Here is a 137,390-nt window from a genome sequence, read left to right on the forward strand (position 1 = left end):
AGCTGCTGCTGGATGGAGCTGAAGGAACGGCTGTCGCTGGTATGGTGCAAAGAGTTGAGGGGAACAGCTGTGTCCGCTTCTACTGGTAGCGAGGCGACCTGCTCTGGCCAACGATCTGCTGGAAGACTGACTTTTTCTCTGACGGCCGGCTTATTTATACAGCACGTGCGGACGTAGTAAAAGGCACATCGGCTCCGGCGTCAAAATGGCCGTCGTATTTTTTATTTGTGTTTGTTATTTGTGCTTTAATGAATTGTAGAGAATTATCTGTTTGGTGTGTGTGTGCATGTGTTACATCGATTTAAAGCTGAGAAAGTTGTGAATGTAACCTAGTCGGTGTCGTATTGTTGGGGTGTTTTGTGGAATCATTATTTGCGTTTTTATGCTATCTGAGTTGCGTTTACGGTAGTGTCTGTGATTTTTTATTTAGGTTTTTTCTTTTGCTGTGCAACTTTCTCTGGAGGTTTTCTATGTTGAAGTAAGGTGCGAGTTATTTTAATGATGTGTGTATCTAAAGAGATGGGATTTGAAATTGTCCTGTGTATTTATTGTGTTTGACTACGTTGTAACGGCGAACAGATTTGTCTTAGGGTCGCCATTGTTGCTGCCGTCATTGCCTTGCTGATTTCCGGTTTATTCATGGAAATGTGGAGAGATATGTGAATATAACACCATGCAAAGAAGAAATATTTAAGTAAAGGCAGCTGAGATGAAGTTTTACCAAATTTTCAATGACGGAGAAAACCTTCTAGATAGAGATACTTGTTTCATGTTTATGAAGTGGCCTCTGTCTGCCCCACCACCATTGGCATTTACCAGTAGGGGTGCCTCAGACATTCAGCAATAAAGTAACCACTTCTCAGAGAGGAAGCAAAGTCTGAGAGGGTGGACCTCCTAGAACTGCATAGGGCAAGCAAAAATGAAATTATAAAGAATATAAAAAAAAGTTTAATTCAAGAACTGTTTAAGAGGAAAAGTTCATCTGTTTTCTAGAACAATCCATTTTACTATTCTCATTTTGGTTATTATATTTACAATATAAACTCGCTCTTTTCGAACCTGGAAATCTTAATGTCGATGATCCATATGCATCCGTGGCATAGTAGTTAAATGCGTTAATTAGTAATCATCTTTTAAGTGAAAACAAATACATAGTTTCCTTATAGTACGATATAAAATTGACTATTAAATGATATGATTGTCAATTCTCCATACCTTATTTTATGCACTTTTGCATAACTCATCAACTATCTAAGGAGGTTAACTGTTTCACTTAAAGATGTATTGAGTTTTACTATAAGAATTTACGATGCAGAAACAATGCAACTTCGCACGATAAGAAAAGAAAGGCGTGATTACTTTTTATATTTTTTAATGTAACAAAGTTTATAACAGTAATAAAAAAAAAAATGTAGTTTTTGAGATTACAAAAATGTGCTCATTTTCAAGATATTTACATCCGTTTTCATGTCACACTTGTGAAATTATCTTTTTATTCTGATAGAAAAGATTTCGAATATACGTTGAAATCCGGAAATTAATAGAACCCTACATGGTGTTCACAAAATACTCTTATTAGTGAGTTAAGCAGAAAACTTATCCTCTATGTGACAGTCTTAATTTACAGCTGAATAGCGCAAGGGAGACAACTTAGAACATTACAATCATAAGATGCAATAATTTAAAGGCAACACCGAAAACTTGTTATCGCAATGAAATATTTCAGAAAGTTTTGAAGGGTTTTTTTTTTTAATGTTTCAATAAATACTGAAAAATTTGATTCCAGTAATTTTATTTTTTATATTTTAAAAAGGCAGAGAAGTCTTTGTTTATATAGGTCATATTTAGCTATGATAACAAAAAAAAGTCTTTTTTTTTTAAAATCAATTTTCACACCAAACAAGGCACAGTGCCACTTTGAAGTAGGGGCTGCTATTGAGGACATAAATTGCAGGGGCATTATGAAGGGAGATGAGTAGCAAGATGTCTGTTCACATTACACTTGAATTCTGCATGTCAGTACACTTGGGAAAGTAGAATCCTGAAAGGGAGTTCCAAAGTCTTGCAGTTCTGGGGAAGAAACTATTGGAGTAAAAGGCTTTCTTACACCTAGGGATCTCTACTTTAAAGGGGTGGGACTTAGTTGCTTGTTGGGTTTGTCAGGAGAGTCACGTCAAGAAGATACAAGTGCTTGCAGTTCGTCAGAGGATTCACCATTAAAGTATTTGTAGAACAGACAGAGGGATGCAACATTTCGTCGATACAGGATACTTTGAGGCATAAGTAGTTTGCTAGCACGGTAGAGAGAGCCCACCTTCTTTGCAGCAGTCTTGGCAATGCTCTCAATGTATCTATTCCAATTCATGTTCCCTGTAAACGTTAGGCTGAAAAGTCCGAATAATAAACAAATTGAAACCAATATAAAAGGGTATATGTCTGTTTGTCCAGTTAAATTTTGAAAAATATGCAACACCCACCAACAAAGTTTTCTTTTTTCTTTAAATCGGTGTAAGATCGAATGCATTAAAAACAAGATTGATTATGGGGGAAAGGGCAAATGGCTATTTATATCATTTAATGTTATCAAGATGTACACACATCTTTTAATGTTATCACAGTTTATTTTCCAGCTACTAACTAAAGGGAAAAAACTCATTTTTTTTTCACGTCATCTCCCGAAGTACCAGATAGACCTATTAGTCTCCATATATAATTTTGATTGCAGAAATTTCTCTCTGGACAAATTTACCGTAGGTTTGCAATAACAAATGCCACATACAAATTTATTATGTCTAAACTATTAGCAACTATCTTATGTAATATTAGAACATCATTTTAGACACATTTAGTTGTTATAATACAATCCTACATTGCATCCTAGGAGCAACACCATCACAATCGCACCATCATCAGAGGAAGTAGTTCTTATTTTTACCTTTAAATATTAAAGTCCTCCTACTGTCATCAGTTAAAACTAGGAGAAAATATACACATTCTACAGATATTGTGTTTGCACCCTTTGTAACTGGATCATAACCTCATAGACATAACAATCTTCCCCATCTCCTCTTCATAAAGAAGAACAGTTCCCGTGACCAAATCCTTCATTTTAAAGATATTGTAGATATTAATAAAAAAATGTTTTGTGACATGTTTTTAAGTCAAAAAATTTTTTTTTTTTTTAATCTAAATAAATCTTTTTTTTTTTTTCGGTATGATTACCTTCAATTTTTTTTTTTTTACGCTAAATAAATCTTCTTACAATAAATTGTAGATATTAATAAAAAAATGTTTTGTGGCACATTGAAACATGTTTATTAACCAAGAAATCTTTTTATTTTACTTTAAATATATCGCAGATGTTAATCATTCTTATGCACTAATTTTACCGTGCTTTGTATGAAAAAAATGATTACAACAGTTCTATAGCCGAGTCCAAAGGATTACACGAATAATATAGCAGAGGCCCAGAAATTGCCGAAACCTTACAGTGATTGATTCCAACATTTAATCATAACCAGAAATTAACAGTTTAAATACTTCAAAATCTCTTTGTGATTTTGAAACCTTTAAACTGTCTATTTCTGACTATAACCATAGTGTGTGTGTGTGTGTGTGTGTGTGTGTGTGTGTGTGTGCACGTACATCTGTGTGATACAAATCAATCTAATAATTGCATTAACCAGACTGGGCAGATACGAGTTCAGAATAAAGTGAAGATAAAAAATAAAAACTACAAAGTTGTGATTATTGTTGATAATTATCAGATGAATTGTAGGTAAAAATCTTGTTGGTATAGACTTATCAGGTGATTTGGTAACTCAAAGTTTCATTATGGTATATGGAAGATGGAGCTGTGGTTGTCGTTGCTTTCAAGACACTCGAATTATATAAAAGTTGTTGGCGTGATCGATCAAAGAGATGTTCTAATTGCTTGTTCCTGCGAATTGAAATTATCTCATCATCTGCATTTCTGTGAGGCTGACCTTCTAGAAAAGCTGAAATACCAAAATCATTAAAAAAAAAAAAAAAAATTTTCACGGTTGAAAGGGTATTTTGAAATGAATACAACTAACTCCAAGATGATTTGTTGCTGGACAACCGGTTCTTTATTTGGGTTCCACAGAAAGTTGACACATTGAGGGAGAGATAAAATGAGATTGCTGCAGGTTCAGGTTTACGAGCTCATCTTCATGTATTTTTGATTTTAAATTTGATCTTGCAATTCTCTTTCTTGTACGACATCATTTCTTATCCGCTTTTGCCATTCTCATATTTTGCTAATCTACCCGTTTTAACTTGCCAGACAGCTTATCTCTGAACAGTCATAATTACAGCCACACAGTGGTTTACATACCTAACATTCAATATAGAATTGATATGCTTATTATTTTGTTGTTAGGATGGTAATTGTTTTTCCCAGGGCAGCATGTGATAAAGGTGATTGTTGTGTTTGTGTGTGCAAGAAGTGGATGTTAGTAGAGAAGGTGAAAGAGTAATTACCTTTTGCGAAGTGAACAAACTTTTGTGCTTGTTTGGAAAATTGAGCTCAATAAAATAAATGTGTTATTGTCAGGACCATATGCCGTTATCCGATTTGCGTATGTGTAGAAACCCATGGCATCATTTTGCATGTATGATAGAATTGACTTCTGAAATATGTGCGTGTGTATGAAATAGGATTTATTACAATGCAATAGATATGCGGTTTGAGTTGGGAAAAGATAATTTAGATGCAATTGTTGGCAAGACTGTTGTTGCTAGAAAAGGCTAATTGAATGGGCAGAACCAGAAACATCTGAAAATAAAAGTAAACTTGATTCACAAACTTTCTATTGAGATGTAATCAAAAAGGCAAAAAAAAAAGTCTCATCATTGACTGCTACATGGTGTGATAAGCATCATTATCTGACATTACAAGTTTGTTATTTGATTTGTTTTCTAAAGTTTTTCCACATTCGTCTTAATATCAAAAAGAAATGCTTATTTGCTGGATTTTCATTTGAAACAAAACAATTCATATTTTTTTAATACAAAAAAAAAAAAAAAAATCCTTAACAAAAGTCAAACTTTTGGAAGTGTAAAACGAGTTTTAAAACATGTCCAGTTGTTGTGAAGATCTTTTTGCACAAAAAACTAAATTATCCCCCTTCTCCATTTTGCACAAAAAAAAAAGAAAAAAAAAAAAGAAAAACTGTGTCCTGCAAATTTAAAATTAATGCAGAACAAATTTTTCAAAATAAGCACAAGTTATGAGATAATTTTGAAATCTTTAAATTTCGGATAAAAACTCAAACAGTTTGGAGGAACATGCATAGTGTAATTGATACTAATACAGACCATGAAATAGATCCATCCAGGTTCAAAATCCAATTGGATCTATAATATTGACTTGTTTTTGCAGCCGCATTCACTCTATTTGGGTTGAATTATTACCCTCCCTGATCTACACTACATCCCAAACCATGACAACCCATGTGCGGCAATCCTGAATAAGGTTACAAGATGGCTAACCAATTGTGATTCCACTATCGAAGGCTGACAACATGGATTTGAGAGCTCAGCCAAGTCCTCCTTAATTGCTGTTGCCCAGGTTCTCAGCTGTTCAGGGATATGTATGTGGCACTCAAGCAGAGAAATTGGGAGGATTATTTTGCAAAGTAATTCTATCATTTGGTGACAAACTGCAACAAAAAATTAATCGAAATGTTGACAGAAAAATAGTTAAGAATTGGTCAACCCGTTGGATGTGGTACTTGTGAATGATTTCTAACTTCAAAGATAAAAGTGATTATTTTTCAAAGAAAATACTGAAAATATTCTGTGTTGATATTAAAGTGGAGGTCCTTAAAAAAAAAAAAAAATGACAAAATAAAATGTTGTGGTGATATCTGAGCTTGCAATTTTACATAAATGTCATTTGGCAGAAAGCCATTTCTTTAGTATTCAAACTATTTTGTGGTATCGGTAGATGCATTAGCAAATTAAAAATCAAGATCAATTATAATATGATGATCTATGTAGAAACTATAAAATAACTTCAACAAGATTAAAAAATAAAATATTAAAAAAAAAAACTGTTTATGAAATTACGTTTTTGGAAAAAATACAATATTAGTTCACACTACACACGTTTGATGTTAAAAAAAAAAAAACTTCAGCTCATATATAGCGTACCTAAAAAGTCACTGAAGAATTTTGAACTTAAATAGATGTTTTATTTTTGATGATATCTTTCTGTAATTTTAACACAATCTGATTAAGACATTGGGAAATTTTAAAATTCAAACAATATTTATGAAAAATAATGTCTTAAATGTTGCCTATTTCCAGCTTCGCATATTTGTGCTTTTTTCCCAAACATTCATGGCAGAATCTCTGGATTGCGATTTAACTCCCTTTATTTCATTCCTGCTGTTTTCCTTAAATTCTTGCAGGGTTTGAGATTTGTTAACAGACTCTTTCTTTCACATATCCCAACAAGAAAAATTCTGGGGAACATGGTGGCCATCTGACATTGCCATAGTGAGATAATCTCGCCAAATTGATCCCTGATTTTGTTAAAACAATTTCACAACTTGTGTACGTTATTCAATGCTATACTTATCTATAATTAATTTCAAAAATATTATCTGGAAAATATCTGAAGTAGAGAAAAAAATAATCATTAATTGTAAAATGACAAAGATTTCCAACCTTTCAGTGACTTTTTGGACTTCTGATAGTTTTTCTTTTTTTAGCTGCTTCATTTTATTTTCATCTTTTGTTGGCAAATTGTGACTTTAGTTGACTTTCTGGATGTCCCTTTTCCTTCAGATTTTTTTTTTCAATTTTAAACTCTTGATTACATCTCTCAGATGCTAAAATCGAAAAATCTGGAACAATTTCAATGTAACTTCTGCTGTAACACTATTGGAAATGTAACTTCTACATTATTGGAAATGTAACTTCTACATTATTGGAAAAGTAACTTCTACATTATTGGAAAAGGTATGAAAACTTGTGTCCTGTTTTACTGCTCCCCACTTGGGTCTAATCATTTAATTTATTTTTTTATTTTAGAAAAATGACAAAGTGAAACATGGCTTAAAGAAAAAATTATTTTTATTTATGAAAGAATTCAATTTATATCAAAATATCCTTACACAGCAAATGATGAATAAATGGTGGGGAGTGGGAAGGGACTGTTCAATGAATATGAGGGAAGGGGGGGAATACATTAGTGATAACGAAATCAGACCTGATAGCATCCATCATTGCTGTTTATCTTTGACTGCCAGAAAGGAGGAGACTGTACAATGAGAGATCCGTGCTGCCATTGTTGATGCACACGATCACTCAATAACAAAAAAAAAAAAAAAACGGATCAGAAAAATTAATAAAGTAAAAGAAAAAAAGGCACTCCTTTTCAATCACATCACCATAAAAAAAAAAGAAATAATAAAAAAAAAAAGATACCTTCCCGTGCATACCCCAATAACCATTAATTCTAAGATTTTTGATAAAGCTTAACAAATTTAGTAATTTTTTAAATATTTGTAATCTAAACTTTTATTACACGAGTTGCAAAGCTATTTTTGTGCATTTCAATTTTCTTTTCTGGCAAAGCAACCCTTTTAGGATCATTCAACACTGAAACTTATTGTTAACGATTATTTTATATGTGATTAATTAAAGCTATTTTACACATAGCTAGGAAGGCTCGCAAGCAACGACAATGTTAGTTTTTGCAGAGGGTTTTCTCACTATCCTTTACCCATATGATTGACCCATTTAGTACTGGCCAGTCTTAACATTGTTTAACAGGAAGCGGCGTGTCACTTCAACTATAATCATATATTTGTGAATTTTGTGTTGTTATAGTTTAATACAGACATGTAAGGTTATCACACGATACGTAAAAAAGCAAATAAAATTATTGAAATATATTGTGATTCTAAATGTTTTACAACTTAACAGAACACTGGTGTTAGAAATTGGACTACTAAAATGGAAAAAGAGAGAGAGAGTTAGCAGGAGAGAGAGAAAGAGAGAGAGAGAGAGAAAGAGAGAGAGAGAGAGAGAGTTAGCAGGAGAGAGAGAAGGAGAGAGAGAGAGAGAGAGAGAGAGAGACAGAGAGAAGAGACTTTTTTTTCCCATGGCATCATGATTGTGATGGAGAAGCCAAAAAAAATCTTTGGAAGATACAGGGAACATTATTTGCCTGTCCATTCCTTTTCGTAACTTAAATATCTCCAAAAAGCAAAAATCAATTCTCATCTTGCTTTACAAACATTCATTGGTTCAAAAAATTTTTTAAAAATTAACATTTTATAAAAAAAAAAATTTTTTAAATAAAAATCTATGAGTGACTGACATTGCAATACACGATTTTGTGAACAGCAGCAGCATTGTAGTTCAAGTAAAAAATGTTTCTAATTCTCAGGTGATTGTTCTGTTGTTGTAATCGGTTCATATTGTTGGAGCTGAAAATATAAAAAAATCAAAATTTCAGAATTTTTTTAGATGAGGACTGAGAATGTAGATTATTCATGTCAATATTTTTATGTTTCAACCAATCTAACCTCTGACTTTCTGCAGGTGTATTTTTTTAAACTTGGGATCTTTATGCCGGACATAGGGACCTATATGGAATTCATACTGAATCTTTTTAAAAAAAGATGCACTTGAAAAAGTTGGAAGTTATGTAGGCTGAAGCAAGCATTGCACAAAACAACCAACACGAGAATAGTAGTCTGAATAATTTAAATACAAACGGTAATTGAGAGAAAGAGAGACAAAAAGGATATAGCAAATACTGATCCAACGACTCACGTGTCATCTACTTATGGTCCATACATAATCAAATAAGAGTGCAAAATGTATTTTCTATGCCACTATTGGGAAACAGAACAATCAAAGGGAAATAACTCGTAACCAATACGAGAGTTAATTCCCTTCGTTTTTCTTTTTATTTAACTCTGGAGAACAAACATTTCACACACACACACACACACACACACACACACACACACACACACACAATACCTAGAATTATTAACCGTGTAAATATATCCATCATAAAAATTCTTAATTGTTAGCATTAACATTGTTTTAGACAACGGCAATAACAAGTGATAAATAAATACCGCACAAAATTTCATAATGATTTTGCCATAGATACAGAAAAATGTTAAAAACTTGGAAAATACAAACAATTCAACATATATATATGTGTGAGTGAGTGAGTGTGCGCGAGCGCCATTACTTATCAAGGCCCAGTGGCCACTAGAGGATAAGCGTTCAATTAAAGAGTGTACATTAGCCAATGGGACAATATCATAGTAATCGTTAGTAGTGTAAATTTGGTAAAGAACTTGTTTACGTTGAACTTAAAAATGGCCATATTCGAGTCAGCTGGAAAGCAGACAAATGGAAGAGAGTTTCACAGGTGTGCAGTTCTTAAGAAGAAGCTTTGTTCATGGAATCTATATTTACGAGGGGTGTGCAATAAGTTATGCCCCTGACCCACTTCCAGTTGTCTGAACTAGCTGAAATTTTGCACGTGCAATGATTTATATCTCTACGGGTTATGTGGCAAATTACAGCTCTGAACTAATTGTGGTTTCTGTTTTACAGATGTTTGAACTGAGTCATGTGTGAAATGGAACCTGTTGAATGCCAAGCAGTGATCCGGTTTTTGTATTTGAAAGGACGTACACCACAGGAGACTTTTGATGAAATGAAAGAAACTTATGGTGATAATGACCCATCATATGACCTTGTAAAATGCTGGCATCGTGAATTCAAACATGGCCGGAAGTCTATGGAAACAGCTCCCAGACCTGCCCCCCCCCTTCTGCCATTGATGAGGCTGCCATTTTGGAAGATCGGCGTATTACTATTCGCCAAATAGCCCAAGATGTCAAGATTAGTACAGGGTCTGTGGAAACTATCATTCATGACCATTTGCATATGCATAAGGTGTCTGCCAGATGGATTCCCAGGTTGCTGACACCATTCCAGAAGCGAGAACGCGTTGAGTGCTCGAGGATGAATTTGGAGATGTACCAAGAAGATGAGTGAAAGTTTTTCAAAAGACTGATTTCACAGGATGAAACCTGGGTTCATCACTATGATCCAGAGACCAAAGCCCAGTCAATGCAGTGGAAGCACTTGGACTTACCACCTCCAAAGAAGGCAAGAGTGCAGCCCTCCGCTGGCAAGGTCATGCTCACAGTCTTCTGGGACCAGGACGGAGTAGTGATGACAGATTTCCTGGCAAAGGGTACCACAATTAAAGGAGCCTATTATGAATCACTTTGGAGGAAATTAAGGGAAGCTATCAAAATCAAGAGGCGGGGCAAGATCAGCAAATGTACCCTCCTCCTGCAGGACAATGCTCCAGTCCACAACTCGCATGTCGCCAGATCAGAAGCTCGGGTGTGTGGTTATGAAATCCTTCTCCATCTTCCCTACTCTCCCGACCTTGCACCCTCTGACTTTCACCTTTTCCTAGCTATGAAGTTATTTTTGAAAGGAAAGCGTTTCCCAGATGATGCAGCCCTGATTTCTGAAGTCACGTCGTTGTTGGAGGACCAACCTGGGGTGTTCTACAAAAGCGGTCTCCAGAGCTGCATCAAACGATGGGAGATATGCATAACTCTGGGTGGTTCCTATGTAGAGATATGCATAACTCTGGGTGGTTCCTATGTAGAGAAAGACTAATAACTGTGCCAAGTTTCGTTGCTCTACTGCTATGGGAAGTGGGTCAGGGGCATTACTTATTGCATGCCCCTCGTAGGTTTAGGCACAGATAAAGAGTGGGGGAAATTATTGATAATGTTTTCAGCTAGACGAGTGTTTCTCGTGAGTTTGGCAAGGGGGGGGGACCATAGATTGGAGCTCAGACGAGCACTTGCCATGAAAATAACAATAAAGCAAATGTCTCTTCTGTGAGAAAGAGGTTGTAGGGAAGAGAAAATGGCATCCCCTACGAGGCTACGAAATCTGTCTTAATTGTGACAATTTTTTTTCTCTATATTATGAAGGACAGAAAAGAACATTTTAAAATATTTTATTGTATGAGTGTGCGTATATATTTCTTTTGCAAATAAACACAAAATCAAATAATCACCTGATTTAATAGCGTGGTGCAACTGAACTATAATAGCAAGATTCAAAATTTTTTATGTTGAATTTCAAGGCAAACCAACAGTGTCTACTTAATTGTCATGTTCAGTAATAGATGATGGTTTTGAAAGCTAAAGATTTATAGACACGACAACTTTTGAAGGAAAACTTGCATCATGATGATTCGCACAAGATTTTAAAAAATCAGAAATCTTAGCTACATCTTAATGCATCTTGAATACGTTGACAACTGAGATATGGGATGAAGAATTGGAAGTGTGGAAACAAGAAGGATCATGGGAAGAAAATTCATGAAGAAACTTTATTAAAAACAAAAAAGATGAAGCTATGCAGACTTTGATGATAAAAATGGATGTCAAAATGGTGACTATGAAGAAAATGTTGAACTAAACTATGCTATTCCTCTTAAAAGAATCACAATGATTAACTACTGATTGGCAAAGCTTAAAAGATAATTGTCTGATGAAAGTCAAGCTGAAGATTTGCTGGTTCTTCTCATATCCATTTGCATAATGCGCAAACAGATGGTTGTCCAACTGTCTACAGGAAGTTCCATGCATTATTAAAACCAAATTTTTCAAATTTTGGGTGTATTTCCAGCAAAGGCTACCATCATGCTGACCCACAATCGCTGAAAAAGAACTCAGACTCAAATTAGATGACTATATTGAGTTGGTGTTCATTTTTGTCAAGTGCTGGGAGGAAAGAGTAGCTGCAAGATTCAACTTTGTGTCACACGTCTGAAAAGTTGCATCAGTGGTTGTTTGAGAACGTCAATGATTTTGAATAGTTTCAACATTTGACACACAACTTGCCTGATTGCAATGGTATTGACTTGTGTATGGTTGGCGTTATTAATAAAGACTAACTGCACCCCCTGCAACATCATGGACGAACTGAGTGCCAGGATCAAACTGGTGTTCAGGCAAATCTCAAAGCCGGCTGCGAAGGCTCAGGTGCCACTTGGAGATTGTGATAAAGGCCCAGGTCAGCTTCTTCCAGTATTCAGAAAAAGATTCTCTAAAAGATGAGAATACATAAATTGGCAAAAATATTTTTTTGTTTTTTTTTGTTTTTTTTTTTACAAAACGTGTCAAAGTTGTCTTGAATACCAAATAGAGAAAAGATTTCATTTGTTTTTATATTTTTTAGATTAGGATCAATAATTTGTGTTATTTGAATTTTTCACATTACTATTCTCATCTTGAGTGTTATTTTTGCAATTTTATGCCCTGGTTCTTAAAATTGAATTTTACTCAGTACTATTATGCTACGGGTCCTCCGAAGGAACTAGTGGTGTCACACTCTTCTAAATGTTGAAGGTTCAATCCCAAGTGCAGGCGATACTACGAATACAATTGTGTTTGTTTGTTTGTTTGTTTTGTTTTACGGCATATCAACCACTTTGGGGTCATTTAATGCCGAAAGGTTCGTTATGTTGTGTTAAATATTGGTTTGTTCTTCTTAAGGTTTTTTTTTTTTGGGGGGGGGGGGGGTCTTTCCTTATATTTTTGAGTATATTTTAGTTTCTTTCAGAAAATTGATAATTTTTTGGGGATCAATCTTGTTTAATATTGTTTTCAGATTTTTTTCTTGGTAATACTTTGTTCGGATTTGTTCAAGGTCAATGCAGTTTGTCAGTATATGGTGTATTGTGTAGGGTTCTTGACACGTTATACAGTTTGGTGTCTCCTCCCCTTTTAGTAGATGTGAGTGGGTGATGTGAGTGTGACCTATTCGCAGTCTGGTCATTACTACCTCTTCCTTTCTTGTTAACTTTTTGGTGTCTCTCGTTCCAATATTTGGTGTTATTTGGAATAGTTTGTTTTTGGTGCATGAGCTCCAGTTTTCTTGCCATTTTCTCTTCAAAAATGTGTTTATTTTAGTCTTTAGGTCTGTATAGGGGATTTTTCCACTTATGTGGTTTTGTTGCAGAGTTTCCTTTGCTGCCTTATCTGCTTGTTCATTCATGTATATGCCGATATGGCTTGGTATCCAGCAAAAGATAATGTTTTTTTTCATGGTTATGGCATCTATTTTGTTTAGCAATTTTGTAATAAGTGGGTTTGTCATTTTTTTTTCTTTTAGAGATATGAGTATTGAAAGTGAGTCAGTAAATATGATATATTTTTGATGGTCATCATTGGTTATTATATTCAGTGCCAAATCTATGGCTGTTGCTTCTGCGCTGAAAATAGAAGATTCGTTTGGGAGCCTTTTCTTTAGTTTTATTTTTTTGTGGATGGCTGCGCATCCTACTTTATCTCCATCTTTTGATCCGTCAGTGTAAATTTGTGTATATTCTTTGTATGTATTCTGGATGATAAGTAGTTCTTCATGGAAGGTTGATGGGTGGGTTTTCGTTTTGGGATATTTATTTAATTTTAATATTATGTGTGGTTGTTTGATCATCCAGGGTGGAGTTTTTGATTTGTTATATTTATGTATTTTTGTAATGTCCATTTGGGCTTCTGTGAGAAGGTTTTTTATCCGGAGGCTGTAGGGCTTGATATCTTCTTTCTTGTTGAAGAGATGTGTGTATTGTGGGTGAAGGGTACATTGATATGCAGGATTTGTTGGACTTGATACCAGCTTTAGGTAATATTGTAGCGCTAACTTCTGTCGTCTTAGAATCAGTGGAGGCTCGTGGGCCTCTATATAGAGGCTTTCTACTGGAGAGGTTCTAAATGCTCCCAAGGCTAATCTTAATCCTTGATGGTGGATTGTATTTAGTTCTTTTATGTAGGACTTCCTTGCTGCTCCATAGATGAAGCATCCATAGTCCATTTTAGATCTGATTAGAGTTTGGTATAATTTTAATAATGTGACTTTGTCTGCACCCCAATCGGTGTGTGCTAGGACTTTGATCAATTGCATTGTCTTTTGGCATTTTGCTTTTAAATATTTTATATGCGGTATAAAGTTCAATTTTTTATCAAATATAATACCTAAATATTTATGTTGGTCGGTAAGTGGGATGTTCTTGTTATCCAGTTTCAGGTTGGGGTCGTGGTGGAATTTTCGTAATTTGCAAAAGTGGATGCATTTAGTTTTTTCCTCTGAGAATGTAAATCCATTTTCTATGGCCCATTTGTTTATTTTATTCAGACAGAGTTGTAGTTTGCGTTCGGCTGTTTGTATATATTTAGATTGGTAGTATATAAGTAGGTCGTCCACGTATAGGGCATTTTCAATTCCTGGGTCTATGTTTTTTATGATATTGTTTATTTTAATGTTGAAGAGGGTGACAGACAGGATACTGCCTTGGGGGACCCCCATTTCTTGATCTTTTTGGACTGAATAAGTGTTGTCCATCCGTACTTGGAAGTTTCTATTTGTTAAGAAATTTCTGATAATTTCTGGCATTCTACCCCTAAGTCCTAGTTCATACAGGTCTTTTTGGATTCCGTATTTCCAAGCGGTGTCATACGCCTTTTGCATGTCAAAAAAAATTGCTATTAGATGTTCTTTTTTTGCAAATGCTTCTCTTATGCGTGTTTCCAGTTTTATTAAGTGATCGGTGGGGCTTCTATTTTTCCTGAAACCCGACTGGCTTTCTGTAATTAGATTTTTGCTTTCCAAGTACCAATTTAATCTTTCGTTAATCATTCTTTCAAAAGTTTTGCACAAACAACTAGTTAGTGCAATGGGTCGGTAGTTTGTTGGGTTTGTATGGTCTTTTTTTGGTTTGGGTATTGGGATTACTGTTGCCTGCTTCCAGTTTTTTGGAATGTTGTTAGTTATCCATATCTCATTGTAAATTTGTAATAAGTAGTCCAGTGATGGTTTTGGTAGTTTTTTGAGGAATTGATAATGGATCTCGTCGGGGCCGACTGCTGTATCGGGAGATTTGTTTATTGCCTCCTCTAGTTCTGCACTGTTGAATAATTGATTGTAGTTTTCTTCATTTTTTGATTTGAAGTTTATTTTTATTTTTTCTTCATTTTTCTTTATAGCTTGGAATTTTTTATTTTGGTTTTTTGATGATGAGTTCATTGAGAATTGTTCTGCTAATTTATTTGCGATATTTTGTTTGTCGGTAATCTTTGTGTTGTCGCATATAAGGTGTTTAATAGGGTTCTTTGTATTTTTTCCTGCTATTTTTCTGACCATCTCCCATACTTTTTTGGGTTTTGTGTTTTGATTAATTTTTGTTACATAATCTTTCCACGAGTTCCGTTTTGATTCTTTGATAGTTTTCCGTGCTTTGGCTTTGCTGTTTTTATAGGTGTCTAAATTTTCTTTCGTTGGACTGTTTTTAAATTTCCTTAGGTTTGCACGTCTGGCTCTTATAGCTTCTTTGCATTCTTTATTGTACCAGGGTTTGTTATATTTTGTAGTAGTGGAACTTTTTGGTATGTTCTCCTCGGCTATTGTGAGTAGGGTGTTGCTGAAATATGTGATGTGTTCTAAGTCAGGATTCGCTTCAGGTATTAATCTGTATTGACATGTATTTTGGAAATTTTCCCAATTTGCCTTTTGTAAATTCCAGCGGGGTGTTTTGTCTTCTGGCTTGGGATTCTCGTTTTCTATTATGATTGGGAAGTGGTCACTTCCGCATGCATCCTTATGTGTTCTCCAGCTATAATCCATGTATATAGTTGGGTCACATAGTGTTATATCGATTGCTGATAGGGTTCCCGTTGGTGGGTGCATATATGTATTCTCTTTGTTGTTGAGTAGGCATAGATCGTTTTGGTTAATTATTTTTTCTATGGTTTGGCCTCTTTTGTTGTTTTTTTTACTGCCCCACCATATATTATGACTATTGAAGTCTCCCAACAGTAGAAAAGGTTTAGGTAGTTGTTTGATTATATTGTTTAATTCAGTTTCGTTTATTGTTTCATTTGGTGGTATATAGAGTGAGCATAGGGTTATTGTTTTGTGTAGTGTTGCAGTTATTGCAACAGCTTGCATATTTGTTTTTAAGTTCACTTTGCTGTGTGGAATGTTTTCGTTTATCAGTATTGATGATCCACCGGTGGCTTTGCATGATAATTTGTTTATGTGGTTGTATATTGAGTAGTGTTTTATGTTAATTTTGTCATTTTCTTTTAAGTGTGTTTCCTGTAGGCAAATTATTGCAGGACATAAGGATTTGATAAGTATTTGCATTTCTTCGATATTAATTTTTAATCCTCTTATGTTCCACTGTAGGATTTTGTTAGTCATGGTTTATATTTTCTTTTGGTTTTGGACTGTTGGTGTTTATGTCTACGTCCATAGTTTCGATGTTAGTTTGGGTGTTTCTTTTGGAAGTGGATGGTCTGTTTCTTGTTTCTGGTGAGAGGCTTTTTTTGGGTTTTGGTCTGGGACTTTTAGATTTACTTTGTCTTGACTGTCTTTTTTGGCTATCAGTTTCAACTAGTTCAAATTTATTTTCATTTTCAATTAATACTAATTCTGTTTTTTGTTTGTCATTTTGTTTTTGGGGGGTAGTTTTTTTGTTGTTCTGTTCTATTTCCATTTTTTCTGTTGTTGTGTGTTTATTTTTAACATCTGTTTTTGTCCTTGTTTGTGACTTGGATCTTTCACGTTTTGATAATTGAGGAGGTTTCATTTCTTTAGGGATTGATTCCTCAATATTGATGGAAGTTTTTCTGATTTCCTTTGTTTCGTTTTCTTTTATACTGGGTTGTTCGTTTCTGACTTTTATTTGGCTGTTGGAGTTTATTTTCAGTTCTGATAAAAAAGATTTTAATTCTTCAAGTATGTTCTTTAGTTCTTTTGCTAGGTTTGCAATTTCTGGAGCAAGGTTTAGTTCATTGTAGTTGTACATTTTGTTTGCTTGTTGGGTTATTGTGGCATATGAGTTTTTGGTGCGATTTGTGACTTCTTTGCGGGCTTCTTGGAAGGTTATATTTTTTTGATATTTGATTGTTATTATTTCCTTCTCTTGATTATATATTTTGCACTGTTTTGAGTGAGAGTGGTGCTCTTCTTGACAGTTTGTGCATTTGGTTTTATTTGGACAGTCTTCTTCATCGTGGTCTGGGTTTTTTTCACTGCAGTTTCCACATGTGAAGAATCTTAGACATTGGTCTTTATTATGTCCAAACTTTTGGCAGTTGTAGCATTGTAAAGGTTTTGGGATGTATTGTTCTATTTTCGTTCTTTCATAACCTATATTGATGGTCTCTGGTATTTGAGGATAATTGAATGTTAATATATAAGTGTTTGTATATATTACCTCTCCTTTTTTTTTAAATGTGATTCTTTTTACATCTGTGACCCCTTGGTTTTTTAGTTCTGTTTTGATTTCTTCTGTTGTGCAGACGGAGATTTCCTGGTTTTTTATGACTCCTTTGGAGTAGTTTAGTGTTTGGTGTGGATAAGCTTTGATGTTTGTTTCATGCAATTTTTGTAGTTGAAGTAGAGTTTTGGCCTGTTTTTTATTTAGTACTTCTACCAATATGGTACCATTCCTTAATTTTTTGACATTTTTAGGTGTTATTTTGCTTGATATTACCTTTTGGATAATGAAGGGTGACATTTTAGTTAACGGTATATTAGACGTTGCTTCTAGCACGATGAATCTTGGAAAGTTTGTATCTTCATTGTCGCTGTCAGAGTCAATTTCTGTGTGTGGTCTCTTGGATTTTTTGGTATTCATAATAATTTTTGAAAAATTCATCAGCCATGCTCCCCACCCTCCTCGGAGCCCCTTATGGGGAAGAACTATGAGGGGGTAAATCCCATTCGCCTCGGTTCTCCAGGGCTACATAGCTGGTATACTCAAACATGGGGAGGTTTCCAAGCATTCACAATATATGGTTATGCCCACCCAAGTATGGGATTTCCCTGTATTTTTATTATTCCTGATGGTTACCTTTTTCCCAGCTTGATTGACCCTTCAGCCATCGCTTATTAATTCAGTTTATTGTTTATGTTGAGTGTTAGTGTGTTTTTGTTTGGATTGTCTGAATTAGTGCTTGTCATGACCAACCGATTGATTGGATCGGGCCTATCCAACCTCCCGTCTAGCCTAGTAAGGGCCAAAGTGGTGTGTTGTAGTATCATGTTATTATTTCCTAGGCATGTTCCACTCAACCACCAGGATCCCGTTCTTAATGCATTACGGGTTGCCACCAACGGTCAACTGGTGGTCCCATTGAAGGATTTTTACCCTCTGCAGGGGGGCAGTTGGTATGTTCTATCGCCCTACCAACTAGGCAAAAAAAAAAAAAAAAAAAAAAAAAAAAAAAAAAAAAAAGGTGAGGAGGTGAAGGAAAAAGAAAACGAGGGAGGGGAGGGGGAGGAGAATGTTGTTTTTGTTTTTGTTTTCGCAGAACATGACTAAGTTTTGCAAAAGGGAATAAAAAAACAAAGACATCTATGTAGGTGCGTTTCATCTCAGGAAGTCAGTAGACAGCCTGATCTGGTAGCACCAGAATACAATTGTGAATTAATGGTGGACAGAATGAGAGCATATATTACCTTTGTGGATTAAATAAAGTGTTTCATTTGAGATTCTGAGCAAATTCCAGAATTTTGCAAGATGCAAGTCAGAGATTACATCGGCCAAAACAATGTGAGAATAACTCATGCTGAAAACAGTAACACAAACTTTTTTTCTATTTAAAAAAAAAAAAAAAAAAAAAAAAAAAAAAGTAAAATTATTTTTTTACCTTATTCTTAAGATCGCTATTTTCTTCTTGAAGTTCTTCGATTTTCTCTTGTAATTCAGAAACTTCTCCTTTCAGAGCATCCACATCAGCCGTTTCTGGCCCGGATGCACCTAAATGCTGTTTTAAAAATCTTTTAACAAAGTTAAGGTTTTAACATTTTGTTTTTAAATTCATTTAAATAAATAGTGCATCATCCTAAAATGCATGCATATAAATTTTGCAACAAAAATGCGGTTCAAACGTAAAGTATGGATGTAAGCAGCAGATGACAAAAAAATAAAAATAAAAACGAGGTGCACATGATTGCTGTTATATTACAGTTTTGTAATGTTAAAAATTTGAAAAATGTTCCTTCATTTTTATTTTGTTTTACTTTAAATATGATTTTGAAATTGTTTGGTTATTAAATTATTAATTAAACCAAATTGCTATAAAACTAATTTTCTTAGCGTAAAGTTGGTTTAAATAAGCAAAAATTGAATGAGTGTGTATGCAAGGGGAATAAGTAAAAACAAACTGAGGTGCACATGGAGGGCATATTAAATGATTGATATTACTTTTTTTTTTTTAATAAAATTTGTCAAAAAAAAATTTCTAATGTCAAAAATTTGAAAAAAAAAAAAAAAAAAAAAAAAAAAAAAAAGTACTTTAATTTCTTATTTGATTTTATTTGAAACATGATTTTAAATTTAACTTTAATTATGGCATTGTTGGCCACTAAATTAATTATTGAACCAAATTTCTATAAAATCATAGGATGTAAATAGCTTCCAAATAAGGATTTACTAAGAATTTTAATATTACTTTCAAATTTCAAAACATCATAAAATATAGTAGAATCCCGGGATACGGTGGCCCTAGGATGGTTTTTTTTTTTTTTCAGGTTACGATGTGGAATACAATGTTTTTCTGGACTCTGGTTACGGCATTTTCCCTGCCTTAAAGTGTTATTTATAATATTATTTGATTATATATACTGTATTGTATTTTGTTACTAATTTTTAATACTGTATCCCGGGATTCTACTGTAATTCATTCTTTATTTGTTTCAACTATTAAAATGTTAAAATGGTTGACTTGTTTAGGAAGGAAGCCAAATACACAATGATGGATTTAATTTCATAATTTTTTTTTCTCAAGGATTGTTTTTACAATTTCATCTTAGTAAATATTGTTATTGAATGATATTTAACTTTCTTTTTTTCAGTAAATAATTGATTAATAATAAATCAAAAATAATATGTCACATAGAAACAATTGTGATCGCACAATTGTGTCAATAAAGAGATTTTATGCATCATGCTCTTCTGAACCACAGGTCAAAAAAATTTTTTCCAGGGTAAAAATAAAAGGATACTCTAAAGCATTGTTAGGTTTTTCGGGCTCCTCATAAAGGCCAACCAGCACTGAAATGGAAAAATAAAAAGAAAATGGCTTTTATAAAAATAAACATTCCTCATTCAGAAACAAAAACCATACTATTAGGTTGGTGCAAAAATAATGTGTGTGTATATATATTATATATAGTTGAATGTCAAAAACACATTTTTACACCAACCTAATAAATAAATATTTGTAAAATATATTTATAAACAATTTCAAAATGATTTTATTCAGGCTATTTTTTGCTACATTTTTGAAGACTTAATTGTTGATGTTTTAAAATCCAATGAATCGATTTTTTTTTAATTCACAATAATGTGAAAACCAACTAATTTATTAAAACACCTATAAAATTATTAACCGTTTTGTCAAAAACCCTTAACATCTTTTAATTTCTATGCATTTTCAGAGTCAGAAAACAGTGCAGCTACCATAACTTTTGAAAATATTTTTTTCGTGCCTAGAATCACTAAAGCATGATACAAACTACATCAGTTGTTGTCTGCTGAGACATTGCATTCTTGAAAATTCTATTTACTTGCCTCCCCACGAGGGGAGAGTTAGACATAAGGTCGGTTTTTAATGTGGGGAAAATCCAGCTCCCCAAAAATGGGCAGTCTAAAAAAAAAAAAAAAAAAAAAAAAAAAAATACAAAAATAAAAAGTGTCTTAATCATGAAGGATTTCTCCTCCACTGATTGAGGACAGGAAAGGTGAAGTATAGCGTCAGAACAGATACTACACTGTAATCTTGTTTATATAGTTTATTGTTCATAAAATTTACAATTTAAAGTTGAAACAATAAAAGCAAAAAATTCACAATTGTTGAACAAAAAATGCAAAAATCGCAAACAAAAAACTTAGGCATGACAAAAAATATAAGAAATTTGGGGGGAGGGGGAAGGGTACAGAGTCTTTCTAATTTGTCTTAGAAAACTTTAGAGATTACTCTTGACTGGCACCATTTACCACAATTCTACATTCAATCTGTGGAGTTGAACCTACTTAATAAATTTCCCAAGTTGGCACAAAGGCCAGATAAGGATGCTCAAAATCCTCATGTTTACAAAAATTCTCTAAAACTACATCATCTCTCTTCTCCGTACACATGTGTTCATAATAGCTCATACATTTTTCATTTCCTTGATAATTGTACATTACCTTATGGAACACTACTGTAGTAGTAGTAGTAGTAGTAGTAGTAGTAGTAGTAGTAGCAGTGGTAGTAGTAGTAGCAACAACAGCAACAGAGAAATGATTTTTGTGAAATGTTGAATATTTATAGGTTGAAATACTTAATACTGATTTCTTATAAAAATACTCCTTGTATAGTGATGACCCACGTGTGCCAAGTTTACGTTTAATCCCTCTTTGCATATAACTTTGCAAATCAGCAAAAGTATGGTAGCTTCGTCAGCCGAGGAGTTTTCCCTCAGCACCAAAACTGGCAGAGTCTAGACCATTGTTCCTTATTAAGTGAGGTATGTCCTTATTTCTGTGTAGTTCTAGGAGGTTCACTTTCTCAGGCTTTGCTTTCTCACCATTTGAGAAGGGGGTTAGTTTATTGCTAATTGCCTGAGGAGCTCCTACCAAAGAATGCCAGCAAAGCTGTCAAGGCATTTTTTTTTTGCAGGCCAAAGTGCTCTTTCTCTTTTTAAATCACTTTCTGACCCTTGTTTCACATCATCCTAGCGCGAGAGAGAGAGAGAAATAACTCTGGAAAGAATATTAGATGACATTTGACACATCTGTTTCTTGATGCTATATTAGGTTTTGTCACAAGAGTGAATAAATGATTAGACATCAGTGTCATCATCCTGAACTCGGGTTGCCGGGGAAAAAAAACAAAAAAATGCACGACTTAATCCCCTAGTTGTTTCTGTGAAACTTTGGTTGCTTTTCAGCTGTTGGTAAAAATCATGTGCACACTAATATTCAAACAGAAAACAAAACAGCAAACTGATCGACTTATGTATGATATGGAGAGAGCAACCAATAAAGCACTCATTTCATTACACCTAGCTATATTTTATACCCTCTCCCCTACCTCCCATTCAGGATCTCTGGGAACAACAATGGATTTTTCACGGTGTGATAATGACAAATGATGATGTCCATCAGAATAATATTTCCTATGATAATAAAACCTTACTATTTTCTTAGCTGTTTTTATGATGTTTCTGCTTAAACCCGTTAGAATAAAACTGAAATATGCTAATTAGTCCGTAAGTTACCAAATGAGATGGTCTTAAGCCAACTGAACCTTCAGAGTATTATAATATGTTCAAAATTTCATCATAATATTTTAAAAAGATCTGAAGATACAGTTTTTTAAAGATGGGTTAGTCTGTAAATTGTGCAAATTTCCTACCATTTTCAGTCACAAACTCATATGCATTTGAATAGGACTGATTTAAGGGAAAAAAAAAAAATGATATTGTTCTATTAAACTTTTATCGTTTAAATAATTTAACTTTGTTCATTTTATGAAAAAAAGGTAAAAAATATATTTTTCATTCAGTAGTGAGCTTTGGAAGATTGTCAGTGAAAGAAATACAATCGCCAAAAGATAAGTGTTTCATTATTTCTAGTCACAACTTTGAAAAATCACTCGCAAATGCGACTGAGCCCTGTAAACCTTTCCATCAAAACTTCACTTGTAACAGTGATTCCTGGTGTTGGGTAACCATTAGTTTCTAACATTTCAAGAAAATCTCGGGTGAATGACATCTTTTATTTTTTTATATTTGTCACGAATACGTATATCTTTTTTTATAGCTAAGAAAGAAGATGTGTTTAAATTTAAATTCTTGACAGAACTGATTTTTCTAAAAAATTAATCTTCAGATTGTATTTCTATTTGACCAAGCGAAACAACATTACTGTCAAAAGAAAAACAAGGCGCCTCCTTCCCTCCGCTAGTCTGTGAGAGACCCTTGGGCATGGTCAAGAACCCACTTAACTCCAAAATCAGAGTAATGTGAGGACATGGAAAGCAGGTGACTGATGTAATACAGAAGTAAACAGGTTTCATATTTCGGATACCAAGCAGAAGTTACTTCGGGGTACAATGGTTAGGACAATCGCCCAGTATGGGCGCTGCTCGGACAGAAAGAAACTGCAACCTACTGTCTGTAAAACTGCAAAGAAAACTATGGCAGTACATCAAACTCTTTATTCAAGAAACAGTAAAAATAGGTTCTGAATTAGAACACCTCCCTCGGTAAGGATGAGCAACAATGAATTCATGAATGGCTCCAGAGAGAGAGAGAGAGAGAGAGAGAGAGAGATAGATAGATAGATAGATGGAGAGCCATAACCGTCAATGCCTGGCAGGACACCACTCGATGACGATGATGATAAAAACTATATATATTTTTAAAATTTGTAGATTAAAAAATTTCCATTTTATTTTTTAATACATCTTAAAACTTTTAGTCAGAAAGACTATACCCCCACTAAATACTTGAGATTCATGTCAGTTATTTGTAGAAGGAGAGAATCTTTTACTCTATGCGGATCAAAGTTAACATTCTAGCAGAAACTGACTATAAACCTCAAATCTCTTTAATGTCACATGATCAAGCTATTTCTCTTCTATGGAGTGAACAGAAACACTACCTCTCTCCATTGCACTACTTAACTTTACAAGTCTTAAATATTGAGTATAAATATCAACTAACTGCTTTCTGTAGGTGGGTCTAGCATAGAGTCGTAAACAGGATGTAAACTAGACAAAAGGTCACATGTTATAGGAGGGGGGGGTGACTTCCTTTCAGGAAATAAGCTGAGAAAAAGCAGAGATTCATCGTTACCAAAAAGAGTTGTCCGAAAGTCTTGTCATAAAATGTCTGTATGTGCTTGTCTACATATGTTAAATACTAGGCAAGTAGACTGGATGCCTCCGTTCAGTCTTGAAGGACAATGGAAATCACCTGTAAGGGTAGCTGTGTGTGTGATTGTGAGGCAATGGGTGCACAATCTCCAACCACACCTCTCCTGAATCTGCACTGCTCCAGTCCAATGGTAAGAAGAAGTGCTAGACAATGCAGAGATAAGCAGAGAGCACATACAGTACCTGGAATTCCTAAATGGTCACCCAGGCTCAACGTTGCTAATCTAATGGGAACTGGTGTGTCAACATGATTATGAAATACTGAGAAGATCCACTAGTATATAAATTGGTTGGTTTGGTTGAGCGTGTGTGTGTGTGGGGGGGGGGTGAAGTTCAGCCCTGGTCAACTTGCAAAACTCAAAGTAAAATTTTATTATATTTGAAAATTAATAGAAATGAATGTGACGCCACATGACCCAAAGAGAGTGTGAGTGAGTACCACATAAATGGAAATGTTGTGTACTTCTTGTTGCTCTATTATTGTTTTTACTTCTTCAGCTATATCTAGTCGAACTCGGGAATCTTTATGTCAAACTAATCTGTATGAAATTTTTAATGGAACTGTTATTTAATCCATGGGGAGGGTGGAGGGTAGTATCCTCTTGTTTTGTCAGCCATGACCAGGTAGAAGTTTTAAGTAAATCACAATTGTATATTTAGTAAGTCACAGAGGATTGAACCTTCTACCTCTTGAAGAGTGTCACTTATAACTAGAGCTAGGACAACAGCATATTCTTTTCATTGTTTTGACTCGAGTGTGTATCCGTTGATATCTTGTATGTTTTTATGCAGAGTGATGTGGATCTCAGTTGATTAATTGTGTCTGTGTCGGATATATACTAGAGAGTAAAAACAATGAAAAGAATATGCTGTTGTCCTAGCCCTACTTATAACTGAATTTTATCCGGGACTTTATTTGTTATGACACGGGTTTCTCGCAAGAGAAAAATTCCGAGTTCAGCAAGATACACCTGAAGAAGGTTGGAAGTTACATCTGTCAAAAGATTGTGAAAATAAGGCTTAAGATGAAAATATTGTATAAAGCAATCTCGGACAATGCCTGATAACCATGCAAATTATATATTATATTGGAATAGACTAGAATAATCAATGTTCGCATAAATAATATAAACAAATAGGTTTTGAAACAACAATTTCAAAATAGCTTAACCTCAAACAATCTAATGTAGAGGTGACTTTAAGGTGACGTGTATCTTAGGAGGATATGTGGTCAGTAAGAGTTTTAGTTATTTTACGGAGTCAATGAGAGAAGATGGGTTTTCCAAAATGGCCGATGGAAGCAGGTTGAGGCAACAGACAGATGTGATTTAGAATGGTGGCTGTAACTTCTGGGAGATGGGACGATTACAGAATAAAGACCTGTATATATATATATATATATATATATATATATATATATATATATATATATATATATATATATATATATATTTTTAAACGGGCATCACCACATTATCAAGGCCAAGAGGCCACTCGAGGATAAGGGTTAAAGAGTGTACAGTAGAAATTGGACAATATAGTAATCATTAGTAATGGAAATTCGGAAAATTTGTTAATTTATATGGAACGGCTCATCAAGAACTTGTTTACGTTAGACTTGAACACAACCATATTGTAGTCAGCCGGAAAGCAGGAAAACGGAAGACAATTCCACAGGCGTGCAGTTCTAAGAAAGAAGCTTTGTTCATGGAATCTACGTCTAGGTTTCGGCACAGATAAAGAGTTGGGGGAATTATTGATAGTGTTTTCAGCTAGAGGAGTGTTTCTTGTGAAAGTTTGGTGAGGGGGGACCATAGACTGAAGCTCAGTCGAACGCTTTCCATGAAAATAATGATAAAGCAGAGACAAACTCGCAACATCTCTTCTGTGAGATAGAGGTTGCAGGGGAGAGAAAAGGACATCTACGAGGCTACGAAGTCTATTCTGAACTCTATCAAGGCAGGACAAGTCCTTTCTAGCGGCTCCTGCCCAGATGTGGCAACAGTATTCCATTCTTCGACGTACCTGGCTCTTATATAGATAGAGAATTGCATCAGCATTTAAGATCAGGAGTAATGGTCAAGCCCAGAAGCTTGTCAAAACTTAAGGCCTCCTGAAGACGAGACCATTCATTTCAATTGATGCCAGATGTGGATCAGAATGTTTATGATGTAAAGAGAGAAGCTTGGTTTTAGATGCATTAAAAGTAACCAGCCACTCCTTTCCCTATTGTACCACGTGCTTAAGATCAGAGGAGAGAGAATCAGAGAGAACTTGGTCGTTTACTGTCTTAGATGTGCTACCATAAAATGGTAGTGTCATCAGCATAAATGTCTACAAATGATGTAAGGATGTGATTTGGAAGATCATTAATGTAGATCAGGAAAAGAGTTGGGCCCAGGATGGACCCCTGAGGGACTCCAGCATTAATACTGTGAGCTTCTTATTTTTGCCCCTCAACTACTACTCTTATGAACCTATCAGAAAGAAATTATTTAATAATTGAGAAGACATTTCCAGCTATACCATAGCTGGAGATCTTGTGAAGTAAACCTTTATGCCATACCCTATCAAAGGCCTTAGATATGTCAAGAGCAATTGCCCTAGAAAGGTCGCCTCCGTCGAGAGATTTGCTAATCCTATGAGATATAATTGTAAGCACATCTGCTGTAGATCTAGCAGAACGGAAACCATATTGAGTGTCACTAAGAAGGTTATTTTTGTTGAGATGGTTGATTACTTCTCTATTTAACACAGATTCCAGCAACTTACTCATGATGCACAGGAGACTTATTGGCCTGTACTGAGAGGGGGATGAGCGATCACCTGAATTCTTAAATACAGGGCATACTGATGAGATTTTTCAGGGTGATGGGAAACTATTCTCCTTAAGACAACGTTTAAACAGTTTTGTAAGTATGGGTGCTAATTCAGGTTGAAGTTTTTTGAGTACTATATAATTGGGGTTATATATAAACGGTACCAAGACGGCATATGCTATATCGTAGGGAAGAGATGAGTATTTAATTATGTCTCTTTATAAAATGTGTATTCGTGTGATCAAGGAGAATAGCTTCCCATCACCCTGGAAAATCTCATCAGTATGCCCTGTATTTAAGAATTCAGGTGATTGCTCATCTCTCCCTCAGTACAGGCCAATAAGTCTCCTGTGCATCATGAGTAAGTTGCTGGAATCTGTTAAATACAGAAGTAATCAACCATCTCAACAAAAATAACCTTCTTCATATATTATCAACGTTTTGGGTTAGTCTCTCTCTCTCTCTCTCTCAAAGAAGTTGAAAGTCTTTATTTCAGTCCAATAAACAGCTGAACCGGCCAACATAGAAACCGTTAAAAAAAAAGTATGATCCCATTTGATGTTTTTACATTCCAACATTTATGATGTATATCGATTTCAAAGACACACATAAATAGATGATCACACGAATACACATTTTATAAAGAGACGTAATTAAACACTCATCTCTTCCCTACAACGATATAGCATATGCCATCTTGGTACCGTTTATATATAACCCCAATTATATAGTATAGCAAGAACATCCCAAAGAATTGAAATATAAATTTGAAGCAGATACAATGCTACTAAACCTTATGTCTAGAATCCTCATTTCAATTTTGATCAAAATCCATTACATGATTTTAATTTTTGCAAAATATCTAAAATTCAAGGCTCAAGTTTAATGTGTTTTACTCCTCCTTTCTCTTTGATGAAATGGTCATTACTGACCAGCTATGGCACTCTTCACGAATCGTTGCCAATAACTCCAATTCTGTGCCATTCTGAGCAACTCAACCATGCTAATGTCCGCGATGTCCTTCACATTGTGTGACATTTTTGTTTTTGGTCTTCCACCTCCTCTTTTGTAAGGGTTGTACCAAAGAGCAAATCTTTTGTTAGGCCGTCTGTTCTGGCTGCATATCCCAAAAATCGGAATTTCTTGTCATTGATATTCTCCAGTAGCCTTCGGCATGGTCCAATCTTCTCCAGAACCCATTTGTTTGTACGTTTACCCACTCAACTTACAAAGAAGTCTACGGTAGCACAACAATTCAAAAGAAACATTTTTTCTCTTGTCGATTTTCAAGACCCAATATTTTGCTCTGTATGTTGCTATTGAGAATACCAAATCTTACAGGAGTCGTTTCTTTGTGAGTTGTGAAATGGATCTGTCTTTCCAGATATTGGTTAGCGCAATCATTCATGTCTTTGCCATTGCAATACGTCATCTTACTTCTTTGGTGTCATCTATTTTGCTTGTGAAAATTGCAACCAGGTTGTTGAAATCTACATTTCTGACAGGAGTTTTAAGTTGAAATTAAGAAAATCTTGCTTAACTGACGTCTGATGATCGCAAATAAAATTCAATGCAAATCTGAAATTTTCAAATGAGGTTGTTCTCATATTATGCCACATGTATAAAAATCTTTGTAAGACGTTAAAATCATGGATGAATCAGTTTTGTTATATGGCTTTACAGCTTGGACACAGACAAAACAAGATAAAATATACACAAGGATGTTTCAAATGGCATCGGACATGATAGAGTACAGAACTACTGCTGCTGCCCAGGGCACAGGAATGGACTAGAAAGTTATACACAAAAATATCTTCAGGTTTTACATTTTTTCTGCAAAGGTTTTACTATCCTCCCACACATAAAGCATCTGGTATTCCCAACTAGTCACCCATCTAGTAGTTGCCAGGGTCCGTATCACTTAACTTCAGTAATCTAATGACTATGTCATTAATAATTTGAAATCATTATTTCCAATTATATTATACAATGTTTTTTATTGACATGAGTGATTGTATGGGTAATGCAATTTACTTCATGGAGATGTAAATAAAGAAAAACCACAAAACAAGAGGAGACTCTTATACGATTTGAATGAGGCATCATGTGTCATGGGTGTTGCCTTAAACACTTAACTAACAAGTCGGACAAAAAAAGCTAAATAACTTAGTGAACTAAATTTGTTTTAATCGAACTATTCAAAGACATTAATAAAAAAAATATGAAAAATACCTTTTGTGAGAGCATCCAGAACCCCTGCTTTCTCCAAATATTTTCGGAACTCCTCTCTGTTGGAATCGGCTGGCTGAAAATATAGAAAATAAAGTTGAAAAACAATTGCCAACAGACTTCAGAAAAAAGTAAAGATAAAAATCCTTTTCAAAATTACAATTATGTTGTTTGAACAATTCATTCTTTGTATTTGTGGAAATGTAAAATGGTTGGTTTACGTGTGTAAATATTTTATTTCAATTATTTTTTAGAAAAATAAATTTTATTTATTTCATATTGTAACAGTTGTCAGAGTTTCATGCATAAAAAAAAAACTGCCAGATGAATTCATTGCAAATATTTAGAATTGAGAAATCAAATCTATTTCCATAATTTTTTTTACAAAATAGAAAACATTTTCTGATAAACTGTAGAAGCAATGTTATAAACAATAACGCTACCATCAACGGGAAATGATAGTGGCTAAGTGGTTAACCACACAGAATGACAACCTGTGTGTGCCAGGTTTTAATCCATAATTCCACTGTAAGAAAAGGACTGAACAATGACTGTAGATGTGTTTAGATTTAGTTTGCAGGCGCATTGGGGAGTGGCTATGGGTTTGCGACAGTCAAATTTTTATGAAAGTGTGGGGAGCAGTTTGCAGACTAGTGTTTTGCGAAGTTTTTACAACAGTCCAGTTGACTGTCTAGTTGATAATGGTTAGGAGGGCAGTTGGATGCTTGATGAAACAGTTGAGGACAGTTGGTTGCTCAGAAGTCCCCAAGAGAGATCGAGAGATTGGAGTCAAAGTCAGGCGAGAGTAAATCGGATTGAGAAGAAAAATCACTGAAAATTGACGTGACCAGACAGTTATGAACGCAACGGTATCACACATACCCACACACAACTAGAGCTTAACAAATTTATATCATATGCTCATTTTGTGTTATTTTATCGTGGCGTGATCACAAAGATGATTGGGCTACATCAAAAACATTTTCACTTAGGGATGTTGGCAACCTTCACATGGTCTTTACCATAAGAGAGAGTCTCTCCTATATGAACTAGTATGTGCTACATACAAAAAAAAATTTTTTTTAAATAAGTAACTTCAATCAGTTTCAAATAAAGTTATGAGAAAAATGAACGCACATGTGGAGGGAAAGTGACAAAAAGTCCTCTAACTCTCCTTCATGGATCTTAAATTTTGCATGGTAAAATTTGAATTTTGCATGGTAAAATTTGAATTTTGCATGGTAAAATTTGAATTTTGCATGGTAAAATTTGAATTTTGCTATTATGAATGATGCTCCCTTTTCATACCTCAAAAATGAAGACAAAAATTGAATTAAAAATAATTGTACTTTTATTTCCTATTGTCTTCTTATACTAGGAATGATGAAAGCATCTTTTGTAACATTTTCACTGTTTTTTTGTCAGTTGGTTTCAAAGTTGCCATATTGTAATTTACGCATGTTTGTGCTTCTTCACACTCAGCAGGGTAGCGTATCCTGCTGATTCTGCTGCATTATCATCAATGGAAAGTAGATGTAGAATCCAGTTCTAAATATGTTTTCTATGCAAATCTTTTAAAATTTATTATTTGTATCATGGATCTAGGAAAATAGACATAGACAAGCTTTTATCATTTAGATAGGATGAAAATCTTGTTTCCATTGATAACTTGGATATTCATTGTGCTTCCTTTTCTTAACTTTTGCTTCTTTTGAATGAACATTTCTGAGATGGTTTAACATGTTAGTCAGTTTTTGTTGATTCACCTTTGATTCGACATGACTTGAAAGCAGCTGTATTTTTATTCTTGGAATTGATATCAAAATACTTTCAGCAGAAACTGGTTGCCATAGTGATTGAAGGCTGTTGTCAATATTTAGTTCATTTTTTTTATGTCTGATAACTAATTAGTAATTTATCTCAATAAAATATACATTATCTAAACCAGAAAATTAAAAATATGTAATAGTAGCATGAGTCCAAAAATGAGGAACAAGAGTATGACTGATGAAGAATGCTTTATTTTCAGTTTGCACATCATCGCAATTTACTGTTCAATTCCTCAACACGAAAACTGAAAGATGAAGTAATAATTTTCTTTGACATTTGATTTAAAGTAAAAAAAAAATTTTTATTTACTTCAAATTGAGTTGTAAAAGTTTGTCGACAGCGCATCATGCCTGTTATTTGATAATATGCTGTAGATGATGCAGGCGTCTTTGATAATTTTTCACTGGCAAGCAAAAGAGGAAATTAACTTGTCTTCATTTACAATATAATTTATGACAACAAAATTTGCTGATAAATTGGCATTAGAAACCTATTAATCGGCCAATTTGATAATCGATACATCCCTAGATTGGAGTTTAGTTGACAGTGCGGGATCAGATTATATTTTCCTTTTTGGACTGCCTAAGAGGGAGAGACTATTGGTGGTTTAGCTTAGATGTGGCAGCGGAACTCCATGCATGGGCGAATGGTGGCTTCTTTGCAGAGATATAAGATACACTTAAAAAAAAAAGTGACCAGAAATTTAGAAATTTTGGACAAACGATGTACACTAGTGAACATATAATTTGAATTTTTTTCTTGCTCTGACATTGATATTAAAAGCCTACTTTTTTAATTTAAAAATTATGAAAACAAACTTCTTCAAAGACTCAATCATGGACATGCGAGCAACTTCATGAAGGTTAACTAATTTGCATATTCCTGTGAAAAATGAGCAGAATTGTTTTATTTATGGTTTCTGATTAGATGATTGGTTCCATTTCACTATTATGCTGAATTCTTTTTATGCACAGTTTCTACATTGTGCATAATTGCGTAGAATTTAGGATGAAAACATTCTAGCACACACGGATATATAGAAAAGTGACCTTGTGTGTGGGCATGTGTGTGTGTGAAACGTCTACCAAACCCTTCTGTAAATATTTGGTTTACAGGCTTGAAACTTGATATATAAGGTATTCAGACCTCAAAAGCACTTTCAATTTTGTTTTTAGTTAGCAAAAATAGCTGCTAAGATGTCAAAATTGAAAACGAAACAGTTAACCTTGGCAGACGTAAATCTACTAACATGCATAGATAACATTTTTAGTTTGAATTTGCTTAACCTTTTTAATCCATATAGTGTATAGCCAAGATGGTAACGCTGAATGAAGCACTAAATAACTAAGGCTGGAGGGCTGAATGTTTTGGTTTTGATTTCAGCTGATGGCATAAAGTCATTTGTTTTTAAACTTTTAAATTCATGAGGTACAATATCATAATCAAGAGAGAATTTGCTCTATAATAATAAATATGAAATCTGCATAAATTAAAATATCATATTTAAGCATATTTTATGATCGAGCAATGCCGGGCAGCCTGCTAGTGTATATAAAAAAATGACCTTGTCTGTCTGAGGAACGGTCTCTACCAAACTCCTTTGTCAATTTTTGGTCTACAAACTTGAAACTTGATATATAAGAGATTTGGACCTGTGGAACAAATTCGATTTACTCCTTAGCCAGTAAAAATAGCTGAGAGGTGAAAATTGAAAAAAAATTGGAACTTGGCAGGCATAAGTCAAGTAAACATTATTTCTATGCATGCGCAAATATATATTTTTTAATTATTTGTCCAATTTTTTTAGATAAGTATGGACCTAGATCAGATGGTAACAAATAAGGTGATAGAGGTTTTGGTTTCAATTCTAGCTGATGACAAGTAATATATATTTTTTTAACTTTTGAAATCACTACTATATATTGGGTACAATATAATAATCAACAGAGAATTGGCTCTATAGTCATAAATAGGAGATTCCAGCCCTGACACCCCCCCCCCTTGAGTTTTTGTTCTCGAGAAATTTGAAAAATAACAAATTTCAGGGTTTAAATACACCAGAATAGTGGTAATGCCAATACATAATTTTTGATTTTAGGAAAGTTTCATCTTATTTTATGTCAAAAATTCAAAAATTGTTTCAGGAAAAGCATCACATTCACCTTTTTGTTGCTCTGCTTTTTGTTTGCAGTGGAGCATGAATTGGTCAAAACAAGGTCTTTCATTTCATTTTGTGCCTTTTTGTACTCCCCACCCTAGAAAACATTTTTGTAAAATTTAGGCCTAAGAGGATTATTTTTAGCCCAAAAATTGCAAATTTTCTATATCGTCCAGGTTCCAAAGTAGGGTGTCATGACGCACAGATTTATTTCTGGACCGAAATCAACCTTCTGGAAAAAATAGGTTCCTTTAGCAACAAAGAAATTTTCACAATTTTTTTTTTTAATGCACCCCACATCTCCCTTTTCGCCAATCTTATAAACAGCTGCTGGACAACCAAAATATAGCTGAAAATGCAGATTTCCTTAGTTTTTACCTAAATTTTATGAGGTGTTCATAAGAAAAAAAATCTGAGGGTGGTTGTGTCAGGGTTGGATGATATAGGCTGGAATGTCCCGAATACAAAATCTACGTAAATTTTTTAAGCGTATTTTATGACCAAGTAACACTATGCAGCTTAATAGTGTGTGTGTGTTATTGTACACGCATGTTGATGTGTGTGTTATTGTACACGCATGTTGATGTGTGTTATTGTACACGCATGTTGATGTGTGTTATTGTACACGCATGTTGATGTGTGCGTTATTGTACACGCATGTTGATGTGTGCGTTATTTTACACGCATATTGATGTGTGTGTTATTGTACACGCATATTGATGTGTGCGTTATTGTACACGCATATTGATGTGTGCGTTATTGTACACGCATATTGATGTGTGCGTTATTGTACACGTATATTGATGTGTGCGTTATTGTACACGCATATTGATGTGTGCGTTATTTTACACGCATATTGATGTGTGCGTTATTGTACACGCATATTGATGTGTGCGTTATTGTACACGCATATTGATGTGTGCGTTATTGTACACGCATATTGATGTGTGCGTTATTGTACACGCATATTGATGTGTGCGTTATTGTACACGCATATTGATGTGTGCGTTATTGTACACGCATATTGATGTGTGCGTTATTGTACACGCATATTGATGTGTGCGTTATTGTACACGCATATTGATGTGTGCGTTATTGTACACGCATATTGATGTGTGCGTTATTGTACACGCATATTGATGTGTTATTGTACACGCATATTGATGTGTGTGTTATTGTACACGCATATTGATGTGTGTGTTATTGTACACGCATATTGATGTGTGTGTTATTGTACACGTATATTGATGTGTGTGTTATTGCACACGTATATTGATGTGTGTGTTATTGCACACGTATATTGGTGTGGGTGTGTGTGTTATTTTACACATTGATGCGTGTGTGTTATTATACACGTATATTGATGTGTGTGTGTGTTATTGTACACGTATATTGATGTGTGTGTGTGTGTTATTGTACACGTATATTGATGTGTGTGTGTGTTATTGTACACGTATATTGATGTGTGTGTGTGTTATTGTACACGTATATTGATGTGTGTGTGTTATTGTACACGTATATTGATGTGTGTGTGTTATTGTACACGTATATTGATGTGTGTGTGTTATTGTACACGTATATTGATGTGTGTGTGTTATTGTACACGTATATTGATGTGTGTGTGTTATTGTACACGTATATTGATGTGTGTGTGTTATTGTACACGTATATTGATGTGTGTGTGTTATTGTACACGTATATTGATGTGTGTGTGTTATTGTACATGTATATTGATGTGTGTGTGTGTTATTGTACACGTATATTGATGTGTGTGTGTTATTGTACACGTATATTGATGTGTGTGTGTTATTGTACACGTATATTGATGTGTGTTATTGTACACGTATATTGATGTGTGTGTGTGTTATTGTACACGTATATTGATGTGTGTGTGTGTTATTGTACACGTATATTGATGTGTGTGTGTTATTGTACACGTATATTGATGTGTGTGTGTTATTGTACACGTATATTGATGTGTGTGTGTGTTATTGTACACGTATATTGATATGTGTGTGTTATTGTACACGTATATTGATGTGTGTGTGTGTTCTATGTACATGTATATTTATGTGTGTGCCAATTGTAGGCGATGATCTTGTAGGAAACAGGTGAAAAATGTCTACACCACTTTTTACCTGGATAAGCAGACTAACCAGTTTTGGTTGTCCAGCAGCTGTTTATAACATTGGCTAAAAGGGAGAAGTGGGGTGCATAAAAAAAAATTGTGAAAATTTCTTTGTTGCTAAAGAAATCCCATCCATTGCAATGAAAACACGTTTGGCAGGCAGAAACAAAACGCCAAGAGATCTAGTTTCTCACCTTTTTTGACAAAGATAGAAAAAAAACAAAACACACAAAAAAAAAAAAACTCAAATAAATCTTTAAACAAAGGATGAGTGGGTGGAGTAAAGAAAATTTTGAAAAATTGCATTTGTCATAAATAATTCCAATTTAGATTTGCCATATCTTTTGCGGGCAATAAAAACCAATCTCCATTTGAAGATCAAACACATTTTATTTTTTTTAAATTGAAATAATGAAATTAATTTTGTATTAGTTTTTACAATAAGATTGTTGGGTGTGCATTTATCTCAGACCTCAATAAGGAATAAAGATGATTCTAGTTGATTTTTTTCATGGATTCTTCGGACTATTCTCATATGGAAGGTTATTTTCACATTCCGATCGATGTGAAATAGTTCTAAATAACTCACAATTATATTTTGAGTATCACCCACACTGAGGTTCAATCAATTCAGTCGTAATTAAGAATTAGAACTTCTACCCAGTTATGGCTGACAGAACAAGAAATGACGTCCCTCGCTAAAATATTAATTTTAAACAAATATTTGTTTATTTTCATATGCTTTTTAATTTAGTTTTTATACATATTTTATTTTAAAATTAAACAAAGATTCTATTATGGAAAACACAACTGTCTTACATAAAGTTTATCTTAGTTTCACACAAAAAATGGATTAAATGACTCAGCATATTTGATTAATAAAGGATTTGGTCTGCCTGTTTTATCAACCTTTTATATGTTATTTAATCCCAAGAACAATAACTCTTGCATTACAAAAGATTCAATGAAAACAAACTGATATTTTTAATAATAGATTATGCAAAGGAGGGAGTGGTAACTAATAAGTATTATCTCATGATTACGTAATCATAATAAAAAGACTAGAGTCCTCACTATTTATACCCGATGTTGTTCAGTCATAAAATACGTTTCATTATATTTTAATTCATGAAGATTTCGTATTTATTATTACAGCCAAGTTTCAGAGGCAAAATTCTATTGATTATTATATTGTACCAAATATTTAGTAGTGATTTCAAAAGTTATATAGACTTGGGTGCCATCAACTAGAATTGAAACCAAAATATAGCTCTCAAGCCTCATTTGTTATCTAAGCTAACAGTAGATGGATGTCAGAACTTTAAAAACATCTTTACTGTATAAATGTATATTTGCATATGTGTAAAAAGAAAAAAATGTTCAGTTGACTTACACCTGCTAAGTTTCAATTTTTACAAAATTTTGATCCGTTGGCTGCAATTTTTATTGACTAAATACCAAATTGTATTTGTTCCACAGGTCCAAATCTGTTCCCCAAACGGACAAGGTCATTTATAATGCGTGTATGTGTGTGTGTGATAATTGCTGCCCCTTTCCAGATGATCGCCGTCACATTGAGTTCTCTCAATCTCATCATCCATGCCATCTCAGATGACTCTGCACTTCCGCCACAGATTGGCACATCTTCAAGTAGATGTGACATACAAATTGAGCAATTTTCACAGAGTTGATTTCCTCTGGAGGTGTAAGGGTATTCCTATGAACAATCACGTCTTCTCAAACCAGCAGTAGACTTGCAAGCTTTGCTGCATATTAAACAGATTGTTTGGTTTGGACTAATAGGTGCATAGTTGACCTGAACAGGAGTTTTGTGCGACTTTGACAAAAGCACTCATTCACAAGTGTTGCATTTCCAGCTCTGTGTGCCATGGTTAAGACCATCAATTAAACTTTTGTGAAGCTCTCACTTCATATTGCAGTGGGCTTGCTTTCTTTTCTCTAGAGCATCACAACTTTCACGTACAAGCTTTCGTCACTTCGGTCTTTGCAGAGTAAGTTCTTTCCATGTGTCGATATAAATTTGTAAGATTTTCAAATAATTCTTTGTAGAGTCCCTGAACTTCCTAGGCTTGTGTTAAGGGTGCTTGCCATTTTCCAGCTCCCTGTAACTAATTTGTTTTCGCAGCCTACAATCTTTCATTTGAACCAGGTGGCCCACTTAATGCATGTGAGATCTGATTACAAGGGTCACAACACTAGAGCAACATGCTCTCACAAGAACTTCAGTATCAGGTACTTGTGCTTGCCACTTGATGTTTAAGATACGTCTCAAGCATTTTTGGTGAAATCGTTCAAGCCATGCAATGTCCATGTCTACGATGAATACAACAGTGCGGTTAGCACGCAGATCTTAGTCCTGTTTATGATGCCACGATCAGACAACACTATTCTTCAACCTTCCAAAAGGTACAGATGCCTTTGTCTGCGGATTTCAGTGTCGAGACAGCTATCCCTCGACAGAACGACCAACGTAGGCAAATGAATCAACTATTCCTACTCTAGCACCACAGACCATGATGTTCGGCTCCACGTATGACTGGCCCGGTGCAGGAGTGCACATCACCTTTGTTTTAGATAGACTGATGCCGCATATCAGTCTCAGTGTGCGACAAAAAAAAAATAAAATAAAACAGCAGTAACTCCTTGCCTAAGACATGATGTAGCTTGGCTCTGGTATTAAATCCTCTAAGATTAAAAATGTGACCTGTGGTTCGAAACTTTAACATGACACCCTTAATGCAACCCCGAAACGCATGAGCAAGTAGAGCAGCAAAAAATATAGAGAAAAGAGTAGGAGCAGGAATATCACCTTGTTTGACACCATTGTCAACTGGGATTTCATCAGAATTTTCCGTTAAATGAGACTCGAGCTTTCATGTCCCTGTGCAGTTCCTTGAATATTCTAACAAAGGTTGGAGGACATCCTACTTTCTCTAAGATCAACCAGAGAGCATCCCTGTTGACGGTGTCAAATGCTTTGGTTAGATACACAAACACTTGATACAGCTGTATCTGTTGTTTAATGCATTTCTCCTGGACTTGCCAGGCTGAAAAAATCATATCCATAGTTCCTCTGCCAGACCTAAAGCCACTTTGCGACTCTGGAATAGCATTAGGACAAAGATCCTCCAGTAACCTGTTTACTAGAAGTTGTGCGAGAACTTTCCCAGCAGCTTCCAAAAGCGTAATCCCGTGGTAGTGGTCACAAACATTCTTCTGTCCCTTTCCTTTAAATAGGATCACCAAGACACCATCAATCCAATCCTGTGGAACAGGAACACCTTCCCAGATTTCCTCAACAAAACCAAGGATAGCATTAGCAATATTCATACCTCCAATCTTGAGTTATGCCTGCCAAGTTTCAATTTTAAAAAAGTTTTGATCCCTTGGCTGCAATTATATTGGCTAAATACAAAATTGTATTTGTTCCACAGGTCCAAATCTGTTCCTCAAACAGACAAACGAAATCATTTATAATGTGTGTGTGTATATATATATATATATATATATATATATATATATATATATATATACACACACTATTATTTAGCAGCTTTTTCTTTTTTTTGTTTTTTTTTTTACAGTTTCATGCTTTCATTTGTTCTCTTTTGTTCTTTTCTGTACTGAAGGAAGTTAGAGGTTACATCGGCCAAAACAGTGGCCGATGTAACCTCTAACTTCCTTCAGGTTGGTTTGTCAGTCTTGAAATAGAACGATACTGTACAGGAAAGAATAAAAGAGAACAAAAGGTGAACGATACTGTAAGAAAGAGAATAAAAGAATGAAACTAAAAAAAAAAAAAAAAAAAAAAAGTTGCTAAATAATCACACTGACTTTACAGTGAGTAATGAGACATCAACAAGGGAGTCAATGAGGTGTTTTTTTCCATAACAAAGCGAAAAAAGAAATATTGACTAATGAAAAGATTTAAAGATAAAATTAAAAAAGAAAACTTCTGGGTACATTGGTACAAGTTCAGCATTATTATCTGCAGAACGCCATTGTCTCTTGGGGCAATAAGTTGCCATCATCATCAATATCATCACATATCACACGCAAAATGATTAAATTTATATTCAAAGTTTACATTTATCATCTTCAACGTCTGTTTTATATGACGTGTTGCATATATTGTACGTATTTAATATTATGTACAGGAAATTAACAAAAAGTGCATTAGATTATTATTTAAATATTAAAATTCATCGAGATGAATAATTAATTTATTTATTTGCGGACTATTATCCTCATCTTTAGTCGTTGTTTCACAACATTTTGGCCAACTATTCCCCTAGCCTTTGTCAGGTGGTTAATTGCGACATGATAGGAATGCCGAGTCTAGTAACTGTATCCTCAGTAATTACTGCCTTCCATAGTTGTTGTCATCTCACCACATTTTGGCCAACTAATCCTCTGGCCGGCTTTGGGTAGGATTGAAACCACTGTCTTCAGACAATGCTCACCTGGAACCATAGAGATTCAACATCTCCATCTACTGCGTCACGGGTTCAGAAAGCCAGAGGAATAGTTGGCCAAAACATCATGGAACAACTATAAAGATGAGGATTACAGTCTGCATTAGCTTAGCGCTCTTTTTGTGAAACCCTTAAAGTTCTGGGAAGGAAACTTCAATTAAGAAACGCTCGTCAAAAAAGTCTTATTTTGTTAAAGACCTGTGACCCTTTGAGTCATGGTTCATCTAAAGAAACAAAAAAAACTAAACCCTGGTTTGATACATGAAGTCATCTTTTAAAGATGTCACCGTTTTAATGCTTCAGTCACACTGATGAGCCGTAAAAACACATGCGAATCAATAATTATATTTTAGATATAGTTATCCACAAACAGTAGTTTCGATGTCTGACCCATCAGTGTGGTTAGACATAAGTATATCCATGCTAAGATTCAAAACTGAAACAGCTTTGCACATGATAGCAGTGGCCAAGCACCAATTATATTTGATGCACTAACAAACCAGCTACTTCAGTAGAATAAATTATTGCACTAAATACTTTTTGTTTACATATATATTTATAATGCTATCAGAGAAATCTATTCTCTACAGAAGATTTTTGTTCTATGCTAAGTGGAAATTTATTTCCTCTACCAGAAAGTTTAACCTACGAAATGAGAGGCATACATATACATGTATGTTAATCATTTACGGTTTGTATATACCAATTGTAATGGATTAAAAAAATAAATATGGAAAATAAATTATAAGTACAATAATAAAAATAACTTAAAAATAGGACTCACAGAATGGTAAAATAAATAAAAACGGATAAAAAACTTTAAATGAAAATAAAAATAGAGCAATATAAAAAATACTAAAATAAAATAAATTCAGCATGACCATAATCTTTGTAACTGAGAAGGAACAGCAGAGTGTGTCGGTTACATGAACCATGTGACTTGTTCAAAATATTGTTTTTTTATAAGATACAAATCTGATGCAGCAAAATATGCAGCAATGAGATTATTTTGCAGACTTGTTAGTCGCAATACGAAACAATATTGTAATGGATACCTTTTGAAAAGTAAAGGATAATCAACTGAAAAAACTTGATATTTCGAAAATTGCTATACTACACTATCGACGGGCGTTAATTGTGACACCCTGCATTGATGATTCCCAAAAGGATGAAACACTAGTGTCTGTAGGTAGTTAATAATTATATATATATATATATATATATATATTATTAACTACCTACAGACATAGAGAGGGCTCCCGTAAGCCGTGGTGAAGGCAACCTTTCTAGTAGAAGCAAATCTCTGATTTAAAAAAACCATAAAGCGGGAGACCAGTACCCGCATTAAGCTGGTCTGCAGTTTAATTTGTTGCTGGCTATCTTGCTCTTGCTTGTTGCTGGATCTCAACATTTTGAACCGAGAGAGAGACTTAGCTGTCGTACAAAGCTAAGACTCTGTAACATCATCTTTGTATAGATACTCTCTCAGGCATTTGGGCTCCTGGATTTTAAATGTCTGAGGGAGTGGCACTCGTCTGACAAGACGTTGCAATCATATATATATATATATATATAGATATATATATATATATATATATATATATATATATAGATATATATATATATATAGATATATATATATATATAGATATATATATATATATAGATATATATATATATATAGATATATATATATATATATATATATATATATATATATATAGAGAGAGAGAGAGAGAGAGAGAGAGAGAGAGAGAGAGAGAGAAAAAGAAAATAAATGACGAAGTTATATTCCAAAATTCATGATGTTGACCATCTTATAATTTATTCCTTTAATTAAAGAAATAAATAATAAGATGGTCAACATCATGAATTTTGGAATATAACTTATTGTCATTTATTCTCTATATTGCTCTGTAATCACAGTAATTGAAAATATATTTGCTATGAAAAGGATAACTTTGTTCTATTTCAGAAATTGGAAATTAAAAATAAAAAAGTTATAGCTTTGCCATATTCATTAACATTTAGCTGACCCAAAAAACTGCTCACAGTGAAGTTCTTTAGAACAATCCTACATGCTAAACATTGGCACACGTCTTTGATATGAGGACATGGATATTTTACTTACCAGAAAAAAACAAAAAAACTTTCCTTTTCTGATGATAGGTATTTTATGATCAGAAATAAAGATACGTTTCAATTAGAAAAAAAAAATAAGATACATTTCATTTAGAAAAAGAGAAAAAAAAACAAAAATCAAATGATTTTTTTTTTTTTTAAATAAAATCTTTTCATCTTCAAATGGTTCAAAACTTCATATATATTTTTTTCTTTATGTATATATAGTCATATCTTGCTATGATGTGTAGATCGTTTTGATCATAATTGATCTCATCAGGCAAGAAAATTTAAAAATTACAAATGTACAAGACCATTTTCAATTTTAGAGGAGAGAAAATATACTTTGCTATGACTGGCCTAAAGCAAGGTTAATGTTCTTACCTCTAAAATTAAAAATGGTCTTGTATCTTTAATTTTTAAATTTTCTTGTCTGATGAGATCAATTATGATCGAAACGATCTGCACATCGTAGCAAAATATAACTGTATTTACATAAAGAAAAATAACAAGCCGCGCATGCGTGGTCCCCCCTCTTGTGCTACATGTGAGATGACACCACAAAAAATAGTGAAGAAATGATGAATGTGAGAAGTGTGAAGGGCCAACGTTGCCTTCACATTTTCGCCAAATTTCAGAAAAATCTAATGGATGGGCAAAAGTTATGGGGTAAAAAGTGTAATCTTTGGCAATTTTGGAGCATTTGTGGCCCCTTTTGAGCTCCTAGGAACACCGGATCCCAGTGCAAATGGACAAATGATGCAGTTTCATGCCTTAAGACATGTATATTTGAATTCAGCACCATGGAACACTACTATATAGATATACATATCAAGTTCTTGAGTAATATGAAAAAAGAGCTCCAAAAGGCATGTTTTTTAGCCCTAAAAGTCCCAGAGGGATGCAAACCAGAATTTTGGCAGGGTCATCTATACTAAATTTATATTAAGAATAGCCTCCACATTTTGGCTAAGTTTCAGGAAAATCTAATGGATGGATCAAAGTGTAATTTTTGGCCATTTTTGACCGCTTTTCAGCCTCTGGCGATGCCAAATCCCAGTGTAAATGGATAACAGTGCAGTTTCAGGCCTTAACACATGCATATTTGAGTTGACCACCATGAAAAAAACACTATATAGTCAGACATATCTAGTTTTTGTTGAGAAATATGAAAAAAGAGCCACAAAAAGAAGCGTTCTTAGCACTGAAAGTCCCCGGGGACACGGACCAGAATTTTGCAAGGGTCACCCATACTGGATTTATATTAACAATGGGTTCCAGATTTTAGCCAAGTTTTGAAAAAATCTAATGGATAGATCCAAAGTTATGGGGCAAAATGTGTCATTTTTGGCCATTTTGGGGTATTTTTGACCTCTTTTGAGTCCCTGGGGGTGCAACAGGAATTTTTGTAAAAGAAATCTTTTACTGTTCACATCTATTTAATGAAATACAATTTGTGGCAAAATTTCAGGAAAAACTAATGGATGGTAATCTGGCAATCGTCCGGACTAACGGACGCACAGAAGCCACTGAAAACATAGTTCCCTCTCTGATAAATCGGGGGACCAAAAAACTATAATTTGCTCTTTTTGATTGAGCAACCTGAAATAAATATATATTACATACTAGTAGGGCCACCCGGCACTGCCCTGTCATAAAATAGGCTTAAATATGATATTTTAATTTATGTCGATTTCATATTTATTATTATAGTCAATTATTTCTATATTATATATGTACTCAATATATAGTCAAGATTTCAAAAGTGTAAAAAAAAAAAAAAAAAAAAAAAAAAAAAAATGAGGGCCATCAGCTTGAATCGAAACAAAACAGTTTCATGACTGAAACTATGTTTACAAGCAAAGACTGAAGTTTCTTTGTATTCAATATGGTTGGACTGTGAAAAGGAGTTACCTATGGCTGTGAATTTATTAACTTTTTTGACATCAACATTTTATTTTCATCGGATTTGGATTTCAACAGACAAGTGACACTATTTATTACATGTTTTGCATTTGATGGAGTTGAAGCCAATTTCAACAGAAATCATCTCTTTAGCATCAAATGTTTTGTGTTTGTCATATTAACCCTGAAACGCTGTACTCACTTTTGCCACATTTGGTACACTGATGATAAAAATATCGTCTGCATACAGAGTATCCCAAAGAACATCAATTCTGCATTTTTTTTTTTTTTTTGTCAGCTTGTTTAGGACGATTATGAATAAGAGTGGGTTAAGTTCTAATCCCTAGTGCAACACCAACCATTATTCCTAGAGGTTCAGAAACCACACCAGCAAAATTCACAGCCATGGTTAACTTGCGTTAGAGTCTAGAAACTATATTCACAAGTTGCACGGGAATAAGTTTGTGCTTGAGGATTTAAATGATTGCTTTTGTTGACACCTTGTCAAAGGCCTGACTTCCATGACAATGTTTTTGATAAAGAAGATGCAAGCAAGCCACATCAAAATTCGAAAACCGATAAGCCGTCATCTCTTTTATATAGTTGTGATCATCATCATCATCATCACCACGCAGTCCATAGCTGAAGAGGACTATTCAAGGTCTCTGTGCTTTATCCTACGATATATGTAGTTAGGTATGTGTATAGGTTTATATATTTGTAGCTGCAGGATTCGCTTCCAAACTAATTCGTTATCTATATATTAATACGATGGCGTGTTATTTATTTTGTGTGTCACGCTTACATCAGAGTTGTTTAATTGTTATGGACTTCCATTTCTCGTAATAAATAATTTTACCAAAAATTTTTCATAAGTTTTGGCTTCGATTCAAGTTGATGCACCCAAGTCATATGGATGATTTTTTTAAATTTTGAAATCACAACTTTATAATATATAAAATCGCTAGAACATTAACTCTATAATAATATATACGAAATCTGCAAAAATTAAAATATCATATTTAAGCATACTTTATGACCGGGTTATGCCGGGCGTTCCTGCTAGCTTAGATAAATACTTTTGCAGTTTTAACAAAAGAGCTACAATAATATCAGAGCGTCTCAAACATCTACAGAATGCTAAATCAATATATTACATATGAATGTTTCTCCTGTGGAATTTCCACCGGTCCTGCTAGTTAGGCAAGACACTAATAAAGACAGAATTTTTTACCCTCCCCTCCTCGCCATAACAAATAATAAAAGTAAAAACTTGTAAAAGTAAACTGATTCATCGTAATTTTTGCTGTATTCAAGATTAGAAAAAGTCTTTTTAACTCTCCATAAAACAGGTGAATTTTCAAAAAATTCCCTCACCTAATAAAAAAAAAAAAATAAAATAAAAAAAAAAGGGAAAAATGGAACCAAATGTTATTTTTTACAGTTTTTGACAAAACAATGAAAAGTTTTTTTTTAAATCTGTCAAAAGATCAAAGAATTGATCAACTTCGTCAATTTGTTTGACTTTTTTTTTTCTAAAAAAAACAAAAAAAAAACAAACAAGAAGCTGAACTATATATAAATTGAAATAAAATGATATACAAAAATAAACGATTTTATTAAGCATAGACAGTCAAATCTATTCAAATATACAATACTCCAATCAAACAAGTTCATGAATGACACATTCCTGAACAGACTTCTTAAATTATCTCTTTTTAACTTGAATTGTGAGAAGGAAGTTTTAATACCGGATTCCTCCACTCCTAGAAAACTTTATATATACACACATTCACATAAACTGATTATAGCTGACAAAATAAATAAGTTTTTGATTAAAGAAAAAGTTCCCCCATTCATAATTACAGAATGAGGATTTTTACTGTTTGAAATTAAAACATTAGTGATATGAAATATGGTTTCCGTTTTACTAGATCTACAGATGTGCTTACAGTTATATCTCATAGGATTAGCAAATCTCTCGACGGAGGTTTCTTTTCTAGGGCAATTGCTCTTGACATATCAAAAGTCTTTGGTAGGGTGTGGCATAAAGGTTTACTTCACAAGATCTCCAGCTATGGTATAGCTGGAAACGTCTTAATTATTAAATCATTTCTCTCTAATAGGTTCATAAGAGTAGTGGTTGATGGGCAGAAATGAGGAGCTCACAGTATTAATCTTGGCATCCCTCAAGGGTCCATTCTAGGTCCAACTCTCTTCCTGATTTACATTAATGATCTTCTAAATCACATCCTTACATCATTCGTAGACATTTATGCTGATGACACTACTATCTATGGTAGCACATCAAAGATCATAAACGACTAAGTTCTCTTTGATTCTCTCTCCTCTGATCTTAAGCACATGGTACAATGGGGAAAGGAGTGGCTGGTTACTTTTCATGCATTTTTGTTTTACAGCCATATCAACCCTTTTTAGGTTATTGAATGCTGAATCCAGTTATTTTGAAGAAAAATTTTTAATATATTTTTTTTCAAGTCAGTTTCTATTTAACCCATAGTTGGGACACTAACAGGTACTACCACTCTGGGTCAGAGTGGACCTGGGAGTAATGGCAATTAAAGGGTGGCTCCACACTTCCGAAAGCCCGAAAGCTGGGGCCTCACCATCAGATATAGTTTAAGGTCATATCCAGGACCACAATGGAGAAAGAGGTGGCTGGTTACTTTTAATGCATCTAAAACCAAGCTTCTATCTTTACATCATCAACGCTCTGATCCTCATCTGGCATCAATTGAAATGAATGGCTCTTTTCTTGGGAAGGCTTCATGTTTTGACAAGCTTCTGGGATTGACCTTTACTCCTGATCTAAAATGGAATGCATACATCAAATCTGTTGCCAAGGTCGCTGGAAAAATGGTGGGATCCTTCTATCAATCCAGTAGATATTTCACTGTTGATGTAATTCTCTATCTATATAAGAGCCAGGTATGTCCAAGGATGGAGTACTGTTGCCACATCTGGGCAGGATCTGCTAGAAAGGATTCATCCTGCCTTGATAGAGTTCAAAATACACTTCGTAGCCTCGTAGGGGATGCCCTTTTCTCTTTCCTGCAACCTCTTTCACACAGAAGAGACGTTGCGACCCTGTCTCTGCTTTATCATTATTTTCATGGCAAGTGCTCGTCTCAGCTCCAATCTATGGTCTCCTCACTCGCCAAACTTTCACAAGAAATACTCGTCTAGCTGAAAACATTATCAATAATTTTCCCCACTCTTTATCTGTGCCTAAACCTAAACGTAGATTCTTTCTTATAACTGCACGCCTGTAGAACTGTCTTCCGTTTGCCTGCTTTCCAGCTGACTACAATATGGTTGTCTCAAAGTCCAATGTAAACAAGTTCTTGATGAGCAGTTCCACTTAAGTTAACAAATTTCCATTATTAATGATTATTATATTGTCCAATAGACAACTGTGCACTCTTTAACCTTTATCCTCGAGTGGCCTGCGGGCCTTGATAAATGCTGATATCTACATAAAAAAAAAATACAATATATATATATATATATAACTACTTAATTTACTCACATAAAATTAATATACGAAAGTATAGATTTATGCGTAAACTTTAAGTATTTACTTCAAAAGTGCTCAATACGTAGGTAGAGCTAGTTAGTAAGTTATAAAATGTATATGTCGATTAAGCTACACTGAATATTCCGTGTTTCAGCCACGCATAAGCCTGAAGAATCCTAGAGTGGATGAAACGCGGAATATTCAGTGTAGCTTAATCACCATATACATTTTATAACTTACAAAACCTCGGCACCCGTCTTCGTACTATATATATATATATATATATATATATATATATATATCTCGAAGACGGGTGCCGAGGTTTTGTGAACTCAACCTCCACGTTCTTTAAAAATCTTGGTCTTTCTTCGTCAGACAAGAAAAAAATCATGAAGAAAATACAAGACAAGGTTCTACGTGCATCATCGTGGATTTGACAATCCTACAAATTTACAACAATCCAACAAAGTCTAGTGGTATCATGGGATACTGCTGGAACACTATGGGCCAGTGGTAATGATGCTTCGACCCCGAAACCATGTCTGAACCCTAAGTCATCATTTGATGAAGGCTTTCTTAGAAGCAATGCTGCTATAAAAGAAACAGTTAATTTTTTACACAGGGTGAGCCAAAAGTAGGTAACAGTAAAAAAAATTCAAAATTGAAAAACTGAACTTTTGGGGGTATATACATAAACCTATTCAAAATACTGTCCGTCTACTTTGGCTCACCAAATATATTACAATAGAAAAATGCGAGCATGAAAAGTAATATGGTTAAGCTTAAATATGAAAAAGTAAAGGACTAGTTGTTAAAACTGGAAAATAAATTCTTTTTTTTTTCATTTTGAAAAGTTCACCAAATGTAGTTATAATCTATATATCTAGAAAAGTGAGAATGTGTGTGTGTGTGTGTGTGAGGACATTTCTCATACGTATATACTCAACAAATTTTTTTATCTACAGATTTGTTAAATTTGGTATATAGAGTATTCAGACATACGGAAAACTGTTTTTCATCCGAAAATAAAAAGGGCTGCTAAGGGGTCAAAATTGAAAAATTGGTACGGGGGGGGGGTCATTGGATTTTTATGTTTGTCAACTGCTTCACGAGGTTTGAAAACACTAGAAAGATCATGGCGAGCTGGCTTAATGGTTATCGTACTTGACTCACTGTCTTTAGGATTTGGTTTCGATCTCAGCTCAGGTTTTTTATATACTTACAAGATAATACTCGCATGCACATATCTCAGTTTTTTTTTTTTGTTTTTTTTTTAAGGAATTTAACGGTACATTTAATACCGGGCAACGCCGGGTAGATCTAGAGTTATAGTCTAATTACATTCAACAATAAAGACCAATGTGTAACTTAAAATAATGTTTTCTCAACCATTTCCGGTTTCAACTTTTTCCAAATGACAAATAAATAAAATACAAACAAACAAATAAAATACAAAGGTTTCCAAACCTTTTGAGAAGTTAATTCATTTCTTATTTATTCTCTTCAAGGTTTTTTACATTCTCATAATAGAACAATAAGACAACATTTGACACCAATAAAACAAAGAAAGAAAGAAACTGTTTTATAAACTTTACCGAGTTTCTTTGAAAGAATTTCAAGTCAGACATCAGAGAAGAAAAAAATGAGAATGGCTTAATTAACTTGCCCTATTTACAAACAAGGTTTATGTGAACATGGTTTTTAACTAATCATTTGGTATACAACATATATTTCTCTTTGAAATGTACACATCTTTTGAGATTTCCTTTAAAAAAAAAAAAATTACAGGGAGAGGAGGGGGCGGCAATATTCCGGCGTTACCCGGTAAAATTGAAGAAACCAAAAATAGCAATCTCCACAAATTGACTGATGTATGTGTGTGTTAGTTGAGATGTTTTGTTTTTAATTCACAGAATTCTAAACATTTTATAGAAAATATTTCGTAATATTAAAATGGAATCCTTTTTTTTTTTTTTTTATCTAAACTTTAAAACTTGATAATTAAAACTAATATTAAAAAATATAAAAATTTCTCGTAAAATTTTTAACAAATCCTACCAATAACATGCTAGTCTGACGAAATGTGATACAGCAAAACATATATATTAGTTTTTATTATTATTTATGTAAATACAGCCCGGGTGTTTGGAGGTGTGTGTTGAGCAAAAAAAAAAAAAAAAAGTGGTAGTAAGAAGGCAGGCTCGAACCCATACTGCAAAGGAGGAAAAGAACAGGGGAAAAACGTGATGTCTTTGCTGTTACGATCACCGCCAAACCAGAAGTGACGTAGGTTTAAATTAAGGCTAGACAATTGAAAAGAGGGAATAACTTTCGAAAATATCGATGAAAAAAATAACCCCTCCCTGTAGAAAAGTGCCCAGTTGAGAGGGAAGAAATTAATGTTTTTAGCCAATTTTTCGGTATTTGTCATCTGAAGGATTGGGCTTCAAAACGATACTGATCTTGTGAAAATTCGTTGCCTCTGTCGAAAGTTTTAGGCAAACATGCACACATACATGTAATATATTGGTAGCTCAAATTTTCGACCCAAACCGATTAAAAAGCTTGCCCTATCTCTGAATACCCTTTATGTAAAATTTGAAATGTTTAGACCAGAAATTGTCTGAGTAATTTGGTCGAGACCGCAGAGGTCAATTTTTTTTTTTTTTTTTTTTTTTTTAACTAGGACCCCCTTAACATTTGTTTTAAGCTCAAATCAAGTTATTAAGTTAGATACATCTCCAAGGAACCTATATCTAAAATTTCAATTGTTTATACCCAAAATTGGCGGAGGAGTTTTGTAGAGTTCTCAAAGGTCAAATCGTTGAACTTTGACTCCTTAACAACCAAATTTCTAGCCGAAAACAGATTACAAGATTTTCCCAAATCTCATTACCTTGTATATCAAATTTCGAGTCTGTAGACTGAAGATTGATAGAGTTATTGTGTAGGGAAATGTACACAGACACACACACACACACACACACACTTTCACTTTTATAGATTATATGCATATAGCATGATTCTTGGAGAGGAGGGTACAAACTTTAAATATTGCAATCATCAAAGAAAAACTTATTATGATTAAAAGTAAAATACGTTTCCACAAAAAGAGGAGAGGAAGGAGATGAAAGTAAAATAAAGAAGGGGAGGGGAGGGGGTCGTGCTGGTTGACGCTCCCATCCAATCTAAACGTTGTTCGTACTGCAACTACACTTAAAATTGTAAATTATTATTATGATAGGGGAGTGTAGAACATCTTTTCGAGAGGATGGCAATAAGGTTTCTGTAGAGAACACAATGCGCACATTTGTAGCAAAATATCATTTTTTGAGTTGATTTGTTTGGCAAATTCCTCACTTACTGTCCCCAACCATGGAAAATATATTGAACATTTAGTCACATTTTTAACTTTAGTTTCAGAAAACTCAGTTATTTTTCTTTGCATAACTAACCTAACCGCATCAAGAGGGTACCCATTCTTGGATAGGGTATCGGTAATCATTTTTAATTCCTCATTCAATTTTGATATTGAACAAATCATCAGAGAATGCTGTGTTGGAGTCCAAATTAAATTTATCTTATATTTCGGGGCAAAATGAATCCCAGTGTGTATACAGTTCGGTAAATGAGGATTTGTGCCACGGGCTCCTAAGGGCAATCAAGGTTGGATGTTTTGGTCTTATAAATCAAAGTTTTTCTTTCTTATCTGGTCTTCCATCGTCGGGTTTGTACCGAATGGTATATTATTTTATTACTGGAATCCTTTGAGATGAGTAATTTGTGTATTTTTTTTTATTTGCGAACTGTTATCCGCCATCTTCATAGTTGTTTTACGACAACGTTTCGGTCAACTATTCCTCTGACGAAGACTATAGGAATAGTTGGCCAAAACGTTTTAAAATAACTATAAAGATGAGAATAGCAGTTCACAAATAAACAGATGTTCTTTAATATACGAATGGAAACCTCTTGAATGTCTACTCCTTTTGAATAAATATTATATATAGAAATCATACAGTAATAAAAATATATAAAAGTCAGTTTCCAGTATTAAAATCTATTTGTGTACCAGTGTATCTTTTGAATATATTAACCAAATTGTGAACAGACAGAAATACAGCATTACATTATAAACAAGATATAAGGTTTTATTTATCTTAATCAGTTCTTTTAACATCAAAACTTCCGTACATTTTTACAAACTCATTTTGTTTATGTAGAACCATCAATATATTTATGTTGATACCAAATTTTTCCTTACATATACTAATCAGAAAAAAAATATTTTTTCTTAGAAAGAAATAAGCATGAGCTGATGTTGAAAATGAAGCCAAATAGAAAAACTTGCATAGGTTATATATTTCCGTTTGAACACACCTAAGGATATTAACCATTTTCATCATGGGTAACATCAATAGCCCCCACACACCCACAACAATTTCAAAAATAAAAGAACGGATAAAAACATGTAAATGTAATTGCCCCCAAAAAGTATGTGATACCCTGTCCAGATATTTCGACAGAAAGGATACAAAGAGAAGAACTATTCTCCAGATATTGAGCACTTTTTGTTGCCTGTGTGTTGAAAAGACCCCCTCCCCCCAAAAAAGAAATCAAAAACTTTCGTATCAACAAAAATAGCAGCAAGTGCTCGAATAACCGAAAAAAAAAAAAAAAAAAAAAAAAAAAAAAAAAATAGCCAAGTAGGAAAGCTCGAACCTGAAACGCAAATAAAGGGAAAAGGTAATTTGGAATCTATTTTGCCCACTGTTCTAAGACGACCGACGACTTCACAAACCTGAAAAAATAACTTTCTAAACATTAATGCGTGCATAATACGCGGTTGTTTTTTTGTTATTTTTTGTAAAGGCACTCCCCCCCCCCTAAATAAAGAAAATTTTCGATTTGCTTTTTTTTTAGTGAAATTTTCAATTTGCTTCTTTTTTTTTTTTTGAGTGAGGGGGACATTTTTGGTTCTAAAGATGTAGCTTAAGTTTGAAGTCGAAGCGGTCAAAGTTTCTGTATAGCTGTTTCAAGAATAATAATAAAAAAAAACAACAAATGAAACCTTTTCCGTTTATTCGTGATTTTTTTGTTTGAATATTTAAAATAAAACAAAAAAAAAACCCAAACATTTTTCTGTCTACACGGAATTATTTTTTCAAGCTAGAAACTTAAGATTACCAAATTATTATATTTGGTGAAGAGTTTGTTATTTTTATGTTTCGAAGTTTCCAAGGGGAAATTAAAAAAAATCGACGTCGGAAATAATTCCAAATAAATTAAATATATTATCAATTAAATTGTTATTTAAACTTTATTAAATAACAATTTTAAATTAGAACACTTAAAACAATTATCTCGCTAGAAACATTAACTAACATACCGCTATTTAGTAAGATCGATTTTCCTTGATGTAATATAATATACAAATGAGGTGACCTCTTAATAGTATATTTTGCAAGAATCATACTATGTATAGAAATAAATGAAAAAGTAAAGTAACAGACCTTTTGTATATATTAATCAAATTGTGAACAAACAAACAGACAGGAATACGAATTTATATATATATATAATGGTTGACATTTTTAATAAAAAAAAGTTGAGAAGTCATTATCATTCCAAGAATTATTTGGACATTTGATATTTCATAGTTTGCATTTAATGCCAAGCAAAGGTCATCAAATAATAATCTAAGGAACTTCCAGAAGAATAAATTAAAAAAAAAAAGGGGGGGGGCACAACTAGACTCAGCCTCTCTCTTTTTCTCAGGTACAATTGCTTTATGTCATATTTGGAGCAGGAAACAGAATAAACCAAGCGTACCATTTATGAGGGGGGTCAATTAACTACAGGCTATCGACTTGCACGCATTAAAATATAAGTTGTTTTTCTTTTTTCTACAAGACAATTACTTTTTACTATAAAAGGTCATTCACCAAAGAATGCAATGCATATCTAAAAAGCAGATGTGGAAGACATTAGCAAAGCAACTGACCAATAAATGTCACACAGAAGATACACAAGTCAAATAGAATGACAGAATGTAAACTATTTATATAAATAAAACAAAAAATTAAAAAAAAATTAAAACATTTGAATTTAGTTTTTCGTGATGAATATAATTAAAATAGTTTAAACTGAAAAGAAAAATGAAAAATATAAGTTAAAAAATGTTTTAACGTCTAAACACTTGCAGAAATAAGTCTAAATTTTACAAATCATTAAATAGTTTTATTATATTTCTACCAAACAATCCAATGTCATTTGTTATCAAAATTGTCTCCCTCTTTTCTCACATTTTTCATAAATGTATTTATTGGATGAATTTTATTTTGGGATTTTAAAACAAATTTTCAAGTTTCTCTCTTGAATATATATATAAAAAAGTGAAATTGTGTGTGTGTGCATTTCCCTACCAAATTACTGTAAATTTTCAGTCTACAGACTCGAGATTTGACATAAGAGGTAATGAAATTTGGGAAAATCTTTGTTTTTTTGCCAGATATTTGGCTGCCAAGGGGTCAAAGTTCAACGATTTGACCTTTGAAAACTCTACCAAACTCCTCCACCAATTTTGAGTCTAAACACTTGAAATTTTAGATGTAGGTTACTTGGACATGGATCAAACGTTAAAAAAATTTGACCTCTGGTCTTTATCAAATTACTCAGCCAATTTTTGGTTTAAACATTTAAAATTTTACATAAAGGGGGCTTTTTAATGAGTTTTTGGCTGAAAATTTGACCTTTGCAGACTCTACCAAACTCCTTCACCAATTTTGGGTCTAAACACTTGAAATTTTAGATGTCTGGACATGAGTCAAGCTTTTTAACATACATATACACATATACACATAAAGTTATGAACAGTACATAGGGCCCGAGCAAAGCCGGGATGAATTGCTAGTATCTTATAAATGTGCTATATTTGCCTGTCTTTTCCAATGTAATTTTTTTATAGAAAAAAAGAAAAAAAAAAAAAAAATGAATAAAAATATTCTATAAGTGTGCTGTCTGTTTCTTCCAATCCAAAAACATTTTAAGCTTAAGACATATGCAAATTCTCACAAAGGGCTTCAACCCTCATCTTTGTCCCTTTTGCATAAAACTAAATTTTAGTAAATATAGCCCACATTACGACGACTCCTGCCTAGCAGCTAGGTTCCAAAATTTCATAATTAGTTAAAGAGTGAATCCTGTACATACATATGAACATACAAGACTTTTTAGCAAAAGTTTAAAACAGTAAAAGTTATATCCCATAGACTAAAAATGATTGCTTTATGCCAAACTTATGGTTGAACATGGTTAAATTTATGCTAATTTTTGTATTAAATATAAATGGATATCATAATACTTAATTCACTGCACCTTTTAACAAAGGTTCATGCAAAATTTCATCCAGATCAGTCCAGTAGTTTCCATGAAAACTTCCAGAGTAAATGTAGTATTGTGGTGACTAATCCCTATTCATCCCAAGCTGTGCATCAAACGGATACCAAAAATACTTAGTTTGCTGCACCTTATCATAAACATCTATACAAAATTTCAGCCAGATTGGCCCAGTAGTTTACGAGAAAAAGTGGAGTGGACAGACAGACGGGCAAACTAAGAGAAATATAATATAGATACACCTATCTAACTTAATGTAAATAAAGATAAAGTGTTTGTGGTCTACCAATGCATTCTTATAGAAAAGTCAATAACTGACACACATTTCTAAAACAAAGAGATGACGTTATTTGTATAACTTTAGTTTTCTATAGACGCAGTCTGTAGAAATATAATATGTAAACTTATGAAAGTGCAGAAAAAAAGGCAGGAAATACTGATTAAGTTGTAAAATTCACAAGAAAATCAATGGGTTTTTTTTTTTTTATTACTTGTGTGGGGAGGAGTTGGGGTGAAAGCTTTATACACACAAAAATACAAACAAATGATAAGTAGTGTCCACATAGAAGTTTGGAATTAGCAGGTTATTTGGTATGTATGACCTACCAGTGGAGGGGGGGGGGCTTTGCCCGGTAGTAAAATACGCTTAAATATGATATTTTAATTTGTCTAGATTTCGTATATATTATTATAAGAGCCCTGATTTAAAAAAAAAAATAAGTATTTGGGTGCCATCAGCTAGAATTGAAACTGAAAGCAAAACTGTAGCATTCAAAGCTGGTGACGTTACCACTGTACTGTGACACGCAAATGAACTGCTTAAAAATAAACTAAGATGAATGTAAAAAATATTTCCAGATTTTTTTTTTCATTTTGACTCCTAAAAAACTATTTTAACCAGCTAAAGACCTATAAAAGAACAGTCTATATATATAAAAAAAAAAAAAAAAAAAAAAAAAAAAAGAAATCCAATCATTTGAGGCCCCTAGTGCCGCTATGCGACTTTTAGTTTCGGAAGAGATAGACATATATTGAGTTTTCTAAATATAATTATAGACCTACTCATGACATAACTGACAACTATGACTGGACGCTAATTTAAAAAATGTTTGATTTTCCAAGGATTAAAGTGAATTAAATATAAGGCATAAAGTTTTTTGGGTTTTTTTTTAAATATTTTTTTCTTAGACAATCTACATCCATTATTAATAGAGCTTTTGTATCTGTCTGAAGCTACGAATCTATACTCTGACTTTTATTAATGTACATTTAATGTTCAATTCAGTTTATTATTTCAGACTAATGTACCATCTTTCTTAATGCTTAATTTAGGGAGGGGGGGGGCATTAATTTTTTTTTTTTTTTTTTTTAATTATTATTATTTTTTTTTAAATTACATTTTCACCCCAAACAAGGCACAGTGCCACTTTGATGTGGGGGGCTACTATCGGGGACATAATTTGTAGGGATACTATGTAGGGAGATGAATTGCAGGGATACTATGAAGGGAAATGAGCAGCTAGATGTCTGTTCACATTACATTTGAACTTCTGCATGTCAGTACAGTTGGGGAAGCAGGAACCAAGTCTAGCAGTTCTGGGGAAGAAACTATTAGAGTAGAAGGCTTTCTTATATCTAGGGGTGGGATTTTGCTGCTTGTCGGAGGTATTTACGTCGAGGGGATACAAGGGCTTGTAGTTCGTCAGAGCATTCATCCATTAAAATACTTGTAAAACAGGCAAAGAGATGCAACATTTTGTCGATGGGACAGAGGTTGAAGCTTAGATGACAGTTCAGGACCTATCAGGTTGGCGACTCTTATGAACCCTATCGAGGAGCAAGAGTCTAGTAACAGATGCACCAGATGAAATGTGACAACAATACTCTATACATGGGTAAATTGGTGGCCTTGTAAAGGTACAGGATACTTTCAGGCATACGTAATTTTCTAGCACGGTAGAGAGAGCCCACCTTCTTCGCAGCAGCCTTATGTTCCGTGTGAATGCTAAGCTGAGGAGTTGGAAAGAAGTACTTTATGATGTAATATTTGGTTTGTGGTCATGAGACTATCCTCCCAAGGATTACCTTTTGTGAGGAATATAGTAATAAATGAGACCAGTCACTGTCAAAGATACTTTAGGAAATTGCTGTCTCCATTAGCCTATGGAATGCACATCCTTTTTACCTGCGTAAACTTTGCTATTACGTTTTGTGAGTGAATGTCTTTCCTAAGCAACCTTAGTATTTCATCTCGATTAGTAAAGTGCATAAAATTGTTTAGGAAGCCATTGTTAACTAATTGTGAGTTAACTAATTATTCTTTAATATCTTTTTATGCTTATGCATCTATGTCACCATGTAATTTTTTTTAAATAGTATTTTCGAATTTTTACTGTATTTTTTTTTTTTACATTATATTGTTAGAGGAAGATACAAAAGTGAGAAACTCTTCCCCCCCCATTGCCATGTTAAGAATGGCTTTCGAAATAATATTTACGCACGGTGCTGTAGATGCATAAGTACACTATTTAATTTTTTTTTTTTTTTAAAGAGCTTCATTTTCCAAATGGAAAAAGGTAAGTTGGAACATCATTATGGCTAAAGAAATATTTAAAGAAATGTAATGAAGATCTTTTATTTACAAATCAGAATGCATCAGTGTAAAATGAAGAAAATAAGTCGATGTGCATTTTAAGACCCAAAATTGTAGGTATTACATGTGTATAAGTCGACTGTAGATGCTAGACAAGTTAAACGGTTTGTCTCATGGCTCTTTCTTGCACAGATAATTTTCTTTTTGGTGTTTTTTTTTTGTAAGATTGTTTCTCGATATTTGCGAGCGATGATATGTGCATTTATGCAAGTGTGGTCTATTCAATTTTTATATATAGAACCAACTTGCTGCACACTTACATGCGACGAACGCAAATGTGGCTAATCAGACATTCTGATCAATGACATGCCGTAGATTCCAGGTGCAGTAACATAATTTATGTCACGTACCATAAGAATGTAAACGCATACATTGCACGAGCCGCAATACACCGTAATAATGTGAACGTATGCGTTAAGTGAGATTAAATGGTTTCATTTAATTGTTACAACTTGTTAAATTTAGGAGAGAACGACATATAAACACTACATTTCCTAACTAACTGAAAAAATCCATCATATTACCGAATACATCATATCGAACTTAGGCCTATAGCCATGTCTAGAGAGTGAACATTGCGAGAGCTATTCCAATTATTATTAAGACCATCTCACTTGGTAACTTGCATACGAATTAGAATGTTTCAGTTTTATTCTAACGGGTTTCAGCAGAAACATCATAAAAACAGCTAAGAAAAATGGTAAGTAAGGCTTTATCATCATCGGAAATATTATTCTGATGGACATTATCATTTACCATTATAAATCCAAAATGGCGACCCGGAAATCCAAGATGACGACTGAGAAATCCAAAATGGCCACCATGAGATGATTCAGATATTATTAACAAAATATGGCTTGTAACATATCAAATGAAAGGAAATTTTGTACAAATCAGAATTATGTTTTCAAGTACATTAAATTAGCATAATTAAGTTTGATTTTAACGGCTTCAAGTAGAAGCATCATAAAAACAGTTTTAAAAAATGGGAGATAAAACTTTATCATCATGCGAAATATTATTCTGATGGACTTTCATTGGTCATCATTACACCGTGAAAAATCCAAGATGGCAACCAGGAAATCCAAGATGGCCACCACGATACAATTCAAAGAAATTATTAACAAAATATGGCTTGTAGCATATGAAATGAAAAGAAATTTTGTACAGATTACAATTGTTTTCAAGTGCATTAAATTAATTAGGATAATTAAATTTCATTTTAACAGCTTCAAGTTAAAGTGATAATTATCGGGTGAGTTTCTACCACTATTTTGTATAATTTATTTTTAAGTCATTGTTGAGACTTTAAGAGACATTGTGGCCATTTTTTTTTGTTCTCATGTAATGCTCGACACTACTTGTTTTTTGAACAGAATAAACATTTACAACACCAAAAATTTATCAAGGTAGGTAGAAGAGTAACTTTTGTAACATTTGTTATATATTTGTATTTTGACCACTTTTTCATACCTCTGTGGATTGTAAAACAAACCCAATAAAAGTTATTCTTTTACTTAACTGGATAAGTGGTTTATGTATTTTAACTCATTGAAATACGTGGTCATTGTCGGTCATTCTTTTTCAAAGAATTTATTTTTTGAAAAATATTCTTTTCCTTCCATAATTAAAACTTATGTTTTCTAAATAATATCAAAAATAAAATGAATACTTTATATTCATAAGTTGACGAACACTTGTTTACAGATTTTTTTTTTTTTTGCACGTCACGACGCACAATTTTCATGTTTATATGCGGTTGCCACTATTTCTATCGATTCGTGCATAAGTTTTTATCCAATTCTTTTCAAATTTTATGACAAAAGAAATTAATATATTCGCTATTAAATAGCGTTTGAACACAGTTTCTATCTTTATTTATCTTTCTATTACAAAGCATTAACTTTGAGATGTTATGTTTGCGACTCGAAAACCAAGAACAAAAAAAACAAAAAAACAATGTTCATTGTCGGTTATTCTTTTTAAAAAAGCATTCTTTTCCTTTCCATAATTAAAACTTATGTTTTCTAAACAATAAAAATAAAATGAATACTTTATGTTCGTAGATTAGTTGACAAACACTTGTTTACAGTTTTTTTGTTTTTTTTTTTGTGTGTCACGATGCCCAACAATTTTCATGTTTATCTGCGGTTGTCGCTATTTCTATCGATTCGTGCAAAAGTTTTTATCCAATTCTTTTCAAATTTTAGCACAAAAAAAAATTAATATATTCGCTATTAAATAGCGTTTGAACACAGTTTTTATCTTTATTTATCTTTGTATTACAAAGCATTAACTTTGAGATATTCTAACTTTTGACTGGAAAGACGTACATGCTGTGTTCAAATTCCATAGCAAAGACAATTCTTTTCCCTGATTAGCTAAAACTAGAAACGTTGTTGACAGGTACGACTTCCGCTTTTATGTGAACACACGCCGACCATTTATTTGCAAAAAAAAAAAGAAAAAAAAAAAAAAAAAAAAAAAAAAGTGATCTACCACCATTTTCTGTGTATGTCTATTTACCAGTTTTGCATGGTGCTGAACACAAATTTAAATATGATAAGGCATTGGGGACTTTTGGGACTAAATGGGGGGGGGGAACAAATGAAGGACTTGGTCATTTCTTTTTCTTTTTTTTTTTTTTTTTTTTTTGCATGGTGCAGAACTCAAATTTATATATGCTAAGGCCTAAAACTGCACTGTTTGTTCATTTTCACCAGGATTTGACGTCCCCTGGAAACTTTTGGGGCTAAATGGAGGGGGGGGGCACAAATGCTGAACTTAGTCATTATTTTTATGCCTCGTTCATGGACCATGCATGCTTCACTTGTTTTTTATGATTTCAAATTCACCCTGAAATCTAATTGGAACGGTTTTGTTGTTTCAAGTTGTTCTAATTTTGGAAATTGATTGGTAGACGGAACTAGAGTCCAATTACAGTATATTTCTAAATTCTTGGATATGGTAAAAGGACTAAAGGCACTGATTTGTTTCAGAGTTTTCAATTATGGATTAAACATATATAGTCATAGGCAGGAATTTAATGGATATGATAACTTTGGCACGTATTGAAGCCATTTTTTCATACAAGATTTTCATTTGTTTTAATATTAAACTTTTCACTGAAATATGAGGGGCGTGCAATAAGTAATGCCCCTGACCACTTCCAGTTGTTTGATCTAGCTGAAATTTTGCATGTGCAATGATTTATATCTCTACGAGTTATGTGGCAAATTACAGCTCTGAACTAATTGTGGTTTCTGTTTTACAGGTGTTTGAACTGAGTCAGGTGTGAAATGGAGCCTGTTGAATGTCGAACATTTTTTTTGTATTTGAAAGGACGCACACCACAGGAGACTTTTGATGAAATGAAAGAAACTTATGGTGATAATGCCCCATTATATGACCTTGTAAAACGCTGGCATCGTGAATTCAAACACGGCCGGAAGTCTGTGGAAACAGCTCCCAGACCTGGTACCCCCCCTCTTCTGCCATTGATGAGGCATCTGTCCGTCAAGTTGAGGCTGCCATTTTGGAAGATCCGCACATTACTGTTCGGCAAATAGCCCAAGATGTCAAGATTAGTACAGGGTCTGTGGAAACTATCATTCATGACCATTTGTATATGCATAAGGTGTCTGTCAGATGGATTCCCAGGTTGCTCACACCATTCCAGAAGTGAGAACACATCAAGTGCTCGAGAATGAATTTGGAGATGTGCCAAGAAGATGAGTCAAAGTTTTTCAAAAGATTGATTACACAGGATGAAACCCGAGTCCATCACTATGATCCAGAGACCAAAGTCCAGTCAATGCAGTGGAAGCACTTGGACTCACCACCTCCAAAGAAGGCAAGGGTGCAGCCCTCCGCTAGCAAGGTCATGCTCAGTCTTCTGGGACCAGGACGGAGTAGTGATGACAGATTTCCTGGCAAAAGGTACCACAATTACAGGAGCCTATTATGCTTCACTTTTGAGGAAATTAAGGGAAGCTATTAAAATCAAGAGGTGGGGCAAGCCTAGCAAAGGTACCCTCCTCCTGAAGGACAACGCTCCGGTACACAACTCACATGTAGCCAGATCAGAAGCACGGGCGTGTGGTTATGAAATCCTCCCCATCCTTTCTACTCTTCTGACCTTGCACCCTCTGACTCTCACCTCTTCCCAGCCATAAAGTTGTTTTTGAAAAGAAAGTGTTTCCCAGATGATGCAGCCTTGATTTCTGAAGTCACGTCATGGTTGGAGAACCAACCTGGGGTGTTCTACAAAAACGGTCTCCAGAGCTGCATCAAACGATGGGAGAAATGCATAACTCTGGGTGGTTCATATGTAGAGAAAGACTAATAACTGTGCCAAGTTTTGTTGCTCTACTGCTATGGGAAGTGGGTCAGGGGAATTACTTATTGAATGGCCCTCGTAGTTCTGATGTCAGATTCAATTTGGACAAAAAAGGAAACTGCGTACAAAATAGACTTTGATGGTATGGTCACATTGATAAAATGGATGAGAGTTCTCAGGTTAGGAGATATAGAACAGTTGAGGTAACAGGTTCAGTTCACAGGGGGAGGTAAACATGCGAGGAAGTGATAAAAATGAACCAGAGTGAAAGAGGGATGAATAAAGGCTTGGTCAGAGATAGGTTACTTCTGTCACTGAAAGCTTTCTTTCTACAAAATAAATAGGTCGTCAGTTCTTTTGGTGGTTCGTTGCAGTAATTAATAAAGTGTAATTTGATTTAATTTCTTCTAGAAAATACTTTGTCAAGATCAGAATTATTTTCAAATAGCCACGGTCTTTAATAATAGTTAACTTTCTTTTAATTAGAAAAAAAAAAAAAAAAAAAAAAAACAACATTTTTTTTTTAAATGGTATAGTTAAAAAAAAACAAAAACAAAAATTAATCTAAGAAAACTCCCAGTCAACACCAGATATGTAAGTAGCAATAATAATAATAATTGCCTACTGTTTATCAGGAGTTGTAATCTAGGTGATCAGCACTCTAGTATTCGTAGCATATGTGCTACAGAACAAGTGTACCGTTTCAGTCTGCGATAGTAATAATAGACTTTGCAAAGTAATAATTACCTATATTCTCTGGCTTAGCATAATAGGTTCTCATTACCCATAATATTATTTGGGGGAGAAGAACCTATGTATAAAAAAAGAACTTGTGCAAACAAAAAATAAATTACAATGATAAAATTGTATATATAATACTTTCTATAACGATAAAATTATGTTCGCAGTTCTTATGTATCTGTTTTTCACATCTTTGTGCCTTAGAAAATTATTGACAGATTGACTAATGAAAAAAAAAAAAAAAAAAAAAAAAAAAAACAATGCAACTATGTATAAAGTATTAAAACAAACTTGTTAATTATTCTTTTTTTAAATACAAAATTAAATCCATTAAAAAATCAGCCAGGTTCATTTTCTTTTTTTTGATAAGAAAAAAAAGAAAGGAATTTGGAAGCATTTAAACTGTCAAATAGAAAGTTATTTTAGTTTTAAAATCTTAGAAGGTCGTGGAGATAAATGATCTCTTACCCCCCCCCCCAAGTGACAGATGCCATATGCACAGGGAGAAACAAGATAACACGCATTATACAGAATGATAGCAATAGAAGTTTATATATATATATATATATAGTAGTAATTTATAAAATATATATGGCGATTAAGCTACACTGAATATTCTGCGTTTCATCCACTATAGGATTTGTCAGGCTTATGCGCGAATTCTGTGGTTGCTTCTTGTTTTTATATATGTTGAGGATTTCTAGTTAGCCAATCAACTTTCTAGTATCCACCGCGCCCCTTCCTATCAGCCAATGGGCATGCATTTTATCGAACAAAGGATCTGTTTTAGAACTAGGTTAGTGGTTTAAGGTAGATCTTTTCCTTCCTTTTTTTTATATATATATATATATATACCTATGTGTACAGACATATAAATATATATATATATATATATGTGTGTGTGTGTGTGATCGTTTATGTATATTCATGTTTATTTAATTTATTTATTTGTTTGTTTGTTTTCCATTGTTATTGTTAGTTTTAAAGCTATTTTGTATCGCTATCCTAGAGTAAGTTTTATTTTGTGAACACAGTTGTTTGCTATTTCTCGTCTACAGTTTAATAGATTTTGAGGTTCTTTAAAGTACAGGATAGCAAATTTTTCATGGAGGCATAATTTACATGGGTCGTCTAAATGTCTGCACGTGGTAGCTTGTCTCATTATTTTCCATTCGACTACCGGCGAATGTCCGCTTTCTTTGAGTTCCCAGTATTTATTCGCTAGTGTTGTTTTTATACGGTGTTTTTTATTTTTGAATGTACTTTTGTGGTCATAGTATCGGGTTTTGAAATCTAAGGAAGTCATGCCTATGTAATATTTCTTGTTATTCGGGTTTTCTTTCGCAAATATTGCTGCTTGATAAACTACACTTTTTGTTAGACATTTATTTTGGACTGGGCAAAGTGTGCGGTGTCTACAATTGCATTTATCTTGTTCGTTATTAGTATTTTTATTTATGGTATGGTTGTTCTTGTCCGGGGGTTGGTTTGTTATTATTATTATTATTGTTATCATTATTATTATTTCTGCTAGTGTTGCTTAATCGCCATATATATTTTATAAATTACTAACTAGCTCTACCTACGTATTGAGCACTTTTGAAGTAAATACTTCAAGTTTACGCATAAATCTATACTTTCGTATATTAAATTTATGTGAGTAAATGAAGTAGTTATATATATATATATATATATATATATATTAAAAATTGCGCAAAAATCAGTGTGTAAAGAGCCGTAATACTGTTCACGGCTCTGAGTCCTGGACAATTTACAGCCACCAATTACGACTCCTTGAGCGTTTTCATCAGCGCTGTCTCCACACCATTCTTAACGTCCACTGGAGTGACTATGTCACCAACGTTGAGGTCATCGAGCAGGCGGAAATCACCAGCATCGAGGCCATGCTGCTGGTCACAGTTATGTTGGGTCGGGCAAGTCTCCAAAATGGACGATCATCGCCTGCCCAAGATAGTCCTATATGGCGAACTCTCTATTGACTGTCATGCCAGGGGCACCGAAGAAAAGATATAAAGACTCTCTGAAGAAGTCCCTTGGTGAATGCCACATTGACTACCTCCAGTTGTCTGCTTTCGCTGCTGACCGTGATACCTGGCGACGTACTGTCCACCAGGCTGTCGCCTCCTTTGAGATCTCCCGCACAGAGAATCTGCGGGAGAAGCGCTGTAGGAGGAAAATTCGGGAAGCCTCAGCCACACCTGATGTGACTTGACTGCAGCCGCTGCAGCCAAACCTGCTTGTCCCGCATCAGGCTTGTCAGCCAAAGCGTACCTGTAGTCGATGTGGAAAACCTCCTTCACAGAATCTTCGTTTGTGAAGTACTGCCAAGATATATATACATATATATTATTAACTATGCTTATAAAATTTTACTTTAGTTGAAGTTCTCAAATCAAGAGGCCACCTTCCTAGAACTAATATTTAATTTCTATATGAGATACTGACATCCGAATATTCTATTAAAGTTATTCTTTACCTTTCAAACATCGAGTTAGTACCTCACCCCAATCGACCATATATGTGTGTGTGTGTGTGTGTGTGTGTGTGTGTGTTTGCACATTGTGGTAAGTGATTAAAATAGTTTTTATGTTTTTTCATAAAAACTTAAAGTAAATTTTTATGTCTGCATTTCAATGTCTTGTTTCATGTGTGTACACACACACACACACAATAACTTGCTATTGAATACAATGTATTTACTTTTAAAGTTTAATTAATCAAGATGATGGAAAAACAATTTACATATACCTAAAGTAATGGCAGAAACCCTAAAAAACGACCTTCAGTTTGTAGTGGAATGGGGGCCGTAAATGTATGGTAACATTTAATGCTACTAAAACGAAATTTCTTTAACTACAAGAAATCTTCTCGACCAACTATTTCCATGACAAATAGCATCCTACACGAGGGCTCATTATTAGAATTTGTGCTCAGGCAATGTAAATACACCTGGCAAGCAGCAAAATCTCACCCCTTCACTGTTGCTGTTTCTAGATGCTGGAAAGTCTTCTACCCTAATAGTTTCTTCCCTCGGAAGAACTACTACTACCAGACTTTGGAATTCCCTTCCTGTTTCCTACTTCCTTGAACATACCAACCTGAAGTTTAAACATGAACAGACATCTTGTTTAACGCCCCAGTCTCCTATTAGACACAATACCAAATTGTAGCCACTTGCATCATTGTTTGAAGTTAAAAAAAAAAAAAAGTGTATAATCATTTTCTTTTTAAGACCCAAATGCCATTCGAGGATAAGCAAATTCTGAACTCTAATGCGTCATTGCTTACAAAGACCTAAAAGCCACTTGAGGGCAAGGGTGAGTTTGTCAGGGGTGAGGGGCAGTGAGATAACACTGCGAAGATTGTGATTATTTAAAACGAAGGCTTTAACATTGGACTTGAAAACGCTGATGTAGTTAGCTGGTAAGCAACCCTGTGGTATTGTGTTCTCCGGACAGGCAGTCTTTAAGAAACTGGTAGTAAATATAATACTACAATAGTTGGTCATGATTATAAAATGCTAAACGTTTTTGCCCCTCTTCAGCTTATCTATCCGTTTTTTTTTTTTTCGGGTTAAAGTTCAAGATACAAAAAATCAATAACCCCCCCCCCCCCTTTATATCTAGTAATTACGAATATACGGAGGTTGTTGTCTGATTTGGTGCGATATTAGCTTTCTAGCTTTTGTTACCAATACAAACCTTTACAAACTGAAAACGTCTCATTTTATGTGTGTCACATATGTAACATTTGTATCCAGATAAATAAAACTCAAGTTAGAGACAAAAACCCGAAAGACATAACGGGTGTGACAATTTGAAAGCCATTATTCACACAGAAGTTTGATTTTAAGGAGGGGGGGGGGCTTTAGAAAGAAAGAAAAAAAAAAGTAAAGAAAAAGATAATTTATAAACTGTATCTACTCGGTGGTGTCTTGGAGTTTTTACTTCCATAGTTCTTTTGTAACCTAATGTTTTTTCAATATCATGTTAAAAGTAAAGTTTTACTATCACAATATTGTGTATTTATTAATTTATTATTTGAATCAAAACGTTATAAAACTAATTTTCTTAATGTTTTAATATTTATAAAACTATCGAGTGTAAATAGTTTTGCAAAACTTTCAATGGTTTTATTAAACAATTTGATAATCATTTTAATAACTAAAGCAATCAACTAGCATTTATGCAATGTTCATGACTTCCGCCTGTGCGAACATTCCAGATTACCTAATGTACTCGCCCGAATTCGTTCAATAGTTATTAATTTCCTTCATTCCTATAGCAATTGTTTGGTGGCTCTGAGGTAGAGGCTCGGAAAATGAAGCAAAACGTGGCTAGCTGACAGTTTGGGGCCTATGAAGTTCCTATTTACAATGCCTCCCCACAGGACAGAGTTAGACACCATGGTCGTTTCTTAACGTGGAGAAAAGGAACAAAAATAAAAATTGTCTCAGTCGTGAAGGATTTCTCCTCCACTGACAGAGAACGAGAAATTGAAGTGCAGCATCTGAAGAACAGATACTACACTTTGATCTTGTCCTGGCCTACTAAGTTGGCGACTTTGATCTTGGGGCCTATTAAGTTGGCGACTCTTTTGAACCCTGCCCAGGAGCGAGAGACTAGTAGCAGATACACTAGCCCAAATATGACAACAATGCTCCATACATGGGTGAATGGTGGCCTTGTAGAGGTACAGGATATTCTCAGGTATAAGTAACTTTCTAGCACGGTAGAGAGACCCACTTTCCTCACCGCAGCCCTGGCAATGCCATTGATGTATTTGTTCCAACTTATGTTCCTGAGTCCAGCAATAACAAAAAATCCAGGACGATCGGAAACGACTCGTGTTTTTTCAGAGTTTTTTCTTTTATATTAATTGTACATTGAAGACTTGATTCATAGCTGGAGGCAGGATATATAGATTCATATCTTTTGCAAGGGTGTTAGTGAAAGTGATATACTACTAGTTATTGTAATGCTTGCTTGTTAGTTTGTTTTTGCAGATCATGATTGAGTTTTGCAAAGAGAAAAAAACAACAACAAAACAAACAATATCAATGTTTGGTGCATTTATGCTCAGGAAGCCAGCATCTTCAGACAGCCTGATCTGGTAGCATCAGATGCCCTAACAGATATTACCAATTTGAGGTAAAGTGAACTTGGGAGCAATGGTAACTAAGAGACAACTTCACATCCCCACAGCCTCCAAATCGGGTCTTACCACTGGATGTCTTTTAAGGTCATATCCAAAACCACTTTGAGTCGTATCACTTTGTGAGAAATGCCAGAAAGAATGAACAACAGATTAAATAGACACAAAATGCTGATTTTATTTAATGAAATACGCGTTAATGAACAAAAGTTGCCTAATTTGTATTATTTCGACTATAGTTTTCATTTTTTTTGTTATTCTCATGTTTTGGCCAATATAAGTGCTGACCTTCTTAAGCTGCACTTTGCTGAATTCTGGAATCTATATGTAATTTTTAATGGAACTATTTCTTAAACAAGAACCCAAGTTTGCCCAGCTGGGTAAACTTGAGTTCTTGTACCGGAAAAATATCCAGTAAATAAAACGTTTAGTAAATCGCATTTTTCATTTTTTGCTTTTCCATACACCAAACATGGATATAAATATCACTAAAACATCCGCTGGGTCATAAGCTTCATTTTGGTACCTTACTTGCCTGGGTGGATTGCCTGTAGGCTGAGATAAACCGCATCACACACACACACAAACATTAGGAAAATTTATAATAAGATCCGCAGGGGTAGATTGCTCTCATTCCACAAGAACCTGTGACATAACGAATATAACTGCTAAATAATGAAGACAATGCACTTAACCAGAGTTGAAGTGGCTTCCTCTGAAGGAAGAAGTGTCACGAGAATATGAAATTTACACGCAGTCTATAGTTGCTTGCGTAAGTGCTAAATAGGGATCAATTTAAAGCTTTCTAGTGGTTGAAGGTTCAATCTCTAATCCAGGTGATACTAAAAATACAAGCATAAATTACTTGAGATTTCAACATGGCGGATGAAACTTGTGTGATAAAACTAATGCTGTCTAACCACACAATATATGAATTAAGTAATGACTTTTAAATAAGGCAGTATATTTTCAGAGTAAACACTGATTTTTAAAGAAAAATCGGGTTTTTGTAGAAACAAATCCTGTTATAATAATAAGCAGGTGATAGCATAGATAATTCATGCTGACACACCGGTTCCCTTAAAATCATTAAAGTTAAGCAATGTTGAGCCCGGTCAGTACTAAAATGGGTGACCATTTGGAAATTCCAGGTGCTGTATGTGCTCTCTGCTTATCTCGGCATTGTTTCCAGTCGTCTAGCACTTCTTGTCACTCGACTCAAGCAGTGCCAATTCAAGAGAGATGTGGTTGGAGATTGCACAACCCTTGCCTCACTAATACATGCGCAGCTACTCTTACAAGGGTTATCCATTGTCTCTTGTAGACTGAACGGAGGCATCGCATTAATAGCATAGAACAGTAGACAAAAACAAAACAAAAAGGACTGAAAGTTATTTCCCTTCCACAGAAAGATGACGTGACACAAGGGTTGGAACGTGGGATTGAAGAGACAGCACCCTAGAGAAAGAACATCCTGGCCTGCAAAAAATGCAGGAATGAGGATGCCTCAAGCGATTAGCGAAGGAGTAGGTAAGGCCTGGGAGCGGGAACCTCCTAGAACTGCAGAGGACCATCAACATATTGTAGTCAACAGGGAAAAAGACGATTCAAAAATGGTCTAGACTGTTGGCTTTGGTGGGAGTGAAAAACATGCTTAAAAAATAGGGACCACTTTAAGCCAGTGTCATCGTTACCACTCAACTATTAAGTATCGTATGATATTAAAGCTTAAAAAATAAAAGTGGATTTTGTGTATAACTATCTTATTTAAAAAATTCAAGGAGTGGTTATTGAGATAAGGTAAGTGCAAACAAATGGACAAACAGATGTCGCCGGATTGGGGGGGGGGGGCAAAAAGTGTTACACATATATAGATTAGAGCAGGGGTCTCCAAACCACGACCTGCAGGCGAGATCCAGCCCATGCGACTCTTACAGAAAATGTAAAAATATTCAGTAAAAATTTAAAAAATAGAAATGTGTGAAAATAGTTTGTTCAGAAAATGTGAAAAAAAAAAAAAAAAATTTAAAAAAACCTAATGAATAAAACAGCATAAAACACATTCTAGTCATTTTTTTTTTTTCTCTTCTTTTTAACCCGCATAGCTCTAAAAAAAAATCCGTAATATGCCCCCTCCCTCCTGAAAACTTTGAAGACTCCCTGGATTACAGGAATACCCATCCAAGGAAGAGTAAATTAAATCCCTGAATATGACAGTTTTCCACCACTTTTATGTCCCTTATGAAAATTAAAATCAAGATAAAATTGTATTTAATTTCTAGCAACCTATAAGATGATTTTGATTTTAAAAAATGTTTGCAATAAACAAATGATAATTATCTACCGAGTTGGAACAAACAAGAACGTTGAGCAAGTGTCGTATTATGAGTTGCCTATCAATTATCTACAGGTCGTCTGTTTTCCGTAGTCATCTATATATATATATAAAAGCGAAAATGTATGCATGTATGTTGGGTATGTATGTATAGTCGGGTCACCGGCGACTAAACTGGTTCCCCCACCAGACTTGTTTGGTGAGGAGGGCGGCTAGTCTCCCTGAAGGATTAAAAACAAGACCTTCCAAAGGGCGAATGAACTCCTTTTCTGGGTCAACGGCCAACTAGCACCGTGTATATTTGTGTGTGTGTATATGTGTATTGGGGTGGAGAGGGCTCCCGTAAGCCGTGGTGAAGGCAACCTTTCTAGGAGAAGCAAATCTCTGATTTAAAAAAAAACATAAAGCGGGAGACCATTACCCGCATTAAGCTGGTCTGCAGTTTAATTTGTTGCTGTCTCTCTTGCTCTTGCTTGTTGCTGGATCTCAACATTTTGAACCGAGAGAGAGACTTAGCTGTCGTACAAAGCTAAGACTCTGTAACATCACCTTTGTATAGATACTCCCTCAGACATTTGGGCTCATGGATTTTAAATGTCTGAGGGAGTGTCACTAGTCTGACAAGACGTTGCAATCATCATGTATGTATGTACTCTTTTCCTCGATGTCCACAAAAGGCTTCTTTCAGAGATGCGCTTGCTCGGTTCACAACTTCTTAAAACTTTTTATATCATCTATAAATTGTAATATCTCAGAGTTATCCACGGAGCTTGCCTGTCTATTTAATTTTATTGACTTTCAAACGTTAATTATTCTACATTTCCCGCATCGGCACGCGTTACATTCGGGTTTTCGGTATAAAAAAAAGCGAAACTCGACTCTAATCACAGGCCGAAGGCCAGTTGTCTCAAGAGAGCTAAGTCACGTTTGTTCAATGTCGACTTCATCATATCAGACTGTAGCTTTCATTTCGCTCCTCCTAATAAACAGGGAGCGGGTTTTTAAAAACAAACAAACCGATTTATTCACCTCATTCAAAACTGTCTAGCACAAAATTCTAACTGCTGAATACCTATCGCCGTCACGCCAATCAAAAATGCGCACCTGTTTTTTTTTTTTTTTAACACTTTACTATTTTCCAACTGCGCGTCGTGAAGGCTTCGTTTTTTTTTTGTTTTTTTTTTCACATACCCCGAAAAACACCCGGGCAACGCCGGGTACCCCTCTCTAGTCTATTATAAATGGCAATTGTGTGTGTGTGTGTGTCCAGTGAGAGAAACGGGCTAAGCAGAAAAAGAGGAAGAGAGAAAACAGGAGGAGGAAAAAAAGACGAACAAACATATAGAGAGAGATAAAGAGATAGAAGTTTTAACATAAATATGTTACATTTTTGCCCCAGGCAATGCCAAGTAGCTCTATCAGTAATTATATATGAGAAAAATATGCTTAATCAATTATATTTCACAGATAGATATGAAAAGTCTTTATCAAAGTTTGTGCCTATTTCCATTCTATGGAGGCCAGGCGCGAACGCAAACCCCACAATTTTATTATACAATCCCTATTTAAGTTAAAACATACTTATCGAAGTATTCTTATGTACATCTATATCAAAAACACTTTGAAACGTTTTTATTTTTTTTTTTTATTTCCATACTTTGTGGACCAGGCACGTATGCAGACCCCACAACGTTAATGAATCATTATGCTAGATCAAGCATACCCATTCTTGTGTCTCGATACATCTATCATATGTGATCAGTTTTCTATAATAGTCAACCATATAGGAGCCTATTTGTGACCAGACACACACACATACGTTCAGCTTATATATATATATATATATATATATATATATATATATATATATATATATATTTCTCAGATTAAAGGTATTCAAGAGTGATGACTAATGAATTTAACGAGGTTATTAAGAGTGCTCAATAAAAGACCAAGATATATTTTTTTTTTTTTTTTTTTTTTTTTTTTATTACATTTTCACCCCAAACAAGGCAAATTGCCACTTTGGTGTAGGGGGCTACTATCAGGGGCAACAACTACTGGGGTACTATGTAGGGATTTGGGCAGCAAGGTGTCGGTTCACGTTACACTTGAACTTCTGCACGTCAGTACTGTTGGGGAAGCAGGGACCTGGAATGGAATTCCAGAGTCTTGCGGTTCTGGGGAAGAAACTATTGGAGTAAAAAGATCTTTTACATCTAGGGACCTCTACAGTGTGGGGGTGGGATCTAGTAGCCTGTCGGGTTTGTCGAGGGTGCTCGCGTCGTGGGGGCACAAGTGATTGCAGTTCATCAGAGCATTCACCACTAAAATACTTGTAGAACAGGCAGAGGGATGCAACATTTCGTCGATGGGACAGAGGCTGAAGCTTAGATGCCAGTTCAGGGCCTATCAGATTTGCGACTCTCTTTTGAACCTTGTCAAGGAGCGAGAGACTAGTAGCAGATGCACCAGCCCAGATGTGGCAGCAATACTCCATACATGGGCGAATGGTGGCCTTATAGAGGTACAGGATACTTTCGGGTGTTAGTAGTTTTCTAGCACGGTAGAGAGAGCCCACCTTTCTTGCAGCGGCCCTGGCAATGCCTTCAATGTAATTGTTCCAACTCATGTTTCCTGTGAACGTTAGGCCAAGGAGTTTGAAAGATGGACTCTCAGATAAAGAGTCGTTGGCCATTGCTATTGGTGGTAGAGAGGGTTTCTTGTAATTATTGAATGAAACTAGTTTAGTCTTGGCAGCATTGAACGCGACCAACCACTTTTGTCCCCATTCCACTACAGATTGGAGGTCTTCCTCTAGTGTTTCTGCCATTTCTTTAGAAATGTGTTCATTCGTCTTCCTGTCGTGTCTGCCATAGAGTGTAGTGTCATCAGCATATATACCCATCTCAGAGGCAATGTTGTCGGGGAGGTCATTTATGAATATCAGGAACAATAGAGGTCCAAGGATAGAACCCTGGGGCACTCCCGCATTTATATCATATTGTTTAGATGTGCGACCGTCGAGGACTACCTGGATTTTTCTCTTATCTAAGAAGGATTTAATTATGTTAAGTATTCTACCAGTGATACCGTATGATCTGATTTTACTGAGGAGACCCTCATGCCATACCCTGTCAAAAGCCTTAGATATATCTAGAGCTACCGCTCTGCCTTCCCCCGCTTTGTCCAGTGATTGGTATATACGTTCAGAGATCACGGTGAGGATGTCTGCTGTGGAACGGGCTTGTCTAAATCCATATTGTTTGTCAGTCAGTAGTTTAGCATCTGTAAGATGATGGATTAGAGCGTGGTTAATTATGGTCTCAAATATTTTGGCAAAAAGTGGAAGGAGGCTAATGGGGCGATAATTTGATGGGTCTGTCCTTTCACCAGAATTCTTGAATACTGGTACAACAGAAGCAGTTTTCCAACAGCCCGGAAAGCAAGCTTCATTAAGACATTTGTTGTAGAGTTTGGAGAGAACTGGAGCTACTTCGGCTGAGCACTTTTTTAATAGCACAGCTGGGATAAGATCGGGTCCACATGCTTTTGAGGTGTCAAGGTTTTTTATGATAGCATGCACCTGAGCAGGGGTGGTTTTCAGATCGTCTAGTGTGGCGTCTGTCCGCATAGGAAAGTCAGGTAGGGGGTGGTTGGAAGGGTCCAGTGTGGAGTTTGAGGCAAACCGACTGGCAAGCATGTTAGCCTTGTCGGTTGCTGAGGAGACAACCTCGTGATTGTTGGTTAGTGGGGGAATTGTCGATTGCCCATTATTTACTACACTGTTGTAGATTTTCCAGAAGTCTCGAGTTCCTAGTTTTTGTGCTTCGATGCGCTTTTTAGTGGTTTCCGTAAATTCTCTCTTAGCTGTCGCTATTTCTTTCTTAACGTTATTTCTAGCTTCTATATACTTCAGTCTGTTTGAACTGGACTTATGTCGGTTAAACCTACGGTATGCATGCTGCTTTTGAGTAATGGCAGTTGCACAAGTCGACGTAAACCATTGGGCAGAGTGGGGCTTACTATAAAATTTCCGCATGGGAACATGCGCTTCGATTGCAGTTTTGAACCAGTCAGTGGTCTCGTTTGCACACTGTTCAGCAGGGAGAGAGAAAATATTTTTCCATGGAGCATCTCTAATTAGTTCCCTGATGGCTTCCCAGTCAGCCTTATTATAATATCTCGTTGTTTTGAGCACTGGCTCTTCAGTTTTGGGTCTAGAGTTTAGGGCGATTTCAACCATTATCACTGCATGATCAGCGTTCCCGAGTGGGCTGTGGGCCTTCGCTATGCAGTCATCGGGAACTGTGGTCAAAAACAGATCTAGAAGTGATGCGTGTTGTTCTTCCTGGTCAGGGAAACGGGTTGGAAATGTAACAATTTGTGATAGGGAGTGAGATATAGCGAAGCTATGGGTTGTGCTGCCCGCTGCATCTGTGTGAGCAGAGAATCCAAGCCAGTTTTTGTGGTGGACATTAAAGTCACCAAACACATGTATTTGTGCGCTAGTGTCGAGGGACAGTGCCGTGTCTATGCTGTCAGATACTTTGTTTATTATGGAGCAGTCCTGAGTCGAGGGAGAGCGGTAGAGAAAATAATAGTAGCTAATACTGTGTTGCACGTTTAGTCTAAAGCACATAAAGGCTTGATCATCTGTTTCTAGGTTTGTTTCTCTAGTCAAGGGAAGGGTATTACGAATGTAAACTCCAAGTCCGTGCATATGTCTGTCAGAGTCCTTACGGCAGAGTGGGAGATATCCAGGCATGTTAAAGTGGTTAGAGGGAATGGAGGAGTGTAGGTTAGTCTCACTTAGTGCTAAGATATCCGGGGTATTTGTTAAGAGAAATGCTTCAACATCAGCTAAGTTAGTTCTAAGCCCACGGATATTTGTGAATGAGAGCCTCAAGGGAGGAGGCAAGTTGAATTTGTTTGTCCCTAATCCTGGTTTAAGCTTATTTTTAGATTGTACTGTCGTCATATTTTTTTTTAAGAGTTTCGGTAAGGGGGAGCTAAGCAAGAGGTTATGCGGAGCTTCAGACATGCATCACAAGTAGACCATCAGCTGACCTTTCTCCAATTAGGATTGTGGCCTCAGGAAAGCCCACCGGGGATGAGTGCAGGGTCCCTTTCCATGCGCGTCATGGCACTGCAAACAACCCGATATTATTCAACTGTTGATGGAGCAGCCGCTCTAAGCGCTACCAAAGAGTTAGGGCTCCTGTACTACCAGTCGGGAACAGCAGCCAGGAACTGTCAATCCGGTACCCTCAACCCTTTAGGAGAAGGTCAACCCAATCTAACTGCTCAGGCATATCTTATACTCAAGCACTCCCAAATGTTCAGTTTTAGGGGTGGGGCATGCTGGGAATGGGGAAGAACGGCGTTCATTGCCCTAGCCAGGAAACAAGATCTACCGCTGGGTGTTTCTGTCGAATCACTGAGATAGTGTCTCTGCGCTTGTCTAATAGGCAAAGAAGGAGTATGGAAGCCGGGCGATAGACAGAGCCTATCTACTCCTTAAGCAATTTAGGTTTGCAAACCGGTGAATTTGTTTGAGTCACCAGCTCTAGGAAGGTTGTCATCCAAGACTGAAGAGGCCTCTCTCCCCTTTGGTTTAGTTTCAGAGTTTTCCTTCTCCTAGACGGATGATCTGGGAAGATCTACTGGGTCCGTCAGCCCTGAGAGGGTTTTCTCCGCGCCTAGGTTCTAATCCAGGTATTTCTGCGACCCCGCGTTGTTAGTGTTACTGGGTTAGTTTGTTGGGGATTATATCTACTGATTAGTTACACTCCTCATAGTGATTTAGGGACATGCTATTTACTTGTTAATGGATAAAGGGGGTGGGTGAAGTTCATGCAGTGTAAGCGTCTGTGTTTGTAAGAGGGCTTGTTAGGGAGGAGATAATGTGATTTTAGTCGTACCCTTTTTTTTTTATTTTATTAATGTTAGCTTAGGTCTAGTATAGTGTTACAGTATGAGTAGGTATTAAGAATTGAGCTACGAGTTGTGCCCGAGCTATTTTAGATGATAGGAGGGTTAAGATGTAAGTGCAATATAGCATGGATAAGACAGCAAGTATTGAGTCATGCGTAATTAGGTGAATAGATATATATGGGCAGGTTTTCAGTAGGTGCGAATAGAGTTGGAGTTGTAGGTATTATTGAACATGAACAAATTTACATGGTTGCGACAATGTTTTGAACAAATGGCCGGTTAAAACCAGAAGTCCTCGTCAGGCGACTTAATAAATGGTTGCTTTCTTCAGAAGAAACCAGTCCTCAAATGAAGAAGAGAGCTGGTTTCTTCTGAGGAAAGCAACCACGAGGACTTCTTGTTTTAACCGGCTATTTTTCCTAAACATTAGCATAAAGATTCCCAGACTGTGGCAGAAAATCCCCAAATTTCAGCAAGGTACACCTGAAGAAGGTTGGAGATTACATCGACCAAAACATAAAAATAATACTCAAGATGAGAACAATTGTTTGAATAAAAAAAAAAAAAAAAAACTATCAATCTGCATCTAAAAAGTTTTTAGGTTTTATTTAAAGTTTTCAAACCAAGGTCATAAAAAAAAAAAAAAAATCAGAACTCCATCTTACTAATATATGAACATGTGAGTAGTCTTGACAAAAATTTCCAGAACAAAAAAAAAAAAAGAGAATCATCATCATCATCAGAGACAAATTACAGTTAAATTTGGAAAATACTTATCAATAATATTTAGCAAGCACATATTTACACAAACACACATATAATAGAAATTCAACCCAAAGAAGAAATATTATCTAAATTCAAAACAGATTCATGCATTTCAAGTCAGAAGCCCTTTCCTCCCATCTAATCTCCCAACCTGTCTTGATTACATTGCCCCCCCCCCCCCAACTCCTTCAACCAAGCAATAATAGCTGGCATTTATCCATGCATGTTACAACAAGTAGCAGCTGTTGGCATAGTGACAGAAGTCACCAAGAATATCCTCCTTTCAAGTAACCCTGAATACACACTGTTTTCTTGTAAAGAAACAAATTCTGTTACACCCTTGACCCTCCGTACTGACGAGGATCAGCGGGTGCAGCAATGAAAGGAATTCCAAGAGTTATATATTTTTATTTTCATATCTTACAAAAAAAAAAAAAAAAAAAAAAAAAAAAAAATTAGGTACAAGATCACTCAAAACCTGAGGAGGAGGGCCTTTATTCATCCTCATCACTGTAGCTTTTGTTAGTCTATGCTAATCCTAGCTAGAGTTCACATTCATCATAATACTGCAAGTACACCGGGAGGGGGGGGGGGTTCTACTCAAGATTCTAGAATAAAATTGTTTTTTTTTTCTTTTTTAAATAAATAAATAACGTGTATATATATATATATATATATATATATATATATATATATAATTATTTACTATAATAATTAAGTACCTACAGACACTAGTGTTTCACCCTTTCAGGAATCATCTGTGCAGGGTATCACGATTAACGCTAGTCGAGATTTGAACCCTGGCAACAGAAGTCATGTCCGGCTTCATTAGCAAGGACCCGAATCATTCAGCTACCAACAACCGCGAGAGATACAGTTGAAATTAAACATTTATTCTTTTTAAATACTTTTAACATCAGTCAGTGATCTAGTCATTATATGACGATCTACGCATATGAGCTAAGTTGACCGACTTATTACATTATTGTATATATATATATATACACACACACACACACATACAGTAGAATCCCAGGATACGGTAGCCCTATATATGTATATAAATAAAATATTCTCGATAAAAATAAATTTTTATAATAAAAGTCATTATAATGTTATTTCATTGACGTAGCTTAAGGAAAAAAAAAAAGTCCAAAGCATAAAGGTTAATAGAGCTCTCTCAATCCTCTCTAGATGGTAGACCATGCACTGTTTTCCGGCTTGTTGGGGGCCAAAAACAAGCAGGTTGATCTCTAAACGGAGCTGAATTCTAGACAGGATCTAGGAAAAATGAGTTTGGGGGTGTATATGATGTTGCTCCAAGAGGAGGTCAGTTATTGGGGTGGTCGGGTACAGAAAAAGAAAAATGAGGGTGTGGACATCTTAGAGGTTACTTATCAGGGATGGAGGGGGTGAGGCATTCATTCCTAGATTACCAACATGTTTTCCATTGCAAGGAATCACTGCAAAGACACTATTTTGCTTCTAATATCTCAAAAATAAACAAAATGCAATTCTTGGATACCACAAGAGCAGATGAAAAAAAAAAATTAACATTTTCCCATTGAAAGAAAGGATAAGAGTTTTTAGGTTAGTAGATGTAGAACAGTTGAGGTAACAGGATCAGTTGGCAGGAGGAAAGCCAAATACAACATGGGAGCAAGTGATAAGGATGGATTTAAAAGAAAGAGGGATATATAAAGACCTAGCTAGAGATAAATTAGTTTTGGAAGTCAATTTTTAAAAGCCATCCAACAGATGCCAGTATGTAAAAAGAGATTGAAATGAATATGGTGATGATGATGATACTACAGTTTAGGAACACAAATGAACCATAATGCTCGACTTTTACACTTCAACTTTAATTCAAAACAAAAATTACTTTCTATCTGACTTCAAAATTAACAAGGGCAATAGGAGTAAACATACTAATTTCTTTTATGGAAATCGCTCCAGACAAGGCATGAAGCTACTTAATATAAGGAATTAATGGACAGAGATCGCGATAATTCAAAAGTAATTTTGTGCTTTTTAAACTATCGATTTTCTGTCTTGAAGTTTAAAAACTGAAGTTGGTCCTAAAACAAAAGGAAACAACTTTTCAAATGCTATCGTATCAAAAATACAAATAACATCGCAAAGTTATATTGCTCTTGATGGGGGTAAAAATTATCTGCCACCCGTTTTTGTATGGCAGAGTTGAAACTATTTGCCGATCAGGTGGACTGCTACACAATAAGAGGCGACCACCATTTTCACATAAAATATTTTATTTACCTCCATTTCCCGGAGGTGAGACACAAGGTCGTGTGAGTGTAATGAAAGTGTTTCTGTGGAACCAACTGAACTCAAATTGGTCACCCATGTTTTCAGTCTGTGTTGTTAACCATTTGGCTAACGTCACGTTAAATTTTTTTTACTTGAAATCTACTTTAACGTAAGCATATTAATATTCATTTTCTTTCGTCGTTTTCGACTACAGACATCAGGAATATATTTTCAACATATGAAGTGTCTTCGATTAGATTTCAATACAATACCAAAATATCTATATAATCTATCTGTATAAAAAGCCAAGTACGTCCAAGGATGGAATACTGCTACCATATCTGGGCAGGAGCTGCTAAAAACAGCCTATCCTGCCTTGACAGAGTACAAAATAGACTTCCTGGCTTAGTGGGGGATGCCCTTTTCTCTACCCTGCAACCTCTCTCCCACAGAAGAGACGTTGCGAGCCTATCTTTGTTTTATCGTTATTTCCATGGCACGTGCTCATCTGAACTCCAATCTCTGGTCCCCCCTCGCCAATCTTTCACGAAAAACACCCGTCTAGCCGAATCCACTGTGAAAAATTTCCCCCACTCTTTATCTGTGTTTAAATCAAAACGTGGATTCCATGAACAAAGTTTCTTTCTTAGAACTGCACGCCTGTGGAACTCTGTTCCGATTGCCTGCTTCCCACCGGACTACAACTTGGATGTCTTCAAGTCCAACATTAACAAATTCCTAATGAACCGCCCCCTTAAGTAAACACTTCATCAAATCTCCACATTAACGTAATGTACTTGCAATAACCCTTAGCCCTGAGTGGCTTCCGGGTCTTGATAAGTGGTGACCACTGTGTAAAAAAAAAAAAAAAAAAAAAAAAAAAAAATTGGTCTTTCAAATTCAGTATTGTTTGGCATTACATAACACTGGAATATAAGGATTTTAAAAGTAATAAAGCTAAAATATTAAAATACTACCTGGCTGCCCGGTATTGCCCTGATGTAAAATACGCTAAATGATATTTTAATTTATGTAAATTTTGTATTTATTATTATAGAGCCAATTCTCTATTGATTATTATATTGTACCCAATATATAGTAGGGATTTCAAAAGTAAAAAAATAAAAAAAATACTTGGGTGCCATCAGCTAGAATTGAAACCAAAACGTCTAGCTCTCCAACGTTATTGTGTAACCATCTAAGTCATCAATAGATAGATATCAACTCTAAAAATAAGCCAGCATTAATGCATAAATATATATTTGCACATGCATAGTGAAGAACTGTAAGTTGACTTACGGCTGCCAAGCTGCAATTTTATCAATTTTAACCCCCTAAGCAGTTGTTTTTATGAGCTATAAACTAAATCAAATTTGTTCATAGGTCCGAATTCCCTATATGTCAAGTTTGTAGACCAAAAATTGACAGTTTGGTAGAGACTGTTCCTCATACAGACAAGATCACTTTTATAGGTATAGATGACTTTAACTTAATTATTAAAAATAATGAGCAAAGAAAACTTTAACAAATTATGGCTTTTAAGACGATTGCAATAGCATTGTACAGTCTACTCTTCACTTATTTCGGTTTTGTTTACAGCTGTTCAAGCGTTCAGGAGAAGTATGGTCTGGATTGTGCAATCTTTGCTTCAGAATTACATTCACAGCAACTTTACAAGGGTATCCATTGTCTCATGACTGAATCACAGTCTAATTGTACCCTTGTCTGTGGACCAACACATTGTGTGCAGTTTCAGTCGCAAAAGAGACCAAGACAAAGAATAAAACTCCAACTCACTTGTTCTTTGTAGCAACAACATTTATTTCTTGATGTCATGCACATGATCTCGAACGTTCTCCATGTCTCTCACAAGATCTTGAATATTTTTTCATCTCTCACATGTTCGTTTTTTTCTCGTTTTTATAGTCTCCCCACCCTCCCCAATGATATCATTTTGCATGCATTTACATACACGCATCAAGCCATGTTATATAATATTCTTACACAGTAATTTACTGACTGATTACATCGAAATCACTTTACGACTAGTTATAACTGATTGCAGTCATAAGTTTATGAGTGATAAGTAGTATGCAAATTAATATACATAACGAAAAAAAAAAAAGTACTTATTGCAAAATTAAATATCGTATTACTGACAACATCCACAGATTTCCGATTGTGTAAAATATGTCGATTTTGCAACAAAATGAGACCATGCTGAAAATTTTAAAGAAAAGCAAACAAAGTTAAAATCAATAAAATCTAAGTGAATATACAATGTGCAAAGATAGCGACCGTTAAAGTTATTTTAGGACAATGTTGAGACAACCATATATTCAACATTGAAATGGGGTTATCAGAACAGATTGTGAAGAGTTTAGGAGGATGAAAAGAGCAAAGAGGAAGAGCACTATCCAGACCTCCACTAGAATGGTATGGAGAGTATTGCAGTCCTGAAGAGGTTTACTCAACTGTAGTAATCAAGATTGCAAAGTCAAGAGTTGCGTAAGAATGCTACGAGTCTGAATATTGGGAAACTTTAAAAAGAAGGAGTTGGAATCGGATATTTTGGAATCTTAGAAGTTGGATCTGTACTTTATGCCTTTGAGTCTGGTCGTAATACTACTAAAAATCATGCTTTTTTTAATTTTTAATCAATTTGGGGCTATCATAAAAGCAACATTAAAATGGCCACAAAGAGTTTAGGAAGATGGAAAGAGCAAGGAAGAAGAGCACTATACAGACTTCCACTGGAAGGCAATGGAGAGTACTCCAAACTTGAAGAGGTTTATTGTCACTCAAATTCCGGAGAAAACCAACAACCATTATTAACGAGAACTTTGTGGTGAACAGCTGTTGCAAGAACACAAAGTGATTTGCAATGGTGATTGAAAGACGAAGAAACTACTGGAAATCTGGGGACGCTTGTTATCACTCTGACTCCTATTTGTTTACTATGGAGGGGAAAATGTGAGGAGTCATACCTTTCCCCATGAATATTAGTGAACCTGACATAATTTAAACATGATAAACCAAGCCTCAAAGCCACATTGACATTGATAACAACAAAAGGTCAAGAATTTTTTAAAAAGTGTTGAAATCAAATTATTTAATAACATGTTGCATATCCTGAGCTACCAAATTCCTCGTGAATGGCATTTGCTCATATGGCTTTACAAGGCAATGATCTGGACCCACTTGGAATACAGGTCCCTAGTGTTCGTAAGAGTTAACAAGGTGTTCTCTGATTTTCTTGAGCGTCTACAATATCATGCCATCAGATATATACCACATATTCCCTGCTGTGACCCTGTTCTCTCTGGAGTATATGATCTGCTTGGATCAGATTTGCTGTCTACTCACCAGAATGTAACAGTTGCTTCTGTTGCCTACAGAATATTTCATGGTTCTTGCCTCATCGCAATGCTTAAATACAGCTTTGTGCTGCAGCTGAACAGACCAAACCTGCGATCATGTACATTTACATTAAACTTCCTGCATAACCACACCGGTGTTTTTTCAGAAATGCTCTGGCAATATCTTTTCGCATAGTGTTCTGCAGTCCTGAATGTGCTGCCTCAGAATTGTGTGAATGAACACGTATCACTGTCACATTTTTCAGTTCTGTATTATTTAACTATCTTGATATTCCTAAGTTTGATGCATTCCCTAATTAACTTAGTAGCCTCTGTCCACTGTTAAGTTTTTATGATCATGGCTTAATAAAGGAAAAAAAAAACCCAAAATTTAAAATTTAAAATAACGTAATTGATTATTGTTGAGGTTGATCCAAAGATTTCCAGAAACATTGCAAGAATTACACTCAAGATGTGAACAGTAGTTCGAAGAATCCAAATAATATATGGATTACATGAAAATTCCAAAACATGAAGAATGGTTAGCAACTTCCACTGATGAAAAATATGAAATGATTCATGGTCATCATGGTTATGGCATTCGACGTAGGTCAGTTAGGATAGACTTTTTCAACAAGTTCACCATGTCTTGAACACTGACCAGGCATGACGATCCAAGGCTGCTTCCATTACGCGTGCAAGCCATTCACGGTTCTGGCAATGGACCTCATAAAGGTAAGGGCCCAGAATCAGTTTAGTATCATGCTTCACTGTCCTGGGCCACGTTTTGAGTTGGCCATCGTGACGTTTCTTCCAGCCTAGTGGTGCTAGGTAGGAGTTCACAGATGAAGTAACCTGGGTGTTGCCAAAGGGCATGGCCAAACCCAACAAAGGCGTCTGGTAACAAGAGATTTTTGGAGGGAGTGGATATTACAACAAGTGCAAATTGTAGTGTTGGGGATAAAATGCTGCTAGCGGACATGGAGGATTCGGCATAGGCAGTGATGGTCAAATACCTCTAGATATGAAAAGATTACAATGATGAATTGAATAAATTAAGTTTGATTACTTATGAGGACAGTTTATGGTAAGTATTCGTTGGCACTGAATTTGAAAATGACCATGTTGTAGTCTTCAGGAAAACAGTCATGGAAAAAAATTGTTCATAGAAATTTTGCCTGATACTAGACACATGAAGTAAGAAAGGAAAGTCTTTTTTTTTCTGTCGTGGTAATAGGACGAGTTCTTGCTGTAAATGTTTTACAAGGAGGAATCAATAATGGAGCTAAGTCGAACACCTTTCATGAAAATAATGATAGAGTAGAGAGAAACTAATATCTTGTGTGTAAGAAAAAAACTTAACATAAGAGATCACCTCACAAACTTTGCAAGAATTATTTCTGAATCTGTTCGTGAAATGTTTTATACTATTGTTCTTTATTTCAAAAAATAAATTATTCTATTAGTAAAAAGAACATTAATTGGTTAATGGAGTTTTTGAAATCTGATCTGCTATTCCAGATGCAAGGGACGTATGTTTCTAAACTGCATTTTACTGCCGACTCAGCTTTTCCGTCCTATATTTGATCAGCTATGCATAATTTCCTTATCTTTCAAACTTTTAGGACTTTTTGATGTCCCTCCAACCTTATTTTTTTTTTCAAGGGATGATGAGTTTCAGCCTTAAATTCCATGTCATAATTGCATGGAATAGAGCACACAGTTCTTTGTTACATTCTCGTCTATGCAGAACAGACATCTTCAAATAGCTGAATTATTTTGTGTTTATCGGACAGAGGATTGTTTCCTGATGTAATGGGTCACATGGTATGATTAATAGGAGATAATCTTGAAGTTAGTTGAAGCCTCATATAAAAGAGATGATTGGCTCCATTAAATACGTAATCTATCAATATATCTATTTTTTTTTTTTTCATTTTTCTTAAACTTTTTCTTCTAGGGAATGAGATATCCAACCAGATGTCTGACATTTACCCCTATTTTAGTGAGTCCAACCAAGAGATCTTTTCAGGATTCTAGCCATCCCTTTCAGTGCAATCGTTTGTATTTCACTTGCACTTGGTTCACCGGGTATGCTTGCTATGTACTTTTTAAAGTTCTTTTTCATAAGCCCAGTTGCTCCTATGATGACTGGTATAATTGAAATATCTATAAAAGTGAGTGAGTGTGTGTGTGTGAGGAAACTTTTTAACCTATATACTAAACAAATTTTTGATCTTCAGACTTGAAATTTGGTATATAGGGTATTTAAACATGTGAAATTTTTTTTTATCCGTTTTCATCTGGAAAAACGGGCTGCTAAGGGGTCTAAATTGAAAAACTGGTGCGTGGACATTGTTAGATTTTCAACTGTTTCACAAATGCGTATGTATGAATGGTTCACATGACAGATTCGTTATGTTAAGAATAAGTAAGTTTGAAAACACTTTAAAGATCGTATCAAACTGACCTAATGGTTATCGTACTGGATTCACTGTCTTTAGCTTTTCATTTCAATCTCAATTTGAGTATCTTTTTTTTTTTACTGATAATTGAACTGTTTAGAAAAAAAACAATACTTGCATGCACATGAATCAGTTTCTGTATGAATTAAAATATTATATTTGTGTATTTTATGACCGGGCAATGCCGGGCAGCTTACTAATGTTAGAAAAATCTGAAATTAGATTCAGTTGATATTATTTGGATTCTTCGAGCTAATGTTTTTATCTTGAATGCTATTTAGCGCAAAGTTTCAGGTAATGTAACCTGCGACCTTCTTGTGGTGCAGTGGACAGAGTACTTTGTAAAATTCAGTTGTAAAAGTTACGCTTTGCTGGAAATTTAACATTCAATCCTCATGTAGGCGACACCGAAAATACAACTGAAAATAAGGACTTCCACCCAGTCATGGCTGACGAAACAAGAGCATGCAATCATCATCGATTAAATAAAGAGTTCCGTTTGAAATTCCATATAGATTCCCAAATTCAACTAGTTACACCTGAAGAAAGTCGGAGGTTACATCGAGTGAGACGTGCAAATGACACTCAAGATGAGAACAGTAGTCTGAAGTATCCAAATAATATGAACAATCGGACCAAGTAAAGATTAGATACCCCGTAGCAGACGACAAAAATAGGTGAACAATTCAAGGGGCACCGGTTGTTCGACCTTGACATTGCCGTTAGTTGTTTCTAAACTTGTAAACACTATTTGACGTGTTTACAAGTTTAGAAACAACAGCAATGTCAAGGTCGAACAACTGGTGTCCCTTGAATTGTTCGCTTATTTCTGTCGTCTGCTACGGGGTATCTAATCTTTACTTGATCCAAATAATCAATCCTCATCTCAAAAATTCAGAAACGTAAATTCAGTTGCTACCAAGATTTTGATAAAGTTACTAACCATTACTAACGATTACTACAATATTATCCCACTGATTACTGTACACGCAATAACCCTTATCCCCAAGTGGCTTCTGGGCCTTGATAAGTGGTGACTACCATGTAAAAGATACATCATTATCGTCTGCAGAATTAGAGACAAATCATTCACAGATGTGTTCAAGCCAGAAACAATTCCTGGCTAACGAAATGGGGTCCTACTAATCAAGATAATAAAGTATAGTAATTATGTTGTAGTTTAGATTTTAAAACGGATTTTTTTTTCCCAAGAATTTGAATTCAACGATTTGTTAATGAATGAAATCCAAACTGCAAAAACTTATACAGGATGAAACATGTCCTCTTCAAAATCCATTTTTTCATGATGACCACCACTTCATAATGATAAAAAGAATTTTTCTGTTTTGATTTGGGCATGTGTTATCATGTTTCAGAGTTTTTTTGTTTTTTGTGGGCGGTAGTTAAAGTCTAAATCAGACAATTTTCACCTATTACAAAAGCAAAATTTGCTAGGATTGACAAGCGCCACAGTTTTGATTTAGTTAGTCTATTAGATTCTAAGAATTGGACTGGTTTTGGTAACAGCATTTCAATCCTAAGATTTGTAGAAAAAGGTATATATATATATATATATATATATATATATATATATACACACACACACACACACACATGCTGCCCAATCTTCCTATTTTGACGGGCTCTTCATTTTACTTCAGTTGAAGTTCTCAAAAACCAAGGCACCCCTGTCCTGGGGACTCACACGTAATCTCTATACACTTAACAATAGATATTCGAATATTCCAAACTCCTTTACATCTCAAATACCGAATTAGTAAAGAAGTTGGGAACATAATTTTCCTCTTTCTAATTGACCATTTTAATATGTTATTGTATATCTTTCTGATGGTTTTACTGGATTCCAGCACAAGAAATCACCTAGTCTGGTGGAGTATCCAACTTCATGTTGTTATTTGAAGTAACATGACTCCTGTACCATTCTTTGTAAAAGCCAGGGTTGGTCATAACGAAGAGATCTTATTTGGGCTGCAAATACTATGTGATTTTGAATATTTAGTCAGTTTACTTTCAGGGGAAGTAAACTCATGCCAGGTTGTCCTGACAAACTCCTGCACAGGAGACCTTAGACACTTAAAGATAGTGTAGAGTGTCAACACGTTATCCTGTGCCTATCTGTTATGTTCATGTACGAATTAATTCAGTCGCCCGACTTTAATAACTAGAATGTCTACCCGGCATTGCTTGGGCCATAAAATTGAAATAGAATGAAATGCGATTGAATATATGACATTCTTGCCTAACTCCCGAGTCCAAACAGTGGCAATTCAGAAGGGGGTTATGGCTAGTGATTAAGTAATCCTTACTTCACTATAGACTTATAAAGCAATGCCAATAAATAAAATCTAGAGGTTATTAAATTTTATATTTGACAAAAAAGTCTTAACTTGTTTCCTGTACTGAAAACACTTGTTAACTTGTTTCCTGTACTGAAAAGTTTTTTTTTTTTTTTTTACAAAGATAATAGCATTTGAAAATCTCAAAATTGGACCATTTCAAAAAGCAGGACCACTTTACCCTCAAATATTTTTTTTTTTTTTTTCAAAATTTTAGATATTACACACCCAGTGCGACACTGATCAAGCAAATATAAATTTTGTGGGTCATTTGGTAGTTTACGACCTTTAGTTGGAAATAAAAACATTCACACATATAACTGCACTTTACACAATAGACTAGAAGGGGCACCCGGCTTTGCCTGGGCTATATAAAAAAAGAAAATGAAGTTGTATTAATTTAATTATTTTTACTGTGTAATAATTTACATCAACTTGGAAAAAAAATTCCACTGATGTCAGCCCGCTGCTACGAATCGTGTGAGTGAGAAAGAAAAGTTTTAAGCAATTACGATTTTTAAAAAAAATTGTTATTTACGTAAGTAATATTCATGCATTTAATAGTAATCTTATCTTTAAATCAACCCTCAGTTAAACCAACCGCTGATAAAAAATTGCTTGCAAAGATTTGTTTTGTAACAAGTAAATAATACAAAAAAAAACATTTAAAATCTTTTAACCCTATTTAGATGCAAAAGCTTACCGAAATAAACGTTTTCAAAAATATGTTAAAAATAAACAAAACGTTATGACAACCATTTAACCCATTTACCTACGGTGACAGTCATAACATGACGTTACAAATTTATGTATTTAACGTATCTGAGAGATGAACGGTTTACGCATGCGTACATATTAAAATCGTTTAGAAAGACGATTTTACGTGACCTCCTCCTATCAGATTCTGCTGTCGTTAAGGTAGAAAAAATAAATATTTTGTTCTAAATTTCACATATTATGCATCAGAGTCCCTGTCCTTTAAGATAGTACTGGAATCATACTTATCCGATTTGGATTTTAAAAGTTTTAGTGGGACATATAAACAATGAGACAAATAGATTTATATAATAAACTAGCAAGGAGGGAGGAGGTTGCTTGGTCGTAAAATACGGTTAAATATGATATTCTAATAGTAAAAAAAAACAAAAACTTTGGTGCCATCTTATTATGTTATTAAAAAGGAATAAAATGCCGTGTGGTGGGTGTGAACTTGCAAAAGTTTAGCTTTTTAATATGAAACAACAAATCAACTGTTTGGGTATGCACAATTAATAAACAGCGTCAAAACCAGGATTTTTATCTGACCCCACCTTCAAACAAAATGACATTTCTACATGAAATAATTGACGACTTTTTCTATTTTTAGATACGTGTTCGAGAGATCCTTCTTTCTAACGGTACCACTCGATGTTTTTAGCGAACACACAAACACGCAGACAACTGAAATTATATAATGGACAACATTTACATGGTCACCATTCTTTCAGGCACATTGACTGCCGTTTCCATGGGTGATTTTAGAAACGATTTGAGTTGCGATCAAGCCTCAAAATTACAAAATAATAATAATGTTGGGAGAGTTATTAAATAGGTCATAGATATGCAAGACATGCACAAGAGTCAAATAAAAGTTTTATGACTATTTGGAGTAAAAAAAAAAAGTATATAAAGTAAAAATATGTACCATCACTCGGGTTTAAAAATGACTGAAAATGTTCCCAATATTCTGTGAGTAAAAAGGCTTAATCAAAAAAAATTTTTTTTTAATCCAAATGACTGAGAAAAGTGTGAACAAATGAACGGAAGTGAAAATTACCAAAACCAATCCCTCCTTTGTCAGAGGAACCAAATATTACTAAATGCTACAGACGCAAACTATAACTTACTAGCAAAAATATGCGACCAGGTTACATTTTTTGCTAATATATCACTACCCACCCACTCCCCAAAAGAAGGTAATCCCTGGGAGAATGAACAGATATTACATTTCACCCAAAAAGCATGAGGTAATGCATAGGAAGACGGTCTCATGACAATAGAACAGATACTACACTACTCATCTAAAAAAGGGAGGTAATGTCTGGGTGGATAGTTTCATGACAACAGAATAAGCTCGGTTGTGCATTTTTCTTCCTTAACCCCCAAAATCAACAGAGATTAAACCATTCCTGCAATGATCCTGCCCCTGTTGATTTTACGGAGGGAGTTTAGTCCTGTGCAGTTCTAGGAGGTCCAGCCCCACAGGCTTTGTCCTCACTCTTTGAGAGGGGTTTAGTATATTTAATGCTTATCGCATGAGGCGCCCTTACCAAAGAAGGCTGACGGGGTGCTGACTTCTCAATCCCACTTTCCGACCCTGGTGTCCAAGTTCTTGGCAGTATGAGAGAACTAAACGACACTACAGTTTCCTTCTCGAATTTAACATTGAAAGACAAGATAGTACTTTAATAGAAATACAGTAGAACCCCGGGATACAGCATTAATCCGTTCCGGGGTTGTAAGGTGAAATTGCTGTATGGCGGGGCTTAAGCGCAAAATTTGATACAGTACATATTAAAAATTAGTAACAAAATACAGTACAGTATAAAATACACATGTTTATAATCAAATAACATTATAAATACCGGAACCAGGGGCTGGAAAAACCTCATAACCTGAAAAAACTGTGCCCTGGGACCACCGTATCCCGGGGGTTCTACTGTAGTAATTTTGGCTTCAGATATAAAGTTTCCAGATATAGAAATATTAATATAGTTCAGATTCAGGCATACAGATACTCAATTTCCATTTTCTATTATAAGAGCATGGATACCCAGTATTGCCCAGGTCAACATGAAGTTCGGTTTCGACACACCTGCTATACTAAGAATATTGAGCACTTTCATCAATACCCCCACAACAATTTAAAAAAATAAAAGAGATAAAAACACGAAAATGTAATAACCCCAAAAAACGTATGTGACAACCTTCCCACCAGATATTTCGGCAGAAGGGATACAAAGAGAAGCTATTCTCTGGATATTGAGCACTTTTTGTTGCCCGTGTGTTGGACCCCCCCCCCTCAATAAATAAATCAATCAAAGTAGCAGAAAGTTCCCATGCAACCAAAATAAAAGTCACGGCAGCCAGGTTGAAACATGAAACATGAAAAAGGGGAAGGCGGCAAAAAAAGTTACGGGCAAACAAAATTGCTCACATGGCCACGAGCACTTAGGACATCATAACGTTGCAAAGTAAGCTTTTTAAACATAGTTTTAGTTAATTATGCATGTGTAACTTGTGAAAACAGCGATGCAAATAGGACCCTCCTTCCAAAAAGTGGTCCAGTTGACTGCCACAGAATTAATCTTCTAATTTTCTAATATTATGCATCCGAAGCATTGCTCTTTCAGGTGGTACAGGGTTCGACCCAATTAGATGCGGATGACAAAATTTTTAGCAGACACACACGCAGATGAATTTCCTTTATATAATAGAAGTAGCAATACCAAACACCATAACGTTCAGCGCTGGACAAGGCGCACACTGCTACTTCATTTAACACTCATAGTCTTTAAATCAGTAATAAGTACATTTTTCCTACACCCATCAAAATAAAACTTATATAACTGGATTTACAATAAAATTTACTTTAAAATGGTATTTTAATATTTTTGTTGTGATTTGTATATTCAAAAAAAATCGCTATTTAAATCAGACTATTAACGATGAAACCTGCCAGCATAATGCCCGCTGGCGGTAGATCACTTTTTACAAATAAGCGGTTGGGGTGTGTTCACATAAATAAGCGGAAGTTGTACCCGTTAGCGACGTTTTCAGTTGTTTTAGGTAATCAGGGAAAAAAATTTGTCTTTGCTACGGAATTTGAACACAACACATACGTCTTTCCAGTCAAAAGTTAGAATATCTATTTAATAGCGAATATATTAATTCCTTTTGTCCTAAAATGTGAAAAGAATTGAATAAAAACTTTTTAAGCACGAGTCAATATAAGTCGTGATAAGCGCATATAAACATGAAAAGTGTTGTTGTGCGTTGTGGCGCACACAAAAAAATCTGTAAACAAGTGTTCGTCAACTTATGAACATAAAGTATTCATTTTATTTTTATTATTTAGAAAACAAGTTTTCAATTATGGACAGGAAAAGAATATTTTTTTTTAATAAATTATTTGAAAAAGAATAACCGACTGAACATTGTTTTTTTTTTCTTTTTGTTGTTGTTCTTGGTTTTTGAGTCGCCAATAAAAAATCTCAAAGTTAATGCTTTGTAATACAAAGTAAAGATAGAAACTGTGTTCAAACGCTATTTAATAGCGAATATATTAATTTCTTTTGTGCTAAAATTTGAAAAGAATTGGATAAAATCTTTTTTATGCACGAGTCGATAGAAGTCGTGACGAATGCATGTAAACATGAAAATTTTTGTGTGCTGTAACAAAAAAAAAAAAAAAAAAAAAAAAAAAACTTCATTAACTTACAAGGTAATCACTTTATTTTTGTTATTATTTAGAAAACAAGTTTTGGGGTTTGTATTACTGTACACACAGATTCGAAAAAGTTGTCAAAAAACAAATATAGAACAAATAAATGTTATCAAAGGCAAGATAAGTTACTTTTCTACCTAACTGGATATATTTTTTGTGTTTTTATTCAATATAACATGTTTATTCAGCTCGAAAAACATGCAGTGTTTACCGATGTATTGGAAAATTCAAAATGGCGGCCGACTCTCTCTCGGAGAGGGTAAGTTTGGGAAAAGGTATTATAAATAATAAACTAGACAAAATACTGTTAGAAATTCGCTCAATATATGTTACCGTGACATCAGTTGACATATTCGGTTGTTTTTTAATAGTATTTTGTCTAGTTTATTATTTATAACATCTTTTCCCAAACTTACCGTGTTAAAGAGACAGTCGAGCGAGCGCCATTTTGAATTTTCTAATACATCGGTAAACACTGTATGTTTTTCGAGCTGAATAAACATGTTACACTGAATAAGAACACAAAAAATATATCCAGTTTGGTAGAAAAGTAACGTATCTTGCCTTTGATAACATTTATTTGTTATATATTTGTTTTTTGACAACTTTTTCGAATCTATGTGTACAGTAATACAAACCCCAAGTTTTTAATTGTGGAAAGGAAAAACATATTTAAAAAAAATAAATTCCTTGAAAAAGAACGACCGACAATGACCACGCTTTTAAATGAGTTAAAACACGCAACCACTTATCCAATTAATTAAAAGAATAACTTTTATTGGGTTTGTTTTATAATCCACAGAGGTATGAAAAAGTTCTCAAAAAACAAATGTTACCAAAGCAAGTAACTCTTCTACCCATCTCGATAAATTTTTGGTGTTATTGTTTATTCTCTTCAAAAAGCAAGTAGTGTCGAGCGTTACATAACAAGAAAAAAAAATGGCTGCGATATACCTTGAAGTCTCTACAATGACTTAAAAATAAAAAAATTATACAAAATAGTGAAAGAAACTCACCCAGTAATAGTGACGGCAACTTAAAGTTGTTAAAAATGAAATATAATTTTCCTCATTAGTTTAATAAACTTGAAAACATAACTAATCTGTACAAAATTTCCTTTCATTTGATATGCTACAAGCCGTATCTTGTTAATAATTTCTTTAAATCTTGTCATGATAGCCATCTTGGGTTTCCTGGTTGCCATCTTGGTTTTTTACGGTGTAATAATGACCAATGATAAAGTCCATCAGAATAATATTTCGCATGATGATAAAGTCTTATCTCCCATTTTTAAAACATTTTCATGATGCTTCTACTTGAAGCCGTTAAAATCAAACTTAATTATGCTAATTAGTTTAATGTATTTGAAAACATAATTCTATAATATGTACAAAATTTCCTTTCATTTGATATGCTACAAGTCATATTTTGTAAATTTTTTAATCATGTCAGTAGCATTTGGGATTTTCTGGTCGCCATCTTGGATTTTTATGATGTTATAACGGCAAATGATAATGCCCATCAGAATAGTACTACCTATGATGTTTATCATTACCTTACCATTTTTCTTAACTCTTTTTATGATGTTCCTACTTAATCTGTTAAAATGAAATGGAAATATGCTTATTTGTATGCTAATTCGTCTGTAAATTACCAAATGAGATGGTCATAAATAACGCCAACTGAACCTTCATGGTATTATGATATGTTCAAAATTTCATATCTTAAAAAGATCTGAAGATACAGATTTTTAAAAATGGGTTAGTCTATAAATTGTACAAATTTCCTACCATTTTCAGTCACAAGTTTATATGCATTTGAATAGAACTGACTTAAGGCAAAATGTCCAGTGAACCACACATTTTTCGATACTTTGAATGGTCATAACTCCAATTTCTAATAGGCCGATTTTAAAAAACTAAAGATATTATTTCTTTGTTTAATACGCTATTTCGAATAATGCCGGATTTGAGTTTATTCAATCTAAAGAAAAAAACGGTGTGGTATTGCTAATAGAAGATAAATCTCAGCCGTATGTGTATGTCCACTAAAAACTTATTTGCATTGAACTGGCATGAGCGTGGTACTGTTTGAAAGAGTAATCTCTCGGACACATAATATCCAAAAAAAATTTTTTAAATTGTCAATTATTTCATGTAGAAATGTCGTTTTGTTTGAAGAGGGGGGGGGCCTGAAAATGTTGGTTTTGACGCTGTTTGTTGATCGCAAATGCGCAGATGGGCGTTTCGTTTTTCTGCTTACAAATTTTTGCTTTCAGTTTTGCTTCCGTCTGATGGCATCAAAGTCCTGTTTTGTTTTTGTTAAATTGACTATTATAATCTGTATCATATTCAAAAGTCGGGCAGCGCCGGGCGCTCCCCTCCTGCTAGTTTGTAATAGTATAGTTTCAACAGATGACACTTCAGGATGTGCAATATTTAAGAGAGAGGGGGGGGGGTCAATAAAAGCACAAACAAATTGTTGATGCTTTCAACATGTGAGAATCCGACAATTTTCCATTAACAAAACAGAATTCCTGAAAATGAAAAATGACATGTGTCATTTATGCACGTGGCAAAACTTAAGAATCTGAGAAAACTTAACGGATCCTAAATTGAACAGATTTGTTAGTCGAAGTGGTTATCTATATATATATAAAAGCGAAAATGCGTGAATGTGTGATGTCCGCTAAAGACTTTTTTCCGGGGGGGGGGGCGCTCATTCTTAAAACTTTTTATATGCTATGTAACGTTTGGTCAATGTCGGCTTATCACCTTCATATCAGACGGTTGCTTTCATTTCGAGACACTACCCTTATAAAGGTTTTAAGAAAAAAAGGGTCACTCATCAATGAGGTGAAAAAAAATTAAAACTTTACTGAATGAAATACTAAAATACATCATAAAATTGGTCTTCCATTTTTCTTACTATTAAAAAAAAGTTTAATCTTTAACATGCTTCAAATATTAAAATCTAACTAATATGAACAGTTAAAATTGCACTTCTATCTCGTTTTGATATGACTGAGCACCAATCTCGCCGGACTTTCACAAAAAAATACTCAACTAGCTATCAACAATTCCCCCCCCCTTTTTATCTGTGCCTAAATCTAAACGCAGATTTCATGAACAAAGCTATTTTCCTACAACTGCCTGCCTGTGGAACACTGTTCTGCCGGTCTGCTTCCCGGCAGTCTACAATATCATAGTCTTCAAGTTCAATGTAAACAAATTCTCCTCTTAAATCAAATTTTCTCCAATTTACATGATTGACAATTACTACACTACCACCATACACTAATTAACCCTTATCCTCGAGTGGCCTTTGGGCCTTGATAAGTGACGACTCCCTGAAAAAAAAAAAAAAAAAAATTTTTTTTATAATGTCATGAGATTTTGTCCAGATTTTGTAAGGATTTTTCACTTGTTTGATTCAAGGTGACTTGTTAGTTTTGCATTGTTTTAAAAATTTGCTTTGTGACAAATAGCAAAGTTTCTCGTTTCAAACGGTCATGATTCGGTGGCTAATTGATCTACCAAAATAAATTCTGTATTTTTTTTTTTTTTTTTATATTTCAGCAAAAATCTATATGACAAGTTTTAAGACAAATAAGTTTCCGGTTTGGGAAACCTATTTATATACAATTTTCTAGAATTGCTAATAGCAACTGTTTATTGACGTTGTTGTGACTTACGACATTTTTAGGTAAAAGTATTGTCTTATTACACACCTACTGGTTTATAATAATCTAACAACACGGTCAATATAAACACTTTTTTTATTTTTTATTTTTTTGACTGTGTCATCATGGGATGATCGGACACACAAAATCACGACTTTCCTTTGTATTATAATAGCTGACATATTCAACAACAATGATGGTACCAATGCCTCCCCACGGGACAGAGTTAGACACCAGGGTCGTTTTTTAACGTGGAGAAAAGGTACAAAAATAAAAATTGTCTCAGTCGTGAAGGATTTCTCCTCCACCGAAAGAGAACAAGAAATAGAAGTGCAGCATCTGAATAACAGATACTACACTTTGATCTTGACCAAAAGGCCAAGGATATGATGGTAGCTTAAAAAAAAAAAAATGTAAGCAAATTTTGAAATTGCAAGAAAGATGTTATGACCAGTTTTCAATTAACGTGTGATATTACAGAAACTAATTTTTGTAAAAAGCATTATAAATTATATTTTTTTAATTGGAATTTTTTTTTTTTTTTTACACAGTGATCACCACTTATCAAGGCCCGGAAGCCACTCAGGGATAAGGGTTATTGCAAGTACATTAAGTTAGTGAGGAGATTTGCTGAAGTGTTTACATAAGGGGGCGGTTCATTAGGAATTTGTTAACATTGGACTTGAAGACATCCAAGTTGTAGTCCGGAGGGAAGCAGGCAGACGGAACAGAGTTCCACAGGCGTGCAGTTCTAAGAAAGAAGCTTTGTTCATGGAATCCGCGTTTTGATTTAGGCACAGATATAGAGTGGGGGAAATTTTTCACAGTGGATTCAGCTAGACGGGTGTTTTTCGTGAAAGATTGGCGAGGGGGGACCAGAGATTGGAGTTCAGACGAGCATCTGCCATGGAAATAACGATAAAACAAGGACAGGCTCGCAACGTCTCTTCTGTGGGAGAGAGGTTGCAGGGTAGAGAAAAGGGCATCCCCCACTAAGCCACGAAGTCTATTTTGTACTTTTTGAATTCTTTGAGATGAGTAATATAAGTGTATTTATTTGCCGACTGTTATCCTCATCTTCGTTGTTGTTGTTTCAGGTGAGCATCGTCTGAAGATAGTGATTTCAATCCCACCCAAATCAGGTCAGAAGATTAGTTGGCCAAAAAACGTAGTGAGACAACAACTATGGAAGGCAGTAATTACTGGAGATGCAATTAAGAGACTCAGCACACCTATCCCGTTACGGCTAACCACCTGAAGAAGGCCAGAAGATAGGTTGGCCAAAGCATAGTGAAACAACAACAATGAAAGTGAGGATAAAAGTCCACAAAAAATACAGCATTATATCGTTATTTTCATGCAAGTGCTCGTCTAAGCTTCAATCTATGGTCTCTCTTCCCCACCAAACTTTCACAAAAAACACTCATCTATCTATACTCACTATTAACAATTTCCCCCATTCTCTATCTGTGCCTACTGTGTCTAGATCTAAATTCAAAATTTCATGAACAAAGTTTCTTTCTTAGAACTGCCTGCCTGTGGAACTGTTCCGTTGGCCCGTTTTCCAGTTGACTACAATATGGTCATCTTTTTTTGACATATTGTTGAGATTTTAACATTGCTTCATTATTTCACATACTCTCTATGCTTGAATCTAAATGCAAATTCCATGATAAAACTTCTTTCATAGAAATGCCTGCCTGTGGAACTATACCTCAGGGGCTGCTTTCCAGCTGACTACAAGTCATTTTCAAGTCAAATGTAAACAAACCTTTTTTGAGCCATCCTCTTAATCAAATTTTACCCAATTTCCACTACTAACCATCACTATGCTGTTGTCCCAGCGACCACTTTTGCACTCGATAAACTGTGACTCCCATGCAAAGAAGAAGAAAAAATATTGTTAAAAATTAATAAGTATCCTCCATGTAATATCTTCGATAATTTGGAGAGTGAATTTCCCTTCTCAAAAAGAATGCAGAAGTACAGTCATCAAACATTCAGTATTTAGGATAGCGACCCCTTATTGACACAAAATCAAAAAATGGAGATGTCCAGCCAGCATCCCTACAGAATAGGCACTTTAGCCTAGTAAAATTGTTTCAGCATCATTGTCAGAATTCCACAGTAGAGGCGCCTTAAGCAACAAACTCAAAGTCGGATGGCAAGACCTGGGAGGGTGGACCTCTTAGATAATATCCAGGTGGTGTACATCAGTCAGACAGGTACTGGGCCAGTTCCTTGCTCTACACCAGTCGGGCTGATTGTCAAGAACGGATCTGGACTGGTACTTTCTACCCAAATCTCCAAGCGAGCGAAGCAGCAAGGAGACTCATCCTCTAACATTAAAAATAATGGGAGGGTATTTTAGTTCATTTTAAATGATTGTCATTTTCTGTTTGTAAAATATTCAATAAATGTACCAATATGTAGGATTTTTTAAACTTGGAGAAAAATAAAATTACCAAACTTGAAAGAGTGAAGTTCCAATTTTACAAACTTTTCACTTCAAAATTGGTATTTTTATTTTTTATTTTTCACAAATTTGTTTGTAAATATGATAGTGATATTATCCACTCATCAAAAAAGTAGTTGGTCTTCTGCACTCCGATGACATGTTTGGTGAAAGAACATAAGCGTCAAAAGTTGCAATTTTGAGATTTTTGTCACAAAACATAAAATATCAAAGAGAATCTAATCACAAAAAATCATTGCTGACTTCCAAGTATTTATGTGATAAATGTTTGAATATTTGATATACATCTGTTGAAATATGGATAGATTTTGTTTAAATTTTAAGTTTTATAGCGAGCCCACTTTCTCCAATGGTTTACTTCTACTTATCGCAAAGGCAGCATGCGTACCGCAGATTTAACCGGCATAAGTCCAGTTCAAACAGAGAGAAGTATATAGAAGCTAGAAATAACTAAGAAAGAAATAGGACAGCTAAAAGAGAATTTGTTGAAACCACCAAAAAACGCATCAAAGCACAGAAATTAGGAACCTGTGATTTCTGGAAAATCTACAACAGTGTAGTAAATAATGGGCAATGAACAATTCCCCCACTATCCAACAATCATGAGGTTGTTTTCTCAGCAACCGAGAAGGCTAACATGCTTGCCAGATGGTTTGCCTCAAACTCCACACTGGACCCTGCTAACCACCCCCTCCCTGACTTTCCTTTGCAGACAGACGCCATGCTAAACGATATGAAAATCACTCCTCAGGTGTATGCTATCATAAAAAATCTTGACCCTTCAAAAGCATGTGGACCTGATCTCATCCCAGCTGTGCTATTAAAAAAGCGCTGAAGTAGCTCCGGTTCTCTCTAAACTTTACAATAAATGCCTTAATGAATCTTGCTTTCCTGCCTGCTGGAAAACTGCTTCTGTGGGACTAGTTTTCAAGAATTCTGGCGAAAGAACTGACCCAGTAAATTACCGCCCCATAAGCCTCCTCCTCCCACTTTTCGCCAAAATATTTGAGTCCATAATTAACTAAGCTCTAGTCCATCACCTTACAGATGCTAAACTTCTGACCGACCAACAATATGGATTTAGGCAAGCTCGTTTCACGGCAGACATCCTAACTAATCTCTGAGCATATATACCATTCACTTGACAAAGCAGGAGAGGGTAGAGCAGTAGCTCCAGATATATTTAAGGCTTTTGACAGGGTATGGCATGAAGATATTCTTAGGAAAATCAGATCATATGGTATCACTGGAAGAATACTTAACATAATTAAATCCTTCTTAGTTAGAGAAGAGAAAAATGCAGGTTGTCCTCGACAGTCGTACATCTAAACAATATGATATAAATGCAGGAGTGCCTCAGGGGTCTATCCTTGGACCTCTATTATTCCTAATATTCATAAATGACCTCCCTGACAAAATTGTCTGTGAGATGGGTATATATGCTGATGACACCTCGCTCTATAACAGACACGACAGGAAAATAAATGAACATATATCTAAAAAAAAAATGGCAAAAACACTAGAGGACGACTTCCAATCTGTAATGGAATGGGGACAAAAATGGATGGTCACATTCAATGCTGCCAAGACTAAACTTGTTTCCTTTAATAACTACAAGAAACCTTCTCTACTATCAATAGCAATAGCCAAAGACTCTTTATCTGAAAGTACATCTTTTAAACTCCTCGACCTAACGTTCACAGGAAACACGAGTTGGAAAAATTACATTGAGAGCATTGCTGCGAAAAAGGTAGGTTCTCTCTACCGTGCTAGAAAGCTACTAACGCCTGAAAGTATCCTGTACCTCTATAAGGCAACCATTCGCCCATGTATGGAGTATTGTTGTTGTATTTGGGCTGGTGAATCTGCTACTAGTCTCTCACTCCTAGACAAGGTTCAAAAGAGAGTCGCCAACCTGATAGGTCCTGAACTGTCATCTACGCTTCAGCCTCTGTCCCATCAACGAAATGTAGCATCCCTCTGCCTTTTCTACAAGTACTTTAACAGTGAATGTTCCGACAAACTGCAAGCACTTGTACCCCCCTCCTCGACGTAAATACCTCCGACAAACCTGACAAGCAGCAAAATACAACCCCTTCACAGTTGAGATCTCTAGATTTAAGAGAGCCTTCTACTCCAGTAGTTTCTTCCCCAGAACCGCTAGACTTTGGAATTCCTTTCCTGGTTCCCCAACTGTACTGACAGGTAGAAGTTCAAGTGTAACGTGAACCGACATCTTGCTGCCCAACTGCCCACATAGTAGCCTCCTACATCAAAGTGACAATGTGCCTTGTTTCAGTTGAAAATGTAATAAAAAAAAAAAATTATCTACCTAATTATGTTTTATGTTTTGATTTTTCCAAACTTGCAAATCAACGAGCACTAACATCATTGTTGTTCATTAAATTCGAACATCTAAAAAATTTAATTTTGTAATGACCTTCAAATATGACTGGAAGAAAGACAACAAGGAAGGTTGATCAGTGGGAAAAGAGAAACAGCAAAACAGAAGTGAAATAGTGGAGAGGATTATGTCAGTAATTCTTCAAAATGCATTGTAGGAAAGCGCCGGCTTGGAGAAGCAGGTTCTTGAAAGAAAAAATGTTTTGTAAAAACTATTTTTACAAAACAAAGTGGTTCGGAAAGCGCTAATATTCAAATCATTCTGGAAAATAGGAAATTACGAGCAAAATAGCTAAATACAGAAAGTGGCACTTATGTTGATCTTCCACCAAATGAGTCATATGGTCCCAAGAAGTTCTGGCACATCATAGACATGTGGTGATTACAGAACGCTCAACTCTAATCGAGTTAGTTACCCTATACTCCATTTAAATCATATAACTGCCATAATCCAGGCTAAGACTATACCCACAAAATTACAACTTATTTCGGCCTACCATCAAATTCTAGTAGAACCCAAAGATATTCCTAAAACAGCTATCATTACTCCATTTGGTTTGTACAAACTTTGTTCGTGTCTATTAATAGCTTCTTTCAGTTTTGACGAACTATGAATACCCGCTGTATAAGGGAATACCCGCTGCACGTGGAATTTCTGTGACAAGAGTTGTGCAATCTCCAACCATACCTCTCCTGATTTGGCGTTGTTAAATACCAGATACAAATGGAAACAATGCCGAGATAAGCAGAAAGTACAGACAGTGCCTAGAATTTCCAAATGGTCATTCATTTGGTACTAGCCAGGCTCAACATTGCTTAACCGGTGATTTGACAAGAACCAGTGTATCAACGTGATTATGCCGGGTGTCTATTCGTGATGGGATGATTCACATATCCCCTCCCACCAGCCCGATCTTATTGGATTAAGGAATGCTACACAGACATTCAAAAGATTTATCAAATCACACGTTTCCTGGCTTAGATTTCATCTGTACTTACGTGGACAATCTCTGAGCATCCTATTCTGCCTTGAATTCAAAACCGGCTTCGAAACCTAGTAGGTGATGCCTTTTTTCCTCCCTTTTTCCCCCCACAGAAGAGATATTGTGAGCCTGTCTCTGCTCTATCGTTATTTTCATGCCAAACTTTCACAAAAGAAACTTGTCTAGCTACGATGACGGTCAACAGTTTTCCCCCACTCTGTACCTAAATCTAAATACAAATTTCATGAATAAAGTTTCTTTCCTAGAACTGTCCGCCTGTGGAACCGTTTCTCTGGCCTGCTTTACATGGTCGTCTTCAAGTCTAATGTAAACAAGTTCTTGTTGAGCCCCCCCCTCTCATAATCCATTTCTTCCTGATTTCCACCACTAATTATTAATACACTGTTGTCTCAGTGATCACTGTACACTCATTAATTTTTATCCTCGAGTGGCCCTGGGCCTTGATATGCCGTGATTCCTATGTTAAAAAAAAAAAAGAAAAGAAAGTCTACTTATAGTTAGTTCCTCTATATAAGAACATGTATGACACATAGCATTTGTTTTCGAATGCTCAAAGAAATATGGAATTTCTATCAACTTGGTAAAACTTGAATTTGGAAAATCAGAAATTATTTTATTGCCTTAACATCTGTGTGCTGACAAAATTTCCTCCGCCCTTTCTAATGTAGAAGCAATCTTGCAATTCTCTATACCAGATACCATGAGGAAACGGACACTTTTAAGGAATGATAACTTTCTTTATGGCATGTGCTCATCTGAGCTCCAATCTTTGGCCTGACCTTCACGAAAAACACTCATCTAACTGAAACCATTATCAATAATTTCCCCCACTCTTTATCTGTGCCTAAACTTGAATGTAGATTCCATGAATGACACTTCTTTCTTAGAACTGAACGCCTGTAAAATGGTTCCATTTTCCTACTTTCCAACTTACTACAATATGGTCGTCTTCAAGTCCAACGTAAACAAGTTCTTGAAGAGACGTCCCCTTAAGTAATCCAATTTACCCAATTCATACTACTAACAATGACAACATTTTCCCATTGACTACGATACACTCATTAACCCTTATCTTCGAGTGGCCTCTGGGCCTTGATAAGTGGTGATTCTTTTGTAAATAAAAAAAATTAAGACTAAAACTACTCAGATATTTCGACTAATGTTAAGAAATATGCCATAGTGCTATCTGAACTTGCATGAACAGTGTTTACGTTAAGTCTACCAATGTATCCAACGCAATTGCTGCAAGTAAGGGGTCCTGTGTAGCAGACGGTGCCTCTTTTGGATTGAGAGCAGCTTTACAGCAAAGGAGGCCCACGTAAACAGACTGGCAATTTTAGCTGGTACATTAGAGATAGATTTGATTAATGGGGCCCATTGTTTAGTTGGAAGTAATTTGATTTCCAAAATCTGTCGCTAAACGCAGCGCGGTTGAGTGACAGGAAAAAGGTTACGGCAGAGAGGTAAACAAGTATGGACACAACTCATAAGAACAAGAGTTGGCGCGATTCATCACAAGATTTTCATTCTGCGAGTGGAAGTTAAAAGAAAGAGATGTTATGGCGTAGCGACAAGAACAGTCAGCCATGTGCCAGTGACGACAGATGCAGTTGTTTGCTGGGAGCAGAAAAACCCAAATTGCGGGGCAGGTGCAAGAAACTCAAGGACACACAAGAAAACAGTCAACATGAGGAGAGTTCTACAAGTCTGCAGTTCTTGGTAAAAAGTTACTGGAATAGGAAGCTGTATTACAATGAAGCATCAAAGCAAATTGATGAAGACCACTAGATCAATGAATCAAACAATCTGTTCTTAACATGAGGTTAGGGCTGTCTATTCAGAAACCCATTAGGACGTTGGGAATTGGCCACCACCAACAACCATAGTTTAACTTTTTACAAGAAAGGAGCCATGCTTTCACCTGGCAACGCTGGTTAAACCATTTTTTGTTTCACGTCTCTCTCACAGAGAGAGAGAGAGAGAGAGAGAGAGAGAGAGAGAGAGAGAGAATGTGTTTCCACGAAAAAGCTAGGTTGTAATATGTAGCAGAGACTTTGTTCAAATTCCGCATGTTTGTGTTTACTTCCGTTTCTTGGTCCTGGATATGACCGTAAACTATATCCAGTCCAGTGGTGAGGTCCTAACTTGCGGGCTTTGGGGACTGTGGAGCCGCCCTTTAATTGCCATTGCTCCCAGGTTCACTCTGGCCCGGAGTGGTAGTACCTATGGGTTAACTATGGGTTAAATAGAAACCGACTTGAAAACAACAAATATATTCTATTAAAAAGTTTTTCTTCAAAATCTTTGGATTCTGCATTAAATAACCTGAAAAGGGTTGATATGCCGTAAAAAAAAAAAAATAATAATAAATAAATAAATAAAATAAAACTTCCGTTTCTTGCTGACCGTTCTGGGCGTTCTGCTGAATGAATGCTCTGAAAAATCAGTTCTGGTTCATTTTTACCAGTTATAAAATATTCTGTTATTCGGGGGGGGGGGGCAGGTTCGTTTGCTTATTTTAAAAACTAACCAGAAGATACTTCTGGGCATTCATCATGAAGCAGAAAACATAAGAAAACGAAAACATGAACTTGAACAAAAGCTGTAAACTAATATTCAATATTACGAATGGAAATAACACTACCCCCTTTTTTCTTGTTGAACTATACCATACAATTGCCACTAAAGTCGTATATTTCTTTATTTTTATCAACAGGTTTAACATATGTTTATCTTCCTCCCCACACTTTCTTTATCTTTTATTACTAGCAAAGAAACTGGTGAGTGGGTGAGGCGCGCAAATGTTTTACAAAACAAGTGCTGTTCCAGGATACGTTTTTTTGTCAAGAAGTTTTTATAACTGGACAATCCCATATTCGTGACCCCTCTGTGTAGAGATGAATACTTTTGAAGTAGAGAGTACGCGAAACATTCGACACGTCAATATTATTTATTTATGTATGACGGAGGGGGGATTCTTTGTAAGAGACGAAGAAATTTATTTATATAGCATTTTTTTTTTTTTTTTTTAGGTTTTTGGGTAAATTTATACAAACACCGTGACAGCGAATTAACCCTAACCCTAACCCTAAACCCTAACCCTAACGCTGTCACGGTGTTTGTATAATAATACCGGTTTTTGAGTATGCTGAAAACGAATATCACATTTAAATTTGGCGCAGTTTTCTGGATATTAAGATCTTTATTATCCAATGTAATGTTTTGTTATTTTTTTACGACGTGACCCAGCGTAGAAAAAAAGCATTTTTTTTTTTTTTTTGTCCAACACGTTTATTTAAAAATAATATGAAACAAGAGATTTTGAGGAAAAAAAAAAAAAAAAAAATTAACATTTTAGGGAGGGAAATCATTTTCCTATATAAATGTAATGTAAAATGAGCACTCACTTCTTGGCCACCTAGCGTTCAACGAGACATGTCACTCCTAGCATTTTTTCAAGTTTGGTGATTGTAAGGGCGGCAAAACAAATTAAAAACAGTTTTACGGTGGAGGGTGAGGGAAGAGCATTACATTTGAAACAAAGCAACACGATAAATTGCTTTTTGGTAAATGTGGCCTGGTAGACCAACATATAACCTACCTTTAAAAACTTATTTTCTATGGATTTTCGGGTGTGCTGAAAACGAATATCGCATTTAAAATTGGGGCCGGTACCTTTTGTGCTTGTTAAGATAGAATCGACAGATCGATTTTTTTAAAAGTAAAAACAAAATAGTAATATATCGAAAAATTACGAAAAAAATCGAGTAGAACAACTTTAGTAAAAAAAGAAAAATCTATCGCTATCGACTAAAACAAATCGTCAACCATTACATTGGCGAAAACAGATATGTTCCCTGTACTTGCAATCTTCAAGCTGTTCACATCTAGAGAAAATCCAATTTTCCGTAAAAATTATTTTTGACTAAAAATAATTTGCTACTCAATGAATTTTCTATTTTCGGCATGACAATTATTACGTACTGTTGTTTTTGCTTAAAGCAGCATTTAAAAAAAAAATCGATCTGTCGACTATCTTAAATACCGACATTTTAATATATAAGCAAAGAAATCGATAAACGTCCGACAATTGTTGCCAATATGGAAGCAATTTAGGCTTTAAAATATTAGGTACTTATTAAAATTAGCACTTATGACGGCAATTAAAAGTAAAGAAAATCTAAAATAGTCTGTATCATGTACGTACTCGTTACAGAACGAAAATGTCATATTCCAAAAATTACGTAAATCGTACAAGTAGTTTTACTACTAAACTATTGAACATAAGGCTGATTTTGACCTCGACTGAGTTGTCTCTCCCTTATTTTATCGGAAATCATCATGCCCAGTGAAAACACTACAACTCGTTTGGTCGTAAAATTTGATTTTCTCGAGAAAAAAAGAAAAATCTTAATAAAAATTACGTAATTTTTAAAAATATGACATCTTCGTACGTCTTTCTTTACTTTTAATTGCTGCCATAAGTGCTAATTTGAATAAGCACCAAATAAAAATATTTTATTTATTTATTTATTTTTTTTTTTTTTTTTGCTAATTTACCTGTGATAGAATCTTCAACTTAAACAATTACAAAGAATTGTGATTCACGGTTTTGCTAAATAAAAACTAGTTTAGGGTTAGGTTAAAAAAAACGTTACAATATAAAGTTCGGTTCAAGTTTTGTAGGAGTACGGAAATTCTTATTTGTTTCATAGAAATAAATCAATAACTTTAAAATAAATTATTGAATATTAGCAATACTACTCAACGTTGTCCCAAGAAAAGAGGTACAAGTTCTTTTCATTTTTGGGTGCTTATTCAGATTGGCACTTATAGCAGCAATTAAAAGTAAAGAAAATATAGAAAAGTATGTATGATGTACATGCGTTTGTTTCACGGAACGAAGATGAAATATTCCAAAAATCATAATTTGATCAAGTACTTTTTTTTTTTTTTTTTTTTTTTCAAGAAAATCAAGGGCGGACTTGTACGAGAGTGCCCACCACCACCAGCCACTCCACTCGCTACCTGAAATGAGGGTTTTTCAGGGGGGGGTTAGGTTTCTCCTCCCCCTCTCCCGACGATTATCATAGATTACAGACTTGTGCATCATATTAGCAGAAAAAATATGAAAAAAAAAAAATAAATAATAAATTGAATAACTTTAAAAAGTGGAGTCCTTTCTCGTTATGACGTGATACGTCGACAAAGAAATGGACAGTAAGTCAAAGTCAGGTAGCAATGAAGTAGAACGTTATAATGAGGGTGCAATAAATAATCTTTTAACTCGAAATAATGTACATTGACCGTCTTTGGGTGGTCCCTCAGTGCACTTTCACCAAAATACTTCATTGCTTAAAAGGTTGAAAAAGGTCCGAAAAATCGAGGATACTTATACGTTAAATTTATATATTGATCCCTCACTCTAAATTCTTTGTGTGTGTGTGTGTGTGTGTGTGTGTGTGATTTTCAGTGATGTAAGCTGTTCCGACTACGAACGAAAACACCTGAATCAAGTTCCGAGGCTTCTACACAATACGAACCGAACTAAATAGACTTCGCAAACTAAAACTTAGTTTAGGGCAAACAAACAAAAATCGTTTCTTTTGTGCATCTATTTACACAAAAGAAACGATTTTTTGTTGTTCACTGATGTTCGTCAACGATATCGCGAGTCTCGAAAGTATTCAGTCTAAGTTTTTCAAGGGGTTCATGCGTAAACTACGGTTAATCGACAATTTAATACAAGTTGTTAATTTTAAAGCCAGAAATGATTTTCTATTCGAGAGTTTAAATACTTCGGTCATTTATTAGTGGGTTCCTACCGTTATTTCGTTCAATTTTCGAGTTTTGAGCTATTATTAAGCTCGTCTCATGTATTTTTTTCTTATTCTAACATAATACTCGACACTACTTTTTTTTAAAAAGTAAATTAACGCTTTAAACGTCAAAACTTGTTTATTATGTAGATAGAAGGGTAATTAATTTTTATTTTTACTACCTTTTCCGTTTTGTTGTCAAGAACAAAATGCCCTATACTTCCAAATTCCTTTCAATTTTCGAAGGGTCACGAAGAATTTTTTTTTTTTTTAACTATTAAAAAAGGGAAATTCGGAATCTTAACTCATTGTTCTAAGGGAGATAACGCTATTTTACTAAAGTAGTTGATAAATCATTCCCAATTACTCGACTGTTTTCAGAAAAATTACAATATTGTGGTATTTTACTTTTTCTATTAATGTTATAAAACTTACGTTAAAATAAAATAATTGAAAAAAAGTTGTTGTTTTTTTTGCAATTTAGTAAAATAGTTACCTCCCGTAGAACAACGAGTTAAGATTCCGAATTGTCACAAAGATTAAAATGGCTAGATTTTACGAACAAACAAACAAAAAAATGTATTCTGTGATATTTCTTATTTCCACAAATATTCGATTAATTAGTTTAAAACAAATGTAAATTATCAAAGTTACGTTGACACGAGAAGTGATTACGATTTTATTAATACAGTGACAAGAAGGATGATATAAAAATATCCACGTTACAACACGTCATTACTTGGTTATTTGAAAAGCAATATATAAGATACACAGAAAAGCACAAACAAAAAATAATTTTTTTTTAAATGTAGACATTTGCTTTTTACGGATCATTTATGACAAAAGGCGACACGTGCCCGTTTCACTTTGCTGAGATAAAACACTTTTTTTTCGTTGTTTTGGAGATTATTATTATGAAGACGGTTTGGTCGTCCCCTTTTAGTTTTTCTTTTTTTATATTTTGAGGGGGAGAAGGGAGTATTTATCTTGCTTTCTATTTAAATCTTTGGCACTTCTGTAGTTTACAGGCCGTGCTAAAATAGCGTTAATATTTAGAAACCCATCTTGTACTTACGCACGATACGGACCGTGCTTTTTTTCTTTTTTTTTTTTTTAATGCAATTATTACAGCATCTTTTCTTTATTAAATTGTTAGGTGAAAGTACAAAATAGTTGCAAAACGACCTCCAATATTAAAAATGGGTTTCTAAGTAATAACGTTATTATTTCAACACGGTCCGTATTCTTCATACACACATTAACATGGAGGGGGGAGCTCTTTCACCTAACAAAGTTGAGTTTAACTTGAAAATCTTAAAAAAATAAAAAATAAATAAATATCAGTTCGTAAACATTTTTTTTGTAAATTTTTAAATGTCCCAGCGTATTATAAACACCCCAACGTATCCATGTTAAGAACGGCTTTCGGGATAAATACCCCCAACCTCGATGCCGTTCTTAACATGGGAAGTTGGGGGTATTCCGAAAGCCGTTCTTAATATGGGGTGGTTGGGGGTGTTTCTATTACGCTGGGGCAGGTCGTAAAAAAAATAAAAAAATAAATAAATAAAAAAAATACGGTACCTTTTCTTTTTTCTAGTTACAAGAAAAGTTTCAGTAACATTCGCTTTTTAATGGTACAATTATAGAATAGTGGCGTGGTCGAAAGTAATAGTTTCTCTTCGATTTCGGGGCACAAAAGAACTATAATAGTTGACGTTTTGTTTTTTTTGCTTATATAAACTTTTAATTCTGACCTCCAAATATTCTCCAATTGGCAGTTTAAAGACCTCAAGCTCACTTTTCGCTTTTTATTGTCTTAACCAAACTCATGGGGACCGGGGAGCGAGTAAAATGTTGAAAACGGTGTTTACGTCGCAGACTTCAAGATTAAAGTGATTTAGAGTCTTTAAATTGGGGGATAGACAATAAAATTTATGCAGAGAAGGTACCGTGCTGAAATAATAACGTTATTATTTAGAAAGCCCATTCTTAACATGGGGTAGGTGTTTTGTAACTCTTTTGTTACTGCCACCTAACAGTTCGATAAACAAAAAATAACGTAAAACTCGACTTTAATTTGTAAATATTATTAAATAAATAAAATAAGTGTCGAAAATAATTTTTGGTTAAAAGTTCGAAAACAAGAGTTCACTATTATTGTTCCCCCCCTCCCGAAAAAATTAATTTCTCGACACTATTCAATAAAACTATCTTTGTCAAGAATAAATTAATTTTATTGTTTTATACAAAAAAAAAAAAAATGTTTTTAAATTATTTAAATAGAAAAAAGATGAAAAAATTTTTTTTAAATTACCTTGTAGGAAGTAGACATTGTGCGTGTTTTCTTTATGTAATTTTTTGTTTAACAAAAAAAAAAGGTTTATTTATTTTTTTTTTTTCCTAGACTTTTTAAAACTAATTTTAACTAGTTTTAAACAAACTAATAGTATATATTAATATTAATTAATAGCAGCAGTTCTTTGTGGTCCAAACAACAAAACAAAAAACCGGGTTGCTCGTCTGCGTATGTTGTCCGGGTTGCTATGCGCGAGGCAAAGTGCGAAGTCAGAAAATAACCAGGAGTAACTAATCAATTACTGAAAAGATGAGAAGAAAGATACGATTAGTCTTGCCTTTTCTTTCACTTTCACTCTGTCGAAATTCTTCGATTTCTTTTCTTTTTGCGTGTGCTTATTTTTGTTTTTTTCGGCAAATGTGTATTTCAGCGGCGTAAATTATTTGACAGACAAAAATTTATAAAAATTATTTATTTTTTTTATATAAAACACATTATTAGACCCTAAGGCTGAAATAAAACCCGAAAAAATGTAATTTTTATTATTTTTTCAACATTTTTTTGTTAGACAAAATGTACAACAATCGAGACCGCCATCTTGTTTTGAACTTTTGGCCTTTCTAAGGCTTGCCAGATTGGCCTTTTTTTAAGGTCAAATTTGGTCTTTTTATGCTCTTGCGTCGACCATGGTTACACGCAAGAGCGTAAAAAAGGCCAAATGTGGCCTCGAAAAAGCCAATCTGGCAAGCCTTAGAAAGGCCAAAAGTTCAAAACAAGATGGCGGTCTCGATTGTTGTACATTTTGTCTAACAAAAAAAATGTTGAAAAAAATAATAAAAATTAAATTTTTTTCGGATTTTATTTCAGCCTTAGGGTCTAATAATGTGTTTTATATAAAAAAAATAAATAATTTTTATAAATTTTTGTCTGTTAAATAATTGACGCTGAAATACACATTTGCCTTTTCTTTTATACCTGATGCGTGGTTTGCACCTGTCTAAAATAATTAGTAGTCGAACACACGTGACACGGAACGAAAAACAAAACATTTTTTTTTTAACTAAAAACAACAACGAAAATATTTATTTCGACAGCAGAAAATTGGACTATGTCCGTGAAAGAAAAAAAGATTAGAAAGTTTTTGGAGCTGTCAAAGGTCAGCCAGCAGTTATCTTAAGCGATGATCGTCTATTCTGGACTGTCCAATGAACAGAGGCAGGAGAAAAAGAGAGAGAGAGAGAGAGAGGGGGGGTATGTCTTCAATGCTTGCCGGGTTCCCTCTGTTGGCCGACCGAGATTCCCAAAAGGACTAAAAAAAATAAAAAAAAGAAAAGAAAAAGCTGTTTAAGAGACGGATGGAATCAATGCGCTCTGCAAGCTAATTGATCAGTGGCCGACTGGCCGAATCACTTGGCATGAGCCCTGATTTGACCCTGAGAAAATAAATCTTTAAGTACTTGTTTAGTTTTATCAAAACATTAAAAAAATGAAAATATTTTAAAAAATTCTATTGTACACACCCGTTATGCAATTGAGTTATCATAAAAAAATTCACTTATTTGATCAAATAGTGTTTTTTGTTTTGTTTTTTTTTGTTTTTTTTTTTTTACAGAGGAAAATAAAATTTTAATCAGATCGATCGTATCGCGGCCATCTTGCCTATTTCATGGACGAAAAGATTAACAAAGGACAAAATGAAACAGGGATTAAAAAAAGGACCGAGAAACTAAAATAAGTGAAAAAACTAAAATATTTATATAGCTAGTTTTTCTGCCCATGTTCCAAAATTTTCTCGTCAAATTTTGACAAACGTTTAAGCTGTTTAAGTAATCTCACTTGACGCTCCCTCCTTCTTGTTCATGAAGTAGGCAAAATGGCGAAGATACGATCGATTTCATTAAAATTTGATTTTCCTCCATAAAAAAAATACTTGATCAGATTAAGTGAATTTGATTTAAGGAACTTTATTCCATAACGAATACGTACAATATTTTTTTTTTTCAATATTTTCATTTTTTAATGTATTCATTAAACTAAACAAGTACCAATCTTTATTTCAATACAAAATTTAAAAAATTAACAGTTTAAAGACCAAGAAAGTGCAGAATCTCTTTCAGTAAATAAAATATTTATGTTTCTGTATGTGCCTAAATCTAAACGCAGATTCCATGAATAAAGCTCCTTTGAAAGAAGCTTGCTTTTCCAGAACTGACCGTCTGTGGAACACTGTTCTGCTGGCCTGCTTCCCGGTTGAATACAATATAGTAGCCTTCAAATCCAATGTAAACAAATTTTTGTTGAACAATCCCCATAAATAACCAAATTCTACCCAATTTACACCATTAACGATTACTACACTTGCATTCATTAACCCTTATCCTCGAGTTGCCTTCGGACCTTGATAAGTAGTGACCCCCAAGAAAAAAAAAATTCAATTCCATATTTTGATTCATAACAGAATCTTCATCAGGAAAATGCAATTTATTTTACGTGCCATGGCGATGGTAATGCTTGGCACGTCTGAAGGGAGCGCCTTACGATCGCTATGGCACGTAAAAAATAAAAACCCAAAACTGGATTTTTCAGATGAAGATTCTGTTATGAATCGAATCGAAATATCGAATTTAATTTCAATAAATAAATATGTTTATTTATTGAAAGAGATTCTGAACTTGTTTGGTTTTAAACCGTTAAATTTTTTAATTTCGCATTTCATATCAACAGTGTTTACTATAAACAGTGATCTTTCTTTTATTTAAAATGTTTATTTTTTTGTGACTGCTACATCACCTCCTGCTAAGGCGGAAAGCCAACAGAGACAAAAAGTAAAATTAAATAAATAAACAGAAATACCACATAAAAAAATCAATTAGTTTACAGACAAATTCATTTTTTTTTTATGAAAAAAATGTTCTTACTTTTCCAATGAAAAGCTTTGTTCTTTGCCGATGAAGAAAAAAATACTCTCGTTTTTTAGTGGAAAATATTTACAAGGACAAATTGTTTTTTTTTGTTTTTTTTTGGGGGGGGGTGTATTTATTTTCTGCGAAAAAGTTTGTTTTATTGGGGAGGGGGAAGTAGATAGTTGGACTGTACCCGGGTGAGAAAAAAAAAAAGACTAGAAAGTTCTTTCTTAGTCCTAGGTCAGCCAGCGGTTATCTTCAGCATGCTGGAGTGTCCAGTGGGCCGGGACAGGAGAGGAGAGAGGTATGTCTTCAATGCTTGCTGGGTTCCCTTTCTTGATCACTCGTGATTTCCAAAGGGGTTAAAGAAGGGGGTTTAAAGTTTAAGCATTCAAAACTTCAACAAGTACCTTTTTTCAAATAAACGTTAATTTATAATTTATATAAAAACTTAAAAAAAAACAAACAAAACATTTATTTTTATAACATACTCTCGATGCCTCTGTTCAGTCTCGAAAGACAAAGGATACCCCCTGTAGAGGCAGCTGCGTGTGTAATTGTGAGGCAAGGGTTGCGCAATCTCCAACCATACCTCTCTTGAATCAGCTTTGCTTGAGTCCAGTGGCAAGGAGAAGTACAGGACGAATGGAAACAATGCCAAGATAAGCGGAGAGCACATACAGCACCTGGAAGTCCCAAATGGTCACCCATCTGGTACTGGCCAGGCTCATTGTTGCTTAACGTCGGTGATCTGGCATCAGTTGAAATGAATGGCTTTCGTCTTAGGGAGGCCTCATGTTTGGACAAGCTTCTGGGCTTGACCTTTACTCCTGATCTGAAATGGAACACACACATTAAATCTGTTGCCAAGACCGCTGGAAAAATGGTGGGATCCTTCTATCGATCCAGTAGAAATCTCACTGCTGATGCAATTCTCTATCTATATAAGAGCCAGGTACGACCAAGGATGGAGTATTGTTGCCACATCTGAGCAGGAGCTGCTAGAAAGGACTTGTCCTTCCTTGATAGCGTTCAAAATAGACTTCATAGCCTCGTAGGGGATGTCCTTTTCTCTTCCCTGTAACCTCTTTCTCACAGAAGGGATGTTGCGAGTTTGTCTCTGCTTTATCATTATTTTCATGGCAAGTGCTCGACTGAGCTTCAATCTATGGCCCCCCCACTCACCAAACTTTCACAAGAAACACCCGTCTAGCAGAAAACACTATCAATAATTTCCCCCACTCTTTATCTGTGCCTAAACCTAAACATAGATTCCATGAACAAAGCTTCTTTCTTAGAACTGCACACCTGTGGAATTATCTTCCGTTTTCCTGCTTTCCAGTTGACTACAACATGGTTGTCTTCAAGTCCAATGTAAACAAGTTCTTGATGAGCCGTTCCATATAAGTTAACAAATTTATTGAATTTCCTTTACTAACGGGTACTATATTGTCCAATTGTCTTCTGTACACTCTTTAACCCTTATCCTCGAGTAGCCTCTTGGCCTTGATAAGTGGTGATGCCTATGTAAAAAAACAACCCAAAAACGCTGTGTCAAACGCGAGTATTAGGGTTATGACAACAGAATTTCATTGTTTTGACTCTCGAGTATATATGCGACACAGGTAGACACAGGTGATCAACCGAGAACCACGTCACTTTATATAAAAGCATATAAGATATCAACGGATACACATTCGAGAGTCAAAACAATGAAAAGAATATGCTGTTGTCCTAGCCCTAGTGATTATGCCGTATTCTACATACCCTACTGTCAACTAATCTATAGTATATTTCTCTTTGTCTGTCCATTCTCGGAAAGTACTGTCCCGATCTGACTAAAATTTTGTATGGATCGTTGTTATGATAAGGCGAACGAAGTAGTATGGTACTGTTGATGGCCAGTTTAAACCTGTTAAAACGGGAAAAGTTATCGTTTATTGACTTCTCAATTATTAAATCATTTCTTTCTGATAGGTTCATAAGAGTAGTAGTTGAGGGGCAAAAATCAGAAGCCCACAGTATTAATGCCGGTGTCCCTCAGGGGTCCATCCTGGGCCCAACTCTTTTCCTGATCTACATTAATGATCTTCCAAATCACATCCTTACATCATTTGTAGACATTTATGCTGACGACACTACCATTTATGGTAGTACATCTAAGACAGTAAACGACCAAGTTCTCTCCAATTCTCTCTCCTCTGATCTTGAGCATGTAGTACAATGGGGAAAGGAGTGGCTGGTTACTTTTAATGCATCTAAAACCAAGCTCCTCTCTTTACATCATCAACATTCTGATCCACATCTGGCATCAATTGAAATGAATGGCTCTCGTCTTCAGGAGGCCTCAAGTTTTGACAAGCTTCTGGGATTGACCATTACTCCTGATCTTAAATGGAACACATACATCAAATCTGTTGCCAAGGCCGCTGGAAAAATGGTGGGATCTTTCTATCGATCCAGTAGATATCTCACTGCTGATGCAATTCTCTATCTATATAAGAGCCAGGTACGTCCAAGGATGGAATACTGTTGCCACATCTGGGCAGGAGCTGCTAGAAAGGACTTGTCCTTCCTTGATAGCGTTCAAAATAGACTTCGTAGCCTCGTAGGAGATGTCCTTTTCTCTTCCTTGCAACCTCTATCTCACAGAAGAGATGTTGCGAGTTTGTCTCTGATGTATCGTTATTTTCATGGAAAGTGTTCGACTGAGCTTCAGTCTATGGTCCCCCCTCGCAAAACTTTCACAAGAAACACTCGTCTAGCTGTAAACACTATCAATAATTCCCCCCACTCTTTATCTGTGCCTAAACCTAAACGTAGATTCCATGAACAAAGCTTTTTTATTAGAACTGCACGCCTGTGGAATTGTCTTCCGTTTTCCTGCTTTCCGGCTGACTACAATATGGTTGTCTTCAAGTCTAACGCAAATAAGTTCTTGATGAGCCGTTCCATATAAGTTATCAAATTTAACAAATTTTCATTACTAATGATTATTATATTGTCCAATTTCTACTGTACACTCTTTAACCCTTATCCTTGAGTTGCCTCTTTGACCTTGATAATGAGTTGATACCTATGAAAAAAAAAAAAAAAAAAGAAAAAGTCCAATGTGAACAAGTTCTAATTGAATCGTCCCCCTAAGTAATCCAAGTTTCAAAATTCCCACTGTTTACTATGCTAAAATCACAATGACTAATGTATACCTATTAACCCTTATCCTTGAGTGGCCTCTGGGCCTTGATAAGTGGTGACACCCTTGTAAAAAAAAAAAAAAACTTAGAAAGAGTGCTTTATGCCAAATTAATGATTAAATTTGTGCACTAAATACTAATGTATTTAGTGCACAAATTTAATCATTAATTTGGCATAAAGCACTCTTTCTAAGTCAATAAACGATAACTTTTCCCGTTTTAATAGGTTAAAAAGTCTAGTCACACACACACACACACACACACACACACACACACACACACACACATTGCTTTTTGATAAAAATCACGCGTCCTTATGTGATTTCTCTCTCTTTCTTTCTCTCTTTCTATCAATCGCCATTTAATTGCGTCGTTCGTTTTCTGTGACGTCACTTAGTATGCACGCATACAAAAAAGAGAAAAAAAAGTCAAACTCCACAGAATCGTAGTTGTATACTCGATCTCACGAGTGTACAGGTTTTTATTTTTTTTTATTACCTTTTCACCCCAAACAAGGCACATTACCACTTTGTTGTAAGGGGCTACTGTCAAGGATTAGGCATCAGGGGTACTGTGTAGGGAGTTGGGCAGCAAGATGTCGGTTCACACTGCACTTGAACTTCTGCATGTCAGTACAGTTGGGGGAAGCAGGGACCCGGAAGGGAATTCCAAAGTTTAGCTGTTCTGGAGTAGAAGGCTCTCTTACATCTAGGGATCTCTACTGTGTGGGGGTGGGATTTAGCTGCTTGTCGGGTTTGTCAGGGGTATTTACATCGAGGGGGCACAAGTGCTTGCAGTTCGTCAGAGCATTCACCGTTAAAGTACTTGAAGAAAAGGGAGAGGGATGCAATGTTTCATCAATGGGACAGAGGCTGAAGTTTAGCTGACATTTCAGGACCTATCAGATTGGCGACTCTCTTTTGAACCTTATCTAGTAGTGAGAGACTAGTGGCAGATGCACCAGCCCAACTATGACAACAATACTCCATACATGGAAGAATGGTTGCCTTATAGAGGTATAGGATACTTTTGGCCATTAGTAGCTTTCTAGCACGGTAGAGAGAACCCACCTTCTTCGCAGCGGTCCTGGCAATACTCTCAATGTAATTGTTCCTGTGAGCATTAGGCCAAGGAGTTTAAAAGATGTACTTTCAGATAAAGAGTCATTGACCATTGCTATTGGTGGTAGAGAAGGTTTCTTGTAATTATTGAAGGAAACTAGTTTAGTCTTGGCAGAATTGAATGTGATCATCCATTTTTGTCCCCATTCCACTACAGATTGGAGGTCATCCTCTAGTGTTTTTGCCATTTCTTTAGATATGTGTTCATTTGTTTTCCTGTCGTGTCTGTTATAGAGCGTGGTGTCATCAGCATACATACCCATCTCACAGACAATTTTGTCAGGGAGGTCATTTATGAATATTAGGAATAACAGAGGTCCAGGGATAGACCCCTGAGGCACTTCCGCATTTATATCGGGGGTATGTATATATGTCGTCACTCATTAATTTATGAACTTTCGTCTACTAGAGAGTTTGAGACACTTCGGGTCACGTAAAGGACGCCCCCCCCCCTCTCTCTCTCTCTCTCTCTCTCTCTGTCTCTGTTTCTCTGTCTCTGTCTGTCTATCTGTCCGTCTGTCTGTCTGTCTCTTTTTCTCTCTCTCTCTCTCTCTCTCTCTAGATAGATAGATAGATAGATAGATGCTACAAATACTGACTGAACAGGTTACACCTGGCCTAGTATACCTATATCTATCTCAATCTATATATTCTTTAAACTTTGTGGATCTTGTTTGTTATTTTGCATTGTTGTCTTTGTGTGCATGTAGACATGTTAGAGCAAATACATTATTTCATGTAGTTTACGTATATTCCAAGCATCAGAACGAAAGTGCAGTCAATAACAGTTGACATCAGATAGCGATCTTTTATGACGTCATAAATGCTGAAACAACGAAAGCATGACGTCATCCATTAAAATTCAAATCTAGCCTCCTCCCCTCGATCCCGGAATTTTCAATCAAAAGCTTAGAATTAATGAGTGATGACATATATACATACCCCTGACTAACCGGACAAGCAGCAAAATCCCACCCATTCACTGAGGTCCATAGATGCTGAGAAGCCTTTTACTCTGATATTCTATTCATATTATATTGAAACTTTAGCAGATTAGTGGAAGCAGGAAACAAGGAAGGGAATTCCAACGTCTAGCAGTCCAAGGGAGGAACTATTAGAGTAGAAGGCTTTCTGGCGTCTAGGGACCTAAACAATGAAGGGATGGGATTTTGCTGCTTGTCAGGTTAATCAGGAGTATTTATTTCGAGGGGGCACACGTGCTATGAGCTTATTAGAGCACATTCCATTAAAGTACTTGTAAAACAAGCACAGGGGCGAAACATTGCAGTGTTGGGACAGAGGTCAGAGCTTGGTAGACAGTGTGGGACCTATTATGCTTGAGTTGTTTTTTTTAGACGCTGTTTAAGAGGGAAAGACTAGTGGTAGATGCACCACTCCAGATTTGGCAACAATACTCCATCTTCTTGTGTCTGCACGCATATGTAGGTATGTAACAGAGTGCAGACGTGTATATGCAAATGACCAAGCCATGCGCAAAGTGACGTCACAACAAGGAAAAAGAAAAGGAAATAAAAAAAGACGTGTGCACAGACTGATGATTATGTTCAGAAAGACAGGGAGAGACATGTGGACCGAGAGTGACAGCTTTGAACAAGAGGCAAAGCTTTAATTAGGAAAGCACCCGAAAATAAATGCTGTTTTAAGTGGCAAAAGTGAGTCTTTTTTTTTTTTATATGGAGGTCACCACTTATCAAGGTCCGGAAGCCACTCAGGGATAAGGGTTATTGCGTGTACAGTAATCACTGGGATAGTATCGTTGTAATAATTAGTATTGGAGATTTGATGGAGTGTCTTACTTAAGGGGATGATTTGTCAGGAATTTGTTTACATTGGACTTGAAGACATCCAGGTTGTAGTCAGGTAGGAAACAGGCAAACGGAACAGAGTTCCACAGTCGTGCACTTCTAAGAAAGAAGCTCTGCTCATGGAATCTACATTTGGATTTAGGTGGAGATAAAGAGTGGGGAAAATTAATAACAGTGGTTTCAGCTAGACGGGTGTTTTTCATGAAAGATTGGCGAGGTGGGGGGACCAGAGATTGGAGCTCGGACCAGTACTTGCCATAGAAATAACGATAAAACAAGGACAGGCTCGCAACGTCTCTTCTGTGGGAGAGAGGTTGCAGGGAAGAGAAAAGAGCATCTCCCACTAAACCACAAAGTCTATTTTGTACTCTGTCAAGGCAGGATAGGTTGCTTTTAGTAGTTCCTGCCCAGATGTGGTAGCAGTACTCCATCCTTGGACGTACTTGGCTTTTATACAGATAGAGAATTGTATCAGTAGTGAGATATCTTCTAGAGCGATAGAAGGATCCCACCATTTTCCCAGCATCCTTGGCAACAAACCTGATGTACGTGTTCCATTTCAGATCAGAAGTAAAGGTCAAACCCAGAAGCTTGTCAAAACATGAAGCCTCCCCAAGACGAGAGCCATCCATTTCAATTGTTGCCAGATGGGATCAGAGCGTTGATGATGTAAAGATAGAAGCTTGAGTCTAGCTTTTCCTTGTCATTGTTTCTTGCGACAGAGTTTACAACGTGTTGGGTCCCTACATGTTAACACATGTGTAAACGTGTATAAATGTGTGTAACGTTACAGGTATGGTCCAACGGTTGTCACCTAGTGTTGGCACTACAGTAACAGCGGCACAAGTTTTAGGTATAACTTAGTTGTGCTCGAGGTGTGTGAATGCGCTACCACCAAGGCTAGACACCCAAACGCTGTCTATTGATCTCTGTTCTCTATCAAAAGGACTTTCAACTCGCCTTCTCGTGTTAGCAGGCATTCCACCAACATCAGCCCCAGTAACAAGTTTCTTGTTCCGACATCGAGATTCTTTTCTAATCATTCTCTTCAAACCCATCTGTTCCCTTCACAATATATTATCTACATACGGCATAATCACGTTGACACACCGATTCCCGCTGGATCACCGAAGTTAAGCAACATTGAGCCCGGTCAGTACTAAATGGGTGACCATTTGGGACTTCCAGGTGCTGTATGTGCTCTCCGCTTATCTCGGCATTGTTTCCAGTCGTCCTGGTCTTCTCCTTGCTACTGGACCCAAACAGTGCCGATTCAGGAGAGGTTAGGGATTGCACGACTCTTGCCCCACAGTTACATGCGCAACTGCCCCTACAGGGGTATCCTCTGTCTTTCAAGACTGCACGGAGGCATCGATCGATATTATCTACTCCTGACCAAAATTCATAGACATCCGTTTTTTTTATGTTTTTGTTTTTTTTTTCTCAATTGATTAGGAGTGAAAGGTTATGGGGAGGAGGTCATTAGTTTTTAGGGTGTATTCACAACAGGATTTTGAAGGTTTTGCTGTTGGGAGTTTTGTGATGAGAGATGTACTTTTAGGATGAGTCGGATTCAGAGAAATATTTTCAGTGAGAAAAACGAGAGACATTGTCCCTATTTACAATGCCTCCCCACGGGACAGAGTTAGACACCAGGGTCGTTTTTTAACATGGGGAAAAGGAACAAAAATAAAAATTGTCTCACTCGTGAAGGATTTTTCCTCCACTGACAGAAAACAAGAAATTGAAGTGCAGCATCTGAAGAACAGATGGTATTTATTTGCTCCCCCACTGAGCAAATTAGGCACAAGGCCGTTTTTAATGTGAGGTAAAAACCAGCTCCCCTAAAAGGGGTCACTCTGGTTACCAAAAATAATAATTGTCCCAGTATAGAGGGTTTCCCCTCCATTGACTGGTACAAATTATCTTAAGTGCAGTATCTGCCGGAACAGATACTACACTTTGATCTTGTCCCGAAGGCCAAGTACGGTTGTCATACTGTAAACCAAACAAAGTGATGAGTTAAGAAATCATATATTCACAAAAGAGATATTTTATTTATTTAAAATAGAAGTGTGCGGGTGAATGGAGAGAGATGTTGCAGAGATGAGGGCACATAGTGGGGCATCCAACGACACCGATAAACAGATTCGGGTCGACTGGGTTCCACTGATTGGTATTTATTTGCTTCCTCATGAAAGTAAAATGTGACACAAGGTCGTTTTGAATGTGGAGGAAAACCAGCTCCCCAAAACGAAGCTCTTTGACAGTTGCTTTAATATAGAAGGGTTCCTTCTATATTGACTCAGGACAAATTAAGTTGAGTGTGGCCCACTGGTTTATTAAAATAAAATTTAGCCCTTTTAAAGGGTTTAGATGGCTTCCACAAAGATCATTTCAAAAACATCCAGAAAGTTTTCTGATTCGTCAAACTACTCATTTAAAATTCCCGCTCGACCTAGTGTATACACATCGAAGTTGAAAGACTATTGTTATCGTCAGCAAAACCAGGCATCATTTCTCTCTCTCCATGAGGGCTTCGGTCCTCCTGGGGTTAATACCACCAGAATATAAAGAGAACAAAAAAATCAATATTTTAACACGGTCAGTCTTCTACTCTTGATAAAGGTATGTTTCTATACTGAAAATGAGCAAAGCTTATTTTCTAAAACCACGCATCTGGAACACAATACTGCGGGGCTACTTCCCAGCATGCACGTTTTGAAGTCCAGCGCGAACAAGTTTTTGCTGAGCCATCCTCTTAGACAATCAGTTTCTACCTAATTTCATTGTATATAAAAAATTTATATAAAAAATATGTCATTTAATAAATATTTTCTTAACATTTCTTGGTTTTCAAAGATTTTCAATTTTAAAATTGTGAAATGTTTTTTAAGATGCGAAACACACTATTAATTTATAATTATTTTTAAAAAATTTTATTTAAGATAGTATTTTTTTTTTTTTACATAGTAGTCACCACTTATCAAGGTCTGGAAGCCGCTCGGGGATAAGGGTTATTGCGTGTACAATAATCAATGGGATAGTATCGTAGTAATCGTTAGTATTAGAGACTTGATAAAATGTCTTACTTAAGAAGGAGGTTCATCAGGGATTTGTTTATGTTGGACTTGAAGACATCCAGGTTGTAGTCAGGTGGGAAACAGGCAAACGGAACAGAGTTCCACAGTCGTGCACTTCTAAGAAAGAAACTTTGTTCATGGAATCTACGTTTTTGATTTAGGAACAGATAAAAAATGGGGAAAATTATTGACTGGTTTCAGCTAGACGGGTGTTTTTCGTGAAAGATTGGTGAGAGGGGACCAGAGAATGGAGCTCGGACGAGCACTTGCCATGTAAATAACGATAAAACAAAGACAGGCTCACAACGTTTCTTCTGTGGGTGAGAGTTTGCAGGGAAGAGAAAAGGGCATAGACTAGTATATGCGCAGACGATACGTGTACAAACGCGTTTATGCATTTTGATTTTGTACGTCGATACAAGACACTCTACGGAGTCCACCTACACGTCTCATGCGCGACTCTGTGTGTGTGTGTGTGTGTGTGTGTGTGTGTGTGTGTGTGTGTGTGTGTGTGTGTGTGTGTGTGTGTGTGTGTGTGTGTTTTGCATGAAATATAAAATAAAAAGACATACATAAATTACAATCTTAGACAATCAGTGATTGTCACAATCACTTTCTACCAGATTTCCATCATTTCTGATCTTCACGGCATTTTTTCTATCGCTCATTAAACCTTTTTCTCGAATGGGCTTCGGGCCTTGATATGTGTTGACTTCACAGTAATAAAAAAAGAAGAAGAAGAAGACGAAGAAGAAGAAGAAGAAAAAAAAAGAAAATTCTGTCTCTTTTAGTGATTTGCAAAATGGCTCAAAAGAAGGGGCACCGAGTGTTTTGAATGACTCTGTCCATGCTGCATCGTTAAAGCGATTTTGTGAGGTGTGGTAAATCTGACACTTCAAAAAAAACAAAAAAAAAAAAAGTATTTACACAACGTTTTATTGATTTTTTTTTTTTTCGTCGTTTTATTTGTTTTTGTTTAATGTTTATGTATTCTTGCTTCTAAATGACAAAACCCGAACACAGAACAAGGGATGTAGTTTTAAACAAACTTTATGCGACTTCGAAGAAAATTACATCGACGAACACAAAAACACCCACGTGTAACCGGGACTATTTCTCGTGCGAAACAAGTTCACCAGAAAAAACGCTGAGACAAATTTAGTCCTTTGTTTGGTACTCTATTTCAGAAAAAAATAAATAATACCATCCCACACCAGCCCATCCTGACGAGCATTGGCGGAATTTACAATGCGTTGTTGGAAAGCAACATCCGTAAATAATAATAATAATAATAATAATAATAATTATTATTATTATTATTATTATTATTATTATTATTATTATTATCATTATCATTATCATTATTATTATCATTATCATTATCATTATTATCATTATCATTATCATTATCATTATTATCATTATCATTATCATCATCATCATCATTATCATTATCATTATTATTATTATTATCATTATCATTATCATTATTATTATTATTATCATTATCATTATCATCATCATCATCATCATCATCGGTAATCGTGAAGAAAGAGAGAGCCTGTTTCCTCCGTTTGACTATAGGTGGCGTTACTGTCTGTCCACCCAGTTACGGAAGCACAAAATGTATATAATGCCACCCTTGAAATAAATGTTTTTGTTATATTTTAATTTTAAACATGTTTTTTTTGGGGGGGGTGCAAACATATTTAAGTTTTGTTTTTTGTTTTTTCAAACATATTTACGTTTTTTTTGTTTGTTTTTGCAAGCATATTTAAGTTTTATTTTTCCAAACATTTACGTGTTGTTGCTTGTTTATTTTAAAACATTTACGGTTTTTTTTTGGGGGGGGGGGTTACAAGCATAAACTAAATATTTTTGAAATATTTTTCTTTTTGAAAAGTTTGCTTATGCACTTATTGGTACCGCGCTATTTTTTAATAGTAGTTTCAAGTAAGATTCAGGTTTTACAATATCCTTTTTCAAATATATATATATATATATATATATATATATATATATATATATATATATATATATATATATATATATATATATATATAAATACTTGCGGAAAAGGTAAAATAAGTGCAGAAAAATTAAGAAAAAAGGGGGGGTCCATAAAAAAGATAAAAGAAAAAACGTTGATTTTTTTATTATTATTATAAGAGCGTAAAAAATACTCGCGGAAAAACGGTTGTACCCATAAATATGTTTAAAAGAAAAATATAGCAAAAACATTTAGTTTATGCTTGCAAAAAAAAAAAACGTAAATGTTTAAAAATAAACAAGCATCAAAACGTAAATGTTTGGAAAAATAAAACTTAAATATGTTTGCAAAAAAATAAAACTTAAATATGTTTGCACAAAAAAAAAAAAGAAACATGTTTAAAATTAAAATATAACAAAAACATTTATTTTTATTTCAAGGGTGGCATTATATACATTTTGTACTTCCGTAACTGGGTGGACAGACAGTAACGCCACCTATAGTCGAACGGAGGAAACAGGCTCTCTCTTTCTTCACGATTACCTCATCATCATTATTATTATTATTATAATCATCATCATCATCTCACTAGGAGATTTCATGCAGGCCATCATCAGCAATCACTTACTGGCAATAATTTGCGATGTTCTCTGGAGTTTGAGTGACAAGTCTCCCTAGTTTTCCAGTGCCCTTTATGCCTTTCGATAAACAGCGCAAATGGCTTTGCATTATCGCAACAGCCACTTACTATTGATTTCTCGCGAGCACAGCCATTGGTATTCTCTGGGGTTCGGGAGCCAAAAAGTCTCCCCAAGGTTCCATTGTTCTCCGCACTCTTTCAGTGAAGGTCTGGTTTGTGCTGTACCTCCTCGGTCTTCTCATCCTCCCTGACCCCTCATGACTTTGGTGTGGCACCAACCAATACCGATGCAATTTTTTTTTTGGGGGGGGGAGTAGTTTTTTGTTTTGTGAAAGGAGGTAGCCTAGTTGGTTTTGGTGGGCAAAGAAGGGGCGGCTACATCTCTTGCTCCACTTTATTATTATTATTATTATTATTATTGTTATTATTATTATTATTATTATTCATTCACTTGGAGTTCTCACACAGGTCATCGTCACAGATTGCTTACTGACAACAGCCAGTGCTGTTCCCTGGAGTCTGGGTGAAAAGTCTCCCCAAATTTCCAATACTTTCTACCTCTTTCATAATCTTTGCAAATGAATTGTAAAGATAAGACAGCGTAAGGATTTAAAGGAAGTTTCATTTTAACTTAAAAAAAAAAACAACTTTATTGGTTATCTTCGTTAGTAAGAATATATAAGAGAGAAACGAGTTAGTAGCTTAAAGTGTTCTTATGTGTAAGGATAAATTAAATATTATACCGGTTTGTTGAAGGAGAGAATAGTTTAGTGTACACGTGTTGTAGTCAGTAGTAGTCAGAACAAAGGATTAGACAGTCCTGAGACGAACGTTAAATAGGCTGCTTAACTGAGAAAGAAAGAGAAAAGTATTCGGTGTGTTTATGTGTTGTAATGGGTAGTAGATGTGTGCGTCTATGTATCGACATGAGCAGGTAAAGAAAGTTTGTGTGTGTACCGCATGCGAACAAAGGATTAAACAGTCCCGTAGCAAAAAAAAAAGAAGGTCGTGTGTGAAGATAGTCATGTTGGCCTGTAATACTCACGTTAGCCTGGGGCCAAAAGATCCAGATAGTGTCTGCTGCCAGCCAGAGCAGCAAAAAAGAGAAAGAGCTTGTTTTATACACTCGGTCACGTGACTGAGAGCTGGCTTGAGATTGGACAAGCCAGAAAGAAAGTAGATTTAAAATCTCGAGCCGCAAGAATTAGCTCCTGCTTGTGCTTGTTGCAATATTCGTCTGCTACAACATCATCACAACAACCAATTGCCATTGATTTCTCGCTGGAAATTGAGGGGCAATAAGCATCCCCAAGGTTCCAGTCCTTTTGGCACTCATCCAGTGAAGGTCTAGTTAGTGCTAATTGTTGTGGCAGCATGTGTGCCCACCCGCTCGACAGTGGCTGCCAAGAGTGGCACACACTGGTTCACAGGTCTGAAAAAATAAAAAAAAAATAAAATAAATAAAACACAAAAAACACAAACTCCGACATATTCTGTAAATCTCACTCTGGGTGTGTGTGTGACACCATCAACCCTCTAAACGCTAAGGTCCACATCTACGTTTTGTCGAGGCAGTGTTCATCTTGATCTATTAAAAGACGATCCTGTGGGTGACGTCACAGCCGTAACAATGAGGAAATAAATGTTGTTGTAGCGAAGAAAAAGCGAGAAGTTCTATTCTATTCTTTGTCCACTTTGCGACTGAGGCATACAACGTGCGTTGATTCTCAGACAACGTCACACCTGTATCTAATTCGCAACTTTTCTCCATTCTAAGTGTTGTCAAACGTCGCAAATCCCAAACTGTCGTAAGCTGTTGCAAACCTCATTACCACTCCTAAAACTAACTCTAAAATATATTGATAGATCTCTTTCTCGCCAAACTTTTATTAGCAATCCTATTTCAGCTTCCTTTGTGTACCTTGGTGAACAACTTTCTCTCCATTGTTCTGCTGATAAACGTATTTGCTTTATTTGTTATATTTCTTTCTCTTTTGTTAAATTCCCTAACACTTGCGGAGGAGGCTTCCATAATATCACATTGTAGATTTTCTGGTAGTCGATCCATACTTTTGCTATGTTCTTTTATTATTATCTTTATATTGATACCATAGTACCTTGTACGTAAATACGTGTGTCATTGTTTCCAGATAATAAAATATTCGATCGGGAGATCCTATTTATTAAAAAGGAGAATAGAAGGTGATACCATACTACGAACATTAAATTAATATATAGATATGATAATTTTAATATAATGTTAATGTTATTGTTGTGGAGACGCTCACTAATTAGCATACGTGGGTGAAAAGATATAGATAAAGGTATCAAGTCAGCAAGACCGGAGAGCTGTGTTCGAACGCCGGATAGGCAAGACGCATGTGCCGGTTGCTCCATGAAAGACTTTAACACACCCTCTGCCGGGCAATCTTCCAACTGCAGTACAATTGCACCTTTGTAAATATGTATTATATTTTCGTCTTAATATATTTGTTTTACTTTTACTTTCTGCGTTTGTGTTGTTATTGATACAGACACAACAGTTAATAATGTTAATATATAGATATAATTTTAATATAATGTTAATGTTAATAATGTTAATATATAGATATGATAATTTAATGTTTGTAGTATGTTATCGCTTTCTATGCTCATACTTTGTTGAAAGCAAGTACGATAACTCTTATCATGGACCTTTTTATGATTGTTTCCCTTTTACGTTGTAATCCATTCAATTTTTACGCCCCGCTTCCTCTCCTGTCCCCAAAATAAAATATACCTCTCTTTATACCTGTCACATGCGTGTTCGTGTCCTCCTCCAAATATTTGTTCCAGTTCCTTTTCTCTTTTCACTGAAATGCAACTCGCAACATTTTAATAACTAAGAACTCCCAATAACCGAAGACTCAATATAAAAATAAAAAAATTAAAAATGATGTCGCTTTTTGGCAGTACGATAAACTAAAATATACTTTCTTGGTCTTCTGGCTAGGACCCAAGGGTAGTATCTGTTCTGTCTAAAGATGGTATAATGATATCGTGAGGTTTTCGTTCATGCCAGGTGTCCATACAATGGAAATATATCACAGACTCCTATAAGGATATTGCAGATAAACCGTAATAACCAGATAGATTCTGACACTATGATAAACAGATTACTTAGATGGATATTTTTACAGTTTTAACAAAAGATTTACAATAATATCGCAGGGTCTCCATTCATGCTGAACGTCCACAAAATGCCCAGCAGCAATATATTACTTATGAAAGATTCCGCTGTGGAATTTCCACATGCCCGTCTAGTTATCATTATTTATTTATTTATTTACTTCATAATCTTTTAGTCAATTTATAACAGGTCGATGAATAGTCTATGATTATTAAGAATGATAGATCTTTTCACAAAGTTATGTTAAAATTTCATACATTCTTGGTAGGCAGGTTATCGGTCTGTAGTTGCTTGGGATCTTTTCCTTATTACTGTTGCTGCAATATTTTGGGGTTATAATGGGGTATGATCACGCATAGTCGGGAGATTCTATTTATCAACTATGCTGCTAGGAACTGACGAATCGAATTAATTCACGTTCCGCTACCAACCAATCAGAAACCAGAATTGCTCCATAAAAATTAAACCTTTTTCTGTAGCAAATTCGCATATGTTTTCTTTGTGTCAACACGGGAAGAATCTTTTGCTCTGAGGCTTCCAACTCAAGAACTGTTTACTGAGAACCACTCACCTCCAGGATTTGCGTAGAACATCTAACCATCGGAAACTGTTCTGAAACTAAACATGGCTTACAACTCTAGAACTGTATTTTTCAATTGATACATGGAAGTGAAACTTGGCATCTCAAAATCAGCCAAGAGAGGAAATTAGATGCGTTTGATTCTGATTGCCTGAAATTCTGAAAAGGATTCTACAGCTCAAATGGACTGATCGAACTACCAATCAAGAAATCATAGACCGTACTAACCAATAGGTGGTTTTGTCAATAATCTGCAATAGGCTGGCTTGGACATACCCTAATATTGGCCCCAGAGAGAATTGCCAACCAAGTGCTTTAGTGGATTTCTGATGGAAAAAGAAGAGGAAGACCAAAAATGAACTAGAAGCAGACAATCGAGAGAGATTTGATTCCAATGGGAGGAAACATGAGAGACACCGTGCATCTGGCTTCAGACTAAAATCGGGGGTAGACTTTGGCAGCAAGATGTGTAGGAGTTCCTAAATCTAACTATAAATTTTTTTTTTTTAACTCACTTGAAGTTCTAACACCAACCTTTACGAGTGAATATCTCGTTGATAGACTAGAACAGAGGTTCCCAACCTGGGATGCTCGCAACCCCAGGGGCTGCAAGAAAAGTTTAGAGGAAAAAATATTGGCTATATGTTACTCTTTTGTGTTTTTGTTTTTGTTTTTTTCTATTTGTAATTTACCAACTTGTTTTTATTTTTGAGTTATTTTTTAGTGACAATTAAATACACGACTGAATAGATTTGATTCAACCATGTATTTAATCGCGAGTTTAGAAAGTTCAGGGGGTGCGATGTTTGAAGAAAAATTCTTGAGGGGGTACAGATAAAAAAAAAAAAGTTGGAAACCACTGGACTAGAATATGAGTGACAGTGAATTTCCTAAAAATTAAATTATTCTCTGTTCCATGCTCTTATTGTTATAACTTACTTAGCCTTCCCTGCAAACTGAATGACATAATATAGACCACATTCTATCAGCCCTTGTGTCACATTGTAATAGTGAGGGTGAGATGAGATTTTTCCTGAAGAGGGTGAGAAATGGCAAAAACATGTTTGCTTGTTTGTTTGTTTGTTTTTTGTAAGCTTGTTGCTGTTTTGTTGTCATTTAATTGACTTTTGCCAAATGCCAAACAATGCATGGAATTGTATACCACGAAGACTATTTGGCTACGAAGAAAATTGTGGTTTACCACGACGGACAAAACACCCACATGTCATGTGCATAGTGATTTCCTTGTGTGGAACAGGTTAACCAACCAGATAAAGCTTTCTTTCATGGAAACGGACAGCTTGTGAAATGTATTTTATTTATTTTATTTTTTGTTTTTGCTGTTTTTTAAATTGTTCCTATATACTCCCCACGAGGTCAGAGTTATACACAAGATCGGTTTATAATATGGGGAAAAAATTCATCTCCCTAAAAGGAGTACTGGATCGGTACAAAAATAAAATTTACCTTAGATCTCTTATTCATCGACCGCGGAAAAAAAACGGATGCGGTATAAAGTAAGAACACATGCTACATTTTTACCTTAGCCAAAATACCAATTGTCAGTGGATTTTGGGAGTAGATAAACCTTATGACGAACGTATACCAGTTAAAAACTGAGGAAAAATTCTTCTGTGAGATTTCTTTGATGTTTTCATGTTTTACGCTCGAAACCATACTGAGAAAAACAAAAACTTTTACAACCGCTTCTTAAAACTTTCAACAGTAAAAGGGCGATAATCTCCTGTCAACTTTATTATAGTTACCTCCCCTTTGACAACCAATTTTTTCCAAGATGGCGACCAATATGCCTGATGAAGGTCGAAAACTACACCGACCAAAACGTTGCACAAATAAAACTCAAGATGAAAACAATAGTCTGGTGAAAACAAGTAATACATAATGAGCTAATCGATAATTGATAAATTCATATTACTGACGAGAGGGATAACTTTGAATAAACAAAGGCTAATTCTTATTTCAGCAAATGATTTTTTATAGAGAATTTATACTTAATCATAGCCTTGGTTATAATTTCCAACCACCACTCGTACCAAGCCTGTAATTGTGTAAAGTGGAGACAAAAGTTAATCCTTGCGAATGCCGTCATAATCTAACTCTAACTCGCCATTGCTCAGGATTCATACATATGAGGGGGGAAAAGACAAAAAGACTCTGGTTTACTTGGATTTGCATTATTTTGTCCAAAGACGTAACCAGGAAGGACCAAGAGAGGACGATCCAAACGTTCGTAGCAAAAATTTTATAAAATATGTTTCGTCTGTTTCGTTTCGTTTTAGTAAATTTTCGTTTCGTTTCATTCATTTTTTATTATAATTAGGTCAACCTAAAAAATTGTAATTAATGCTAATTGAATGTTTTTATACCGTGAAATTTAAATATTTTGATTGATTTATGATTTTTTTTAATAATTATTTTGTCAAATTACTCAACCTGGTTAATAAATGCAATTTTTTGGGTTGCCCTAATTATAACTTTTTATGTTTCATAGTTTTTGTTGTTAAGCCTTGATACTTTTTGCCGAATTCTGGCTGGAAGTAAATACTTATAGATGTACAAAGCAAAACGAATAAATGAACGATATTATATATGATAAAGTTTTGTTTCGTTAGCATACAAAAAAAAAAAAGAAAAAAAAAGAACACAATGAAAATAAATTAGTAAATATTCGGAAAAAAACGAAACGAATCCAACCCTGCAAAATTCCTCTAAACTTTGAAGAGATTTTGTGAAATGGCAGGCAAAATCAAATTATTTACGACAAGGTAAATGCTTGCTTGCCTATATCTGGTTGCCCTACTGGCGCTTTAAATTAGAGAAAAAAATTAGGTCGATTTTTCTGACGGGTAGGGAGCTCAAAGAGCACGAAAATTACATCTGGCTGTGCCCTTGATTCTGTCTTCTATCGTTTCATTCTGTTGTGACTGTTCTAACAATTCAATAATCTATTATTATATAATATATAATTTCTAATATTATTTCTATTATTTCTATTATTTCTAATGATTATCATTTCTAATGATTATTATTTCTAATATTATAATTATTATTTCTAATATTATCTTCTTTTTTTTTACACAGTGATCACAACTTATCAAGGCCCGGAAGCCACTCAGGGATAAGGGTTATTGCAAGTACATTACGTTCGTGTGGAGATTTGATGAAGTGTTTACTTAAGGGGGCGGTTCATTAGGAATTTGTTAACGTTGGACTTGAAAACATCCAAGTTGTAGTCCGGTGGGAAGCAAGCAGACGGAACAGAGTTCCACAGGCGTGCAGTTCTATATCTATATATCTATAAAAGTGAAAGTGTGTGTGTGTGTGTGTGTGTGTGTGTGTGTGTGTGTGTGTGTATCACCATTTTCCTGTGCAATAACTCTGTCAATTTTTAGTTTACATACTCGAAATTTGATATACAGGGTATCGAGATTTGGGAAAATCTTTGTAATCAGTTTTTGGCCAGAAATTTGGCTGTTAAGGGGGTCAAAGTTCAACGATTTGACCTTTGAGAACTCTACCAAACTCCTTCGCCAATTTTGGGTATAAACACTTCAAATTTTAGATATAGGTTCCTTGGACATGGATCTTACTTATTAACTTGATTTGAGTCCAAAACAATAAATGTTAAGGGGTCATAATAGGGGTCAAAGTTAAAAAAATTGACTGCTTTTTTTTAATTTTTTATTTTTTTGCTCAACATATACCTCCAAACACCCGGGCAACGCCGGGCTGAAATGCTAGTTTATATTATTTCTATTAATTAAGGAATCGTAGAGATTTCTTCATCACGTTGATCCTGATACCTTATTTGATTCTAATTCACTGCCTCCCCCCATCCTTTTTTCTATTTTTTAAAATAGTTTTTTTTTAAATTTTATTGCATTTTCACCCCAAACAAGGTACATTGTCACTTTAATGTAAGGGGCTTATATCTGGAAAATAATTTACAGAAATATTATATATGGAGTTGTGCAGCAACATGTCTGTTTACATTGCACTTTTGCAGGTCGGTACAGTAGGGGAAACAGGAATCTGGAAGGGAATTCCAAAGTCTAGCAGCCCAAGGGAAGAAACTATTACAGTAGAACGATTTTGGGCATCTGGGGATCTCTATTGTATAGGGGTGGGATTTTGCCGCTTGTCGGGTTTGTCGGGGGTATTTACGCCGAGCGGGTACAAGGACATGCAATTTATTAGAGCACCTACCATTAAAATACTTGCAAAACATGCAAAGGGATGCAACACTTCGTCGGTGGGACAGAGGTTGAAGCCTAGCTGACAGTTTGGGACCTATTAGGTTGACAACTCTCTTTTGAATCCTGTCCTGGAGTAAGGAACTAGTAGCAGATGCACCAGCCCAAATCTACCAACAATACTCCATACATTGGCGAATGATGGCCTTCTAGAGGTACAGGATACTCTCAGACGTAAGTAACATTTAGCACGGTAGAGTATTGTGGCCTTTTCACATGATAAGTTCTACCTTTGGTGGATTTGATTCTTTGCTTTTTTCGTACATTTTTTCACTTGTGAAATAAGATATTCTTAATGGAGCAGTAATTTTTTTTTTTTTTATTAAAGATAATGGGGTTTCTAGTCTTCCGGTATACGGCACTGTATTTGAGAGTATTGTTTTATTATTGTGCAGGTTTTAGTTTCTGAAACTCACCTTTCAATTTAATACCTTGCTGCCTCCTTAGCTCCAAAAATTTGTAGCAGTCACAATAAAATAAGAGCTATTTTCTCTCGCGAATCGATGCCCCCTCACCCTTGGTGAGTTATTCTGCAACATACTGACCAATAAGCAAGCAGAGCGCATTGATACATATGTTCCCCAAAGAACTTTTTTTATCGACCTTTGGAAACTTCAGTCAAAACCAGTATTGCCAATTTAGCGATTTTCCCCGCTAGATCTGGAGATTTCATTTGCAATTTAGCGATTAAAATTTTGATCTAGCGGCTGGTGTTTTTTTTTTTTTTTTTTTTTTTTTCTAGAAAATCTGGAGATATTTCACTAGGGACTTCCAAAAGTCACCCCAGAATTACCCCACCCTATATATAACACGATGTAACTTTATTATAAATTAATATTATCAATATAACTTTTGTACCATTTAAAAAAAAAAGGGCAAAATAAACTAGTAATAATTTTACAACATTTTTTTTTTCATCGAACGAAAATAATAAAATTACGAGACGAAAATCGTGTTTACATAATTGACGCTTTAAAATAACGTTCCCATGTAGTAGACATTCCGAACATGAAAACATACCCGTATTTAATAAATCTAGTAAAAATCAACTAATGGTCAGATTTTCGTGAAATTTTCGATACTTATCCATTTTAGAATGAAATTACATATAAAATGCAGTTTTCGTAAAATATATGAGGGGAAATATTTTTTTAGTGCGTGCCCCCCCCCTATTTATTTTTCGAAATTCGAACAAAATACATTTAAATCTATCGAAATTTCTATTTATTATGAAACATAAGAGTTCAAATAAGTAAAAAATATTTATTTTTTAAAAATTTAAATACACATATTGAACAAAAATTTACCTCTAAGTTGCAATTAAAAAATTGATATAAACTTAATATTATTGTTTTTTTTTAATAGCGTTTTTTCGAATTAATATATACTATAATCAGTTGAATTATCAAGAAAAAGAAACTTCGTAAACATTAATTAATTTTTAAAAGATTAAAACGATTAAAATTCCATTATTTCAAAATGTTCCGTTACAACATAGATTTTTAATCAATTGTGTTTAATTTTTTTTTTAAATATTAAGTTTTAATATAGACATAACTCTTGTCAGCTATTTTATCGCTAGATTAAAACCAATTTGAAAATATTATTGCACAATATTAAGCATTTTGTAGCCCCCCCCCACACACATATTTTGTTTGTCTCTTCTTACCGAACAAAATATGGAACCAAAAGAATATTCAGTAAAACCGTATTTCATATTTAATATGCAAATGTTTATAATATTATTAATCATTAAACTGTGTAAATCTTAAAACCTATAAAAATTATAACAAAGATCAATTATTAATTGCAGTTTGAAGAAGATAAACAAAGGTTTTAAAAAATCGTTAAGTCGCTTCTGTTTTTCCATAGTTCGTATAGTTAACACAAATCTGACGTCATGGAAACATGCGGTCCAATCTTCACAATCGTTTGGCAGTCCCTATATTTCACACTCACAAATCCGCAATTTAAAATTTAAAAAACATAAAGGAAAGCGCTTAAAAATACTTTAAACAATAAACTACTCATTCATCCAGTAACATTTATTGCATTTTGTAATAACTATTTATTGACTATTTTTCTTTGTTATGTTTTTCACCATTTTTGTTTTTGTCTGCTAACCATTTATAAAACTCGCTATAAAATCGGATTTTCCAAAAAAATTTTAATCGGGTAGTGGGAGGGGAATCCCAGCATCTTTAGATTAAAATACGATCTAAGCACTCCCTTTAATTTAAAAGTATTTATTCCCTTTATAAAAGTGTAAAAAAATTAACAGTTGAGACTTGTAAAAAAGCAACAGCATAAAAAAATGTATACCAAACGCAGTAGAATTTAATTATTTACCGACCTGTATACTTTTAACGTGCAAAAAATAAGCTTTTTTTTTTCTTATTTCAAAATATATTGTCTAAAGCGGTTTTTACACATTGAATAATAAAAAAAAATGGCCGCTTATCGCTTAACGGATGGGGAGGTTTAATTCCTGAAAAGTTGTAAACAAATGATTGATTCTACCACAAACCCTAAGTTCGAGTTGAACTCCCAAATTTAGAGTTAGTGGTAGTCATAGATTTTTTTTATACAATTTTTCAAGAATGAAGTCCTCAACAGTTAAGCGACAAGCAACCAGTCATTTGTTGTAAAGGCAGCTAAAAGAAATGAAATAAAAATAACGTAAACAGTTTCAGCACGTATAAAAGATACTTGAATTTTACTACATTTGGTATAAGGTATTTGTTGATTTTTTTTATTGTTTGCAATTTCTCAACTGTTAACTATTCTGCACTTTAACGTTGTTCCTACTTACCCCCCCCCCCCCCAAAAAAAAAAAATCCAGCATTCATGATTTTACTTATTTTTACTCATGTTTTCAACGTTTATTACTGCATTTAATTGTCAGCGTGAACTATCTTTTCTAAGACGCAGCATATGTTAACGTCTCAGCGAAGTTTATTGCGTTTCTCTCTCTCTCTCTCTCTCTCTCTCTCTCTCTCTCTCTCTCTCTCTCTCTCTCTCGCTCTCTCTCTCTCTTCCCTTTCCACTGGACACTCCAACAGTCCAACATAGATGATTTTCACTGAAGATAACTGCCGCCGACTTAGGATTCCAAAGAGGATTGCTGCCTGACCGACACACCAAAGAACTTTCTACACTTTCTTTTTCCAACTCGAACACAGTCCAATTTTCTGCGTTTCGTTCTTTTGTTTTAAAAGAGGTATTGTGTTCGACTATTAATTAATTACTCGCTGGACCTGTGGAAATTCCACAGCGGTATCTTTCATATGCAATATATTGCTGCTGAACATTATATGGACGTTCGGCATGAATGGAGAACGCACGATATTATTGTAATCTTATCGTTAAAACTGTAAAAAGATTTATCTATTTATCTAAGAAATCCGGTTAATGTAGTGTCAAAATATATCTGATTATTACGGTTTATCGCCAATATCCTTATAGGGGTATGTGACATATTTCTATTGTATGACTCCTGGCGCGAACAGAAACCCCACAATCTTTAGACAGAATAGATGCTAGTCTTGGATCCTAGCCAGAAGACCAAGAAAGTATATTTTAGTTTCACGTACGGCCCAAAAGTGACATCATTTTTTTTTTTATTATTTAAATTTTTTTAAAAAATTTTTTACATTGCGTCCTCAGTGATCGAGAGATCCTATTTATTAAAAAGGTATAAACATTAAATTAACGCATCAATATATTAATAATTTAATGTTCGTAGTATGTTATCACCTTCTATCTCCCTTTTTAATAAATAGGATCTCCTGATCAGATAATTTATAATAAAAAAAACCGTGACACACGTACTTACGTTAAAGGTCCTACGGTATTAATATATAGATGTTATAATATCGCAAACAAGTATTTCTGTAAAAAAATTCTTCATCTGTTTTCTTGTACACCAACACTTAATAGAATAAATATATTGGAACACAAGTTTTGGCAGTAAAATTTGGCATCTTTTTATTTTCGCACGTTACACAACAAAATAAGAACTACAACATAAGTCCTTTCGAATTTGTTCGAACATGTTTTTCTTCACATATACACACCAACACGTACGCACGCACATACGCACACACACACACACACACACACACACACACACACACACACGTTAAAAAAGATAATTCATGAGTACGCGAAACCGAGATTTATCAAAAAAATTAGTTTTGTTTTGGATATTAAAAATAATAAACGCGGTTTTTAATATATAATTTCATGTTTATTCGCGAGATAAAGTGTAAAAACAAGTTTGTTTTTTTTATATATATAAAGTGGTTTTATGACGGAATGAAATTTGGCCCGTGGCGTACTTTTTGGCGTCCTGGCATCCCAAAAAAGAATCACCCCTCCCTCCATTGGAGGGGCCCTCCAAGTGTTAGATCATTCGGCCTATTTTAGAGATGGCCGTGATTTCAACCAATAAATAATTAACTATTTTTAATACACACTCTCGTGAACCTCGAAAGCAAGAACTAATGACCGTCGACATATAATGTTAATGAAAGCCTTATTGTTAAATTAATCTCTAAAACTTTAGATCGCTATTCAATCCTTCTTCCTGATTAATACCATTGTATTTAACAATGGACAGCTACAATAGAACGCATATTGACATTCGCCAATTAATAAGCAATTGGCGTATTAACTTTATTTACTTTCTTCCCAGTGCAAGGAGATGTGACACAAGGCTAGGTAAGTATGGAAAGTGAAGCCAGCGTCCCTAAAGGAGGAGAACTCTGGCTAATTAAAAATTGCCTGGACAGCCGCGTTGGCATTCCTCGGTGTGTGCACCCCAGGCAGTAAATAATAAACTTACTCCACCCTAAAAATGGGAAGCAACGATCTGGGAGAGTGAACCTCATAGGACAATCCAGAACCATGTCTCAGCCTTGCAGATTCAAGGTCATTCTCATACTAACAAATAGCCAAGACTATCGAATTGAGTGTCGAAGACGTGTCCTTACTGATATAAATATATACCATACTCAGATTGTGCCAGTTGATTAACTGGGCATCTTCTAATCGTTTTTTATCGAATAAGACGAAAAAATGGCGAAATCAGGAATGACAACAAGAATTAAAATTTCACTTTTCAAAAACTTAAAAAATACATGATAACTATTTAAGAGATAGAAATGTCTCATCTTCAGTATAGGATCAAGCTGTAGTATCTGTTCTGTTTTGAAAAAAAGACTTTTTTTTACATGTTTAAATTGCAATATTTGAGTTCAATTTACGATTAACTTTTAATTGGCAACTTCAAAATATTATCGTTGTATAAGGGTGGTCACTGAGTTTCTACTGTGGGTGTGATAAAACATATTTCGTCCTTGAAATCAGAGGCAGGGTAAAATAAT

General features: G+C 35.0%; 1 protein-coding gene across 1 annotated transcript; it reads right to left on the minus strand.

The window, feature by feature from the left end:
- Positions 1-7,086: 7,086 nt before the first annotated feature.
- LOC145248336 (c-Myc-binding protein-like) lies at positions 7,087-109,488 on the minus strand. The gene is made up of 5 exons (XM_080110248.1): positions 109,242-109,488; positions 29,090-29,162; positions 20,119-20,167; positions 18,762-18,891; positions 7,087-8,465 (listed from the first exon to the last, which is right to left on the minus strand). Exons 1-5 carry the CDS (start codon positions 109,257-109,259, stop codon positions 8,415-8,417), a joined length of 321 nt encoding a protein of 106 aa, XP_079966374.1. The 5' UTR covers positions 109,260-109,488; the 3' UTR covers positions 7,087-8,414.
- Between the last annotated feature and the right edge of the window lie 27,902 nt (positions 109,489-137,390).

Source organism: Euprymna scolopes, chromosome 26, assembly GCF_053919585.1.
Source record: "Euprymna scolopes isolate OS-2025 chromosome 26, ASM5391958v1, whole genome shotgun sequence".
Lineage (NCBI taxonomy): Eukaryota > Metazoa > Mollusca > Cephalopoda > Sepiida > Sepiolidae > Euprymna > Euprymna scolopes.

Bases quoted from the DNA above. Each gene is read 5' to 3' on its own strand.
- LOC145248336 (XM_080110248.1), bottom strand. The intron at 20,168-29,089 runs GTATTTTTCATA...TTTCCATTTCAG, and splicing joins TCTGGATGCTCTCACAAAAG to TGCTGGTTGGCCTTTATGAG. The intron at 8,466-18,761 runs GTAAAAAAATAA...TTATATTTTCAG, and splicing joins ATAGCGATCTTAAGAATAAG to CTCCAACAATATGAACCGAT.